Source organism: Thermobia domestica, chromosome 17, assembly GCF_964235325.1.
Source record: "Thermobia domestica chromosome 17, izTheDome1.hap1.1, whole genome shotgun sequence".
NCBI lineage: Eukaryota > Metazoa > Arthropoda > Insecta > Zygentoma > Lepismatidae > Thermobia > Thermobia domestica.
This window is the reverse complement of record NC_137470.1, coordinates 7,811,913-7,933,808: the sequence shown is the minus strand read 5'-3', so window position 1 is coordinate 7,933,808 and position 121,896 is coordinate 7,811,913. Positions and strand designations below refer to the sequence as shown.

At 37.0% G+C, this 121,896-nt stretch overlaps 1 protein-coding gene and 1 long non-coding RNA gene across 6 annotated transcripts; both read right to left on the bottom strand.

The window, feature by feature from the left end:
* Positions 1 to 7,219: 7,219 nt before the first annotated feature.
* LOC145674621 (uncharacterized) lies at positions 7,220 to 20,422 on the bottom strand. The gene is made up of 4 exons (XR_014128999.1): positions 20,405 to 20,422; positions 12,807 to 12,937; positions 11,022 to 11,122; positions 7,220 to 7,396 (listed from the first exon to the last, which is right to left on the bottom strand). It is a non-coding gene; the product is annotated as an uncharacterized LOC145674621 (long non-coding RNA).
* A 17-nt stretch (positions 20,423 to 20,439) lies between these two features.
* LOC145674620 (uncharacterized) lies at positions 20,440 to 90,401 on the bottom strand. Of its 5 annotated transcripts, XR_014128996.1 has the most exons (4): positions 90,256 to 90,395; positions 60,906 to 61,091; positions 60,649 to 60,800; positions 30,760 to 30,960 (listed from the first exon to the last, which is right to left on the bottom strand). XR_014128996.1 is itself a non-coding variant. In XM_081744838.1 (3 exons), the coding sequence occupies exon 3, from the start codon at positions 51,837 to 51,839 to the stop codon at positions 50,439 to 50,441; it is 1,401 nt and encodes a 466-aa protein (XP_081600964.1). In that variant the 5' UTR covers positions 51,840 to 55,391; positions 60,906 to 61,091; positions 90,256 to 90,401; the 3' UTR covers positions 50,044 to 50,438. The 5 variants fall into 5 exon arrangements, 1 of the variants encoding a protein (XP_081600964.1); XR_014128998.1 differs by lacking the exons at positions 30,760 to 30,960; positions 60,649 to 60,800 and adding an exon at positions 20,440 to 20,533; XR_014128997.1 differs by lacking the exon at positions 60,649 to 60,800.
* Between the last annotated feature and the right edge of the window lie 31,495 nt (positions 90,402 to 121,896).

The window sequence follows — 121,896 nt, the reverse complement described above, 5'->3', positions numbered from 1 at the left end:
AATAAAAATAAAATAAAATAAAATAAAATAAATACCGACCATGTCCCATATTCCCGTATACAAAAGGATATTTTGTAAAAAATTCCCTGAGACATCTCTAATTACCCTAGGATCATGGTTTGCACATCATTTTCTTCAGAATAGAACTGCCTTTCAGACGGTATGACTCACGTGTCTCCGTCATGTATCTGAGGCTGGAAAATCCCGAAGAAAGGGATTTTTTGGTAAATATATCCCTTTTTTCAACTTTTTCCCCTCTGGATCCCCCCTGTTTTAACGCAGAAATCTGAAAAAAATCTGGTAAATACTACTCCGTGGACTGCATGTTTGTGCAAAATTTCAATCTTCTACCTGCAAAAATACGCCCGCCAAAAAATAATGAACATAGGCTTAGTAAGAGAAAATATATATTTTAAAATTATGACGTCATCACCTCCTATGTCTCGACGCAAGGTGGTGTGAAACCATACGTAAAGTCTTCTACAATGCCTCTGGACTTGAAAAACAAACAAAAAAAAAAAAAAAAAACGGACGAAAAAGCAATGTACCATGAAACACCGTATGGTACAAATTGTACCGTCGGATCCCTGATACAGTAGCTGCTTGACAAAGTCTAAAAAATACCCCCAAAAACCCGGATCCCTTAATAATTACTAATAATCAAGTTCCCGAAACATTTATTAATAATTAGTTCTGGAGTTCTTCAATCAACATCTCTGAATTGGAGCAATTGTAGTTAGGTATTGTAGAAGTATGTACAAGACAGTTACATCACTGACGTTACATATACAACCCAATAGCACTAAGTCTCAATGCTGAGAGATACAGATAAACGACACGGTTTCGTTATCAATGTATATTTCAAGAATGTTGAGAGGTCTTCTCAAGCTCAACAGTTCTGATTTCAGCATAATAATACAGTCTCTTCACATCATATATTAAATACATTGGTTGCAAATGCCGAAAAAATGGGTGCGCACTATTTAAAAAGCCCCAGTATATCTAGGAACATTATTTACACTGGAAAACATCGTTGCAATGAGAAAAGCCAATGAGGATAGTCAGCAATGCTCTGCAAATTGCCATGCTTAATATCTTGGAATATCTTCCACAGGTGAAAGACGCATTCATGATTACACGATCCTATCCCTACAAAATCCAGGGCTGGGATGTAAGTACATGCTTTAACCGAAAATGGTGTAAACAGAGTCACATTCTGCCAAACATTACTACAAATGTTAGGAGAAACTGAGACCTCCGTTCGTAAGATATTAATGAGCGATGGGGCTCCGTTTCCACATATCAATATAAGCGAATAAGCAGAATATTCGGTACTGGCGCAAGGTTAACCCCCAAAAGTGCAATCAAGAATTCATATATAGTGAAAAAGGGTCCTACTTATTTCTTACTTCGAAACTACTCTGTGCATCTTTGAAGGTAACAATGAGAACTATGTGACAGTAGGTTCTGAGTAAGATGTGGCAAAGTTAAACACATTCTTGAAGCCACAGCAAGAAACTTTCAACGGAGAAACATGGTTTCAACAAAATGAGGTTGAATATTCAAGGTGGTTGTCAGGAGTATTTCCCAATCACGTCATCTCAAGATATGGAAACCTGCCTTGCCTGCGCGATTACTGGATATTTCCTTTAGATGTGTTTATAAAGTTAAGTGTTTAGCCCTCTAGATATTTCCTTTAGATGTGTTTATAAAGTTAAGTGTTTAGCCAAGGGATGTCCAACTACGGAAACAAACAACCATTGACACGGGAGGGTCCCACAAGTTGTCGCTAAAATCTGACTGCCACTTAGCACATCTGATAGAGCATCATGAGAAATGAAAATAAGCAAAATTTAAGGTGCTATCAACCAGAAGGATAGGAGTTACGGGGATTCAAAATTTGAATATCTAAAGAATTATATCATGGAATTATGTACGTTTAAAGTAAATATCTTGAAAATCGTTAAAGCAATCAAAACAAAAGTTGAACAATATAATGAGAACTAAATGCCCTATCGAAAACCATAAACAGTGTTGCCATAGGTGAAGCGGTGTTGCCAACTCAGCATAAAAATAGTTTGTTTCAAATAGCACCATATACAAGTGTGCAGAGATTTAAAATGCACTATTATCACTAAACTTAACAGTGAAGTGTAGTGGTACAGTGTTGCACACTATTAGAGCTACCTGTGCTGAAAATGTACAATGGAGATGTCTGATATGTAGCAACAGATGGTAATAAAGGACTCTGGGTCTCATACTATGAATTTAGTTCAAATGCATAACAGATAGTATAACACAGCAATATGTCAGCAGTGTCACAAAATATTGATGCATTTGGAAAAACAAAATTGAGTGATGCCATTTTTACGTCTTGTGTCAGCTCCGAAGCTATATAGGAGTGCAAAGTGGGATCCGAATCACTATGAAAGAGAAAGATAACAATGAAATGTAAGGTGAAAAGTATAATAAAAACATGTCCGAGGCGGGATTAGAACCCGCGATGCCTAATATGTTGGTTATCTAGCCTTCTTGACCACACCGCTATCCGGTTCGACTAAAAACGAAATGAGGTAGTAATAAAATAATTATATTTCCAGTGTGAATATGGTAATATTACAGTGTACAATCATATGGTATGTAGGAGAGGAAGTAAAAGAATATGTCACTTAACATGAAAGACACAAACCAAGAAAGTACTCTTCCAAATATTGATAACCTGGAGAACCAGTTTACAGAATTAGAAAACACGTGTTTCTTTTCTGGCGTGTATCATTTTGTTTTTACGAGTTGTCTGCTTATTCATCGGAGCTACAGAAGTATAATGCAAAATCCTCACTTTTTTTTCTAATGCATTCCTTTATTACCCTTTGTTTCCACATATCAGACATCTCCATTGTATATTTTCAGCACATATAGCTCCAACAGTGTGCAACACTGTACCATTACACTTCACTGTTACGTTTAGTGATAATAGTGCATTTTAAATCTGTGCACATTTGTATATAGTGCTATTTACAACAAAATATTTTTATGCTGAGTTGGCATCACTGCTTCACCTATGACAACACTGGTTTTCGATAGGGCATTTTGTTCTCATTATATTGTGCAACCTTTGTTTTGATTGCTTTAACGGTTTTCAAGATATTTACTTTAAACGTACATAATTCCATGATATAATTTTTTGGCTCTTCAAATTTTGAAGCCCCGTAGCTCTCATCCTTCTGGTCCATAGCACCTAAAATATTGCTCATGTTCATTTCTCATGATGCTCTATCAGATGTGCTAAGTGACAATCAGATTTTAGCGACAACTTGTGGGACCCTTCCGTGTGAGATATAACAAAGATTCCCTTGAAACGTTATGGACCGTAATGGATAATTTCCCATCGAGATTCTACACATGTGTAGAGATTGTTGTCACCTGAAACATCTTATATAAAAAAGAATTGTTAGGCACGATGTGTAACATGAATACTAATTAATATTCTTTCACTTTCTATAAGACAAAGTTCAAAAATAATTTAAATTTATGAAATATTACGTTTTAAAAACTGTCAATTCTTCTGGCAAACACTGTACACACCACTTGAATCACATTTTAAGATGTAGGTCTATAGTCTCCCAAAAGTACCTATCAAAAAAATTAAGGAATCTTGTAACTAGGGGAAATTTTGATCACTTAGAAAGTTTTCCTTTGTATTGAAATCAATAGAGACCGGATGTTTAGGCATTAAAAACCTGAAAAATAGGCAGGCAAACAGGCACTTAAAATTTAAGAAATACTCAGTGAAATAGGCACTAGAATGTAACTCGAAATAATGGAGATAAATACTCAATAGAATAAAAAAAAATAGTCTTAGATAATGTTGAAAAAATATAGAAACATCTTAATATCTTTTCTTATTATCTTTTATTATTTTATTTTTATTATCTGTTTGTTAATATCTTTTTTTATTGTATATATAAAAATGAAGTTTGACATGTATTCAATATATATTTGGTAAATACATTCTGGCATTTTGCCTAATATCCGGTCTCTAGAAATCACACACGCAGGCCTCCCAGCAGGACATTGAAAAAATATAGCACAGTTTGGTTAATAAAATAGGACAGTTTGGTTTATACAATAGAATATTATGCTCTGAAGCACAGTAAAATAATAATAATAATGATAATAATAATAAATGTATTGTAAGAAAAGGCCACTTTTCACTCCAATGGGCAACTATTTGTTATTGAAAATAGTAAAAACACTAAAAAATGCAGTTCCAATATTGTTAGAATTTAGAACGTATTCTCACTACTTCAGAAGACAAAGAAATAGTTAACAACTCTTATTTATAGGATTACCATGGCATTTAACACTTTTTACATGTCGTTATTCATACATAATTTTGTATATGTAAATTCAATTAATGTACACAAAAATATTAATTATTTCTCTACCTTCCTACTATCCTAGTTCTTTTATTTACAGTTCTGACATTATTTTTCATTATTTCGTATATTTCTAATGAAACAAGAAGATTGATAACTTATTTCTCTGTAATGAAATATTTGAATCTAAATATTCAGTGAATTATTTGATCAACGTATCTCCCAATAAAATAAGTAATGTAAGAGAATTTCATTCATCATAGCTCTGCAAATTATACATACACTTCTAACACTGTTGCACAACATATATTTCAGGACATTTCCAGTTCATACAAAATTTCCAGGATTTTCACAATTTTTATGCTTTTCATGACTTTTCCAGGACGCTTCCACGACACACTTATGTCCAGGTTTAAGGGCGCGTGGGAACCTTGCATATTATGTAGAGCAATATTGGAAGGTGTTGGGATATGTTGGTGAATACCAACATACCTCAATGTCTAGCCAATGTCTGCTGCACACACACTGCTGAAAGAAAATGCTAACACAGCTTGCGTTATAAGAAACTGGAGCATGGCAAGGTTCCTCAGTTAAGCTTCATTGGTGAAGAATAAGCACATAGGAAACAAAAAACAGAAAAAAGAGTGGACAAGGAAAGATAAGAAAAAGCAAATTAAAAAAATAATAGTGAGGATTACTGACTAGTCCCTCAGAAAAAATGCTAAGACACATATTTAGCACATTGCTAATACACAGTAATTCAAATAATCACTGAAACTGCCCTTAGCTTGTATTTTTAATAATTCAGCCACTGAAAAATATAGGAAATTAGGACAAGATTAAAATATAGAACAAATATACAAAAATTTCCAAAATATAGGAAAAAATAGGAAAATAGGACAGCTGGGAGCCCTGCACACGTGAACAACATATATTTTCTCTCTACAAAAATAGTCACTGGATACCAAATACCGCTCAGTAATTTCTAGCATCCCTTATCCAGTGGTGGCTCCAGAATTTTTACAAGAGGAAAATCACATCAGCAGTGGTGAAACTCTCTTCAGTAATGTCATCCTTAATGAATTGTAGCAGAAATGGAATATCTAAGCAAATCACCATTTGCTCATGTAACGTAAACGATATACCGCTCACTTAACATTAAAACGACAGGCTTCAAGTTTCTAACAACTACAAGGAAATGATCCAAACATGTTGCATATTTTGAAAATAATGAAAACTAGTTATAAATTAATGATTAAATGCTAAATATATAATTAAACTAACAAAAAATAAAAATCAGAGCTAGCGGTCTATCACACCGCTCTCGCCCAATATTAATAACTAGATACATTGGAAATATATAAAACATAACAATAGTAACGAAATAAACAAATAAACAAATGAATTTAGTTACACAATGTGAAACTTTGGTAGACTTCCAAGCTATGGGAATTCAATACTCAAACTTCAAGTAGTACGACTATATAACTACTAGTTCTAACAGCATCAAAGATAGAACCTGTTCCTTGGACGCTGAAGTCACATCAAAAAGCAATTACTCGCTATTCCTTACTGTTTTGTTCAATGGTAATAAACGTTGAAACAGGAAATGGTAAAATTGAAGCATTTCCGGTTAGAACAGTGTGTTAACGGAAAAGATGGAACCTATTCCTGGCAAGCTGAATCGATTGAAAACAAGAAAAACTCGATGTCTCTTGCCGTTTTTGCTCTATGGAAATCAGTTTTAAAACTGACGTAGTAGTAAATTTCAACATCTCCCGATTTTGGTAGTGTTGGGGGTTGTGATGATGCATTCTCTTGAGACCCTGAATCGATTGCAAAAATCTGTCGTACTTTTTTTTTCTGGCGATGTTCAATCTAAAATGGTTAACTTGGATCACTTGTGGATTGAATACAGGGTTAATAGAGGGGATGGAACGTATTCCTGAGAAACTGAATCGATTGTAGAAGCCGGTTTTTGACATATTCTATCGTTTTTCCTTTACGGAAATCAGTATTGATACCAGAAGTAATGGTAAAATTCAACCACTTCTGGTTTGGGTAGAGTGTTGTAAATAATCATGTTATATTGTCTAAAGACAATGAATCTATTTCAAAAAACCTTTTCTCGCAACCTTTTGCAGTTTTCGTTCTATGGCGATAAAAGCTGAAACCAGAAATGGCCGATTTGAACTATTTCCAGTTTGAACTGAGATTCAACGGACGAAATGGGACCTCTTCTTGGGACGCTGAATCGATTGCGGACAACCGCTTCTCGATGCCTGTTACCGTTTGTGTTGTGATACCTGTCGACAAACGGACAAACCTGTTCTATAAAACTTCCGACACTTATGCAGAGCATAGTTTGGAAGTCTAAGAATAAAGCAGCAAGTGTTATACAAATAAATAAAAACTTAACAGTAAGATATATCTTGAAAGTAAGTATATTACCGTTACGAATACTGTAGCAACAAATATAAATGGTCAATTAAATTTTTAAAAATGCCAAGTTGTGCATTTGTGCATGTCTTAGTACGAGCTCTGACCGCTCTACTATTAAGCAACAGTGCCCACATCAGCTAACAAAACAGTCTGTAATCTGTATATCAATATAGAATCCATAAAGTAGCATTCTGTAAACAAACTTTAACTGAAGTTTCGTAAAGCCTGCAATGACAAATAGACATCTCGCTTTCTCATTTTAAAAATTCTTGTCTCAACAGTGATGACAATAACAAAGCTCAGCAAAAAATCCTAGATGATGATACATGTTTTATTAATAGTATCATCAGAAAGGATTTCCAACTTACTTTGTTTCCTTCGAGAAGCAGTGGCGACAATCTATTCAATTTGTGCAAACCAGCAGTAATCCTAACATGCACAAAGGCCGGATCATCTCTGTTTTCCGTCATCGTAAGCTCCCAAGGAATTGCAGAAGGTTTTGGATAATGAGCGATTCAACATTCAATCGAACACGATGCCGAATCCGTATCCTTTAATTTCTAGCTGGATGTAGGCTGTTTTGAATGCCAAAAGTAGTTCTACATATTAGGTATGACAGCATTCTTTCTTTTACTAGATATTCATGTAACATTAATGAGCTGAATAAGTGCTCCCCTCTACACACACAACAGCTGTGATGCATTCCATGTGGTCATTTCAATGACTGAGCATCTACTTACAAATGAAATATACTTGACTGGCAAAAAAGTCAACTAGCAGTGTAGTAATTAACGCACCAAAACAGTACGCCAGAGACCAGAGTTTGATTCTCACTCCAGCCGTACATTTTACATTCTTTAAATTACAGTCGCATATACGTAATCTAATTAAATCACCACTTACTCATGTAACAAACGACAATAAATTTATGTAAATCTAAAACAAAAGTCCTTTAAGTTTCTACCACAAAAGTTCTACAGAATGATCTAGAAACGCTGTACATTTTTAAAATCAATGAATATTTATATATAAATGAGCAATGGTAACACAGTAGAACTTCGATTATCCAAATATCGATGAACTGAAACGCAAATTAACCGAAAGCATTCTACTAAAGTGCTTTTAAATTTATTCTAGTATTTTTTTTTCTTGTTATTAGAGCTTTAACAGCCTTATTCCAGTCGCCAAATTCACTGCCTTGCGACAACAATGAAGTGGTTAGAAACAACAACAATAATCTGATTCTGTCCAATTGCTGTCTTTAAAACGTGTGCGAGATTTAGAATAAATAAACGAGTCTCAGCTCTGAAGCAAAATAAAATTTTGGATTCCTTTTTGTTTAATGAACTACTTTATATCAGATACAAAATATATAAACAGTTTGTGTTTAAGAGCTTGACATACTAAAATTAATACAAAATTTACATTTTTCTTTTGCTTGTTTTTTATAAGTGAAAGGAGATAATGAAATACAACTTACCACAATCATACATAATGTTATTCTACAGCAGAAAATATGAGCCTGAAGAATTTTCAGTATTGTCACAAGTTAAATCAAATTAAACACGTTAACTCAAATTGAACAAATATACTCAGAAAATTATTTAAACCAGCGTTGGCAAATTTAACCCCCCTTCCTTCGGACCTTCACGTAGCAGATGCGAGCATAGTCTTTCTAGGGTTAATAATAAGAAACATATAAATTGGAATATATCAAACATAATAGTGACGAAATTAACACACGAATAATCCAGCAACAAATAGTTACATAACGAAAAATAAACACTAGAAGTAAAATACAGTTATACATACTGCAGCAACAAATATAAATAGACATAACTTTTCCAAGTTGCTGTACATTTATATGTTTTAATACCACATCTTAGCGCTCTACCACTGAGCTACAGTGCACAGCGGGGCAGAATTGAAAAATTCCAAAAATTGGAAATTCAAGGACACATGTATTTTCACTGTTACGTGAAACGTAAGTAGTCAGTGCATTATATACTGGAATAAATCGGCATTACAGAAAGTGCTACTATTTTTTTCATAGGTTTAAAGTTCGACCATTTTTAGAACCTATTTTACGTAATTTTGATCACAAACTTTTAATTTCAAATCGTCCAAAGTAATAGAATTGTGCAAAATAATTCCAGTCGGTAGAAAGTACCTCACAGTATGTAGTTTGCTACAACATACATTGTTTTCATCTTCGTGCATATTGCATGTGGAACTATGACCTCAAAGAAATAGCTAAATTTCCCTCAGTACAAATGACATTCGGAGGGTTATTAAAAAAGTACCACTTAATTCCACGACGGCAATTACTCTGAAAGACACAGCAGGGTGTGTTGGATATGGCAGATAAAGATAAAATGCCGATACACGACGGTTTGCAAGTTATGAGATAAAACGTCTTGAAAGTCGCTCAGTTTTGTGGCCGGTGACCACGCTGCGGGTCAGCACCTTTTTTTCATTTACATTGCAACAATTGACTTTCAAGCAATTATAATCGGAAACCACAAGCCTACAGAATGTATTTTTCCTCTTTGACGCTATCCGACAATAAGAAACATATATAAAGCGAAGGGGACAAAGTGTACGGAACCGCCTGATTATATGGCACTCAATATATTGTTTTAAAATTAGTAATGTTAAAGTACAGCACTCAAAGAGTCATCACATCATCAGGGTAAGAAGTACAAATAGCACTCAAATTAGTAATAACTGTTGGACGAGAAGATTTGTATCGCTGTGACAAAAACAACGTCCACTTTGAGGTGTTACGTGTGCTCCGCGACATCTAGTTCTCTTAACAATATTGACACTTGTCTGAAGAGGACTGTGGATAAGAAGACGTTTGAATTTGGACTACCTATTCTCCACGCACGCATCAGGTTTATGGACTTTATTTTAAACCTGCCCTACAAGCTGGAGGTGAAGAAGTGGAAAATCATGAAATCTGACTGGCCAAAATAAACAAAAGAAAACTGACAATTCAGAAGTTCTTCCGGGAAGAACTGGACTTGTGGGTGGACACACCAAAAGCAGGGGGCTCAAGAAATATGGATGATGGAAATACTGGACGTCGCTTTTTTACGGGATCCAGCAAGAACAGCGCGGATAACGGAAGTAGATGAGAGGCTCATCACACGGTTTGGGATTATTTTGCAAACTCTTTCTAGCGGGTATGAAATCGACCACAATTTGTTGCACGCTTACGCTGTCGAAACAGCTAAATTATATGTTTTTCTATATCCCTGGAATTACATGTCCATCACTGTACATAAAAGTCTGATCCACGACCCTTCTATCATATCAGCTGCTTTGCTCCCAATCGGCCAGCTATCTGAGGAGACTCAGGAGTCATGACAAAGATATCAAGTTGTTTCGTGAATATCACGCGCGAAAAGTATCTCGCTTCTCACATCAGATCCTACAATCTCATCCATGCGGAAACTGCCCAGGAGGAGCGACTCTAGTGTGATGTCACAGGAAGTGTTGGGACTGCTCACTGCGTTGGGCAGCTGAAGGCTCGCGCTGTCGACACCAGTAGTGACAGCGAGGTCGATGTGTGATGCACCACATGTACACTCTTCCACAAGTCAAGTGTTGCATGGTACGTAAATCCTTTGCTTTGAACAACACTCATCTCAATTAACAATGTTTTGTTGTACAGAAGACTTCGTTTGACGATTTCACGTATTTGGAAAAGTGAATTTTTTAATTCCTTACTATAATATCTTCATGTAACATACAATGAAGACCAACATATTGTAGAAATTGTATATATATTTGTATTTTCAAATATATACAAATTGAAAAATGTAATATTTCTTTTTCTTGTAAGGCACAATATTTATTGGGCAACAGTGTAACGCATGAATTAAATTTTTATCTTTGAAAATTGGGAGTCATGCCTTCTCACCCCCCCACCCCCGCCCCAGCTCGATACGCCAATGGTGTGTTTGTTTTATGCAAATTTTCTACAGAACTGTATTGCTATTCTTTTATGAGAGGAAAACAATTCTCTACAATACAACCAGTCTATTTGCATATTTTCCCATGTAAACGATTTTTGGCCAGGAATTTTCAATTCTGCCCCCACTGTGCAGTGGCCCGATCAGAATAAGAAAATAATCTCTAATCTATATACAAATATAGAATCAGCAAAGGAACATAATGGAAAATAAATCTCACCTTAAGTTCCGTAACGCTACAAGAGTTAATAAACATCTCTCTGTCATTTCAAAAATTTCTGCTTCTGACGACGATGAGAACACAAAATACAGCAGATAGTCCTAAAAGATGGTGGATTCTCTATTAACAGCAGCATCAAAAACATCACAATGTATTTCCAACTAGCTTTGTTGTCTAAGAAGCAGCGACAACAATCATTACAGAACTTATTCAAAAATCAAATACACACTTGGATCCTTATTGTTTTCTGTCACTATAAATCCCTTAATGAACTTGAAACACAAACAGGTTTCCCTCCTCAACCCTTTAAGTATTTATAGTAACTTTTGTTACCATGGAGTATGTTGTCTTTGACCGCTTATTTAGGTTCTATAACGGGTATTTAAGCCTTTTTTTTTTTTTTTTTGCTCAAGTCAAGCATGACCAAAGAACACCTCAGACGCATTTTGGAACTGGATGGTCAACTTGGCAGCGCCAAGTAGGGGCGAAGGGGCGTGATTTTTTCTTTTTTTCTTAAGGTAAATTTCAAAAATTTATAACACCCGTAGTTTTCAAGACATCAGATTGAAATTTTGCATACACATTGCGTACACCTTTGAGTATTTCTAAATTTTTTTTTAGATCCCTACGTAAACCCGAGCCGGGGCCTGTGGGGCGCAACTATTTCACGGGGGTGATTTTTTCAGAAGAATTTCTGTTTTTTGTTTTTTCGAATTTCCGGGTTCAGATGTATGATACGAACATATGAGTAGTACCGTTGGAAGGAGCTCGTTATACTGAAGAAAATTACGTTTGAACCATGACTATAGGCTAATAAATAGTAATGATGCAGTAAATGTTTAATATTACATACAAAAAATGGGTCATCTTTAGACTTCCAAAAATTTCTCCCGCCCTTAGTCTTGAAGATACAAGATTGAAATTTCGCACAATCATTGTTTACATAACTATGTTTTTTTTTTTTTCAATTTCAGATACCTACGTAAACCCAGGTATCCCATGGGCCCGGGCCAGAGGGGCGCAAAAATTTCTCCTGGTTTTTCCTGATTTTCCCGTTTCAGGTGTATAATACGCACAAGCAAGTGGTACCGTTGGAAAGTATGCTCTATACTGAAGAAAAAAAAAAAGTGGTATGAACCATCATCCTATGATAAATAGTAAAGAAGAAGTGGCTATTAGAGTGGAAGTCTAAAATTTACCTCAAAAAGTGGAAATCCTAAAAGGGTTAACAATGGTAATGATAAAAAATAACAATATTTGTTATTCACAACATTCATTACAGAACAATCAATAAAAGGTCAACAAAATAACTAGAAAAATACAAGAAATTTATTAATGAAAATAACATCAAATGTGAGCGAAAAGAAATTGAGATAATACACTGATCTATATCAAAATAATCCCCCATACTTCACAATATTTAATTCACAATGAAAGGAACATCGTTACGTTACAAACTGCAGCACATTTTGCATGCAGTGGTACAGCATTCCATTGAACAGGATCCAGGATGACAAATGACGTCACTCTCTTTGTTGGATGTTTACAAAACAAACACAAGTTCTCTATCTGTATATAAGGCTACGCACTCCGTGAAAAAAAAAAGAAAAAAAAAAGGATCCTAAAGGGTTTTGTACTGAATTGAATGCGTCAATTTATATAAATATCTGTGCAATTGAACTGAAATCAAATTTCTTATGAAACAAACCCTCAAAAACAAGATGTATATTGATATCTCAATTTTTCCTCAAGATGCTCTTGTAAACACTTACGTAATAAACTTACCTTCCTTGTCTCTTCCTCTTCCTCTCTCATCCCACGAGCGACGAGCATATTTATTTTTCAGCTTAATTTTATCGTTGGTATCCAACAATTCTTGAATGACTTTTATTAAAATCTGGGCCAATAACTGAACTCTGGAAGAAACATTTCTGAATGTTACTAGGAAAAAAACCGCATTCGCACCCAAGGAAAGTTTTCCGAATTGACTAATGTATTCTAACGTATGAAGTTAAGTTATAGTAATGACAGGATCAACTAAACAAAAAACAGGAAAAATAGGAAAGAGAAAGAAAATAGATCTCTACGTATATAATGGATTTCAAACTTCACCCATACAGAATGCCAGGCCTAGAAAAAGGGTTGATCTAGATCTAAAAAGTAAAGCTTAAAAATCTTGCCTCAAGTCTGCACTTCAAAGCTGCAGGCCGACATGAAGCCTATTTCAGACTTACTAGACAATACCCTCAAGACTTGAGACAATCCTAATACTTTAGGAAATCAATGCTAGTTTTAAACCTGAAGTCTCAGCCAAGGTTGAAAGGCTACATCTGTACTTCCCTTATGCTGCAGGTTGAAAATTCAAGTCTACACCAATTCAAATTCAAGGTTAGTTTCCAGTACAAGGCTGCAGTAGATTTATCCGAAAAGTTTGAGATTGTAGAGTTACATTATAAGCCTACTGTGTAAGGAAAATACAATACAAACCTGTAAACTTCAAGATAGTGCCAAGTCTGAAGTACCTGCATAGGCTGTTTTCTGGCTACCCAATAAACTGCATCAAAGTTTTGTTATAGTAAGTCTAGTACGTAATGGAAATGCAAAGTTAGCCTTACAATTTAAGGCTGTGTGAAGGCTGTAACAGATCCACCAGTATAGTAACCTTGAAATTCCATTACATTATAGTGTTACGTTAAGTCTAATGCGTAGGTCTTTTTCCGCCATTATTGGTTATTCGAATATGAATGCAGATAAACAGAAAGTAAATTTCTCAAGCCTGTGAGGAGAATGCCGTCAGCTTTGGGTTGCTAGAAAAGTTACTTTCCGTTTATCTGCATTCAATATTCAAATAACCAAGCATGGCGCGAAAAAGACCTACGCATTAGGATTAACGTAACACTATAATCCAAAACAATTTCAAGTAATGCTTACTAAAACGGCAAAAATTAAGTAGCGTGGATAAATATATTTCTACAAACATCCAAACACCTCTGAAATGGGCCAATTAAGGCATACAGTAAGAGAAAACTATACAGAATTCGCGAAGAAAAAAGTTTCAGTCACTCTTAAGCTAATTTCGTATTTATTCTGGAATTATAAGCACAAAGCAGAGGTTCCATTTATGTGGTACAACAAGCTGTTGTAGATCTCAAGTTATTCTTGCTTAATGTCATATGATATAGCTTACTCTACCACTGAATGTTTGAAAATTACTTGACAACACAATGAAAAAAAAAATCTCAAAGTAAGGGTAAGTTTCCATCAAACACATACAGATACGAATTAAAAACTGTAAAGAGTGTTTCGCAAAAACGACAGGGATAGTGAATAAACCACGATTCTATTCAATTAATATATTTCTGAATTCAAGATGACCCTTCATATTTTTAACAAAGGATTACAAAAACAACAACAAATACTGAGTATCAGGGTTGGCCAAAACCATGGTTTTTATTGAAAAAAAAAAAACGGTCGTTTTCGTTTAAACCTGACTTTTTTTTTTTTTTTTTGTTTAAACCAGGTTTTTTTCGTTTAAATAATTTGCTCCATGTATTTATATCACATATGGATAGAAATAAGTTTGTTTCACTTGGTGTTATTGTGCAACAACCGGGTCATGCTGGAAGGGGACTCGTAAGCTTAAAGCGGAATCCAAACTGTTGCTCGCCTTCCAAAAGAAATTATCCTCCATTTGAACTCGAAACCGGGATTAATTGGCCACAAATGCGATACATCTGCCAAGTCACTCACGAAGTACTCCTGATAAAAATACGTTGTACTAATCTTTACATACTTGTTAATATAATTGTCAAGAGTCATTTCAGAAGGACAAAAAGATAAACAGTTGCACAAGTGAAACCTTTATACAGAATTACATATGGACAATTTCAAAATACTGCAGAGTACAGAAGAACTAATTTAGTCCGAGTTACTTCACTACAACTTTCATTAGTATTCATTAGTCCAAATTAAAGAAATACAATGACTTAATTTGCATATCAGTAGAAAAGTGAATAAAGATACGAATTATTTGAGTCCACTTTGGTTCTGATCCATTTATACATAAATAGATACCAAAGATACTTCTGATTTCAGTAAATGCCTCTCGTGGGGTTTGTATGACCCCCTCCCCCAACAAAAGTACGGAATTTCGATGTATTTTATCAATAGTAAACATTATTAAAACGAAACAATATTCAGAATTTTTGTTTGATTGCAATTGCATAACAATAATAATAAACTGTAAAAACATCACAAAAGAATCATTCATAAACTTAAATAAAAAAAGTTGCTTTTGTAGTATAATCTCTTTGAGTAATGAATGGGGAATTTAGGTCTGAATATAATACGAATAATATACGGGAGTGAAACGTGATAACCCATAAATGTGTGTTCAAGATTTTACAAACACTTACACTTTTACGGACATGTTTCGTTTTTGGTTTAAAGTTTTTTCTTTTTTTTTTTTTTTAAGCAGCTGGTTTAAACCACCTTGGTTTAAACCAGCCAACCCTGCTGAGTATACTTTCAGAATTTAATTTAAAACTATACTAAAAATCAAATCAGACACAGGGCTCCCTTAGTCTTACTCAGGCCCGAAAACAGCCACAGATGTTTGGGGGGGGGGGGAGGAGCATGAAAATGATAGGGGGCGGAAAGTTATCAAAAATTCTCTCACTAATATCTAAATTGTGTTTTTTGTATTGAAGTCTGGAGGGGCCACGAAAAATTTAGGGAGGATCAGGCCCACCCTAGCCCCCTCTCTAGTTGCGGGCCTGGTCTTACTGGAAGGATGCACTAAATTTGCGAACGTTCAAGGCTAAAGTGGTAGGAGGAAGAGAGTAAAGTTAGATTTTAATGGAAGCTTGTGATTCTGTTCAGTAAAGAAAAACTCTGCGAAAGCAACACGACCCCATATTTTGAGGTGCGAACTTGCGGCAAAATAGCTAATCTTGGATTCAGAAATAAACTGCACATCTCTAACTTTAATTTATATATTTGAGCACATTTTCAATTGGCCTAAACCTTTCACGTCGTAAAGATGGCAGTCCTTGGAGATCACACACCCGGGGAAAGGAATAAGGATGGTAGCGGCCAGAATATTTTATTGAAGATATTATCTCAGTATTCGTCATATGGAACTGAGAATAATTCGTAAGTAGGGCCGAATTTGGGCTCAGACCCAGAACCTCCCAAATGTGGAGCTAACACTCTACCAACTGAGCTATGGACACTTGGTTTGGTTTGCCTTTAAATCCCACACCATTAGAGAAGCAAGTATACATTAAGAAAGTAAAAAAGGGAAGGAAGGAAAAGAATAAATATTAATAAACATTATACTCAACTATTGATTTCATATAGAATGTAGATCTAAGATAAAAACCAAGTTAAAGTAAAAACTGAGTGCCAGTCATATTGCAGCTTCCTGGCGCAACCGAATTTATGTGCTGTATCCTCCTCTAGTTTCTGAAAGGGAGAATTCCAGATTACCCAAACAACTACTAACACAAAATTTAACCGTAATGTACACTCATGTCCAAAATGATTGTCGCATATCTATAACTGTCTTCTTGTACGAACATAATTTGATAATGATTTTGCAGAGTACTTTTAATACTGATCCTATGTGTATAATCGGGAAATGTATAGTTGTGGTAAATTTTATAGAAGAAGAATTATAAATACGAAAATTAGAATGAGTAAAACAAAATGTTGCTAAATGAACAAGAAAGTTTTATTTTCGTTTTATTGTTCTTATTTACTGCTCTTTTGACATGAAATTTGCCACATACATGTCTTTGCCGATTATACACATACTAACATCATAAAAAATACCGGGCGAAATCGTTATCAAATTATACTCCTACAACAACATATTTATAGACATGCGGCAATAATTTTGGACATGAGTTTACATTACAAAAGTCATGTGAAGTGGATCAAGTGCAGTGTTCCACCACATTAAAATTTTCATAAAACGTTAAAAATTTAGAAACACTCTTCCTTTCTCCAGTAACTTTTATTTTAAACCAGAACAACATTTTTTTTTTTTTTTTAAATCCCTATGTTCTAGCAAGGGAATTAGGAATGTGCAATTTGCGTAGTTTTATTGTACCGTATAAATACAGTAAAACTGGATAGACAGACAGAGCGACGGATGAAGCCGTTCTATAAGACTTTCGCCATTTATGCATAGCACAGTTCGGTAGTCTAATAGAATACTAAATATAATTAACGGGAAGTATTGGTGCGATAGTTAACGCAAACGCCTCTGGTGCGAAGAATCCTCCTCGGTTCGATTCCCGTCCGAACCATGCGAGATTATTCACACTGCCGACGGCCATTACAAGCAAAGTAGCTCGATTAACACCTTATCATTAAAAAAAAAAAAAAAAAAAACTCACTGGAAAAGTATAATTGGCTGGTTCCAGTGAATAACGGGCCGTCGGCTTTTTATTTATTTACTTATTTTTTAATTGAGAGTTTGCAGATATAAGCCCCTTCTGGTGAGATTTACACTGTATAGAAACGGTTAAGTCAAATTCCTGAAATTGAGAAAGTAATAGCATGTTATAATCGGTTATGTCCCATTGCTCTCCTATTATTCTGTAAGCTTCAAACTGGTCTCTTGTAAAATTTATGTTTCCCGATTTAGCAACTTGTTCACTGGAACCAGGTAATTGTTTTCAAGCTAATCACGCAACCCTAAGAATTATATTTATATTTTGCAGTTTTATATGTATAGAGGTACACGAAATCCGAGCTGTAAGTAATGACTAGACAGAGAGTGCCGAGGGTAAAAACCAACGAAAGTCGTATGTTGCTGCGGCAATAAATCTTAAATTTCGTGCCAGTAAGTGCGCAAAACGTGTATGAAAAGAGGAAAGTCGTATATATACGATCACTAGGAAAGCAATCTCGCACCCGGAGTTGTGGCTGCTACTAAAGGGAAGTGGATATTTTGTGCCCATAGCGAGGAAAACAGACTATAACATAGAATATTTGAAATGCTTTTTATTAGTATATATTTCAGGAAAGGATAGGTAACAGTAACTAAAAGTTTGAGAGAGTTAATCGTGTTAACAGTGGAAAAGAAAGCAGAAGAAACTACGCATGGGAGCGCATAGCACCCCTTCATTTCGGTATTGCAAGGGCTAAGCGCAAAGCTATGAATATACAAATAAAACAAGCTTCGAAATGAACTGCGTATTATTTTTCAGTAATGGTTAACATCGAAATGCACACTGCCTTTCTTTTAAAATTATTTACTTATTCTTTTTACATTTCTGGCCAGACTGACAACTTGATCTAAGCCCGTCACGTCGTAGGGATGACGTCTCTCAGCGGACGCATAATCTGAGGAAAGGAGTGTGCAAGATAGCAGCCAGGGCCTTTAGGCTAAATACACTAGTGTCCAAAACTTAAGCATAATGCAAGAAGTTGCATGTAAAGTCCGGGAAGGGCATTGCGAGCACAGGAATTGTGGTGACTGACGTGTATTGCTTGTGAGGAGCATTGAACCGGCTATAACAAACGTCCTCCTAGCCCCGTATGGGAAGAAATCGAACGCTAGTGCTTGGGTTCGAAATAGGTGCATTCCATGTGTGCAGTGGGTGGATCGTTACAGTGAGCGGAGGCTACTGCTGAATTGAATGTGGCAATATATTAATGGAGTATGGCACAAAGACGTCATTTGGATGCGTTTACCAACGGCCGGATCATCAGACGCTTGGAAAAAGATGACACACAGACAGCAATTGCACGAGAAATCAATGTGCTACAAAGTGTCGTGTCTAAGTTGTGGAAACAGTTTATCGACACCGGAGACATTAGTTGTAGATCCGGTGGAGGACGTCACGAGTGACAACTCCACAACAGGACGGATACTTATCCATAACTGCGCGTCGGAACCGGCCCAAGCCTGCAAGACAACTGTCAGCGGAACTTGCAACAGCCTCAGGGGTGACAGTGTCACGCAAGACTATGTACCGGTGACTGAGAGCCAGTGGTCTGTATTCCTGACGATCAGCAACATGCGTTCCACTGCGCACACAAAAGGGCCCGTTTACAGTGATGTTAAGAACATCACCAGTGGACCCCCAACGAATGGGACTGCGTACTACTCGCGGACGAATCTCGATTTGGTTCCCATCGCATTCTGATCTGGCATGAACAGGGAACTCGCTTACATCCGAAGAACATTGTGGAAATGCAGCGGTATGGTGGTAGTGAGTGACGTACTGATTTGAGCAGGCATTATGATGAATGGTAGTAATGACCTGCATATCTTCGAAACTGGGTCCCTCAACGGCCAGAGGTACAGAAACGAGGTTCTGCATGCCCATGTGCGGCTTTTCAGGGGCTACGAGCAATTCTATCAGTGTCTTTTAATTCTTGCATCATTTGTAATTTGTATGGTTTGAGATGCAACCGTTTTCTCAGCACATGCCAAACTGTCATGTGTGGGACGTCTGGCTGTGGAGAAGCACGCCGGGTTGATTTTGTAGGACTGTTCACAAAGCTTTGTCTCACTTGCTCTACAACGTCTTCAGACTTACGGGGACGATCTGAAGATTTGTTGTGTGTTACCGAACATCCAGTTTTAATAAAATACTTATGTCACTCATAAATAGTAGGACTACTGGAAGGATCTTTACCATACTTTGTACGAAAATTACATTGCACAGTTGTCGCAGACGTGGATTCTTCAAACCAAAACACACAGCTAGCACACTCGGGACCAGTAAAGGCAGCCATCTTTGCTGCAACTGCCGCTAGCGCTTTCGGTGGCTTGTTTCTGAACTAGTGTACTACCTGAGTCAAAATTTGATGTACTTTGCTACAAAATGACATCAAAACCATGTCTATAAGATAAATGAATAAATCAATATGAGTTTTCTCAGTTGTACAGTTCTTTCTGATACACCCCGTATATCGCTTTTCTATGGTTGTTCATATGAACTTGTTTTTGCATGTTTTGGTGTGAGAAATCATATCCAGAAATTTGTCGCTTGTCTAACGAAACACTTTATATACACACATACACACACACACAAAAAGGGACAATAATTTTCCATTGTGAATTGAATGAACAGCTGTTTATGCTAAAACTGTACACATGAGATTATTATTATTATTTTTACATTGAGTGTTTCGCGTAAAGTTTTAAAATATTCCTGATTTTTCTGTTAAATTTAGCCGATTTTTCTGACAATGCAGATTTGGAAGTATTTCACTGGGTCATTTTAATTTAGCTATTTTCCAGTCAATGTAAGTCCTGGATAACCTCAGGACCACTACGGAAATACGATTCCCAGAAAAAAAAATGTCGAGTGTTAAGACTAGCTTTGAATAGTATATTATTATATTGACAGACGACTTACATTTCATTCTGCTGCACATCTCTGTCGTAGAAAACGGCTTCTTCAATTTATTGCCCTTTCCCGAGTTTCCCCTAGTATATTATTTGCAAGTCCATATGCGTCCTTTCCTCCAGAAAGAATGTGATTAACCTGGAAAGCAATGAGAAATATAATTCCTGTCTGTCCATATAAAGACATACGAAAACTACAACTATCAGAAAACCTGATGGCTCTTAATGTTCCTCTACACATGCAGCAATAAAATTATACACTGAATCAATAACAGGCAGCTACGAAAGGTAATCAGCATACTTCACATTTAGTAGACAAAACTTTTCGTTTTCATGATCACCAACACTTTTCATTAAGTTCCAAAAAGCTGCTTGCGTATCAAGTTAAACAATGCCTTAGCACTGACTTAAGACAATGAAACTTCACACTATTTCATAACTGGTGTGTGACCCCTTTCAACCTTCTTTATTCTAGTTATTTTTGATGACTATTTGCGACAGCGCTATTTCATGTACTGTCGTTTCGAACCCACAGCCGAGATGCCGCACTGAATAACACAATATGTTAATACACAGATTATAAACTGTTGTCTGATAATAAAGAACAGTGAGTATTTTCCATAGGAGCCACCAGGCACAATCAGTTCCGAAAGTTTTTAATACATTTCTTTTGTGAATAACTTTCAAATTGATCAATCGGTCGGTATGTGTATATTTTTTTGGAGACCAGCAGAAAATGGCGGTTTTTTCAAAAAATACAGAGAACTTTTCTCAAATCGACTGATTTATTTCAAAGTTATCTGCAAATGAATTGTATCAAACTTTCGGAACTGACTGTACACGTAAAATCATACTTTGTACTGAGTCACTGAGCAACACTATTGATTGAGGGCGAATGAGAGCCGTGGATAAATTGCTATGTGGTGAATTAATGTATGATAAAGGTGCAGCAGGCTGTGAGACTTTCTTTTTCTTTCTTCCAATGATTCAGCGTTCTATTTCGGGAACAGGGGCGTTCCGAAGGCTCATAAGTACTTTGCACTGAGTGCCTATTGGATAATTATGATGTGTCGAATGAAAATGGAATGAAATGAAGTCGGCTAGGCTAAAGGGGACGGTGATTATGTAAAATGTATGAAATAGTGGAATGAAGAAAGTGAGAGGGAACGGGAGAACTCCGACAAAACTCACGCACACAGTGTTTGTCCACCATAAAGTTCACTTGGCGAGAGCTAGGATCGAACCAGAGGCCCCATTTATGAGAGGTGAACGTTCTACCATTGAGCCACCGCGGCCCCGATGTGTCGTATGACATAATATACATAGTGTGTCTTATAATACAAATATATCGGGTAGCTCCAGAATTTCTGAAGTATTCTACATTGCCTATGGCTACATCAATAGTTTGGTATCTTATTCCTTCAATAACTAACAATTTTAGTGTGCATAATACGTTTTCAAGTTTTCGCCATACGCATTATTTATACATACATGCTACTAAGTTCTCGTAACACCAACTTGAATATTTCTGAATATAGCGTGAGAAATATACTGATGCAAAGAAAACATTGTAAGCACACTAATAAAGAGGCGCCTTACTTACAGAAATGTAATGTCTTTACATAATAAAATCCAAATTTGAAGGGCTTACTTATTAAAATAGCTTAGGAAAAGGTACAGCAAATTTGATGCAAAATGGAAGACAGATATTAAGTGCATATTGCGAAGATTATTTATATATAGAAATTCTGTGAAATACATCTAATAAGCATGCACTTACAGAAGTATGTATTTAAACAAGGAATAATTAAGAGATGTTGTTCTTTATATTTTTCAATGTAAACAGCATGTGGAAAACTATTATTTACACAAGTTTTATGCCTGTTTTACGTGTCGGAAAAAAAAACAATCAAAATATTGCTGGCCAAAAGTAAAGTTTCGCAATAGCTGTTTAATTTTAAATTGCAAATACTTATATACTTTGCACTAAGCTCAGTGTTGAAAGCAAGGGTTGTGTGTATCTGCTTGAAATCATTCTCATCTTTCAGCAGAAGCAGATCCAAGATTCGTGGAAAGGCGCATGATCAAATCTTCAGAAGACAAGTGTTGTAATATCTTCTCAATTCCCTCTTTCGTATCTACCATTTCGCCATGTCACTAGCGACAATTTAATTCCCAAAAGTCTCTGATAAGCAACAACGTTCGTTACATTACAAAATAATTCACAAAGTACAATAAGGAAAGAAGTGCATGCAAGGTATGAGATATGTAGAAAACAATATGGTAAATATACAACTGATTGAAAAAGAAACTTTTGCTGACGCTAAGTGTAGAGCTGATTTTAAAAAGCTGCTTCAACATGGTGAGACAACTAGTGAACTCTAGGAGCCACCTAACCAGGAAGGGACATGCATCCTTAGTGGATGAGTTCTGAAGATAATCAATGATATTTCCTCGTGGCTATATAGTTAGCGTACGGGCCATTGATGCGGGACACCCGGTTCGATTCCCGATGGAAGCGCGTGTGCTTGGGGGTCCACGTTTCATATAGCCTCACTGCTGAAAGGGACGCTAAACTCAAATCACACTAAGATTCATCTGAACCTATCCAATAAAGGATTTAAATACGTACTTAAGAATTGCATTTGCACTACTTTGTCGTCACGCAACAAGAAGAAAGTTGTACAAAAAATATAATTTCTGAATTAGAAATGAGAATCATAAAACACATAAAGTGAAAGACAATATTGAGGAACAACAGCATGCCTGAAAGAATCAGAAATAATAAAAGTAAAAACTCGTGAACTTGGGCAACCGTCTCTCTTTGATAAATAGCTTGTGAAAGAACCAAAACAATTGATAATATTTATGCCTTCTCCTATATATTGAGCACACTTTTAGGAAACGAAGGTGTTCAAGTTAGAGAGGCTTTATCACACGTACAACTAAAACTGTAATCCGTGTAATGAAAATATTAGAAGCATTTGGAGCCTGCAGTTTTTTAATTTTTTCCCCAGGTTCTTGATCATAAAATACGCAGTTATTATGAAGCAAAGCCCTATTTATCGAAAACGAAGTGTTTTTCGAACGATCCATGTTCACTATATCACTGTTTTCTCAGGTTGATGAGAGGGTTTTACTGTAAAATTTTCCTTACATTTTCCTCTTTTAAGCACCATGAAATGAACTGATTCAACGACTTCCGTATCGTTCTCTATAAACAGTATCTACTGTCATCAGAGACTGATGTGTCTTATGAATTGAGAAAGGAATTCAGGTTTATCTCAGGGAACATTAGACCTCTAACGAATGACTAAGGAAAGAATTAACGATCATGCCACTAGTAAAAAGTGTTCACGCTTGGACACATTTCTAATTGCATTTTTGGTACTAATTTCAGGATGCACAATCCAATGGAAGTATTTTCAAATATTTTCGTTTATCAGGTTACGAGAAAAATGGCCTTAAAGTTGAAGTGTATATATCCCACATTTAAGACCACTTTTCTAGGAACGCCATGGACGCGTACATTTAAAAATAGTTTCATTGCATTCATTGTCTTCAAAACAGTATAAAATGCACTATTTGAAATGTATACCTTTACATTTGTATAAGCAGTACGAAAATGAAATGAAATCTAAGTTTTACGTCCCACGTTTATGCTGGCCAGCCTAAAGGAGAATGTGATGATGAGAAATGAAAGAAATGGTGGAATGAAGAAAACGGGAGGAAAAGGGACCACCCCGAGAAAACCCATGCACACAGTGTCTACCACAAAGCTTACTTGGCGCGAGGTGGGATCGAACCGAGGACCCCATGCACCAGAGGTGAACGCTTTACCACTGAGCCACCACGCTCCCCCATACTTAAAATATTCCAACATTGAATATATATTCAAAACACACAAAATCTGATTTTTGTAATATTATTTCCGCTTCACATCACAGTTCCATACGTCGATTTTTTTCTTCACCAAGAACCATTATCTCAGTTTTTATAACATTGGCTTTTCATTTGAAAAATTCAGGGGTCGTTTTTGTTGTCAATCTTAACTGAGTTCCATTTTTTTTAAATCCAATTAGTCGAATGCAGACTCTTGCAGCTTACTTGTGTACGCCTTAGACTATAAATGCCAATTACATTTAAATTCAAATTCTCATTTTCGACTTTCTAAACCAGAAATTATCAGTACTGTATTAAGTAACCCTGATTTGAATTACCTGTTCAACTGGATGATGACCAGATTTTGCACTTAATTGTAATCTTGTATCATTTGTATTGAATTAAAGGGCTTTAGAAAACTATGGCTCCGACCAGGATAGGGGCGCATTTTCGCCGATACCGAGAGTTTCGTCCAATACATGGCTTAAGTAGAACTCTTATTGGCCAAACTCGTTGAAGTCACGAAGTTGTAAGTTCAGCTTGTTGGATTCCTTTCTTTTCTCTCTCTCTCTCTCTGTGTGTGTGTGTGTGTGTGTGTGTGTGTGTGAGAGAGAGAGAGAGAGAGAGAGAGAGAGAGAGAGAGAGAGAGAGAGAGAGAGAGAGAGAGAGAGAGAATGGAATTATAAATACCTTTAATTTTTTAAATGCGTTGCATTATAGTTATTCATTTACGTTCACTTTCTACGCGATACAAATATATTATACTCAAATAATATTTGAACAAGTAATAATTGTTAAATAAAAGTAGTCCACCTGAATTTTTTTACTATCAACAATTTTAACGTTTTTGTTGAATTATATGTTAACTGATGGTGCGCACATTTTAATACGCTATGATTTTACAAAGATCGTGTGCTTTGTTATGCAACACCTTGTTTTGTTTTTAAATTTCCATATTTGGGTTCCGATCATCTGACGGTGCTAATTGAGAAGTATTGGCCTTGCTGCATTTACCATAGGGGTATAAAATATGTCTTTCAAATGTTTTCCCGATGTCCCAGAATGTTCGAAATTGTTGTAGAATGTGCCAGCGCGTTATATTATTTTCCTATAGGTTCGAAAAGGTTCTAGAATGTGCACCACTAGGAAGGTACACATTAAGAATACAGTTTCATTTTCATTATTAAAGTTTATAGCTATCATTATCGTTATGCTCAGGTTCTTCTCAACCTTTTTAATATTTTGAAAGGGAAATGGGTTATGTCTAAAAAAAATGAAATGAAATTTTGAGTTTTACGTCCCACGGTTATGCCGGTTAGGCTAAAGGAGACGGTGATAATGAGTAATGAATGAAATGGTGGAATGAAGAAAGTGGGAGGAAACGGGAGAACCCCGAGAAAACCCACGCACACGGTGTTTGTCCACCACAAAGTTCACTTGGCGGGAGCAGGGTTTGAACCCGAGACCTCTAGCACCAGAGGTGAACGCCGGTGAAAAACCGAATCGTTTTTTTAAAAAACCGAAACCGATTTTTGTGCCCACTACTAATCTAAACACAGGACGAACTGCGCATTCAGCTTTGAAACTGCCATTAACTGTTACAGAACAAGAATTTAACATTTGTAATGTATCAAGAGTATCTGGACAAGGTGAACTTTTAAAACAGGCTAAAGTACTCATTTGGGATGAATGTACAATGGCACATAAAAATCATTCGAAGCATTACATAGAATACTACAAGATCTCCGAGGTAATTCAGAATTAATGGGAGGTGAATTAGTTATACTTTCTAGTGGTTTTCGGCAAACGCTTCCAGTGATTCCAAAATCAACTCAAACAGATGAAATAAATGCATGTTTGAAGCAATCATTTATCTGGCCTCGAGTCAAGAAAGTAGAATTAACAACAAATATACGAGTTCAACTTTCCAATAATGAAGAAACGAGATACTTTGCCGAAAAACTCTTATAAATTAGTGAAGGCAAGCATTCAATTGATTGTATAACTGGCCAAACTGAACTTACAAATGATTTATGTAATGCTGTCCACAGTCCAGATGAATTAACAGATAAAGTTTACCCTAACGTTGTTCAAAGTTACACAAATTCAAATTGGTTATTTGAAAGAGGCATTCTAGCAGTAAGAAATCTCGTCGACGATATTAATTTAAAAATTCAAAACAAGATTCCTGGCGAGAAACGAATATATAAATCAGTTGATTCTATGGTTGATGCAAATGAAAGTGTTAACTTTCCCACCGAATTTTTGAATTCAATGCAAGTGCCAGGAATGTCTTTACCTTGTTTAAGATTAAAAATTGAATCTCCAATAATTTTGTTGAGAAATTTGTATTCACCAGCATGGAACAAGAATGACCGTGCATTCGGTACAGATTATGTCCTGGTGTCAATAGTGGGAAATTTACAGAATAGATGTAGTAATTTAGATTTGATTAGAGTTTAGCCTCTCTTTTAGTAGTGCGGCTATATGAGACATGACATGGAATCCGGACCAAACAAGGCTCTGTCAGGAATCAAACCCATGTCCTCTCGCGCAAAATGCGCATAGGCTATCCATATAGCCACGAGGGATCTTTGTGCAGTAATTTAGAAATAAAGAGTATTTTTTAAGAACTGTATGTATACACTGAACATGTAAGTGAAATATTACTTTATAAACTATAAAAAGTTTGCCTCATTACCACGCAACTGTGTATGTAGGAGAAGCATGCAACAACGATGTGATAATGGTCGTGACACTAGTAACATGGAGCTCTCAATTATTACACTTTTACACTATCACTGTGTTTTTGCGTGGGAGACTCGAGTTCGATTCCTGGTGGGAGCCCATGTGGTTTGATCAAAAGTTTACTTGTAGATCCACGTCGCATATAGCATCTGTTATAAAAAGGATATTAAACTGAAATTGATTCTTCGAACACTAGTAACAGAAAGCGATAGTGTGAATAAAGTAGTTTGATTTTATGGAAAGGGTAAACATTGATCATAGAAAAGTACACAAATGAAGTGTGCATAAAGGAGAAATCGGAACATGCAGGAGCAGGGCAAATGTGTTCAGATTTCGGTATTACTTCCACGGCATGTTTGTACTAGCTGTATAGCGTATATTATTTTATCTGTACAATGTTAGCGAATAACGGTTGCCCCTGTGTGTTCGGCTCAGTTCACCTCAGTTTCTCTTCTGCCTCTGCTCACTCCGGCTTTTAATACTTTCCACTGGGCCAAAGAATAAATCTCCTTCTAAAAGTGAACAGAAAGAAATGGAATTACCACTTCTGTTTCAGTTATTTTCATTGCACTTTTGCATACACATTGTATATCTGTACGTACTTGGTGGGCTGGCGTCAATTAAATAAAACGTTCTAAGTGCATTTGCAGACTAAAAAGAAATGTGAACATTCAGTCTTTTAACCAAACGGCAGCCGAATTCTTAATTTCCTCATGGCAGAGACATACATTATGTGCCATTTTTAACTTACTACTACCTCTCCCCATGTGCTGCACACACAAATCACAGCTATTACTTAAATTTAATTTGGTTATCCCAGCTTTTAATATTCTTTGAAAATTACTACCGCTTTTAGTGATTTTCTTTAGCATGCCTAAGATTAATGAGTATTTAAACTAAAAAGTGTTATTCATATTCGCTAATACCAAAAGCTTAGTTCGATCATAAATTGAACAGAGTACGACGTTTGAAGATTAATGACGAAAAAAGAAACTTGAGCTGCTGTAACATCACTATTGAATCGTCCAATAGAGGACTCTCTCTGGATGAACCTCTTGGGATCGGCGAAAATGCGATAGGGGCGAAGATCAGATTTGGGAGTCAACCAGGACCTATTTTGAAGATACCACCCCCCATATCTACCTTACAGAAAACAATAAAACTGAAATACCCCATTGTCAAGTACACGGTAGAACTCCGAATGTGAAGCAACGCTATTCTGGAGGCTCTCGGATTCGGTGTTCTCCATCTGAGTTTTTGTATCGGATGTGGAAAGCGTGGTATTTACTTTATATGAATAGGTCAGATAATATTCAGTTGACCACGAACTGAAAACAAAATATTCATAGACTGGTTTCTAAACCTATAAGGGATTAAAGGTCGCGGTGGCTCAGTGGTACAGCGTTCACCTCTGGTGCATGGCGTCCTTTGTTCGATCCTGGCTAGCGCCAATTGAACTTTGTGCTGGACAAACACTGTTTGCATGGGTTTTCTCGGGGTTCTCCCGTTTCTTCCCACTTTCTTCATTTCACCGTTTCATTCATTTCGAATCATCCATCTCTTTTAGCCTAGCCGGCATAACCGATTAAAGATTTCATTTCATAAGGGATTAGTTCAGAACTTAGAAGCTACAGGGATTTAAGCAAACATTATGGTGAACGTTAGAATACTTACTATTCGCCTGTTATTCAATTTGGGAACTCCTCCATGGCTATGTGGATATCGCACCCGCCTTTCGCGTGGAAGGCCTGGGTTCAATTTCCGGCGGGAGCTCATGTGGTTCGGATCCCACATTAAGCTGTAGGTCTACAATTCATATAGCCTTGCTGCTGAACGAGACGCTAAACTTAAAAATCCAATGGAATTCTATTCCATTTGAGCCATGTACTAGCTTTTGATTAGGCATTAGATTTCTAGGCTTTCGACATCGATGGCCATGTTAACCCGTCCCACATATGAGGGATGACGCAGCTTTGCGATCACACTCCACGGGGAATTGGCGAGGAAGGATGCGGCCAGGGACCATTATACAAGGTACTACCCTGACATTTGCCTAGTATGAATGAGAAAAAAAAACAGGAAGAACCTGTCAGGATGGTTGGCCTGAAAAAGCTGTTACACCTTTTACGACCAGGTGTCCACACCGGGAATCGAACCATGGACCGCTCGCACAAGTGTACTAGTTTTCGAGGACGCGACATGATCTTAATTCATTCATACTGGGGATATAATGTTGAGGTTAAAATGGTGTAAAACTGGGTCCTCCTTTATAACAACTAATCTTAAAGTAAACATTAAAATGTCACCTCCAAGACGGAGTCGTCAGAATCAAAATAATTAGAGTACATTCAAGTATTTATGTCAACGATAAAGGAGCCGCCTTTACGATTAATTAATGAATGTAGGCCTAGTTTTCTCATATTTTAATATGCAACCTTACATTATAAAAATGATGACATTGGACCTTAAAAAGATAGCACGTGATTCAAAATTAAGTACAGGCAAATTGCATTTTCTCTGACATTCTCCTTGCTGTTTGTAATACTTGCCTCTAGGTGAACAGAGGTGTATAATAACGAACTAATTTAAAAACACAGCAAATCACTTAAACCTACAAGTGGAAATTTTTGAGGATACATTATCTTAACTTGGATGTTGTGGATTTCCTTAATAATTAATACCCACAACAATGCTAACAGTATATTTGCCAATGCAGATCGTTGTACGATATTGAGAAACATATACAGCATTAAAAATAATTTACATAATATGAAAACATGTGAAAACCTACAAACAAACAAAAAAAAGTAAAGAAAAATTATTTTCAAAACAGACTTCATCAGTGCATTCTGGCATAACAAAGATTGAAAATCTTTCCTCATTCCAAACGAAAAAAAAACAAGACTAGTAAACCACTACATTACAATACATTTGTTAAATTTGATCTAAAATCTAAAATCTTTCAGTTTAACGTCCCACGCTTATGCCTTTACGTTAAGGTATACGGATGATTAAGGCAAGCGAATGATGATAGAAGAATTGGTAGAATGATAATGTGGAAGGAAGCTAGTGTACCCGAGAAAACCCACGGAAACGATGTTGTCCACCACAAACTTACTTGGACGGAGATCGAACCAGGGACCTCACACACCAGAGGTGAGCGCTTTACCACTGAGCCACCATGCCCCCCTCAAATCTACTGAAGTACAAATTGCCAGCAGTGATAATAGTCTCAATAATGAGCAGAAGAAACAGAATAGCATATTTACTTACCTTATTATTTATAAAAATTCAGGAACGTTTTCAAGGATTAATAATTAAAAATTAATTGGCAAAGACAAGTGGAAAGGTCAAGAGACAAAAGGTAATTCGAAACAACTACAAAACTTCACGTTACTCACTCACTCACTCTCTCTCTCTCTCCCTCTCTCTCACACACACACACACACACACACACACACACACATATTTATACACTTAGTTGGTTTGGATTGGCTTATCCTTAACTTTTCCACATTTATTCACCGTTTAATTTTTAACATTATTCAGACTTATTGAAGCTGAAGACAAGGACCATGATAGTCGAGATGTTTCTGATCTTTTTAGTATAAATATGGTGAGTAATAAGCTTTTCTTCTTTTGTTTGGTATCGATACATTCAAATCCTCTGAGAAAAAAAAAAGAAAAAAACAGTCACCCAATTCTTACCATATTTCCTGAGAATAACGATTAGATACTTCATCCAACTGTGCTGGATACCTGCTTCCCTCTTCAGTAACCTCTCTCTCTTCAATCGTTCGATAAATTAAATAAAGAGAGTATGTATTGCATGGTGTTATCCATTTCGTGCAGACTGTCCCTCTGGCATCTTCCTCCTAAGGAAACTTGACGATTGCGAAATTCATTGCTGTTGCTGTACGCTTCCATCCCTTTGCACTGCAGTTAAACGAAAGTTTTTTTCTTTCTTTTTTTTTTTTAAAGTAATCCAATAGTTCACGTGTACTTACATTAAATGAATATAATGCATTAGAAAACATTTTGTTTGTTTGTTTGTTTGTGTGTGTGTGTGTGTGTGTGAGAGAGAGAGAGAGAGTGAGTGAGTGAGTGAGTGAGTGAGTGAGTGAGTGTCATGCAGTTAATGACATTATCATAGAAATTTGATAGGCAAAAATTAATTTAGCGCATGAAAAAATTGTATTTTATATTTTTTAGAAAGTGCAAAATCACGCCCAGGAATTCTATCATTCTACCTACAGATTTTTGCAATTCCTGAACTTCTGTAGTTCCAAGCTTTCGACTCTCTCTGGAGTCTTGGTCATGGAGGTTAAGAGTCAGTCTACCGGAGATAGTTTTTTTCAATTCTCCGATTTCTCCGTCAATAGATGGCTCTGAATGTCGACTTTTTCCACCCATATGTTTTTCAAGAAAAAGAAAAGACCCTTCCTTGTTATCCGTTCCTAACCTCTCCCCCTTCCTCACTTTACAACAGGGCATGTGTCTACAATAGGGGTGAGGCTATGGGTAAGGTTGTTCATAAACTTCTTCGATTCCTACATGTTCAACAAATTTATTTCTCCGTCACAGTATGGTCCTGAATTTTTACTTTTTTCTCAACGATCTTCTTTGCAAGAAAATAAAAACAAGAAAACCAGAACTACGTATTGCCATTCGTTCACACTCTCAGCAAGAGGGAGTGGAAACGGTGTGCGGTCATTTCTTCGATCTTCTTTTTACCAGTTTGGACATACGTTTACCAGAAAGAAAAGCAACCAGTGGAAAAGTGCTTCTTGGGTCATTCGTCTTTCATTTCTTTTCTATTTCTAATTTTATCTCTATCGCAACTCACAACCGGACAAAGAAAACTTTCAGCATTTTATTTTGTCCAATAAACAACATTAAAAAAAAAAAAAAAAAAAAACTGGCGTCGGTGCAGGTGCACAGGGTTGCACTTCCGTAAATTCAGTCCTAATGTACTGAAAGTAGTAAAATCTATTTGCAAAATCTAAATTGCGTGTGCTATCAATGAAGTTTCTTACAAAAAGAAATTTTAAAAAATTAAAATTGGAGAGAGTTTGGAAAAGGCTTCCATACAATTTTCCTCAGTAGAGTAGAAATGCTCAGTTGTAATTCTGTATATGTTTTAAATTAATGTACTAATCCATCAAAATATACTTTAAATTCAGAAAAACTATCTAGTTCTTTGGGGTAACTGTTGCTCAGCATTTTTACGGGCTTGTAACCGTCAGCATGAATATCCCGGCTGCTTTCCCAGGTACCCTTCAAAATGCAATAGACACATGCAACAAATAAATACAAAACTTCAATTAGTTCTACCTTACAAACTACTTGATCCCTAAAATGATGCATGCAAGACTACTTTACATAACATGCTTAATTTGCTTGAAATGTAATTTTTTATTCAATAGAACTGGTAAAATTATTGAGCACCTTATCCCCAGTTTAAAATGGAATGCATAAAACTACTTATTTATATTCATATCGGGACTCGAATATCGAAACTAAGTGTTAATTCCCTGTTCACCTGGTGGAAATGTAGCATGCTTTATGATGTATTACAGATATTAGTCGGCTATTTATTTAATGAGTTTACAGTTAGTAAAATCAATGTGGTTTCGTACCCTCCGCTCGAAACATTAGAATATTTTATCATGTAACCTAACATGCTTTGTAACTCATTATTTATTATCACGAGATTTACTTAAGTTTACTTAAATTCATTTGTTTGGGGATAACAAAATCGAAATTAATAATAATAATAATAATAATAATAATAATAAGAAGAAGAAGAAGAAGAAGAAGAAGCAAAATGAAAGAAAATATTCCATGCATTACAGACCAATAAATGAAATTTAAACGTAATTGTACAAGTTTCAAAGTACAAATGTTAATTTAAATATACAGTGTAACCTATTTGAATATATACAGTTAGTTGGGACATTTGAAGATGATAACTACAAAATAACATTATTAACAAAAAATAACTTTTCATGTGTTGGTCATCATCACAATTATGTTCAGAGTCTTGTTTCTGTTAATGGAGGTTATTACCGTAACAACACTTTGTTCCATATGGTAGTTTCACACAATCTATTCATTTCTTGGGACAGCTAAATTGCCACACTCCATTTACTTTCAGATCTTCTATGTGGTGAGTCACACATTCCATCCTCTTCATCATGACAGTCCCAACCTTCACCCTTGAAATTCTAATGAAACTTGTACTCTTTCTTGCAAGTCCTCAAATATCTGTGACGTATAATCTCCACTTAAGACCCTCTAAAAAAAAAAAAAGACGCGTTCTCCATAATTCTTCATGATTTGGAAAGGATTATGTATGAACTTAACCTAGGTGTAACAGGTGCCATGAAAATTCATTCAACTACATTTTCATTTGTCATGCGATTTCCTGTAGGTGTATGTTTTAGACGTAGTTTTTCTTGTGCTTCCAATATATATTTCGGGTCTCGAATAGGCATTGATCTTGAGTGTCGCGGGTCAATGAGTTCGCGTAAAAGACAGTTGAAATAGAATCTTTCTAATTTGGGAAACATTTCGTTTACCCAAAATTCATCGTCTTTTAAAAATTTTTCAAATGTGATTCCAAAAGGTGTCCATATGGCATATATACAGTAGGTCCTTCTCGTAATATGCAACTGCCCTTGCACCTGAAAATAATGAGGATGAGACTTCTTGACACCACCGATATTACCTTGCCTGTCAACTTTCCACATAGTGACTCTTTTCGATTTTATGGCTTCATCTGGTGTCATAGTAGATGCTGAATGAGGGCATTTAATTTCAACTAAGCCGTCTGGACTTGCTGCCAGGAATGACATCTGTTCGTCAATAAAAACCCAACAATCGTTAATATTTTTGCCAATGATCGTTTTTAATTCTCTTTTGGCCCTCCACTCATTTTCTCGACCGTATCTCAATGCCTTGTTATCAAACTTGGAATATAAAATGGACTTCACAGCTGATTGGCAGCTGGTTTGGAGTAACATTTTACAAATACGGCCGAAGTAAGAGGCTGTTAAACGTCTCTTCCTTTCCACAGACCACTCTACACTTTCGGATTGACCTACTGTTCTCTGTTCTAGTTCTCTCAGTTCCTCTGGAGACTTTATTAGCCTCTGCAGAAATCCTATCTTTTCCCTCTCGAATTCATTTTCTGAAAGGTCTGGTTTTTGGGCATTGGGTCCATAATCCTTGTCTCCATTAGTCCTTCTTTTAAACGGAATGGAACGTCGACATGTTAGTTTCGTAGATCGTCTATCCTTTGCACCTTGTATCTTTCGTTTCCTTTTTTGCTCCAGAGATTTTGTGTACTTGCCTGGACTTGATTTGTCCACGTGCTTGTGCAGTTTGTACACAGGTGCTCCAGTGTTAAAACGCACAACAGTTCCAGCACATCGTCCTGCATAGGATTTTCCAATCGCGAAATTAACACGTTTACCTCCAATGAATTTCGCCACAACGGAGTTATAATGTTCGACTAAATTACTACTAACGTCGTAAATTAAACTTCGCGAGTGCAAACTCAATCGTCTAAAAACGTGATTTATTTTGTCAAGAAGTCCAGAGCTTTCAAGATGTGGAATGAGATTTTCTTCTTTTCCACCATTGCTACAAAAATATTTTCCGCAGTTCGTATGGTAACCAAAAATATGAAATGTTGAATTCAAAATATCTTTTCTTAAAAGTTCTATTTTTTCTGTAAGTGGACGATCTTCATTTTTTCGAAATTCAACCGCTTTTACAACACCTCTTCTAAATCTAAGTACATTTGCTCCTATGCTTTTTCTCAAACGAATTGTATTCTTCCCATTACCTGTAGTTGCAATTTGTCTCAATTTATTACAGAAATTCCTTAAAAGGTGGTTTCTGCATTCAATCTTTTCTAGCGTTAAATTTTTGAAAGGTTTAGCATCCATTTTTTTTTATTTTTTTTATTTATTTATTTATTTTTATTTTTATTTATTTTTTTTTTGGGGGGGTACACACTACTATCTCCATCAGCTATGAGTTTGTTGAATCGCACACCATACATTTCTTCACTCTTACAGAAGCCGTCGACTATTATCGACGCTTCCATTCCTCATGAGCTTTGTTCAGCTGGCCAATTTCTTGAACATGCATGTTCTTTGCGTTGAACGTTATGTGATGTCACTCTTGCGCAAATGATGCAGTATTTATTTTTTATTCCTATGAATAAAATTTTCCCGGTATTGTATCCCACAATTGCAGCCTGTAAATTAAAAAAAAAAAAAAAAAAAAAAAAAAAAGTATCATAAGCTATTTTATTACGATTTTCTTTACAGTAAAGTTTAAATTAAATATTCTTGACACAAATGGCATACAGTAAAACATCGCTATATCGTACCTAAATACATCGCGATTTCCCATGTACAGTCATGTTCTAAGTTAGGTAAGTTATAAGTACACTGGTCACGCTAGAAGGAATTCCAGTCCGACTGTGAATAGGTCCATTTGCTGCATTCAACGCCAGTATGAAGTAAAGAAACACTCTCAGTAAGTTCGTGAAACAGTCATTACAGTAAAATGCTAATGTTAAGTATTGTAATGAAATGTATAAATATTTTCTAATAATGAAAGCATCAACTATTCTATAGTATTACAATACTTCATGGATATTCAGGAGATGTTTCAATATGTCGGAGTCAGATTAAAATGTGGATGTGCAGGAACAGAGTTTACATTCGCGTTGGAGCTAGGTTTTACTGTATGTGTAAACGTAATTTATTTTTTAATAATTTTAATAGATTTAAAATATCCAATTCAAAAAATGTGAGTTTATATTCTCTTGGATTTTAACTACTCACTAGGGTGGGCCGAAAACGGCCGAAAAATTTTTTTTTTAGAAAATTAAGATTGAGTACCGTGCAAAAGTTGTATAATGTTATATTATGTTTCCTCACCAAAACAGAGCCGGATTAAAAGATATTTAACCGGGCCCCGGGGGCTCCAAAGAACGTTTTTTTGAAAAAAAAAGTAGCCAGCAATGAAAACATTATTAAAATAAATTTTTTAGAAAGTTAAGCTTGAGTACCATGCAAAAGTTGTATAATATTATGTTATGTTTGTTCACCAAAATAGAGCCGGATAAAAAGATATTTAACCGGGCCCCGGGGGCCCGAAAAAACGCTAATTTTGAAAAAAAAAAAAAGTAGCCAGCAATGAAAATATTATTAAAATATATTTTTAGAAAGTTAAGTTTCAGTACCGTGCAAAAGTTGTATAATGTTATATTATGTTTCCTCACCAAAACAGAGCCGGATTAAAAGATATTTAACCGGGCCCCGGGGGCCCCAAAGAACGTTAATTTTGAAAAAAAAAAAGTAGCCAGCAATGAAATCATTATTAAAATATATTTTTTAGAAAGTTAAGTTTGAGTACCATGCAAAAGTTGTATAATATTATGTTTCTTCACTTAAATAGAGCCGAATAAAAAGATATTTAACCGGGCCCCGGGGGCCCCAAAGAACGGTAATTTTGAAGAAAAAAAAGTAGCCAGCAATGAAAATATTATTAAAATATTTTATATTTTTAGAAAGTTAAGTTTCAGTACCGTGCAAAAGTTGTATAATGTTATATTATGTTTCCACACCAAAACAGCCGGATTAAAAGATATTTAACCGGGCCCCGGGGGCCCCAAAGAACGTTTATGCTGAAAAAATATGGTTGTGAGTGAAAATATTATTGAAATATTTGTTTTCAGAAAATTAAGTTTGAGTACCGTGCAAAAGTTGTATAATGCTATGTTTCTTCCCCAAAACAGAGGCAGATAAAAATATTTCACCAGGCCCTGCGGGTCCGAAAAGTGTTATTTTCTTTAAAAAATATATATACCATTATTTTAAGTATGTATAGAAAATTGGTTAAGATTCCTAATACTTTAGCTTGACCCCAGGATTTTAAATGTTCTGATCTGATGTGCAGCTCTTCGCCTGATTGGTGTTTAGTAGATATAATAGTACGGACACAAATACAAAAGATAAGGCTGAAAAATTGACCAACAAACACCAAACCAGCGCAGAACTCACCACGTGGAGACGGCTACACAGCGAGTTCCTCCCACCCACCCTCCTCTTACTTAAAGCTCCTTAACGGAATCTTGGAACAAAATATTGAGATTTATGTCCGAAGTTTGGTAGATACTTTCGTGCTTCCAGTTTTGCGCGAATATAACCGTCTCGTGCAACACTACCACATGCTTCTGAAGAAGATTCTGTTACTACCTTTAGACACTTCTCCAAAGCCTGCATGTGGAAGGGGAACGTGACAAACTGAAACCTCCTCTTTTCCACAATCATTTCGGTTGGTTCTTCTATTGATACGTTAGCCGAAATTGGAGGTTTCGTTACGATTACTTCTGACCAATCGGTCAAATCGATATAATCCGCATATTCTTCAGTGCTTTGCCTATTGCAATTGTCAATTAGAACTATAGTTTGGTATTTTCGGCCATCAAAATAGAGACCCTTAAAATTAGTAGCTTTACACTGTAGACGGTTTCTTTTTTCTTTTTCTTTTTTGCTAGTTTCGTACTGATTTTGTTTTTATCTACTACCTTGTCTTGGTTAGTTTTGTTCAGTAAATTCATATCTTCTAAAACAGCGGATACAATTTTAGCAGCCGACCTATTCGATATACCTGTTAAATCTTTTGCGGTACTCATTTGTTTAGGGCTCACGTTTGTTTATTTAGGTTTACTTTAGATTTTATTCTCTAAACGATAGCTCCATGCAAACTCTTCATCGTCTGAATTCGGGGTGGAAGCGCTTAATGTATGTTCCAAGTACGGGATTGAGGCTAACGATTGTAACCCTCTCGTAATTGGTACCGCAGCATCATAATCGATCTGTGTGCCATGCTTTCTTTTGAGCCTATGGGTTTCTGCTTCATCTACATTACAACTTGTCATTTGTCTCTGATTTCTCTGATCTAATATGAGCTCCTACTCCAAAAGCGGTATATAATTTGATTTACCACACTTACAGATTAATCTATTGCAGCATTTGCAAGAGAAAATATCACATAACTTCTGAGCACCGTTCTTAAATTTCTTTAATTTGGCTCTTAATGGGGTATATCTCATTTCTTAATGGGGTTAATGATCGTTTTGCATTTTGAGTTGTAATTCAAAATCATATGCTTAATTCGAAGTCAAGACAATACAGGAAGAGAGGCACGCAGCCATATTGTTTCTAGTTTATTTGAATTCAGCAATGTAAGCGACGCCTTCGGAAAGCCAGTGTTGTGCATTTTGCATCCAGATGCGAAAAAGTGATATTCTCTTAAAGTTTGAGAGTTCTGAGGTGGGCTCAACACAAAGGTTTTTCGTGTGTTAATATGGTAATTATGAAAGTTAGTTAAGCTCTTAATAGTTATTTGCGTATATTGAAACCATGTATTTCATGTTTTATGTATTAATAGTATTGTCTGGTAAAACGATATTATTACCTAAAACCATTTTATTTGAACAAAAAATTGGGAACTTTAGGACCACGGGGGCCCGGTTAAATATTGTTTTAAAATCAACATATTTGACATGGCTTCATTTCGTACCAATGCACAACTTTTGATAACTACTCAATCCTGAATATCTGAAAAAAAAAATTTTCGGCCCACCCTACTACTCACTCTATAGTTTTACTTTCAAGGATGAGAAATGTAGCTTTTGCACCGATTTTTCCTATATTTATGGGAATAGTTGTGTTCATATCGAATAAAACAAAATTATTTCTGACCAAACAAAACCCAATTTGCTGCTGAAAGATATTAATAATTCTCTAACTAATAAACTTCTCTCAAACGATAATTGATTATAAAACTGTAATTAATGATGATTGGGAGGGCCTGGCCCATTGAGCCCTTTATGCTGCTGATTATTTCATTCCTTTCGAATACCTATGAAACTTTGCTTCCTTAGTCTTATTTATGAGAAAGTATTCCCTTTTATTCTTAATTGTTACCGTGAAAATGGCAGGATTAGGACTACACGCGAAATTTCAACTCAAAATGTATTTCAAACACAACATACATACATTATTTTCTTAGTATGTAGCAAGAGTATTTAAAACATGGCTCAATAATTTTAGCAAAGATTGTAGTTGACCGTAAAATACGAATTTTTAATATAACGTGTAAATATCGCCAGTAATTATAAATAAACTTTCATTCCGAACTGCTCAATAACTTACAAATACTAGACTATGGTATAAGTGAAATATTGGTTATTAATTATGCTAATTTCAGATTTTTAAAATTGTAAATACTGTATTTCTTCCTATTTTGCCTCTTACCTGTGAATCTTGCCAGTTTGTTTATGCAGTGAATTTTAATCTTCGCTAGTATTTAAAATTTTATTTCAGAAACCACTATTGCATGCACATGCGTCATAATAATTTGTACCAATAACTACTAGTATTTCTTATATAAACAATTTTTGGAAATTCCTGAAGTTCCCATGGGTCAAGTTACTCCATGTATATATGACATCAAATTAAGATCATATTCGCACATTCTTGCTGCTTAGAAGGGTAATTGGACTGATCAATGCATATTATAACTAGACAGGTATAACAAGTAGACAAATATGACATTTATTTTAAAATGAAAGCATAATATTTAAAGAAACACAAGATAACATATGTTAATACTTACCACCCCTGATATTGCATCACACTTTGTGCGATAAGATGTTTTACACCAACTGCCATCAGCCACAACTGTAATAAGAGGTACGCCATCAACATCTACTTCTTCTCTTTCTATTGCAATAGCTGCTTCTTCTTCAGCCGCTTTCTTCATTTCTTCCTCCGCTACAGCTTTCCATCCTGTGCAAACTCGGTCGTGATTGCTCTTATATGCCTTTGAAGACATAGCTGAGATATTGATTGCAAATAACAACTCCTCCAATTGTGTGAAGCCAATACCTACTACCATTGATCCAACTATAGCAGCCATATTTACATCCATAGTTGTGGTACTTTGTTTCTCACTCAAGACGGCTTTTTCTATATTACACATTTTACATTTGAAAATAACACTCAGTATCAACCCTTGGCGCCCTTCCTTAGTAATCACCATGTCTTTCAATCCACAATCAAAAGGTTTATGCTCATCGATTTCCTGTAGTTGTTTAATAAAATGAAAAATATTAATTATTCTTCTTCCTTCAATTTCAGTGTCATCAGCGTCCCTTGCGTTAGAGGAATCATCAATAACAAGTTCGTCTAAGTCAAGTTCCTCTGACGAAGTGTGTAGGTCTTGCATGGAGTTCAATGTTCTTAAGGAATTGGTTCCTTTTTGTACTTCAGATTCACTCTCCAACACATCGATTTGGAAAGAACCAGTCGTCTTCTGTGGAAGCTCAATAGCAGAACAGCTATCTTCACTCGTAATCACTGTTCCTGCTAAAGTAATTTGCTCTTCATCTTCCTTTGATATTTGACTCATCACATGAGCTTCAGAAAGTGAACATGTAGCTCTGGAAATGAAATGGAAAAGTACAATTTTCACCAAAATTAGAAGCATAATAAGAAACACCCAAAAAACAACTAGCGCCACAGTCTCTTGGAATCTGGGTCTACTAGCGCGAGCTCACGTTCAAATAGGGGGTTACGTGGTCAACGCAAACACCCAAAGCCCTTAATGCCGGCTTTCTAGACCGGAGTCCGCTACCTCTTTATACAGGTAGGTCCCCAATGGTCCTCACGATGCTGGGTCAAGACAAATTCTTGAGTGCCCCCATCGGGAATCAAATTATCGTGAAACATATTTTCATTTTAATTTAGGAGTTTAACTTTATATTTTTTACAGACTTTAATTCCAAGTAGTGGGATGATTGGTAAGCGTCAAAGAAAATACGCGCCATAGTGCATCAGAACCGAATCCTTTATCATTTGTCATGATTAGAAGAATTTGGCAAAAGTTGTCGCCGCAGAAATTTTTTATCATATAATTTAAATGAGGAAGCTTCGAAATTTGTAGGGAGATTACCCACTTTTATCCACTTGTATTCACCATGGCCGATTTTAGCCACAACAGATGGGAATTATATTGACACCCTAAAATACTGAGGCCTATATACAATGTTTTATCAAAATCTAATATTTTTAAATATTTTATACTGGAAATTGATTTTATATGTGTGCAACCTTGCAACATGGTGTGAATTTGACCTTTAAAAAAAAAAAAAAAAATCTTATTACTGGGGAATATAAGGCCAAAAACGGGTTATTAGGGAAGGTTGGAGGAAGATACAAAATTTCACTACAATTGGATAAAGTTTACGGGGTTCAGTGGACACACACAAACGTTGATTGAGTAGAAAGATAAAAGTTTCAGAAGTTTAATAAAAAATAACGCAACAATATTTTTTAGGTCAAAATAAAGCAAAAATGCTATGTGGTAATATACCCTCCGGAATATTACCATATATATTCTACTCGTGCGGAACATACCAGATGCGGGATACATTCCCATCCTCTTTGTCAAAATCTCAGAACAACATACGAAAAAACGAAACGAAATATTTGAGTTTAACGTTCCGCGATTACACCCGTTAGGCTACGGGAGACGATGATTAAAGCAAGTGAATGATGGAAGAATTGGTGGAATGAAAAGTGGGAGGAAACTGGAGTGACCCGAGAAAACCCACGGACACGATGTTGTCCACCACAAAATTTACTTGGCCGGGGATCAAACTAAGAACTCCATCCACCAGAGGTAAACGCTCTGCCACTGAGCCACCATGCCCCTCGAAATGACATACGAAAATTATAAGGTACTAAGAAACATTTTAAGAAGCAATACCTTTCAAAGGTAAAGTCACTGATCGGATGATCATCTTTTAATATATATTGTCATTCTGTGAAGAATACTTAATATTGGGGCGTAAATTGAGAATCGAACCCTTGACTATAGGCTCTCCGTCTATCTAAATCTTAAGTTAATTTCTTACAGAATATTGCGAGAGATAGAGACAAAAAATGATTAAAGAGAATAGGAAACTGATAATTGAGTGATAAAAAGAGGTTTTAATTTCATTAATTGCTCTTATAATGAGTATAAAGGCTGTGCTTGAGATACGAAGCAAGGAATCTGAAATTATCAGATTAGGTAATATGAAAAGGCACTTACATTATGAGCCTTGAGGTAGTTGTAGGAAACCTCGAAGACTCCGCCTCCTCTGCGGCTTATGTAACTCCTAAGGCGAATGGCAAGTCTAGAACTAAGTATAGACTTGAAGTGATGTCAAGTGAACGTTGGTAGCCTTTTTATATAAAAGTGCGGAATGCAATCCGCATGCCTTTCATATTTCCTTGTCTGGGAGTTCTACGTGTATGTCTGATAGAATAAAAGAAGTTTTGGGTTTATTTCAATAAAGAGGACTAGATCCTGGAAACAATCCTGACTTAATTCATTCAATTCAAACAGTTAATATTTTGTACTCATACCAGCTTTGAATTATTTACATCGATTTTTACGAAAGTTTAAATATTTACAATGATTTGGGTTTTTTTTTAAATTTGGTATATTACAATATAACTCTATGAGCAGAATAGACTGATATGTCTCTTTCCTATACAGGGTTGGCTGGTTTAAACCAAGGTTGTTCGTAAAATCTTGATGAACACACATTTGTGGGTTATCACGTTTCACTCTCGTATATTATTCGTATTATATTCAAACTAAATTTACCATTCATTACTCAAAGATTATAATACAAAAGTATTATATATAATTTTATGAATGTTTATTTTGTGATTTTTTATAGTTTGTTATTTTCGTTATGCAATTGCAATCAAAGGAAAATTCTAAATATTGTTTCGTTTTAATAATGTTTACTACTGATAAAATACATCGAAATGCCGTACTTTTTTGGGTGAGTCATACAAACCCCACGAGAGTCATTTAGTGAAATCAGAAGTATTTTTGGTATCTATTTATGTATAAATGGGTCAGAGCCAAAGTGGACTCAAATAATTCGTATCTTTATTCACTTTTCTTAGTGATATGCAAATTAGCTTGTTGTATTTCTTTAATTTGGACTAATAAAAGTCGTAGTGAACTGACTTGGACTAAATTAGTTCTTCTGTACTCTACAGTACTTTGAAATTGCCCATATGTATATACGGTACTTGAATTATTTTTCTTTTTCATACTACCTCTTGTTATTTCTTGCAATTAATTTTTCTTCTTGTGATGTTTCTTACAGACATAAAATTTTACTAAGACTGAAGCCCCCCAAGAGTCAAAATGCTCTGATACCAAGTAGCTCCGCTTTTGGGGCTACTTGAAAACTATGTCTTTTCATAGTAGTAAGAGCTGTGTTAAAAATGGGGCTATTTGGAAAGAAGCAGTTGCAAGATCACACTTTCCCGAGAAGATTGATATGCAACATGCCTATGTTTCTTTCATAGTAGTGTGTTCGTAGGCTAGAAACTTTTTTTTTTTTTTTTTTTTTTGCACAACCTTTTAGTTAAATACAAATAAGATACAGTACTTATGACCATCCAGGGTGCGAATTGGCGGGGGGATGCCAGGGATTTCCCCCCCCTGACAAAAACTTTCCCACCCTGGAGAAGAAAAATTTTATCCCTGGCAGGGATAACTTTCTCCCCCTCTGGAGTATTTTTAAATGGACATAAAGATAAGATAGAAAAAGAGAACAATTCTTACTTTGCGTAGCTAACCTAAATATTACTTGAGTGAAAATTTATGAAAGATCTCACATCTCAACTGTTTTGTACTTGTTAGCATATATATATATATATATATATATATATATATATATATATATATATATATATATATATGTGTGTGTGTGTGTGTGTGTGTGTGTGTGTGTGTGTGTGTGTGTGTGAGGACTGGGTGCGCATATGGGTGAAATTCATCCCCCCCTGGGAAAATTTTTCAATTCGCACACTGTGACCATCCATATTGTTCCTTTTATGTGCCTACTTTTCATTAGAAGAAAACGGCGTATCTGTCATAGTTCTTTCATTATTATACCATATAACACAAAAAATGCCAGTTTTCCAGGTAACCCCAGATTTTCCAAGTAGCCCCAGTTTACGGTAATATTGTTCAATGCTTCAGAAAGTACATTACTCCCGTTTATGAAGTGGTTAGCGTGCGTTTCTACGTAACGTTTGCATGGTCCCGGATTCGATTCTAACAAGAATACTTAAAAATTTCAGTGTTGACCCAAATATCGAGAACAATTAGAAAGCTATGTGAAATAAGACGAAGTGGAATCAGGTCTAGAAACCCGGCATTAAGGCTGTATTAAAGCCATTATAAGGTGTAGAGCAAAATCGGTTGCCTTACTCTCTCCCACATAAATGAATGAAAATAATTGATATTTTGACACACTGAATGTTACCGCTATAACATATCGATGGGTATTTGGACAAAGGTGATATGTCCGTGCTTTAATTTTTGCAGGACACAAAATTCAAGGCATCTCATAAATCAGAGGTTCATGCAAAACTTTGTTTTTGTTAATGGAATATTTGTTGGAGGTTCTTTTGTTTTTATGTAATGTGTACAAATGCAAAAACACTTCGGACATTATCCATATGTCAAAACCTGATTTTCGAAGAAAAATGGACATATCACCTTTGTCCAGATACCCATCGATATACTAATTACTTTCCTATTACAAAGGAAATTTGTAAAAAAAAAAAAAAAAAAAAAAAAAAAAAAAAGTGAATGCTTAGTTTTATCAAATATGACATTCCTTACGGATGATTGTAATATGCTTTGCCTTTTACATATGGAATAAAAAAAAAAGTAAAGCCCTATCTCTTGCCTCATAAGCGTCTGGCCAGACGCTTTGTCTCCAGTGCAAACTAGTATATATTTCAGAATTTTGTATGCTTCCGAAAACGAGGCTAGAATTTCTTCCCTCATACATTACTTGTCATTTTTCTTTCAACAGAAGTCCCCACCCACCTTTCCTCAACCCCAGCTACAATAGCGGACCTCTTGTTTGTTTCCCTTTGCCGAAAAAAAGGGGAGGAAGGAAAATCCATATGGTGCCATCCCATCAGTTACGGCGAACACTACGTCCACTTAAAAAGAAAAGAAAAAACATTGAAATATCGAATTTAATCAATGCATAATAGTTCCTAAATGATGCTTTTTTACGTTTAATATATTTATTACGATACGTTTGAAACAACTACTAAATAAAAAAGATAGTAATTTAGGGAGATATGCCGTTAAAATTTCAAATATCGTGTTTTTTAAACTTATTCATTCACTAAGTTACCGTAACTTTAATCACATGTGTAATAAAAATATATTACGTTTTTGAGACAGGGACCCACAAGCTACATAGTACCATCCTATGTCTATAACATATCGAAAGATTATGACAATCTTCCACTTTGTTAATTAACATGAAGGAATGAGAGCATGCATGTTTCTGCGAACAGATATTTTGTGGGTAGGAAGACTCTTAAAACAGAATAAATCTGAAACAGACACAAAAATTCAGGAATTACAGAAATCTGTAAGTAGAATTATATTTTTTAGTTTACAGTTCCAGGATATTGCACCGAGGGTAAAGGAGGCTATGATGAAATTATTTGATCTAGCGCTCCACAATTATGCCCCTTAGGCTAAAGAAGACAGATGATTAACGAAAGCCAATGATAATGAAATTAGCTTTCTTGTGCTCTCCCATCGGCAGTTGAACCGGGATCAACGTAGATCAACTGTAACATGCTTAATACCCAATAAATAGACTTCTGCATCGTCACTGGGAAAGAAACAACAAACTCCCTTCATACTGTAATGAATGCAGGTTTTATAGGCTGTAAGAACACTGATAAATATACTCGGAACAGAATCGAACCCAGGACTTTCACTATACGAGCATGGAAGCGGACCGAAATTCCCAGAGAAATATATGGTCTCAATAAACGATACATGATAAAGTTTATATTATTGGAATTAAATAATTTACAGTGGCTCAAAAAAAGTATTGGTCGGAAAAGAGGTATAAGACAAAAGTAGGAATGGTAGTACAACCATGTTATATGTGATCGTAAAACTTCTGAAGGACGCTCATGTACATGTGTATGTGACGTACGCACCCAGGCAACTGGAATATGCCCCATTGTTTTTCAACAGAACAGCAAAATTGGAGGTCGGGCGACATTCCACGCCAAGTAAGTATAGAGCGAGCCAATATCTTGGTTATAAACACATGCTCTCCGAGGTGGTTTCACCCTCGAAGACTTGTGTATCTTTGTAGGAAAGTGGACAGCAGTAACGTCGTGCCTTTCGTGAAGCAGCAATGGCGAGAAAAGCGAAGGAAACAACGGAGGAAGAAAGGAAAATTGTACTGGAGCTGTTTCGGAACGGAAAATCTGTGGACATCAGCAAATCTATTCGAAGACCAAGAACAATGGTTCAAAACATTGTTTACCGGTATAAGAAAACAGAAAGAGCAGATAATGCACTGAGAAGCGGCTGCCCGTCAAAGCTTTCAGTGACAGCAAAACGAAACATTGTGCGTCAAGTTGCCAAAAATCAGAGACTAAGTGCGCCAAAGTTAGCAGCTGAAGTGGAATGTGATGTGGGAGTGAGTGTGTGCTGAAACCATGCAAATATGCTTCGTGATATGGGAATATAGCGGGAGAACAGCCCCCCCCCCCCGAAAGCCCTACATAAGCAAGGCGAACAAGAAAAAGAGATTGACGTACGTAAAAGAGCACAAAAATGACAGTTGAGTTCTGGAAAACAGTCATTTTTACCTATGAGAGTAAATTTAATATCTTTAAGTCAGACGGACGTGTGATAGTATGGAGGAAGAAGAATCTAGAACTAGATGATAAAAATCTGACAGCCACTATGAAACATGGATGGGGTTCTGTTATGGTATGGGGTTGCATGAGCACAAATGATGTTCATGGCTTATGCATTATTGAAGAAACAACGCACCACAAGGCTTACATCAACATTCTGAAGACACATCTTCCTCCAAATGTGGAAAAAACGGGTCTCCCTCCTCAATGTGTCTTCACAGAAGATATTGACCCCAAGCATACAACCCTAAATACCCGGCTCTAGTTATTATATAACAAACCTCGTTGGATGGAAACACCACCACAATCACTAGATATCAACCCAATCGAGAATTTATGGCACTGCTTGGAACAAAAATTCGCAAACAGCATCTCTAACAAAAAGGACACGAAAAGTGCAGTACTAGCAGAATGGGGTAAACATTTCTCGTGAGACAACAGACAGCTTGATACGTTCAACGCCAAAGAAGTTGTGTGCAATCATCAAAAGTAACGGAGGATCTACCAAGTACTAAGAATGGTAACAACGTTAAAAAAAACGCAATCATTCTTGACTCCCCAGTAATTTTTGGTGCCAATTGTGGTAAGTTTATTTTATTTTATTTTATTTTAGCTTTGTTCTCTTGACACGGTTACTGTTTTGTTTCTCCCATCTTACATGTTACATGGGATGATACATAAGCTGGGAGTACAGTGAATGTTCGTTTATTATTGCATTTTGCTTCCATTTCACATTTATAAGAACGGTAACTTGTTACAAATGCTTTAACCAATACATCAGCATGGAGGGCTGGGAAACAGTGATAATGAGATGGGTGATAATGTTGGAATGACAAAACGAAATCACCCCAAGAAAACACAAGCACACGGTGTTTATCCAACGTGGCGGGAGCTGGCTTAGAACTAGGGACCACATGCGCGTGAAGTGACCGCACTGCTACCGAGGCCCTAGTACTCAATCTTGCACATCTACGCTCCGTGACGCTTGATGCCCCTGACATGTTTTCATTGCCCTGATATTCCAGAATATGAGGACCTTAGTAAAGTACGTAAGAAACATTAATAATATGTTGGTCTGTACTAAGAAGTCAGAAAATATGAATATGAGCGGGGTTTGGTATAAAAAGTGTCTTTTCAATGATATGGGTTGGCAGGTCGTGAGTACTCCGGGTCATCAAGCTTGCTTGCTTTCTGTTTTTATTATTATTATTATTATTTATCCGGACAGCCTTTCTGTCATATCAGAACGGATAATCAAGAGTCTACTGTGCATCAAAAATAACAGAAACGGGAAAGTAAATTTTAAAAAAATGTCCGAAAGACTCATTTTAAATCAGACTGCGTCTTATTGAGTTACAGAAATGGAAAATTGGCCGTAGAGGCTCAGCAGTAGAGCACTCAGCTCTGCCGTGTAAGATCCTGGTTCGATCCCAACTCCCGCATCCTCGGTGCGAAATCGTGGGACGTTGAATTAAAAAAGAAAATATTGTGCTTTGCACAATTTCCCATGAGGTGTTGTATATGATAGGATATTTTTTCTTAAATGCAAGAAGTGTTAAAATTGAAATTCTCGAAATACAAATCAAAAAAGAAACAAGAACTTTAGAAATTATCCAAAACTGAATCAAAAGATTGCGAAATTTTGCAATAATTAGTGTTTGAGTCAGGGGCCACAAAATTTTTGAACGGCCCCTAAATCAAGTTTTCATATTTTCTACGGAACTGAGTTAACTAATAGTTTAGGATTGGCTACACTACACTATATGTAGTTCTCTAGATAATAAGGCCTACAAGAAAATTTTTGATTGAAATATATTGGATCTTTTAAACCAAAAATATGGTAAGTCACAATATTGTCGTCTTAACGACGAAATAAGTCACAAAATAGGTCCTTTGTAATAAAGGGTACTAAAAGCACAATTTTAAGTCTTGGAAACACTGCAAGAAATAAAAGAAAAAATGTTTCATGCTTAATATAAGATTAATACTAAGGATGACCAATTGGTTCGGGTCCGCCAAGATGACATTTTTCGGAACCGAATCTGTTAACTCCAATTAATATCAGTGTCTCGTAAATCCAACAGAGGTCATGAAAGTAAGTTTTGAATATATCTCACCAGCAGTTTTTGCAACAGAGCACTTCCAAACCGCATTCTTTTCTGCACTGAGTTTGGACGAGGGCTACTAGCTGAGAGTATTACTGCGGGGAAAGAGTTTGCTATACTTAGGGCTGAGAAACGACGTAAAACCCTAACATTCATGACAAGTTAGTAAAATTTACGGAGAAATTTATACGAAGTAACAATGCGAAGTCAGTTATAAAAAACATACATTTTTGGTAGAAAACCATAGTACATTGTTAGTACATTTGGTAGATGTATATGTATTTGGTACAAAACCATATACAAATAGCAGAATGAAGAAAGGGAGAGGAAACGACAGAACTACTAAAACGAAATATATTATAAAAACACTTCGCTTTAGCCTTGATTCGTTTATGTACCTTTAAATCACTACGTTATTATAATAAATATATCAACTACTAATTACTAACCATAAACATGAATTGTGTCCAGATATCGACGATTTATTCTTCTGTTTTATACGTACATGAAATATCAACAGCAACCATAGCTTTTGTACATATCTTCCAATTTCGTGTGTATAACTTAGTAATGATCTTTCCCATAACAACTAATAATCTTGTCAATAACAAACTGATAGTTTTTGTCATAGTCTTTTCCATGACAACATGTCCTGTCAATAACAGCGTTCTTTCTTTTAATTACATCTAAGCTATATGCTTAATTATTGCGCCTCTGATCAGTGTTGGTAAAATGGGTACAGATTAATTATAATAGGAATGTATCGCTGTATGAATGTCGCCCAGAACGGGAATTCCGTAACAGTATTATAGTGAAGGAAAGAACCCTGTATATTTTCAAAACATTCACCTTTTGAATAGCCCTCGTACTAATTATTACTAAATCAACTCTCCTATTAATTATTATTATTACATCAATATAAGTAGTTTTCTCTTCCCTTCTTTCTCCATATATATATCAATTCATTTATAACAACATTTTTCTTTTATTACTAATTACGTATCATAAAACGTCGATTCATTACAAATATCATTTATGGGTCTATTCAAAATTATAACTAATTGATGACTTAGGCAAAGTTACTAGTTAGTTGTTCCTCTTTTATATTGAACGATAACATCCATATACAAACAACATTATTTATAATTAAGATCGTCATCTTATCAAAACAACAACAAGATCAGAAGGCAATAATTACATTTAAAGGCTTCAATTTAAAATCAATGTCATGGATTTCAAGTTAACATAATCAAATCTCTTTTGAACATGTAAAGTAAAATAAAGGTAAACATAACACTCAAAGTTAATACAAAGATAAAATAAATTAATCACATCATAACATGTTGCTCAAATATAAAGTCCAAATGAAGTATTCATAACACAACTCATAACATCTGAGAGAATAAATTAGGAATTGTTATCCATCCGTAACTCAAATCTAAGTTACATGGCCAAAAGGTTCAATCAAGCTAAACGATAAGTCACAAACGGGAATACAGCCATCTTCAACTACATCTATGCTAAGAATTTGAGCACAACTCTTAGCAAAAATAAATCCAATTCCTCCAATGGCACAACACACATCTACCAAGGAAGTTTCTTCGTCAACTTCAACCATTTCTGTGATGGAAGTATACAGCATCAAAGTATTCACTTGAAAATAATAATCTGGAGATACTCGAAAATTCATGTCACATATAGTTTCTTTCACATATTCTTTCTTGAACAACAGCTGTAGTGGTGGAGGTTTCTCACCTTCTTCCTTTTCATTGAAGATCTGGAAATAGAGCGATGTTACGTTCAAGCAGTTTCTTTCTCTGTTTTGGACATAATCTTTCAAATCATCCGTAATCTTCTCTATAGACGAATGCTTCAGAAAGTCAGCAAGTCCTTCATTCTTCTCTTTTCTTTCTTCTGCCCAATTTGTTAAATCTAAATTCCTTCTCGGCAACAAATCCATTAGTCGCGTGAGTGAAGATTTTATTTCTTCAGTATTCTTCTTCAACTGTTCTCTATAATTAACATCCCACAAAGGTATTGTAGCCTGTTTTATTCTGTCTTCTACGGATAACTGAACTTTCGCCTTTTTATAATCCTTATCAACAGAGTTTTCCAATTTTCGCTTACGTTGATCAGCTTCGACAACTTCGGCTGAAAGAACTCGCTTCTTCCAACTGTATCCATTCAAAATCTTTACTGCCATCTGTTGGTCTTCTTCAGTTTTGAAGATCAAATAAATCCAAGAACTCGCTCTTTTCGGCGACTTAATAGTATGGCTTCCCAACTTCAAATTATCAGTCAACAATTTCTTCAATTTCCCTAACCGGTATAATCTCGGCAGACCTTTCACTTCAATTTTGAATACGCCTGTAGTAGTAGTGGAGGTTTTCTTGACCGGAGATGACGGTTCTTCTTCAATTGTAGCATCTTCCGTATCATCATTCGTCACAGGTTCTATGGTTTCATTACCATCTTGTTCTTCACTATTTTCGTTTCGTCCATCTTCATCTAGCTTTTCATCTAGCTTTTCATCGTACAATTTTTGTTGTCGATCAAATTTCTGTTTTAGCTTTTCATTGTGTTGTTCGAATTTAGCATCTAGTATCTGTTCTAGCTTTTTATCTAGCTTTTCTTCGTACAATTTTTGTTGTTGATCAAATTTAGCATCTAGTAATTGACTAATCGTATCAACAAGATTAGAATAGAAATGTTCAGACACAGTTACGGCATTTCCAGATATGGTTTCATTTGAAATACTGGGTACTTCTTCAATCTCGGAATCCTGCATATTGCTAATTCTTTGGATTCTCTTCCCACTTCTTAAAGTAGTGAAACTCATAAAATACGTATACACATAAACTCAGTTCTTACTATTCTTCGGAACTAAATAGTATAGTATAGTCCCGTGTCTTCGGCACCAGATAAAACGAAATATATTATAAAAACACTTCGCTTTAGCCTTGATTCGTTTATGTACCTTTAAATCACTACGTTATTATAATAAATATATCAACTACTAATTACTAACCATAAACATGAATTGTGTCCAGATATCGACGATTTATTCTTCTGTTTTATACGTACATGAAATATCAACAGCAACCATAGCTTTTGTACATATCTTCCAATTTCGTGTGTATAACTTAGTAATGATCTTTCCCATAACAACTAATAATCTTGTCAATAACAAACTGATAGTTTTTGTCATAGTCTTTTCCATGACAACATGTCCTGTCAATAACAGCGTTCTTTCTTTTAATTACATCTAAGCTATATGCTTAATTATTGCGCCTCTGATCAGTGTTGGTAAAATGGGTACAGATTAATTATAATAGGAATGTATCGCTGTACTACGAGGAAAGGTACTCAGATTATGTTTGTCCACCACAAAGTCCACTTGGTTGGAGCTGGGATTGAACAACGGACCCCACATACCTCATGTGAACGCTCTACTACCGAGCCACCCAAGACGAAGTAAAGCTGGTGGAAAAAGGTACAGATTAATTGGTGGACGTGCATAAAATCTTTCCTTATATTCCGCGTCACCTTAATGCGCAGTACTAGCGAGCAACCGACAGCCAGTTAGTATCTCTCTTTCAGTTCTCCTATTGTACTCACAAGCGCACAAAAATTGATACGAACAAAACACTCACGTTCCCTTTGTCACATTACTTCCTTGACCAAACTCAACTTCTGCTAATGTCTTGTCTTTCACTATACGTTTATCGTGTGGAAAATAGTACTAGACTACTAATCGACTTAGCCTTATAGATTCTGTCTGTGTATGGCTTTGCTAGATGTAAATTTTAAGTCATGCCTCGAGTTCAGACAGTCTTGACGTATAAACCTGTATCAGCTTAGATTAGGGTGACCAGACGTACTGATTTTCGCAGTACAGTACTGTTTTTTGAACAGCTGTCCTGCGTGTTGCGAAGACGCCTAAAAAATCGTGAAATGTCCTTCTTTTTAAAAATGTCCTGCGAAATGTCCTGAGTTACAATAACTTATTTGCAATTTATTTTAGTCTTTCATTCTTTATTCACAAAATTTTGAATCACATGTACTGTTTTTCTGAATGATGAACCGCTGTGTTTTGTAACACTCCTCAAGAGATTCGGAAAGGATAACAATCAACAAACCATTGTTTTTCAATGCATTGTTTTGACTGGGTAGGGCTTGTTGAGATATTGTAAGATAGGAAAGACTTCTACTTCAAGTTACGACAGTGAAACTAACCAAGTTACGTAGGTTCCCTCGTGCCGGCCTAAATTTACCCTCACCCCTTAAAATAATCCCACGCTCCGAAAATCGATTTAAAAAATCTTTAGCCCAATACGAAGTTTCACTGTACGTTCATAAAAATTAACCACTTTGTCATTCATCCAAGAATTTGGAGTTGTGGTTAATTCCGTCAATACTTTTGTTCAATGCTTTTCTTTTTATCAAAAATGAACAATTAACTTAAGGTTACAGTTAAATGAAATAAGGACATGCGTATTGCCGACGCAGTAAACTACCATATACTATTGTATTTGTGTCCTACTTGTAGCTTGCTAGAATCTGGTCACCCTAGCTTAGATCAAATGAAGAATGAAGGCTCCGCATAGACGTGTGCTCGCTAAATTTAGTTAGCTTTAGAAATTATACCTGTATATGGATTTACGGGTTTAAATTTTAAGTAATGCTTGACAAGTACGGCAATTTAAAGGAATTTCAAGGCTAGCTTTAAATTACATATTAATGTCAAGTTTGACCTAACGTTACAATGGAGAAACTAACAAGTTTGCTATATCTTTGGCAAGGTATACAGCCAGGTAAATAAAAGTCTCGAATCTAGCCTTAAAAACTTGTATTAAAAGTCAAGAATGTTATTAGAATTATCCTTTCACTAGCCTATTTTTTCATAACAAAAGTACTTATTTCTTCACTCTAAACACATTCTTACTATTCGTTTCTACGTATAATTTATATGTTCTCCGATTCGCACTTTGAACTGAACCCACCTAGTTTAACTTGGGTTCGAACCTTTGTTCCCCACCGAGAATCGTACCCGAGATTCATTCATTAGAAGGCAATAAGCTTATTCACCCACTGGTGTATTTACTTATAACAGTTATTACCTACACACAATCGTTTTACCCCTTGTTCACATTACAAGAAGCGTTTAGGCATTAATATGTATCAGTTCCATTTCGCATTTTACTAAACTTATGTTTGGGTTTTAGTGATAGCCTGGGTACGTGTTGACAGCACGAATTTAAAACTTGCTACATGCTTGCATCAAGCTTGCCGCTGCAAGTCAATGAACTTGCAAAGAATTCTAAAACCGTATTACCAAGAAAGTTTTATTAACCCTTTATTGCACGAATTGAAATTATTTTTCTTCTTTCTTTCTTTATGTATCACGTAGATAAATGTAAATAATATCCCATATGTTTTTTTAATGTTTTTACTTCTGGGGTATCAAGTGACAGGATAGTTGTATTACACTAGTGAAAACAAGAGTTTAGCGTCAATATCAGCAGAAACCATGTGGTATAAAAGACTGTAAAACAATTATTTTTTTATTTAATTTATTTATTTAATTTATTTATTTATTTGTAATGTTAAGAGAACAAAAAACGTTTTGTGAAAAAATTCACAAGTAACAGGTAATGTGCACGTTTTGTGCTTTCTATATGCTTTTCGACGCTTTCTGACACTCTCTGTCCGACCTATGCCACTAGACGAAATCTGTCTGGTAAAGCTTAACTCCATTGGTGCCACATGGCATCGACATGCGCTATTCGCTAATATACACATTTTAAGAATATCATTATTATTGTTGTTGATTCACTATGATGTCAATTGGCATCAAAATGCATTTTAGGGTTAAGAAATGATCAGTTATTATATGAGAGAATAATTGGTGCCTAAAAGTTGTGGAAAAATACACGAACTGTCCTACGAGTTCTATGTCGCAAATATTAGATTTTATTCCAAGCTTTACCGTTATTAGTCCTTACATTGTACCAATGAATGTAGTTTTATTATTTTCTTTTCTTTTTTTTTTAATTTTAACTTTCTAATGCAAACGATTGCAATATGGACCTATACTTGAACGCCGAATCAAATTAACTGTGTTCATTATGACTCGGAAACTTATTACATAAATAACTTATACTTTCTGACCAGACTTAATACACCTATTTATTAAACCTAAAGTAAAGCGTTACAGTTTCGACAACGTTGCCTCCATCAGACAATCTTGTCAGAAAGTGTTATTTATTTACAAAATAACCATAATTTCATTGGCAAATAAACACCTACATCCTCCTACATTGAAGTCGGGGATGAACCGTTTACCCAGGAGATTGCTATACCGTAAGAATGAGAATAATCATTCCGCGAACTAGAAGAAAGAAAGAAAAAAAAGTCAAATTCATAAGCAATACTTCAATATTTAAAGCACTTTTCAACTTTACTACTGCGCTGACTAGAAAATAAATCGTTTACGTCAACAATTCTACAATTTAACATTCAAAGAAAGTAGAAACCACTGATCTTTTAGAATCAAAATTTGTATTAACAGCCCACCTTAATTTCGGATTATTGTATAAAACAAATAGCAAAACTTATAATTTAAATTTACTGTGACAGAATTCTTACCTTGACGCACCCTATACAGTGAATGTTCTACCAGAGACCCTTCAGTGCTTGACTAGCACTATCATCAGTGGTAATGCAACATTCTGAAGTTTAACGAACTGAAATATTCAATTCTTATATCGAAAAATTGAATGTTGATTGCAGAACTAAACTCTCTTCTATTTCTATAGTGCACTAATTAACACACTGTAGGCTTTCTTCTTTATTTAGAGTTTTTTTTTTTTTAATTATTATTATCAAGGTAGTCAATATATCTTGAGTCAACTATTCCGACATTATTTTATCACTTATTGTAAACCGAACCGTTTTTCAACATTTAAATGTCATCGGAATAGTTGACTCAAGGTAGATCAGCCGCGCTGATACAAGAAAAAGACTCTCTAAATGAAACTCATAACTTATAGTAAGTGAATTAGTGCCAAAAGAGGATCTAATTCTTCAAACTACTTTCACCTTTGTCATAAAATTATTGAAAGTTCCGGTTCGTCAAATTTCAAAATAATGTCACGGACTACGTTAAACTCATTTATTAAACTTTTGTCCGTGACTCTACTTTTAGTTCATTACTCTTCAAAATGACTTGCAAAGAATGGTGAAAACAAGTTTTGGATATTTCAAAACTCATTTATGATTAACTTAAGAATTCGTTATCTCCAATATCTGCTTTGCAATTCTGTCTTTCAATTTGTTTCCATGTACCGAAGTCAACCACTTTACACAACTTCATCGTGTAAGTTCATGCATTGACAAACATGATAAAAGAAGTATATTCTTATAGGGACACGTACTTACTATTTTCACCACGAGTACGGTAAGCAATGTTGCCAGTTTCGTAACTGCGATTTTCCCGTCCGAAGCATTGAAATTTCCCGATTAGAAGCAAAATTTCCCACCAACTAAAATAGATAAAATTTAATAATTTTGAAAAATACTCACCGTTTTAGAGGGTCTATAACGTACAGTTGAATTCATTCTAATAGTATAAAAGTCACTGTTTACAGTTATGCATGGTAAGTTCACAAAGACAGACACAAAATTAAAAATAATAATAATAATAATAATAATAATAATAATAATAATAATAATAATACATTATGTACAGTTTGTTTTAAAACAAGCACTATGTTCATTCGGAAGATGAGTCTGTTGTGAGTTTCGTGGCTGTTTCTGCAAAAAGAACGGCAGTTGAATGGTGAGAGAGGTGATCAGGAGTAGCTCGAAATTTTGTGCACTCTAATCCCTTTGCCTGAAAACTAGAGCGAACAACAGTAATGGCGTTAAGAGTCTGATCCAATGCGTTTTTTTTTTTTTTTTTTTTTTTTTTTTTTTTTTTTTTTTTTTTTTTTGCTTTAACATCAGACACTATCTAAAATATTCTCTCTGCTTCTTCCTTAGAATGTGGCAGGAACAAAACTATTTTCGCAAGAGTTGAAATGTTTCGAAAAGGCCTAGCATCTTCAAAATTTTTAATTTCGCCAATAGAATGCCACATTTTGTCAATATCTAGTGCTGTTAAAGATTCGTTTTTCTCTTTGTCAAGTGCCAAAGGTAAGTTTCTCCATTCACAAACTGGGGCTTCAGAATCTAGGTAACTCGAAAATTTACACGGCAGATAAGAAATTTCAGGCAGATTTTTTTCTTTTAACCCTTAGTGCTACTGCAGTATCAAAGAAGCTCATTTCTTTAAAAACTGGGTCTTGAAGAGGGAATCTTGTTTAAATTTGAGTTGCACCACACACATAAAAGTCAAGACATTCAACTCTAAAAGCGCTAATATCTTTTGCTAGTAAGTTCATTTTTTCCAAATATTTCGTACAGTCCAGCCCCAAAGATATTTCTTCCAACGGCAAAAAATTAGACGGATCGGTTACATTTATATTTTCACTTTCCAAAAGATGAGGCTTGATGAAGTTCTGGCAAAATTGTCTGAATAATTTATCACACTCAGACCACAAAATATGAATGAGAACTTTTCTAGCTTGGAAAAAGGCATTAAACGAATTAAAATATCTTAGAACATATTTTAGGAACAGAAGGTACGCCTTAGTATATGGATTATTTAAATCCTTAATAATATTTTCTGTGCTTCGAAGGTTGTCTTTCAAAGCCGCTAACTGGAAAAAGGCTTTTTGTGCATCCCAATTTACAAGCATACGCTCGACCCACGAGTGCATCGAAAGCCACCTGGTCGTACATTGCTTTAAAATTTTCTTTCGTTCTTCTAAAAAGAATTCCTGAATCTCTACAAATTGAGCAGATCGCCTAGCACTAGCTGTCATGTATGACGAAATCGTACGTTAAAGTTCTTCCGGTCCCCGTGGCAGTTTTTCGCAAGCTTTACTAGCTACAAGATATACTGAGTGACAAATACACCTCAACACAGCAGTCTACATCTTGAAGCTTTGTCATGAATGAATTATTTTTTCCTAGCATCACTGATGCACCATCACTTGCCATCCCAACAATATTTTTAACTGGAATGTTGTGTTTACTCAGGCACTGCATAAATGCATCAAAAAGAGATTGAGAAGAACAGTGTTTTGCATCCAACTTTATTAGTTCCAAAAGCTGAGTTCTGACGCGACCCGTTATAGGAGAAACTTATCTCACTACACAACAAAGATGTTTGTCGTTAGATATATCTGTACTTTCGTCAATTAAGATTGAAAAGAAAGATTGTCTAAGATGGTCTATCGTTGCGTCTGTCTCCACCTTACACAAAATATTTTTTTATTACACTAGCACATTTACTTCTCTTTAATTTTATGTCTTGAGCTATTCTCGAATCAGGAAAAACTTTTTTTTAGCACTGGTGTTAGATGATCTATTGTCTGGATGGAGATGTTATGTTCGGCGGAAAAAGAAAGCACTTAATTCAATTTCACTAGCTTTAACGCGATTCTTATGTTGCTCCACATCACTTGTTCCTTGCCGCAAGAAAACTGTAGCAATAGACGGCGTATTTTGCAATTGTTTTATATTAGCTTGATGCTTCAAGCCTTTCGCGTGTTTTTGAAGCTCACTTTTACCGCCAAGGAGCTCAATGTTACAGGCCTTACATCTAGCTTTGGTGTCAATTCCCGGAACGGGCTGTAACCACTCTTTAAACTGTTGATCCGAAAGCCACTCCCTGTTAAATCTTTTAGTTTTATCTCGCTTCTTCCCTTCGCTCATCTCGGAAATAATAAATTCACGAACTTTACCGCGAAGAAAATGCTGCACTTCTCTCTTTCGTTCTACGATGAAACAAACTAAAATAAACTGTGACACGGAGGGGCTATTTTGAAAAAGATCAAAATAGGTGTAATTCTGTGGAAGACAACTTCATAGAAATGTACCAAATGATACGAGTGTCAGTATTATTCCTTTCTTGTCCATTGATATCGGTTGGTGATTTTAATGGGTTAACCCATTAGCCTCGGAAGAAATGAGAATTCCAGACATATGTTCCACTTATACTCGTAAGAAATACAGAATTACAGAAAAAGTTAAAAGGACAGATGGAATAGGTTAAAGCGCCTCTACGTGACATTATCAAAAGATTTATTCTCCACGCTGGTGCCACGTGGAAAACTGTCTACTGCAACCTTTGTCTCCCTCTGTTTGCTATTTCCCATCATATGTATCGGGTCTCGGGTGGGTTTGATATTGCTTCTTCTGACCATAGAAACACAGAAATAATGCCTATATGTGCGTAACAAAACGCAGAAACGCCGGAAAACTATATATCCAGTTGTTTCAGAAACAACAAACCCATCTCGCGTGTGAGAAGAAAAAGAGGTAGTAGAGCGAAAAGCTATTCTGTTTACCCACGGTCACTTCGCAGCAGGAGTCCAAAGTACCAATCCCTTTCTGTTTCCTATTATCTTCGCAGACTTTTATCTATTCGCTTTGGTTGATGGCTATGCCTGGTTAGATGCATGCGAAGTCCGTCAACCTTGAGATGAAAAGAGTAGTGCGCGTAGAGGGAGTGAATGAAAGACGAAAAAATTAATAAATGAAAAATATACCACAGAAGTTGCGGATGTCAAAATTTCCAGTTTTCAGCCTATTTTAAAGAAAAATTCCCGCATTCCCGCCGGTATCCAGAATTTCCCGTTTTACGGGAAATTTCCCGCCAATTGGCATCACTGATAGTAAGTGCATGATATCAGCGTTGGTTGAAGAGCGAAACGACTTGAATTCTCTAAGTCGTGGCATTGCGGCGTTAGACTATAGTAAGAGGATGATTTTGTATGTAACCTTAGATCCGACCCGAACATTATAGTTACGAGAACTGAACTGTATCATCTACATCAGCCATGTACAACAGCCGGTCCCTGGGCCAATTCTGGCCCATTGAACCCTTTCATTTGGCCCGCCTGACCCGTTAATGAAAATGTATTTCTCACGTAATCTCTTAAACTGAACTGATTTTTTTCCCCTGTATAACTGATACCCACCTTGAAAATATTCTCCGTGTTGGGATATCCGGTGTACAACCAAACATTGAGAGACTAGTCCAGAACATAAAGGTTCAAGTTTCCCATTAAAATGGTAAATAAGTTTATTTGTATGCTTTTCTTTAGTAAATAAATACATTAGCTACTGTTATATCAGTTTTTGTGTCCCTGTAATGTTCGTGTATGATGAACGAGTTTCTCCATTGAATACGTACGGCCCTCGATGTCAGCAATGTGTTGATCCTCTGTGATTGGCCCACCCCCTGTTTCAGCTTGCACACGCATGATCTACATGACTTGTATTATACGATCATCAATAAGTCTACAATATAAAAACAAGGTATGTACGGAATTTATATTTGTCAATGCCTGGTCATGATACGGTACTTGGAACATTTCTACAGACACAAATAAACAAAACTTACACGCATTAAAATCATTCTCAGAAATTCGATTCTTTTCACTTCAATATAAACAGAATGTTCATGAATATTGGAGTAGGAATTATCGATGCCCAGATTTCTAAGAGAAAGTTAGTTATTACTATGAGTACGATACCTCTCACATACGTCCCTAGATGATGTAAATGATAGACCACGTAGTTGAGCAAAAGCACATGCACTTGCCACTAGACCAGCGAGGAGGTTCGTTGAACTTCAGAATGTTGCACTAGCTATTAGGGTAGTGCAAGTCAGGCGCCGAAATGTCTACTGTAAAGAAAAAAGAATCCCTATGTAGGATGCATCAAGAGAAGAATTCTATTATTATTATAAGTAATTGTGCATTTCGTATTTTTTTAATTAATGTATACTTACTAATTTATACTGAAGTGACCTAGTCTCCAATCAATTTTCAAATGCTGGAACATCTTATCCTCTTCTTCATCAAAGTACAGTTGGCACCATTTTTCTGATGCTCTTCCTATCACATTCTTTACTTCATCTTCCACTGCAATTAATTTTTCATACATTTCTGTTACTGCAGAATGCATCTATCCGAATCTAAAATGAAGAACACCACCAAATTAGACTTTGGTTGCTCAGTTAGAATATAATTAATAAATCTGAATTCGGCAAGTGGGCAACCACAAAAACAACTAATATGAAAATTATACCCCATACTTCTGAACACAAAAAATGAAATGTTTGAGTTCTACGTACCACGATTATGTTGGGTAGGCTAAAGGAGACGGTAATGATGAGAAATGAAGGAAATCATGGAATGAAGAAAGTGGGAGAACCCCGAGGAAACCCACACACATGGTATTTGTCTTCCACAAAGTTCACTTCGCGCGAGCTGGGATCGAACCTGGGACCCCATACACCAGAGGTGAATGTTTTACCAGTGAGCCACCGCAGTCTTTCTTAACACGTAGCTCTTTCAAGTTCAATCTCACAATGTGGCGAAATTATGTCCTATTAGGTTACTTAACAATGCAAAGTACCTATTCAAATATTCCGAACGATTTCGAATTGCTGGGTCGCGGTGACTCAGGTGCTAGAGCGCTCATATCGATTCCTGGGTCGATCCCAGTTCCTACCAAGTGGGCTTTGTAATGCACAAACACCCTGTGCGTTAGTTTTCTCTGGGTTCTTCTGTTTCCTTCCATTTCCGTCATTCCACAATTATCATCCATCTCATCATCGCTGCCTCCCTTAGCCTGGGTGCAAAATTGAACATTAAAAAAAATCCGAATTGAAGAAAGAATTGAATTTTTCCTGGGGACGTGACTTTAGTAACTCTTCTCGGGTTATCATCCAAGTGAAAGTATTGATATCTGACGTTTCGAATGCAGATATTACATTCATCTTCAGGCGTTGTAAATGAAGAGACCGGAGATGTGAGCGTGTATATATGGTAACTACTTAGGGGCAGAGCTATGAATGGAGCTTGTGACTGGCTGAGGGAAATGGCTCCTGATTGGCCTGCTGGCAGTCGGCCAACGAGTGAAGACGTGTAGTGAGCAGTGACATTGCATCAAATTTTCCCAAAAACTTGGTGATACCCAAGCGAAAACCATTCAATTTTGAATGAGAATTTGGGCATGAGGAGAGTGCTTGCGAAATTTGACTCAGGTTTTTATAGCCAAAGACAATATTCCTGTGTGTCGTCAGGCTTCTTACTCACCCGACATGGCTCCGTGTGACTTTTGGTTATTTCCCAAGCTGAAAATGTCACTAATAGGAACCCGGCTTGAGTCAAAAGAAGACATCATGCGGAATGGGACGACACGGTTGCTCAACATTCCAAAAACTGCGTTCCAGAAGTGTTTCCAACAATGGAGAGTGCGCTGGGAAAAGTGTCCCATTACCAAGGAGACCACTTTGAAGGGAGTTAGTGTTTCGGATTTCCAAATCAATAAATATCTTTTCCCACCCACAGGTTCGATATTATTTTTAACACATTTCGTATGTACTAATTTGTAAAGGTATACAAACTTTAAGGTGAAAATCTAGGCAAAAGCGTTTCAGGTATTATGTTTTTCGTTTATCAGTGATTGAAATATCACTGTAATTTCTTAAGAGGGAGAAGGAGTGCGCTACAGCGGCCGGAATATTGGTGTTCAATTTAACATGGGATCTCAACCATTTTTTAGGCAAATCACGGTTTCATTTCGTTCTTTCGCAAACATGTCTCAGTAGCGCACTAAATATGATGCATCTCATTTTAAAGGTGCAATTTGAACGCTGTGCGTGATATTTTCTTCTTATAAATACAGATAATTATAATCCAAATTCCCATAAGAAAATGATCAAAATCAGACGGAAAAGTCTTCTGTTTTTTTACAGTAAGGAAAAGAGCTAAAAACTCCGGACTTTTTTGAGAATGGAGTACAATCTTTGTATTTGTGCGCTACTGTACTATTTTTTCGCTGTTTCCAAAGACATCCATTTCACAATCGATGAGAAATTATATCCTTCATAATTGAATCTACAGAAATCAGAATTTTTCGTGTTCACGTACTTGGCCGTATAACTGCTAGATGGCACTATAGTCATTCCTCATCCCCCTTTCCTTCTCAGCGGGAGCCAGTCCTTTTGAAAATCTACTTTGAACTTCTTAACAGGGGCGGGAGGAAGGAAATCATTGTGAAGAACGGGAACTTCAAACACGAGGAATGGCAAAATTTATGACCTCTTTGGTTGATGGTTTCTGTTTCAGCAGTACAGTGTGTTTGTAGATGGTTTCTGTGAGAAGAAGTAATTTGTGTTTGTAGCGATAAAGTCAACCTTTCGACAAAAATTTGTGAAGGAGAAGCCGAACCAAAGTCTTCGTTTATCTATTCCAAGAAAGAAATGAAAACTTCCTGCAGGCTAAGAATATACATGCAAGAGAAAAAATAAGATACATTATTATAATCTTTAGGATAGATTAATTCCCGAAATATTCTTTGTTTACCTGTCAAAAATCAAGAATAATATGGTATAAAGCTCTTTCATCAGCTTCCATCGTACAACATACTAGACACACACATTTATATAAATACATATATATATATATATATATATATATATATATATATATATATATATATATATATATATGTACATTATATATATAGTGGCGGATCCAGGATATGATCAAGGGAGGAGGTAAACCATAGTTTGCCTCTTTATCCAGAGTAAACAGGATTGAAGCCCATTTTATCCAGTGTATACCTGAGCGTCAAGGGGGGGGGGGGGCTATAGCCTCTATAGCCACCCTTGGATCCGCGCCTGTAATACAGGCCCTGTATATGTATACTATTTACAGTGCCGGAGTTACGTGTAAGCGAAACAAGCTATAGCTTAGGGCCCCGCTCTCTTGGGGGCCCCAAAATCTAAAGAAAAATTGGATTTCTAAAATATAAGAAAATTTAAAAAAAAATAAAGTAAAATTTATATATACGTAGCAACAGTGCTTCCTGCTGTGTAGCCTACGTTCGTGTAATTAATAGGGCTCCTTCTACCAGTCTGCTTCCTAAATTATCTCTAGTTTCTTCATTGCTGTATGTAGGGTGCGTATGTTCATCTGGACACATAAAGGACCCCATTACCTTCAACAGCTTGGGGCCCCACTAAACCTCTGACTATTTATGCATGTTTGCTCCCTCTTTTTTCGAAGCAGTGCTTCTTTGATATTGCTTCCAATTTCGGCAGGTTTTACCAAGGGGGGAAGAGTCCTTACTCATTCCAGGCATTCAAACTAGGGACTGGACTACTTGCTTCCAACATTCTGTCCCCCATGTTTCCCGGTCTGAATCAATTGTCTAAAGCCCATAAAACACTCAAATTCATATGTAGATGTTGCTCATCAGTGTCGACACCTAAATATTTCTCAATCAACGGTAGGGGTGTTTGGTATCCTCAATCTGTCTCCCTCTTATTAGCGGAGCGGTAGTAATATTCGGTAGTAATTCTTTAAAAAAAAAATGTTTTTTAATGTATGTAGTAACGCATAGGAAACTAAATTTTAATATACCCTAGTAGTATAGAAACGTACCATACGGTACCTTACCAAAATAAACACCCTATGCCAAGGACGCAAACATTAACAATAATAAAAAAAGATAATAATAAACATTTTAAAGATATTCTTTCATTAATCAAGTCGCACTTAAAAGTTTTAAAAAAAATGTTTATGCGTGACTAAAAAAAAGGGATGCGCTCTCAAATAGGCTTACAGTTACTTTATAAATTCTTAAAATGACGCACTCCATTCTTTTTATTTAGTCTTGCATAAACAAAATTATTTTTAACTTTTTAGTGGGAATTTATTAACAAAAGAATGTCTTTAAAAGGTGTCTTATCATTTTTTTTAATTCGTTGGACACCTTTTCCAAATCCTAAAGTGATATGCAACCAGGGATACCAGGGCTGGTTAAAGGCTAGTATTTATTTTAGGATAAGGAAGTTGAAAATAAAAACATATTAAAATTTGCTTTTAAAATAAATAGATATATTGCAAAGTATGAAAGTAAGAATCCTCGGATCAGATGAAATTATTGGAGATTATCAGTGCGGATTTAGACGAAATCGATCAACTATCGACCAAATATTTACCATTCGCCAAATACTCGAAAAGAAGTGGGAATACAATACCCCGGTACATCAACTATTTATTGATTTTAGAAAGGCTTACGACTCGGTTAGGAGAGAAACATTATACAACGTTCTTACAGAACTTGGAATACCGAGAAAGCTAATTAGATTAATTAAGATATGTTTAAGTGAATCCCAAAGTAAAGTCCGGGTAGGAAAATTTTTGTCCACGAGCTTCCACGTCGAAAATGGCCTGAAACAAGGAGATGCGTTGTCGCCATTATTATTTAACTTTGTGCTGGAATACGCCATAAGGAAAATCAAAGATAGCAACCAGGGCCTAGAGTTGAACGGCATTCACCAGGTTATGGCATATGCTGATGATGTATATTTAATAGGGGATGATAGGAGAACAGTAGAAATGCATGCAGAGATCTTATTAAACGCTTGCAGGGACATGGGTTTAGAAGTAAATGCAGATAAAACTAAATACATGGAAGTGCGTCGGGACCGTAATACGGCAAATTGTGGAGGCGTTAAAATATTAAATAATGCTTTTGATAAAGTGGATACTTTCAAATATTTAGGATCAATATTAACAGACGAAAATCATATTCACGAAGAAATTAAATGTCGACTAAAAGCAGGGAATTCGTGTTACTATTCGGTTCAAAATCTCTTGTCGTCGCGAATTCTGTCCAGGAATTTGAAGCTTAAAATATATAAAACGATAATCATGCCTGTTGTTCTGTATGGTTGTGAAACATGGTCGCTTACTCTGAGAGAAGAACATAGACTGAAAGTATTTGAGAACAGGATCCTGAGAAGAATATTCGGACCCAAGAGGAACGAGAATGGGGAATGGTGGAAGCTTCATAACGAGGAACTACATAGTTTATACGGTTTACCCAACATTGTTAGGGTCGTCAAGTCTAGGAGGCTTAGGTGGGCAGGTCATGTAGCTAGAATGGAAGAAAGTAGAAACGCTTTCAAAGTCTTGACTGGTAGACCCATAGAAAAACGACCATTAGGAAGACCAAGGCGCAGATGGAGGACAATATTAAGATGGATCTCGCAGAGATAGGAATACAAAGTAGAAACTGGATGCAATTAGCTAAGGATAGAAGTCAGTGGAGAGCTTTTGTGAACGCGGCACTGAACCTCCGGGTTCCATAGGCCATAGAGTTAGTTAGTTAGTTAGTTATGAAAGTAAGAATGGAATATTGTATTGTCACCGGACTTACATCGCTCTGCAACAGTTCTTAGTTCTATGACGTCAGGAAATAAGTTCAATTTATACGAACACTTATTTAATGTTTGAAACAAACACCTGTTACATCCTTGTACACTCATGTCCAAAATGATTGTCGCATTTCTATAACTGTCTTCTTGTAAAAATATCATGTAATAATGATTTTGCAGGAGACTTTTAATACTGATACTATGTGTACAATCGGGAAATATATGTGGTAAATTTCATAGGAAAATACAGTAATTATAAATACGAAGATTAGAATGAGTAAAATAAAATGTTGCTAAATGGACACGAAAGTTTTGTTTTCGTTTTATTGTTCTTATTTACTGCTCTTTTGACATGAAATTTGCCACATACATGTCTTTGCCGATTGTACGCATAACAACATTATAAGAAATACCGGGTGAATTCGTTATCAAATTATATTCCTACAATAACATATTTATAGACATGCGACAATAATTTTGGACATGAGTGACACATCTTTTAATTCTATTGTTAATGAAGTGGTCTATTTCCCCCAATAAAAACCAACATCAAGCAGGGCATGTGCTCCCTCCTGTCCTTCTAAGCCGGCCCCCAAGGCTGAATGTAACATTGCGGCTTTTTCCTGTTATAATAGGAAAAACTCAAGATGGTCAGCAACTGGTATCGAACCCAGGACCATTCGAATGTGAAGGCGAGAGAGAGGGTAAATCTGGTGGTCATATTTTGAAAAGAAAATAAGGAAATGGATTCCACTAAAAAAATGATTCACATTGTCAATACATTTCAAATCTTTGTCTGGGTTTTCTGCCTTTCAATTCCAAGTTGTTTTTTTTTAAACCACGAAGGCCCTAAATAAATTAGAATATCGACTCTCCCGTGTGTGTGTGTGTGTGTGTGTGTGTGTTTAATATTGGCATGGTTCTTCATTTTATATCAGATTCTTCCCGCACTATTCTGTTATTTACCATAGGTAGAATCCTTTGAGAAAAAGACATGCGACAAGTTCTTTAGTTCTCTATGGTATGTTTGTGACCGTTGTAGATATTTGAGTGGCTCTCTGACAGGGAGCTGACGGCTGATATCATGTTGGTCCCTCTTATTTATTTGTTTCTTCAGTTCTGTTTCTCTTTTAGCCAAAAGAAAAGAATTTCACTCTTCTGTCCCATTTACAGCCGTAACCATCCCCCTCCTACGCTGTCCAACTTTGACCACATGCAGGGGAAAACGAAGGAAAAGGACGGGTGCATTTGCTTTGACGGCATTTCAGCGACAACCCCATCTGTTGCCAAAATAAGGAAACACTTTGAACTGCAAGGAGAAACTCTATCCTCGATTTGTCAAGGTCACTTGACTCCCGCCGGCTCTTAAGTAATATTCTCCCGTAGTATAGGATTGAATGGCGAAAATCTAAACTTAAGAATATATTGCTGAACAATATGCAATATATGACATTCATTAGATTATGAAGTTATTAGCTATTAAAAAAATGTAATAATTTATGCTAATAGAAAGTTTTACATATGTGCTTATACTTTTGCATATTAAATAAAGAAATAATTGTCTACTGATACAATTTATGAATATTACTGATATGATCACTTAGGAATTTAAAATATTATAAATAACTTGAAATATAGAAACGGAAAATGAACGAACTGAAAAAGATAACATTCTATTTTGAATCTGTAATATAATGACAAAGAAATATAACGACGAATGACATAGTACTCTAATTCACAAACCTTGAAATAATGTTACTAACTAACCAATATATACCAGTACGATGTATTTTAGTGAAAATATCTATTTTCTCTTATATGGGGTGTTCTAAAAATGGTGCCCACGGACAACAGAATGCTATTCTTCATGTCAAAATAAAGCAAAAATACTATATAATAGCATACCCTCCAGGGCCTCCTTCAGCCGCTATACGGAATCAAAATTTCAATAGAGAAATAGGGGCAGAAATTAAATCTATTGGTACTCTGAATTTATATATATATATATTTCTAAAAATGGCGCCCACGGACAACAGAGTGTCATTCTTCAGGTCAAAATGCTATGTAATGGTATACCTTCCGGAGCCTCCTTCATCCGCTATGGGAAATCAAGTTTCACTATGTGGCAACGTCGCAGATTAACTTGTAACCATTAGTATTGCTCTGCGAATCCATCAAATAATTAAATCTATTGTTACACTAATAGGTGGTGCTAGTGCCAACGTATATCGACTTTGATTCCCATCTGGAAAGAATCGATGTACACTCATGTCCAAAATTATTGTCGCATATCTATAACTGTCTTCTTGTACGAATATAATTTGATAATAATTTTGCAGGGTACTTTTAGTACTGATACTATGTGTATAGTCGGGAAATGTATATTTGTGGTAAATTTCATAGGAAAAGAATTATAAATACGGAAATTAGAATGAATAAAACAAAATGTTGCGTAATGGACAAGAACGTTTTATTTTCGTTTTACTGTTCTTTTGGCATGAAATTTGCCACATACATGTCTGCCGATTATACAGATACTAACATTATAAGAAATATCCGGTGAATTCGTTATCAAATTATATTCCTACAACAACATATTTATAGACATGCGACAATAATTTTGGACATGAGTGTACCTATTTGATAGATTCGTAGATCTTTTCTGCGGTTCTTTGTCTGCAACGTTGTCACATAGTGCAATTCGCATCTCCAGATGAGGGACCAAAAGGTATACAATTATATATGATTTCCCTTTATTTTGTCTTGAAAAGTGCTCAGTGGGTGCCATTTTTAGAACACCCGATACATCAAAGTGTAAATGTTACAACTTACTGAAGAAACACGAAAATTACTGTCAAAAATGTATGAATACAACATGACATGGGAAGCTAATGTTGCACAACTGAATTAATGTATAGATATATATGTGTGAAAAAAAAATTCGGAATATTTACAAAAAAAAAAAAACTTTGTTAAACATTTTGCTCACAAACTAAACATTAAAAAATACAATTATTACCAACGGTAGCAATTTACTAATATATTGCTATTTGTAGGAGTTTCCCTTTTTAATATTATATATATATATATATATATATATATATATATATATATATATATATATATATATATATATATATATATATATATATATTAGTGCTGTCGAAATCGGTTTTTGAAAAAACCGAAAACCGGTTTTTGAAAAAAGTGAAATTTCATAAAACCGAAATGTCGGTTTTGAAAACCGATTTTGCGGTTTCGGTTTTGAAAACCGCATTTGCGGTTTCGGTTTTGAAAACCGCATTTGCGGTTTCGGTTTCGAAAACCGCATTTGCGGGTTCGGTTTTGAAAACCGCATTTGCGGTTTCGGTTTTGAAAACCGCATTTGCGGTTTCGGTTTTGAAAACCGCATTTGCGGTTTCGGTTTTGAAAACCGCTTTTGCGGTTTCGGTTTTGAAAACCGCAAATGTCACAAAAATTCTACAGCACTAATATCAAGTAACGACGAGAAAACAGTAAAGAATCTTTCCCCACACCGGCTCTCAGTTGCCAGATGGAGGGAAATTTCCCTCGGCGGCTTAGGGGAAAATGATCAAAATTTGCAGAAGGAAAAGAAGGTATTTTTTCTTAAAATGTCCTAAAGTGTAGGGAAATTCTATACTTTTACAATTGGCAGAATAAAAAAAAAAAATAAGCTGCAATTTCTCAAAGAGGCATGGCTATCGTTATTGGGAAGTAAAAAGATACAGAATAAAATATGATCGGTGTTTCCGTCTAGTATAAACTATTGCAGGTGTCTGGGACTTGCGATAAGAAGCCAGTCGACACATGCAAAACCACAACATTCACATTTATCGGAGTGGCAACAAATCAAAAATAAAATTGTGTATTGCGATAGAGATTTTCTTTCTTTCTTTTCTCTTTCTTTATATTAAAGGGAGGTGGTGCCTTTTTGTTAACAAAAGAAAGAGTGGCAGTACTATTTTTAAAAATATGGGGAGAGAGTAATAATAATATAAAAGATGTCAGTCTAAGTGGATGATATTTCAAATTGAATTTCATGAGTTGCATGTGTAGTGATCTTAAATAGGGATATACCTTATTATATCTCTGAGTGTTGAGTGTTGGCTTATTACCCTATTTTAGCGGGTACCACCCGATTTTCAGGTTATATATTCGTCCCCCGCTTAAACATATCTTAATCACGAAAAACCACCCGCTTTTTGGGATTGGAGAAAAATCTAAGAAAACTTAGTTGATAAAGTGTTGGTATGATATATTCCCCGTAAACCGCTACACCTTTGACAATCTCAATCGCGATTGAGTTAAATTTGGACTCGCGCTCAGGCTCAAGCTCTGGGCTATCTGAGCAGTGCGCGTGTGCAGAATAATTTGCTAATAAGAGATCTGCTCTAATGCACAATGGTTTTCTTTGTATATTTCATGTGTTTTCTATGTAATGTATTGGAGGTTCTATACGAATGAATATTAGTTTGTAGATGTTGTAACAAACATACTTGAATTATTCATACCTTCACAAGCTACAAGAATGCCGAACGACAATTTCAAGTGTAACTTTAAAGACTCTTATAGAAGCGAATTTACGTTTCTTAGCCAGGGCAGAACTCAGTTTGAAGCAAAATGTACAATCTGGAAAACTGTTTCGTTTGAAAAGTAGGATGCAGGGAAGCAAATTGGACCTCCCCTGATTTTTATATATTTTGTAAACTAGATCACGAGGAACACGAATCTGAAGGCGTTTTGACATTCCGACCTCCGGAACTCGAGATATTAAAACTTAAAGTTTAATATAGACGCTATATGAAAAAAACACAATATTCTCTATACGAAACATATTATGTCCTGAGAGATATATAAAGGTAACCAAGAAAGTTCTGTCGCTTTTTGTGGAATTCTGTGTAAAATTGACCCTCATACCGTGAGTTTAATGCGAATGGAGATAAGGCGAAGATCAGTTGTTGGTGTGGGTATATCCGACATTCTACCTGGTTGTGGAAGTTCAGTTACAACGTAAACGTATGTAAGGACGGAGTGAATATGGAACCTCCACAGAGCGTCATAGGGGCGTGTATGCTGTACGAGTTCCAACTTGGATCAAACGCCACTGTAGCGGGGCAGAAGATACCTCAGGCCTTTGGTGAGGGTGTCGTGATTACGCAGACAGTGCAAGAGTGGTTTAGCAAGTTTAAGAACGGTGACGAAACACTCACGAAAGACGCACCACACGTGCCGGAAGACCAACACATGTACAAAATGAGGATCTTCAGGTAGCAATTGAGCCGAACAGGCATGTGAGGAACTGGTGCTAACATTCAATGTTAGTCGAGAAACCATTCGCCAGCAGCTCCATCAATTTGGGAAGCACTACAAGTTGGGTCTATGTGTCCCAGATGATTTGTTTCCGGGCCAGAAAGTCCTCCTGTGTGTTTGGTGGACTGCTCACGACATCGTGCATCGGGAACTGCTACCGGGCGGTCAGAGAAGAACATCAATGCAACTGTCTACTGTCAGCAGTTGAGCCGTGTTCAAGAAAAACTCAATACCCTGGAGCCAACACTTCTCAATCGCTAAGGGGTTCCCCCATTACGGGACAACGCTATGCCCCACATAGCTAGAATGAGCCGGAACACCATCCTACACCTTGAATGGGAAACACTATTGCATCCGCCATACTGTCCGGACATTATACCGTCCGGTTATCACCTGTTCCTTTCCTTGGACACTCACTTTAGAGGACTCCAGTTCAACTCCGTAGTAGAGGTGCTAAATGCACTTGATACCTTCTTCGCTTCACGGCAAACCAAGTTCTACCGCGAAGGAATCCATGCCCATCCCGAACGTTGGCAGAAGGTCATTGATACTGATGGGTACTATTTTTGATCTTCCAGGTGCGTCTTTGGTGACATATCTATGCTCTAAGTGATAGGTCAAAAAGTGACAGAACTTTCTTCGTTACTTTTATACATATTACATAAAACTACTGTGTAAGTTCTAGTATCTCGAGATCGGGAAATCGGAATGTCAAAATTCGTTCAGATAATTGCTAATTTTGGTCCAGTTTACAAAATATATAAAAATCAAATAGTGTCCTTTTTGCTTCCTGGTTACTTTATGTTCGAATATCTCGAGTTCCGAAATTCGGAATGTCAAAATTCCTTCAGATTCGTGTTTCTCGTGGTTTAGTTTACAAAATATATAAAAATCAGTTGGGGTCTAGTTTGCTTCCGTTTTCACTGATGTTCGAATATCTCGAGTTCCGAAATTCGGAATGTCAAAATTCCTTCAGATACGTGTTCCTTGTGGTCTACTTTACAAAATATATAAAAATCAGGTGGGGTCCAGTTTGCTTCCATGGTCAATTTATGTTCGAATATCTCGAGTTCCGACATTCGAAATGTCAAAATTCCTTCACATCCGTGTTCCTGGTGGTCTAATTTACAACATATATGAAAATCAGATGGGATCCAGTTTGCTTCCCTGCAGCCGAAAAGTACATTGAATAGTCGTCAAAGAAATAACTAAAAAAAAAAAAAAAAAAAAAAAAAAGCTAAGGATCGAACGTCAGTATTTGTCACCCTAATTTAGCTGTGACTTGTACAGCCATCGAATTATCCCTTTCGCACTGTGCTGCACATATTACCATAATAGTCTTGGAGCAAATAAAAAAAGTTAAAACACACATATAAATCAATACATTTGTCTCGATCGATAGATGCTTTCACAATTGTTAAAAGGTGTAATTAAAAACAGCAAACATTGTTTCTACTTTGAAAAGGACAATCCCTTATAAAACCACAAACACGGTTTCGGGCGGCTTTTGCTTTCGAAAAGAGCTTTTTCGGTTTCAGTTTGGAAAACCGCATTTGCGGTTTCGGTTTTGAAAACCGCATTTGCGGTTTCGGTTTTGAAAACCGCATCTGCGGTTTCGGTTTTGAAAACCGCATTTGCGGTTTCGGTTTTGAAAACCGCATTTGCGGTTTCGGTTTTGAAAACCGCTTTTGCGGTTTCGGTTTTGAAAACCGCATTTGCGGTTTTCGGTTTTCAGAAAATCGGTTTTCTCAAAAACCGCAAATGTCACAAAAATTCAACAGCACTAATATATGTATAACATTATTTTTGAAGTTGCATCTTTATAGGTTAAACGAAATTTTACACTTGAAACGTGCTGCTTTGTACTATAAGTTTGAAGTTTGTCCTTCAATCTCAAGGCACAAAGTATAGAGTCTAGTAAAAATGAAAGTATACTAGGTTAATGAGTTGACCCCTAGATCCTTAGATGAGCAAAACTGTCTCTAAACATTCCCATAGCTGAAGCTTTGAAGTAAACGTTGATCCTTACTAACACACTAAGATTTGAGTGGCGCCTACAATAAATCCTAATCCCTCTTCCTAATAGTCACAAATCGGTACCTCCCATTTGAAACTGATACCAACATCGTGAAGCGATGATATTAGAGGAAAACCAGTTGAGAATGCTCCAAGAGCATTGCCAAAACGAACTTAAAAAAGAATGGAGAGAGGAAGTAGGAAGGATAACTGTGATTTGTCCTACATGTAAATCATTTTGTCCTCACCTTGTTCTCTTTCTCGCTAAAAATCATCTATTACTTACGGCAGGGGCGGATTCAGGACCGACTTCTGGGGGAGCAGTGGGTTGTCATAATGCTACTTTTAAGAGCTTCAAACTCTGGGTGGGTTTTATTTATATATATAAAATAAAGTTTCCTCTTCTGGGGGAGGGGTGATCGCCCCGTTCGCCGCCCTCCCCCTGGATCCGCCGCTGACTTACGGTTCCCGAGATATGGTTTCTTAAATCTTCCGAAGTTCGAATTTTCTTGGTCAATATCTGGGGAACTGTGGCCAGTTGGCCAGTGGCCATCGGTTACTATTTGGTACCAAAATGTGCATCAGCCTCTTAAGTATTGATCAACACCAATATGATTTCTCCATGACTTACGGTTCCCGAGATATGGCTCGTTAAATCTCCCGCAGTCGGAATTAATTTTTAGCCAATATCTCCGGAACGCTAAGTCATAGAAAGATGATATTGGTGTTGACCAATATGTTAGAGGATGGTACCAATTTTAACTGGTGACCACTGGGCAACTGACCATTAGCCAAACCAGTGGGAACTGGGCACTGGCGGATCCACGTGGGGGGCGGAGGGGGCGACCGCCCCCCAAAGTTTTTTTTTTTTTTAACTTTCAGCATTTACTGTTGAGAACTACAAATATGGACTTTTCCCGATCCAATCTGTGTGACAAGCCTAGCAGAGTCTAATCAAAATGTGTGGTACTTAATAGTACTTAATATAGACATATTTGAATAGTGAATACTTCTGTCCCTAGTTCCTTGAAGCGGTCACCATTAACCCCAAAGTAGCGAGAATATAATTAATTCGACGGAAGAACAGCTGTAGGAAGGAGAGTAAGACGGCTAACTCTTTGAACTAAAAATGTATATTTTAAAATTGTGTTTTAGAAAAAGATATGGAAATGGAATTCTGATTCCGAAACTTCAATTACCTTTACCTTGAATAAACAGAATCAGAGTCTTCAGCGTTCCTTACCGAAAAGTTCTTGAATCTGAAACTTTTTAGTTGGTTGATTGATTGATATGTATTTATGTCGTCAAAAGCGATGCTTCAGAGAACGAAAACTAGAGTTTAAGTTGAATCTGAACCATTGTAGTGCGTTTGATGCATACTCACCGGGAATCAAACCACAGAACCTCATGTATCAAAGATCAAAGGTAGCTTTGCTAGCTACTAGATCAACAAAGAGTCTCTTGGGGTTCAACACGGAAACTTTAGGAAGGCATCAGGCATTCATTGTGACTTTTAATGGCATTTCACCTTTTCTTGGGAAATAACACAAGCTGTTATTGTAATTCATATATAAAAGACGAAGTCCTGAATGAATAACTAATCTTCGCACAGGCCAAACCGCTTGAGCTAGAAACTTGAAATTCGGACAGTAGAAAAGATTTGTGACGTAGGGTATCACTAAGAAAGGATTTTTTGGAAATTCGAAGAAAGGAAGGGGCGATGGGTGGAAATTATTTTAATAAGGTGGGCGTCTCTCCGAATCCCTTAAGGTTAAAGACTTGAAATTTGATATTTGGATTTCTCATTTAAAATTATGTGACACGCGTTTCAACGTTTTTTGATAATTTATTAAAATGAGGGAAAAAGAAGTGGAAAGAAAAGAGACGGGAATTACAATTATTATAATATGATATCAATATCTAAGAATCTTTGAAGGTTAGAAACATGGAATTTGCCAGGAACAAGAAATGACGTAGGTTCGATTTTGTGCTGTATTTTTTACAGAGATGGACTGCAAGGTGACTAAGGCCGTTCTGTGGGTTTCCGCTCGTCATGGTTTTTGGCCATATCATTTTCAACTCGTGGGTACTCCCCGAAAGTCATGAGTCTGAGTCTAGAGTTGAACTCCTTGGATGTATCTGAATCGCAAACAAAATCAAGAAAGATGAACGAACTCAAAAAAAGGTTTTGAATTTGCTTTTCTAAATTTTTAAATGAAACGAAAGGGTACAACTACAATCGTAAACAAATGTGTATATATAGTATATTTTAATAAACAACGTCCCACCGTTGTGCCAAGACAGGTAAAGGAGACGTGGACTTACTGATTATAATGGAATCCGAACCACATTTTTTCGTTTAACTGTAGACTAATCCCACCGAGAATCGAACCCAGGACCACGCGCACCAAAGGTAAGCGTGTTAGCCATTAGACCAAAAGGGGTTCATATTATATCTGAGATGAAAGAAAACCAAGTTATACGTACTTTATTCTCCACTGTAATTTCGTTTAACAGTGAATTTTTTCAATATTAAATTTTAATTTGCATTTTTGAAATATCTGATATTGTCAAATAATATCACCAGTCGGTATGTAAAAGAAACATGGTTTGTGCGCAGTAATGAACGGAAATATAATTTTGGTTTTACATTTCTGATCTTTCGTTCATTTTATTGTAGGCTTTGCAATCTTCCAGAGGATTTCATTTTTATTTTATTTTTTTTTCTTTACTATTTATGCATTATAATGGCTTATATTGTGATTCATATAATTTTAATTCATGTAAAATGTATACACATTTCGTACTAGATTGACAAAATTTCTGTAGAGTTTTTATTAGAGAACACTTAGTATTGATATTTGTGTTATTACATTATTTGGAGTATTTTATTGAATAAATTATGCACTTTCCTTCGTAGTAACTAGTAATTTATATGGTTAAGGAATACTGCAATATATTTACATAGGATTTGTATTCACAATTTATTTCTTTATGTTCCTGCTGTAGTTTGACTTCAAACCGTTGCTCTGGGTTCCTGCTAGTAGTTCAATAGTGTTTAAATGCAGTGATGATTGGTATTAAGCATTAGAAAGTGTATCCATTTCATTTTCCTGTACTTGATCTGTGCTCTTGAGTTTGCAGGCTTTTTTTCTTTTTCTTTTTCTTTTTTTTTAAGAAGAAATCATAACATTTTTATTTCGGAAAAAAAACACGAAAATCATGTTCGGGCAATCGCCAAGGGGAATATTCACGGTCCCACTAATACATCCTTGAAGTTCAGTTTGAATATTATATTTTTTCTTTTAAATTTTCAATCTGCTGAATTATATCCTAATATAAATAGAAATGAATACAATATGTAAAGATTGCTTTCCTATGTTTTGGCCCACTTGGAACACTGTGTACTATATACTACTGAACATCACTTTATAATTAATTATTGTATTATTTTTAAGCTACCAAGAAATGCATAGAAATATCATGTCTTTTGTAATTTGTTAACATTTTGTATTATTCTTTATGCATGTATACCGTTATCTATTTTGCGTAGACCGGTCCTTTTTTTTCAACTGTTGTTCCGCAATTGTTATTCAAAATATAAATTATTAGAGCAAATTGTACACTCTTTCGTTAAAATGAATGCCATCGTCAATATAGTATTTTGTTTTGTACAAGTACTTTGCAAGGCAACGCATCTGATATATGGCGGAGACTATCTGTGAAGTGAATCATGACGCCTCCAAAACGGAAGTGCATATTTAATTTAAATCTACGGAAAGAATACACTTTCATTTTTAAAAAATTGCAAATTCGGATCCCAAATGAAATCTGGGAATCAGGTTTACTCCCCTCCCTTCAACCCGGATTCATTAGCGTCCCATTCTTGCAAACTAAAATTATGGTCACCTTGATTCTACACTCATCTTCCAGGAAGCGAACCGCCCCCTCCAAACGATCCTTCTGGATCCGCTAGTGGAACTGGGTACTATTTGGTGCCGAACTGTTCATTATCTTGTCAGGTATTGATCAATGCCAATATGATCTCTCTATAACTTATGGTTCCCTAGATATGGCTCCTTAAATCTCTCGAAATTGGATATTCTTTTGGCCAATATCTCGGGAACAGTAAGAGTGACGCGAAAAATTCCATCACTTTTTCAGATAGTTTTTGATGCTCTATCAAATGGAGAACTCAAAACTGAAAAAAATCGCAAATAACAGACAGACATAGAGAATTCAGTAACGAACTTTGTAAATTTGTTGAAAATAGAGTCGATGACGTTAGAAGAGAATGGCATTGTAAAAACAAATAAAAAGTGTGTACGATACAGTTTTATATTGGAGAAATAGGTGCTAACAGTTCAAAACTTAGCAATTGTTTTCTCCTTAAATAGCGATAAACTTATAAAAACATCTACTTGTTCACACGTGCAAACCCAATTAATCTTCGCACGTTTGTACTATAACAGCAACTCTTGAAGTCGAAGACTAGCGTATAAATATGCAAATATCTTCATGAAAAATCTAATCTACATCACAAATTACTGAAGTCTCATCCGGTAGGTTTGTCTTATTCTGGTGCTTTTATATAATTACGCTTGTTCCTTAATTCATAATCATGCTTAGTTCGCGTGTTGATTTTATTTTTACTGTTACCATTAATTTATTCAACATAACATTGCCCAATTTACTTCCGCCAAATTAAAAAAAAAAAAATACAAATTTCCAAATTTAAGCTGACAATTCAGTGGCGGAATGTTACTGTGAGCACAGGTTCTGACTAGAGACTCATTATTTCTAGTTCATTCTTTTCTTTAATGGATGCCTGTGAAGGTTTAACTTACCTTAGATGTAAATAGTACGTCTAGTCTTCCTTTTTTTTTTCATCTAACTGGCGTGTTAGTTACTTTTTATCTAACTGATTGCCTTTGTTACACCCTTTTTACAGAAAACTAAAAATATACACGATATGCTCTTGCACTGGAAGAGTGCATGAATACATACTGTATGCAGTTTTTAATATAATAATTTAGCATATCGTGTATAACGACAATAACAATTATGACTAGAAAAATGAAAAAGAAATCTTTGAGTTTTACGTCCCACGGTTATGCCGGTTAGGCTAAAGGAGACGGTGATGATGAGAGATGAATGAAGTGGTGGAATGAAGAAAGTGGGAGGAAACGGAGGAAACGGGAGAATCCCGAGGAAACCCACGAGCACGGTGTTTATCCATCACAAAGTTCACACGGCGAGAGCTGGGATCGAACCAGGGACCCCAAACACCGCAGATGAACGCTCTTCCACTGAGCCACCGTGCCCCCCAATTATGACTAGAATGCCACAAAACATAAAAAATACAAAAATATACGAGGGGCAGTCAAGACGTTCCAGGAATTCTGTAGCTCTTTATTACCACAATATAAGTACACATTTTACTTAATCGCTTTCAAAGTTGACACTTTCGGAACACACACAAATACTTGTTCTACCGTTCCTACGATTGGTGGAAACACTGACGAAAAGCCTGTTCTGGTGTCTTCCGAAGTTCAGTCGTCGCGTTACTTTTGGTCTCTTCTACGTTGCCGAAACGGAAAAGGCCCAGTTTTAGCTTTGGAAAGAGTCAAACATCCGATGCTGCTAAACTGTTTTTAAGGCTATCAAACTCTCGGAATCAGATTTTTCCAAATTTGCACATGTACAGAGTTGAGATAGTGTCTGATGAAGATAACGTTAAGATGTCGAAACCGTTAAACTGTATTTCACTTTCAATAAATAAATGTATATACTCTGGTCAGAAGCGTTAATTATTCCTTTAGTGGGTTACAGAGTCGTGATGGATAGAGTTAAAAATGTGAATAAGTCCACATACAAAAATATTGTTCTTATATCCAAAAACGCGATAAAGTATAAATTTCAAATTTTCTGAAGTTTCACGGTCTAATTTAACTATTTTTACTTTTAATTTACTTTTGCTTACCTCTGTTTATCCAAGCATTCTGGACTTTTTGGTAATCTTGAAATAAAATGTTTAATTAAACACATTTATTAATTTACGTACCTATTGACTTGCTTGGAACTCTGATTATTGGGCTGCCTTCTAGGGTATAGTGTAATAGAAATCCCTAACAAAACTAATTGTCGAAAGGGTTTAACATCGCTTTTTTTCTCTCAATGAAGTAATTCGAGTCCACTAGGAAAACGTATTTTAAAAAAAATTTTTTTCATTCCTTATTAACCTTTCACTAACGCAAACTAAGGTTCGATTCCTGAATGGCGATAAAATGGTTTTCCCCTCAGGAGTGAATGTAAATAAAATTCATGTATTTAACTTACTATTATTAAGTATTCTGCCTTTTGACAAGTCCTGGGACTAATGAGGGTTTTTTTTTTTTTCTTTTTCTTCCTAATTTTCAGTTTGGGCCTAATGTTTCTTCCATGTTTCTCGATCTTCAGCTTCCTCTTTCAATTCCCAATATTTTTTTTCTATTTTTCAAATCATCGATCACTTGTGTTCTTCTTCCTATTTCTCGCTTTCCTTCCATCTTACCTTCTAAGGCGGTATGAAGAAGACAATTTCTTCGAAATATGTCTCCAATCTAATTGGCCTTTCTACGAAGGATGGTGGCTAGAAGCGTAATCTTCTCTCCTATCCACTTTAAAACATTTTCGTTTGTTACTCTTCCAGTCCATTTTATCTTCTCCATCTTCTTCCAACACCACATTTCGAAGCTCTCTAAATATTTCTTCTCTAATTTCCGTAACATCTAAGTCTCTGAACATAAAGTCCAATATTCCATATATAGTACTTGACTAATTTGACCAATTTCTTCCTTAGTCCAATATTAAGGCTAGAGTGACGTTTCTTGTTGAATGCTTCTTTGGTTATGGGAATTCTCGACCTGATCTCTTTGGTACAGTACGCGTCTTTCGTCAAAATACTTCCCGGATATTCAAATGATCGATCTCTTCAAGTTTTCTTTGTTCTACTCTGACCGGTAAGGACGCATTTCCACGGGATTTCTCATGACTTTCGATTTTTTGATGTCGATTTCCATTCCACAGCCTCCCAGTGTCAACTATTTTGTCAATAATTATCTCCTGTAGTCTTTCTTCGGAGGAGGTATTTAATGTACACTTACTTTGTTCTTTGGTAATGCTGTTAGCAAGTATTTTCGAAATTCAAGTTTTTCTAGAGTTTTCCTCACTATACTTGCTACATTCCTTATCATTACAACCAATGCTGTTATCTGTATTAAATGCTGAACGCTTATTTTCGACTTACATTCCCAGCAAAAATATTCTTGAGTTTGAATTCGGTAACTTATTTTCTTCCGACGATGATAGAAAACGTTTGGGTTTATTTCTGTGTTTCGAGTTTCTACTGATGTTTCCCTGACTTTCATGGCAGATGTTGGATGACGTTGACATATAAATAAGGGATAAATAAAGAATTTATATATGAGAACATTTATTCTATAGAGTCAAATAGTAATCAATTGCTCATACTTACATTTCACTTACCTTAAATAAAAATAGGTATTATAGTGGTTGGCTAACCGAAATTGGTTTACAATTAATGCTAGGAAAAATATATTTTATAAAATTTCCCTAACTTCCCCTGACTTCCAGTCCTATTCCATGAGATTCCCCATTTTCTTTGACTTCCCTGACCAGTAAGAACCCTGGCGTAACGTTCGGGTGGTTTACTACTTGAACGAAATTGTTCGATTTATTTTTTCAGGTTTAATCTCATATTCTACTCTATTCTGCGATGTATATATAGTACTGTAGTGTACACTACACTAAAGTACTATAGGCCGGTCTACCCTATCCTATGCTCTACTACTAGCTTACAATATTCTACGCTGTTATCTATATATATAAAATTGAAAATCACTATGTTTGTGACTCTAAATCTCCAGAACCGCTCGACCGATCTCGATCAAATTTGTAACATGGATGAAGTTCAAGGCTGGGCTGGTTTTAGGATATTCAATTTGATGGTAGAACTGAGGGGGGAGTATAAAAAATAAATAAAACTTAGTAACTCCTGAACCACTCGACTGATCTTGATTAAATTTTCAACATAGATCAGGACTGGGACTGGTTTTATGATTTAAATTTGACGGAGAAATGTAGGGGTGGAGAAGGAGGGGGAGATATATAAAAATTAATTTATATAAGACTCAAAGCGGATATTTTTGTAACTTAATAACTCTTGAACTATCCGACCGATCTTAATCAAATTTTCAAGATACATGAGGTTCGGACCTGGAAACATTTTTGTGATTTCACTTAAACTGTAGATCTTAGGGAGTGGAGAGGGGGACGCATAAATAAAAACTAATAAAACCTAATAACTTTTGAACCACCAAATCAATCTCGATCAAATTTTCAACATATATAAGGGTCGGGCCTTGGGTGTTTTTTATCGTTTCACTTTGACGCGACAACGTAAGGGAAGGGAAGATATATGTATAAAAAAAAAAAAAAAAAAAAAAAAAAAAAAGACAGCTTTTGTGACTTAATCAATCTTGAACACCTGACCGATCTCAATTAAATTTTCAACATACATGAGTTTAGAGGCATGGATTACTTTAGGCTATTCACTTTGACTATGCGATGTAGGGGAGGGGGAGAGAAATTTTAAAATCATAAAAAATGACCAATATTTGTGTTGAATCAATAGTTTTCGGGGTCGATGAGAAAAACAGTGACACTTCTTATACTGTTTCAATCCAAGTTCAGCCGTGATAGTTGGGCAGGGGAAGGGTACAACGTAGCGGACGGGTATAAACATTTAAAAATGATCGAAGATGAATAATATTAGTGTCGAATCCATAGTTTTAGGAGTAGCTGAGATTAACAGTGACAATCCTGATGCCGTGTGTCGCGGCACGGAGGAGGGGGAGCTCAATATATAATAATAATCGAAAATGATCAATATTAGGGTCTAATCCATGGTTTTCGGGATCATTCGGATGAACAGTGACATTTTCGATCCGGTTTAAATCCAAAGTCAGCCTCGGAACTTGGGGGAGGGGAGAAAGAAATATATAAAATGATCACAAATGGCCACTATCAGTGTCGAATTTGTAGTTTTCTGGGTCGCTTAGATGAACAGTGATACTTTCGATCAGGTTTAATTCAAATTCAACCCCGCAACTTGGGGGAGGAGGAGGAAGAGATATTTAAAAATGATCGAAAATGACCGATATTAGTGCTGAATCCACATTTTTCGGGGTTGATGAGATGAACTCCCGATGCCATTTCCCGCAACATAGGGGAGGAGGAAATATATATATATATATATATATATATAAGCTTAAACTATCTCTCCGACTATGATCACAAAAATTCTTATAAACAACTCTACCTCTCAACAAAAATACTCCTTCGCGGGTGCTGTCATTAACTGACTTCTTATTAGTGCTAAGGAATTGGTGAAATTACAAATTAAACGTAACGAAATTACTTTATCAGGTGCCATGACATGTATCACCATTTAACATTTTTAATTTCTGCAAAAAGTAAGATATTTCATTCCCTCAAATTAAATAACAACAACAACAATAGACCTAATAAAAGAATACTTCACTTTTGCTTTAGATGATTCCGTATGACATTCTGCATTTTGCTCAAAATCATTGCTTAAAAATTTGATTATATTCATGTAAACAGAGGTGTCATAAAAATGATCATTCATGTAAAAGCCAACCATCAACCTGTGTTCGGTAGGCACAATAAGTAAGAAACATCTATTCCGCGTCGGGGCAGGGCGACGCAGTAAGACACGCGTAAGATACGTCTGTATGGAGCACCTTTAATCGTTCCGAAATAATTATTCATACGAAAATCACGCACCAACTTGTGTTAGCTGAACCACTAAAAGCAATTGTTCCATCGTGCTTGCACGTTGTGTTTAAAGTATTTTGATGTGGCCTGCGAGGAGCTTCAACGCGCGTGACATATAGAAAATAACGGCAAGGTTCTAGAACACATGTCCTCCTTCCTATTTAGTTGTAATAATGACCGAAAACAACGTGCCCTGCGGGGCTCTAACATATTGGTCACTTCGCATGCATAAAAACGCGTATAGCATAAAACACGAACCAACTCGTCCAAAGTGGCCACTAAAAAGCACGAATGCTATCTAAAAGAGTCAGAGCAGGAGCGCAGCAAGGAGATCCGAGCCCTAGCGACGGGGTTCGCCCGTAGGGAGCAGGTGCGTCAGCAACGAGGGTATACGCATACACGAGGATAATGGAAGAGCACACTTACACACACAACAGTTTCACTATCACTAAAAATTCATTTCAATATGCTATGCACTGACAGTAATTAATATATTCACACTTCATTCCTTCACAAAAAATGTTTCACATCGTATTACACCTATAAATTTTCTATTTGGTAGAACTGTCTGCTCGATTGAACCAATAAAATCATACTTGTAAACATAATATATAGGTTGGTGCTAGTTTCCTTTTGGCGGAACACATTTTGGAAGATTTACAGGTGAATTCAGTACTTTGCATGAAAAGATATATTTATAAAGAACAAATTTCTGCAAGCGACAGAATTAAATACAAAGTAATACACCTTTGATTTATAAGTGTAGGGTTACAAGTGTAAAATCCTTACAAATGTTTTACCACGGATAAAATAAGTGAGTGCATATGAAAGTAGACTGCATTATAAACTATTTTCCACCGGCCCGCGGCGGCATATTTCTCCTAGAGATGCAAGGGCTCGAAAAAAAACTGTTTTTTTGGAAAAAAACTCGTTTTTTTTCTGCTTCGCTTCTCTACAGCACAAGAACTCATTTGATTAGTGGTTGATGTAGATAATAATATAGAACCTCTAAAATAAACCATGAATTTCGAAAGATTTTTTAAAAATTTTTAACATATTTACATTATGAATTCCAAAGGATTAACAAATATATATAATAATGTTTTAACGTATTATACACAAAATAAGTACTTTAAAAAAAAAAAAAAGACACAAATAACTAGCAAAATTGTATGTAGTATTTTTACTTCAAAATATCACACACCCTCTTTTTGAAACAAAAAATAAAGCATGAGAGAAATACATTTATACGATAATCTTAAAAGCTGCACATCAAGAGCTTGGTTTCGGGTGGTTCTGTACATTCTTGAATTTTTTATGCTTTAACTTTCATATATATAGTATGAATATTTCGAACAAATTTTTCATTCACTGATCACATACGTAATAATGTTACCACCTATCAGGTGCTTGGAATATGCAAAATCGGTAAAATTCCGAATTCTATAATGCACTGACTGTTCATTAAGCTTGTTCAGAATCGGAAAAATACCAAATTTTTTGTTAATGAATCATACGCGTAATAGACTGTTCATCTGATCACGCGGTTTCCTAGACTTATAACGACCATCACTGTTTACCCAGTGCTGAAAGTTTCTGAATTTTTAAAGACAAGAATTCAACATATCATTACGATTTTTTTTAAGAAAAACTATGGAATACATTTAAGAAGAGTGGAAAGAATCAATCATTGTTCCAAATCACAAGAAAGGCGACAAAACTGAATGTAATAATTATCGAGGCATTTCTCTTTACATTCTATTAAGATTGATTCCATACGCAGATGAAATTATTGGAGATTATCAGTGTGGATTTAGGGAAATCGATCAACTATCGACCAGATATTTACTATTCGATAAATACTCGAAAAGAAATGGGCATATATTACCCAACTGATTATTGGTTTCAAAAAGGCTTACGACTCGAATAGGAAGGAAACATTGTACAACATTCTTACAGAATTCGGAATACCGAAAAAGCTAGTTAGATTAATCAAAATGTGTTTAAATGAATCCCAAAGTCAAGTCCGAGCAGAAAAATTCTTGTCCGTCGGGAATGGCCTGAAACAAGGAGATGCGTTATCGCCATTATTGTTCAGCTTTGTTCCGGAGTATGCTATAAGGAAAATTAAAGATAGAACCAGGCTCTAGAGCTGAATTGTATTCAGCAGGTTACGACGTATGCTGATTATTTAAATTTAATAGGGGAGTGATTCCATTTCAAATCGTTCAGGGTGGTCCACACGATTGTCTCAGATTTAGTTTATTTTTTTGAAATAAGAAACTACATACAAAATTATTAGACTCATATTTTTTCTTTTTGCTGAAAAAAAAATTCTTCGATATACAGCCTTCCAAAATGGCTGCCCTCCTCTCAGATTGTTCTAAAAACTGAAAAACATGTCAAATTGAAAGTTTTGTTGTAGAGAAACGAGTGTACTTAGTAACATAATCGTAATATCAGGAAGAGTACAAAGTTGTATGTTTCAGTGGAGGGCTAAAATTCGTCTATTGGTCCAATAGGAATCGCGTAATTCACTTGCAATGTTGCCAGCTTCGGTGAATTTTTTGCTAACTTCAAACATTTTTATTTCTGTCCTCACGAGCAATATCAACCATCTGCTTCTAGCATCGAAATCTACTCCATAAGATCTCTTGAAAATGTAAAGGACTTACGTGTCTGATTAATACATCCCACGTTATAGCATGATGAAAAGCTTAAAATGTCATTAAGACGCCATGTTTGGACGCCATTTTCTCAAAAAACCCACCTTTTAAAAATCTGAATTTTTTACATGTATTGGAGAAGTACCTAAGTATTTCATATCCGTTATGCGGCTGCAGCCTCTAACCTTCGCAATTAATTATTGAAATTTCGATTTTTGTACTTGAAATGTAAATATTTCCTATGGGCATTAGGTCCTATACACAAAGCGAATTGAAAGGGAATATGAAAATTTTGAGAGATAAATCCTGACAACAAATCCAGTTGAAAAGTTCCTATAAGCATGAGTCGAATTCCGCCTCGTTTTCGAGTCATAGGGTTTCCAACTCGGAATCCAAAATCGGCTCGCGACAATGGAAAATGAAATATAAATTTCTCGTTAAATCAGAACTGGACGTGGTTTGCCTGGACGATTTGAAATGGAATTGGTCAGGGGATGATAGAAGAACAATTCGTATAGCAGAATAGATCGATAGAAGAACAATCGTATTACTAATTATACAATCTACTTCCATCATGTATAAAAAATCAGGTCTCTGTCAATAGCTTTAGATCCAAACTTAAAAGGTACTTGATAGAACATTGCATTTACTCGGTTGAAGAATATGTAGAAAATAATTCGTATACGTAAAATTAAATGTATAGTAAGTAAATTAGTGAAACCATAAGAATCTATATTAATAATAGTATATATGTTTATGTATACTGGTATATACATATAAATGACATGTCCAATTTCGTTGTATGACGATGAACGGATGCAATAAATTATGATTATGACTACAATAGAAAGAAATGCAGAGGTCTTATTAAATACTCGCAGGGACATAGGTTTAGAAGTAAATGCAGAGAAAACTTAATACATGGAAGTTCACCGCGATCGTAATATGGCAAATTATGGATGCGTTAAAATATCAAATAATACTTTCAAATATCTGAGATCAATACCACCAGATCAAAATCATATCTACAAATGAAATTAAATGTCGACTGAAATCAGGAAATTCGTGTTATTATTCAGCTCAAAATATTTCGTCGTCGCGAATTCTGTCGAGGAATTTAAAGCTTAAAATATATAATCATGCCTACTGTTCTGTATGGCTGTGAAACATGGTCACTTGCGATGAGGGAAGAACGCAGACTGAAAGTATTTGAATATAAAATCCTGAGACGAATATTCGGACCCAAGAGGAACGGGAATGAGGGAAACTTCATAATGAAGAACTGCATAATTTATACGATTTATCAAACATCGTTACTGTCATAAAATGTAGGAAGCTCAGGTGGGCAGGTCATGCAGCCAGAATGGAAGAAGGTAAGAACGCTTTCAAAGTTTTAACTGGAAATACAATCAGAAAACGTCCATTAGGAAGACTTAGGCGCAGATGGGAGGACAATATTAAAATGGATGTTGCAGAAATAGGAATACAAACTAAAAACTGGATCCAGTTTGCTAAGGATTGAAGTCAGTGGAGAGCTTTTGTGAACGCGGCATTGAACCTTCGGATTCCATAAGAGAGAGAGAGAGAGAGAGAGAGAGAGAAAATATATTTAAGTTAAGCACAACTGCTCACCAACCATGAGCGAGTGGTTAGCTTTTGCGCTTCTATGGGGAAGTCCGGGATTCAACCCCGCATTCGACTATTTTGACAAAAGTTTTTCTTAATCGTATCTGCGAATGTAGAGATAATGCGTGTACTGTGAGTTCTGGCCGACTTGCTTTCTTATCGTTTTTAAATCGTTGTTGTTACTAATTACCAGCAGTGACGGATTTGCGAAGGGGTTTAGGGTGGGGATGCTTTACGGGTGAAGCTCGCACCCCGAAATTACAGAATTTCTAAAACAAACTAAATATTTGTTATGCCTTTACTCATAACTTCAAGGTCTTCTCAAATAAAAATTAGGTATTTTTAGAAAAACAAAACAGTAAGTAAAACCCCTCCCAAAATACTTTTCTAAATCCGCCACTGATTATCAGAATAAAATGGTCTTCAAGGTTGTATCCGGAAGGTTATTGCTGAATATACAAACGAAACATTAGTTATGCTTGTACTCATAAACTCCCAAATAAAAATTAGGAAATTTTAGAAAAAAACAAACAATAAGCAGAGAAACACCTCCCAAAACACTTTTCTGAATCCGCTACTGATTATTTGTATAAAATGGTATTCAAGTTTGTATCCGGAAGATTATTGCTAAATCATTGCACAGCTACAGTATAACAAGAATATGGAAGTACGCTTTGACAGATATACTGACAAACGTACGCTCTGACGGATATATTGAAAAACAAAAGTTTAGCTTATGTGCTAGAAGCTAGAGTAGGCCTACTAATCCCTAGGAAATGAAACACGGATAACTAAGAAAAAATGATGTAGAAAAGAAAAAGTGTCGATAACTCAGAAGTAAAATATCTTCTACAGTTGCCCTCAAGTACTACGTACTTGATGTTTACTTTAATTCATAGAACATGTGTTTCATCCATTATGATGGTGAATTCCAGAGCGAAATATAGCATTTAGGTCATGAAATCTTATTTAACTTTAGTGTATACTATAAGAAAGCTATTTAAATAGAAAAATCATGAAAATGAAAAAAGCCAAAATTTCCCCAAAAAACCGGCTTTTTATGTGCAAAAAAACATCGATTCAAAAAAGCCGGCTTTTTTGCATCTCTAATTTCTCCACAGTGTAAAGAAGTTGTATTTTACGTTTACAAGTGGAACACTAATAGTATGAAACCATGACAAGTGCTATTGAAACTCGTAACGTTGCCAAAAGTCGCTTGCTTTCACTACCTGACTTATGCGTATACCCATATTCGCTTACGAAAGCTACTTCCTTCGAACGCACCCCCTCGCTAACACACAGGCCCTCCGACTTCGCCCTATCCTGGCTCGGTTGGATAGCATTCGTGCTTTTAGTGCCCACTTAGCACAGGTTGTTTTGCGTTTTCTGCACACATCCGGACGCCGTACTTCTACCCCAGTCGTAAAAGAATTGTAACTTTTCAACGATTCCTTATGTTGGCCCCCTTGAGTTTTAGCTATGCCATGTGAGATATTTAGGAAATAATAAGAAGGGCACAATTATTTCGAGTGGTGTGCCAAAAGTAAACCTGAACGTACTCATTTATTTTTATTATATAGTAACCCTTGTAATGGTTTCATACTAGTAAACATTAAATTTTGGCTTTTTACATTATGAAAAATTCTCCGACATCGAAATTTAACATCCTACACAATTCTCTTTCACATATACTCACTCGTTTTAAGAATAAAACTAACTAGATAATTTTGGAACTGAAGGCCAAAATCAGGTAAAATCACCATGTAAAAATTATTGCGGATATTTTATGTATTTTTCCACTAGCCTCGTCTATGCGTATGCCCCCATCGCTGACGCGATGCTCCATACGGACGCTCAGTTTCTGCAGAGACTCGGTTAGACAGCCGCTCCGCTACTGCCCGGACTTGGTTAGATAGCATTCGTGCTTTTTAGTGGCCACCTAGCACAAGCTGGTTCGTGGTTTATGCAGTAGCTCCTCAATTAGTGCATGTTCTGCAAAAATAAACCCGAAAATGCAATAAATGTGTGAAAATTTGGTAGAACCGTCTGGTCGAGTAATGCCCCGAATATCCTAACCTAACCTGACCTGACCTAAACCATTAAAAAAAATACAGAAATTATAGCAAGAAAGCACAAAATTTAAGCAAATATTCTGGCCCCCCAGTTCGAAAAAATATGCCAAATTAACATTTGTATGACGAACTATTCTTAACTGATACCAGTTAATTACTGACAGTGAATCTTCAATTAACTCATTCACCGTGTGCACTCTGGTTTCTTTTCCTTTTTTTTTTAAAGTTCTTCCCGTTTCATTTCTATTGTAACCATTGCTCCGTGTTTAGTGAACATATAATTCACCTTACAGTTTATGTCATTGTAGAGCTGGAGAAAAATTACCTTACCTTGTACTTTCACTGTCAAAGACCGTACATTCACTTAACCCGCCATGTCTTGTCTTGTCCAGTGTTGCCAGATATGAAGATTAAAAAGTAGCGTAGCTCACAGTCTGTGGCGTAGCTGTGCTTCAAAAGTAGCGGATTTGAATACTTGTAGCCCAATCTGGCAACAGTGGTCGTCTATGTCTTGTCGTAGACCATTACCGGTCAAATAGGTAGGTGTACCAGCTTGCTAGTCATGTGTGCTATGAATGCAAAATTGTCAAATCTTTACCTCACACGGAGAATTTATGATTCAGAAACAAAATTGAATAAAATACAGGAGACAATTGGGAAGAAAGGACATGATCGGGAAAAACGTCAAAGTCAGGAAAAGGTCAAAATCGGGAAGGAAGTTCAGACAGTGAAAGAGGGCTGAAAGTCAAGTTGAACAGGGCAAAAAGTTAGAGGAAAGTGGGAAGTGTAAAATGAAAAAAAGAACAATACTGAGGTGGCATCAACAAGGGAGAAAGATCAAATTGGGTTGGAGAGTGAATTCCGAGAAAGTTAAGAGCAAAGCATCATACAAATTAGAGAACTCAGCCATTCCATTTGTAACGGAGTTTACACTTTTACTAGTGCAAAGTCATATGTTATGCAAATGAAACTTGTGTAGTCTGTGTTGTTATAGACCAAACAATACATACCCATGCCACCATTTATACTATAAAAATACATGTGAAAATATCGCACCGTTGCGGGAAAAAACGTCATTTGTTGCGTAACGGAGGTTACATTTTTTGGGAACAGGGATTTTTTGGGGTCTTCGTATTTTTCCATTCAGAACTCTGGCTCCTTGTAGCACTGCAATTATCGCTGTTCGGTTTTTTTGTTCATTAAAAGACAAACTATGAACTGAAAGGACAGTTGTGAAGAGAATCAGTAACATTTGATTTATTTCTGATATGATTGTTGTGTAACGGAGGTTACAAGTAATTTCATACCAGTGACAGAACTACTCCTGAGCTACTGCATTGTAATATAACTCGGTTTGTGATATTACAACAGTGTTCGATATGTAGGGGGATGCCTGGGATTTTCCCCCTCTGGAAAAATTATCCCGGCTTCTGGTTTAGCTAATGTCGTCCCAATCACGGATAGAGACTGTTGATCCCCCGAGGTCAAGAAATGCTCTTAATGAATTAGAGCAAAGAAATACATTCAAAGGAGTGTCCATCACTAAGCCTACTGCTAGTGATAAAATAAAATTTGACACTTTCCGATTGGAATTTCTTCAATCCCTTTTAGATAACATAAACTCCCGTTTTCCAAATAAAGATTTTTTCGTTGATGCTTCAGTGTTAAACCCTGCTTCTTGGCCTGTTGATCAAAATGAACTAGTATCCTTCGGGGACGATTCCATCCCTCGATTATCCAAATTGTTGAAACAGTCAATGAATGGTGTTTCCTTCGTAGCCAAAGAATTTCGTTTGTGCAAGAACAATCCTTCTTATACGAATCCAGCTGTTCAGGGTCTTAAGAAAGCTGTGGAAGTAATACCGATATCAACTGCAGAATGTGAACGGGGCTTTAGTGCTATGAATCAAACATTGAATGATCTGAGGAATCGTATGCAGATTGTAACACTTAGCAAGCTCTTTTTTGTATATGTAAATGGTCCACCTTTGCCGAAAAATGTGCAACAATGTGGATAAAATTGAAGCGTCACAGTGCTACAGACAATCCTACCGGGAAAGCAAGAGATGTCGAGGAATATTCTCATGCACCTCGCCTTTCAACTAAAACGTAAGCAATGTTTTTCTTAAAAAAAAGACAACTTTAGTTTGTTGTATGTATGGACTTTTTGTACTACTCTGTCTTTACTACATTTTCTGTTATTGTTTTGTTACTTTTGATAATTGAATGTTTTGTTTAGCTAGATTTTGAATTTGAACATAAAATATTGCTCAGATTAGAGGAGGCTCCAGGAGATATTTTTGGCCATTTCACAACTTTGAAGTCCCACTGCTCCTAATGTATATGCAAATCCACTTCACATTGCGATCCACCTACCCCCACTGGTAAATTAACAAATCCAACCTTGTATTACAATAATTATTTACATGATACATACAACTGTAGGCAATCTATAAACATATATGTAGAATGTTCTTAATGAATGTTCATCTTATACTAGTAACAAACAAGACAAAGACTTCCAAAACGAGATATAATATCTGTGTAATATCAAATCATGGGTGTAAAGAAAAGAGTGCTTTACATAGCACAAATAAGACAGTAGTCTATTAATAACTGACACCAAGCTCAGGATTTCCAGTTAAGAGCAATACAAAATATTGTGAGTGCAGTTGGAAAGTACTAACAACTTAGGAACATAAGATTCAAAATAACTTCACGTTACGGAAAAAGACAAATGAAACTATTAATTGCGTAAAATAATTGACAGAAATAAATATACTCCATCATGTTTCTTGAAGATCGGGTACTTTGTTGATTTTAATCAAATTTTCACTCTTTATATGTACTTCAACTGGATGTGAAAATTTGTAAAGCATCCCGTTGTGCATTATTTTCAGACTAGCAGAATATATCCATTCTTCGCATGGGAGCTGTATTTGGAAGTCAACGCCTGTGGGAGTATCACAATTCATTTCATCGACCGCAAAAACTATGGATTTGACGCTAATATCGGTCATTTTTAGCGATTTTTACATGTCTCAGTATCGCCCAATCGCTGTTCCCCGGCCCACATTCAATGGTAGCTGAATTTTAAAGTCATCGCTAATGGAAGTTTTTTTTTCATTCGCTCAGCCGCGTTACTGTCAGCCGGTGCCTTGAGCTAATGGAAGTGTCACCATTGATCTCAGCGACCGCGAAAATTATGGATTCGACACTAATATCGGTCATTTTGGATTATTTTTACGTCTCGGTATCCCCCCGGTGACCCACAGCCGAATGAGGTGAATGAGATCGGAGTTTCACCATTAATCTCAGCGACTACGAAAACTATGAATTCGACACTAATATTGCTCATTTTCTACTACTTTTACATGTATCGGTAAACACCACCCTGGTTTGAATTTTGACAAAAACGCTTCGCCTTGGTCTGGGGCTTGGACCAAGATATCCGCGACTAAAATTTGGTAACTCTCGGTCAAATTATCTGGTCTCCAGGCCGGTTCCGGTAAACGCCCCTCCTGAGACGGCCCCTGGTTCGAAATTTAAAAAAAAACGCTTCGTCTTGATCTGGGGCCTGGACCAACGTACCCGTGACCAAATGTTGGTAACTCTCGGTTCACTCGTCTGGTCCCCAGGTCACACAGAGACAGACAGACAGAAAGACAAACATACAAATAAACTCTTTATTTTATTTATATTAGATTAGATTTTAAGGTAAATTTTGTCTATTTGCTCGTAGCTAACACACTTTCCATTACGTTAATCAAAATGGGGCGCGGTGGCTCAGTGGTAGAGCGTTCACCTCCAGTGCTTGGGGTCCCTGGTTCGATCCAAACTCGCGCAGTGTGGACTTTGTGCTGGACAAACACCATGCTCGTGGGTTTTCTCGGCGTTCTTCCGTTTCCTCCCATTTTCTTCATTCCACCATTCCATTCATTTCTCATCTTCACCGTCTCCCTTAGCCTAACCGGCATATTCGTGGGACGTAAAACTAAAAAATTTCATTTCAAATTAAGTTCGTCAAGCCGAAACAACGTACTGTCACTTCCACATAATTTTAGAAGTGCCACCCGAACTTTATCTCCAGTCTGACAGATGCCTGCATACTTATAGGCAACTTTACTTGTAGCGCCACATTAGAAACTAACCATAACGTAAGTTCCTGGTTTAATATTATGTGCTGAGATTTCGAATTCCTATACAGGTTTTTCAATTGATGGCCCAGGAACATCAGAGTAGCTTGTTTGTGTGCTAGACAATGTGCCACTATCATCACCACCATTATCATGATCGAAATCAGTATAAACATCACTATACTTTACACGGCCTTGAGATAATGTTTGTATCACTGATTGCTGAGCGACCTCCAAGAAATATGTATTTTGATTAAGTTGGACGTTGCGGTAAGACCAACTAAAATATTATTTTCATCCATTTTCTGAAAGTGGTGGAAGTTCCGTATTCTAATTATATCAGTAGTTAACATCCAACATTTGTTCAGGAGGAGGCGAGCCTTTCTTCAACATCAGCTTGAGACACAAAAAGAACATTAACAGTTTTAGGAAATTGACAATATGCTCATAGAAGTCTTGTGCAGATTTAATTTGTGTGGCTCTGGCCTTGACCGACATCCAAACAGTCCTTTTAAATTGACCACCTATGGCGTTTACCGGTCCGTCTCCATGTCCTGGTGCAAAGGTGTTCAATTCCGCTGTTGTGACAGACAAGTCTTCTGTAAGACAGATTCCAGGACTTGTGTTGCACCATTCAAAGTCGAAGTTCAGTACATCTCGTTTGAGTAAACTTCGGTCAATTTGTAAAATCAACTGTGATTGGTTGTCGTCTTTTGCCTCTAATCTTCGTTTTACAAAGTAACAAATGAAAAAGGCATACCGCGCACCAATCTTTTCGACTTTCGAGATTGTGTGCATAGGGTTGTGAGTAGTCTAATTTCAGTGATCGTAATTGTGGTGGAAAAAATAATGAAATACGAGAAATATATTGTAATTTCATTAGTGGGAAAATACAAATATATTATTGAATGTAAACGAACAGACTTGGATCAACGAAGTTTAAACAAACCAAATTCGTCCTTTCATGCTAAAACCAAGTTTATCCACCATTTGACCGAGACTTAATCTTGAACGTTGTTGGTACAACAGTCATTTTCACCGAGCTTGGTTATGACCCTCGTTCAACTGTTGAACTTCGTTGGTGCACACGGCCATGATAGTTATCATGTTCCCAACGCTGTAAATCACGGGAGAGGGAATGAGGGTGGTAAGCAGAAAGAGAAAGTTTGAGAGAAAACGGCTGCCCAAACAAACTACCGAAACGTGCAGCTCGGTCAGCTGGCACATTGCCAACGACACCCACGTGACACTTCCCTAATAAAAAGAAAGTAGAAAAGCCATGAGAAGTACCAATGATTTAAACTCTAAAATATTGCGATCAGTTTTAGAAGTCCAAGGGTAGGATTGTAATGCGGAAAGGAGGGATTTGGAATCTGTAACAAGACAAACTGTAACATACGAATGTTGAAGAGAGTAACAGAGGGCAGCAGCTACAGAGTAAGCTTCTGCTTGAAAGATCGTAGAAGTGGAAGGCAAGTTGTAACTAAAATGTTGATTGAAAAAGGAATCATAGAAACCAGAGACGACACAATCACGGGACTGACAACTATTGGTATATAAATGATGGGTGGTAGAGGGGAAGTGAGGAAGCCAGGAGTAGAAAAGAGGAACAGAAATGCTGGGATGATGAAGACCGATCGAAGAGGGAGGGTAAGGGGAGAGTTCGACATTGAGATCTAAGGTCGAAAATATAATCATGCAAATAAGACAAGGGAGTCCGAGTACGAGAAAGGAGAAGAAGTAGAGGGAGAGGAAGGTGTAACTATACTAGAGAAAGGGAAGGGAGGAAGTATAGGGACGATGACGGGATGAATTATGTAGGTAAGACAACAATTGAAGTTTGGGTAGGAAAACTGTGACGGTACTTGTGAAGCGTAAAAGATAAAAGGTATCACTGAGGAATAGAATATAAATTTGAAGGGGAGGAACTCGCGCTTTCGCAAAGAGTGCAGTGGCGGCGTTAGTGGGAGGAAGTAAGAGTGTACGACAAAGGGTGCGGTATTGAAGAGATTGAATTGTAGTAATACGTTTTATGATTTTCGGGAAAAGCAGGAAAAGGCCATAAGTAATCATTGGAAGGTAAACTGGACGGAATAAGGTAAGAAGATGACGAATGTCAACACTCTAACGGGTGCTACTGATTGTAGGGAGAAGATGGAGATAGCGGCCAATTTTAGTTTGAAGAAATCGAGAATGAGACGTCCAACGTAAACAGAAATCCAAGTACATGCCTACGTATTTAACAGAAAAGACTTGAGGTATGGAGACACCACGGATGACCAAACGGAAAGGGGAGGAAGAACGTTCCCGTGTAAATTCCACAAGATGGGTTTTGGTCCAGTTAACGGAAAAATTATATTTATCACACGAAAGTGCAAAGGATGCGAGAGCAGTAGTAAGAAGATTTGAGGCTAGGGTATACACAACAATATTGTCAGCAAAGTATAAAGCACGAAACATGGTAACAAGATAAGGGACTTGGCGAGCGAGACATATATTAAATAAAAGTGGGGCTAAAACGGAACCTTGGGGAACGCCTTGGGAAGTGAGTCTGGGAGAAGTATACTGGTGACCAATGTGAATATAGACGACACGATTAATGAGTAAATTATGGATGACACCTAGAAATTTGGGAGGTAGACCAAGTTGCCAGAGTTCGTCTAAAATGTAATAGAAAGAAACAGTGTTATAGGCTCGTTCGAGATCCAAAAACACTGCGTATAGAGATTTACGTTGGGTGAAGGCCAACCAAATATCACAAACCAAAATACTAAGACAATCATAAGTGCATCGCCCCACACGAAAACCAAATTGATGTTGAGATAGAAGATTATGATGTTCCACAAACCATTGTATACGATGTGTGAGAAGATGCTCAAAGATTTTTGAAGAACATGAGAGGGAAATAGGGAAGTAGTGATTTGCTACCCCGGGGGGTTTTATTAGGTTTCAAGATAGATAGAACAGCATATTATTTCCAAAGGGAAGGAGTATGTTCAGTGGTCCAGACGGTGTTATCCGATATATGGGAAGGAGGCAAGTGTTGAAGGTAACTAAACGAGACGCCGTCTTTACCGGGAGATGTAGATTTGGGTTTAGAGAGTGCTATGGTTAATTTACGGAGAGAAAATGGGGAGTCCAGTTTAATGAGAGTAGGATCTTGAAAGAAAAGGGAAAACCAAATGGGAGGTAACATAGTCGTAGACGGGGCTAATTGGGCATGAAATAGGAAAACCCATGAAGAAGAAATATGTTTCCCAGAAGTAAGAGAACGAAGCAGATAGTTAAGGGAGCGGTAAAAGGACCAAAGTTTGGAAGGTTTAGTACCGGAAGAGAAAGTATCACAGAAAAGTCCCCAGGCTAAACGACGAGAGAGAGGGATATGGCGTTTGGCTAGAGCCTGTGTATGTTGGTAAAGAAGGAAATTAGCTGTAGAGCGGACACGGAGATAGGTATACTGGGCTTGGAAGCGTAGATTTATCCATTTTTGACACTTATAGATCCACCACTGGAGAACAGGGCGGAAAGGATGGGAAGCAGAAACAGAAGTTTTATGCGTGAGTGACGGGTGCTGAGTACAATTTTATGACGAAAACGAATCGCGTGGTCGTGGGAAGAGTGGGAAAGCGATGGAGAGGGTAAGTGTTCGTGTATAGAGTTATAGTGATCCCAGTCTAAGGAGGTAGAAGGGCGAGAAAAGGAGGGAATAGAGTGAGGGAAGGAAACCAGGGACAAGGACGAAAAGAGAGGGTAGGGGAGGAAGCGTGGATAAGAAGGGGGAACTGATCTCTGCCGAAAGCGTCAGTAAGCACTTCCCAGCAGAGGAGTCGACTGAGAAAAGGAGAGCAGAAAGAGATATACGGAGCAGAGGAGATTCTGAAGGACGGGGAATACGAGTGGGGGTGCCATATTTAAGAATATAAAAAGAGGAATGAAAATAAGCTGATCGACACCAAGAAACAACGGGGAAGGTAGAGTTTGAAAAAGAGTGATCCAGTCAGAGGCAAGCAGATGGAGATAAGGAGGTACACTCATGTCCAAAGTGACTGTCGCATATCTATAATTATCTTCTTGTGAGAATATAATTTGATAATATTTTGCAGGTAAATTTCATAGGAAAAGAATTATAAATACGAAAATTAGAATGAGTAAAACAAAATGTTGCTAAATGGACAAGGAAGTTTTATTTTCATTTTATTGTTCTTGTTTGCTGCTTTATTGACATGAAATTTGCCACATACGTCTTTGTCGATTATACACATACTAACATTATAAGAAACACCGGGCGAATTCGTTATCAAATTATATTCCTACAACAACATACTTTATAGACATGCGACAATAATTTTGGACATGAGTGTACATACATATTAATGAAGGTAGCAGATCCAATGCGAATGGACTCACAATATATCTCGGAGTGGAGAAAGGGGAAGGGTAGGAGAATATACGTAAGACTTTTACGGATTCCAATGGAACTACCACCGTAGCGATCAGCACGAAGTTCGTGAATCCAATTATATGTAGAAAGGAGACGGGGTGATGGAGTTTTCAGCCAAGTTTCCTGTAAGAACTTGGTATTCAGTTCTTGCGAAGTAAACTGTATCGGACGTGTTTCCAGAACTTGAAGGATTGTCTTAAGGGCACTGGAGAAATGGGATTGAATTCCAGGCGTGGTAGAAGTGGAAGAAGAGAATGAAGATAGGCGAAAAGGTGAATGTATAGAAAAACCTTATTTAAGAGAAGTGTGCGTGCGCGACGAAGGCCGTGAAATAGATTGAACCTAATCCTTAGAAGGATGAGTAGGGACGTGAGAAAAAGGTTGTTTTTTACGGGGTTTGTCAGCAGAAGTAGAGCCGATTGTAAAACTAGAGGAGGAAGTTTAGCAGTGTCCGCAAAGGACAACGAGCGGTGGGGTGGAGTAGAAGAGGAGTAATGCGAAGGTAACTAAGGCAAAGGAAGAGTGTAGTTGTATCCACACAGCGTTTGGCTTGTTGAAAGGATAGGTTTTCGAGAGCCATGAGCTGATTAATTTATGTTTGAAAGGTCCGTTCAGGACAGTACGGAACGTGGCAACGTGATCACTGGAAAAGTGAAGACAATGCGGTTTAGCGGTACAAGAAGAGGAAGTATGCCTTTCTAAGCCGCACGTGGCACAATGTGGGCACCCTTTTACAATTTTGGGAATAAAGGCCATAGTAGAAACATGTATAACATTGTTTTAGTTGAGGTATATAGATGCCCACTGGAAGGCGCATAAAAAAGGTACAATATTCCGGCAGAATGTTGGTATTGAATGTTAGAACAACAGTGCCAGTAGGTGTTCTTTGGTGGGAAGAAGAGGATATAAACGGAGGTCGGGTAGGAAGTGCGGAAGATGGAGCCCCCTCACCCACTGCGGAAGGAAGTTGAGAGCTCGTTAGAGGTAAAGAAATGCTGCGGAAGATACTCTAACATAAGTTATATTAGCTGAGCTCTGTATATGCGACAAAAGGTCTTTGTCACTGAGAGACGGATCCATATTGCGAATGACACCTTTGCGAGAAACTTGATAATTGGGTGCATATGCTTTCCAGTGATTTTCCTGTAATAAGGGATGAGTGAGGCATTGGTTCGCAGCAGAACCGATACGAAAATAAACTTTGTGTAAACCTCGACGAACTTGTTTTAAATCCATATCGGCAACACCATGCGTATGAAGTAATCGACCCAATTTCATGGGATGTTGACGACTGATACTACCTGAATCAGTGACGTGAACAATATAAGGTCCTAAATGATGGGTGGCATAAACATTTGCAGGAACAGTAGGTGCAGGAGCTGAAGTTGTAGCAGCAGAATCAATTACCATAGCTGTAGAACAATTGGTCATAGTCGTTGTCGAAGTGGCCTGGATAAGCGCAGTGCCATCAGAAGTGGGCGCCATGAAGGCAAAAAACAAAAGCAGGAAGGAAAAATAGAAGCACTACACAAAAGCCAATTGATAAGCACAAATCACAAGTACAAAGCACACCAAAAATATTGAACACAGTCAAAATTTCAACACGCAGTAGCACTGACTATTGTGAGGTATGATGTGAACACGAACATTGTCAAACCGAAACACCAACTCGTCATAAATAACAAGCTTCTGATTTCTTTTTTGCTAGATTTATGGGATAATATCAACTAGAGACACAGATTTTGAGCTAAATCATTGAAATTATTTAATGTAGTAATTGAACAGTTATGAAAACAGTTAAAATGTACAGTATAACTACACAAGTAAGAAAAATGGACAGCACGGACGCACTGATTAAATTGGAGATTGATTAAAAACGGAGATGAAGTGGTGCAAACATAAATTGTTATAAAAAACATACAAAAAGGAAATCGCTAGTGAAACAAATGTCAAAATATAGATGATGATTGCATGTAAAAATGTGGATGTAAAAAAATGATACTAAGTAGAATATCTTCATACCAGCAGGGCAGAGCATTTCTGGTCGGGTTTTTTATTGAAGGAAGTATTGGGCACTTGATGTACCGTTGGCTTCTGTGTTGTGCCTTGACTTGGGATTGCAGCGTATGTTGTGGTGAGGAGTAGCTACTGTCACCTACCCCATTCATGTTGTCCTGTCAGCACTGAGATCTATTGTTACGGTCCTGTCATGCGATAAATCCGTCGTCTTGGTTCTCGGGAACAAATCGACGAGATGAGATGATTTCCTGAGTTCTGAATTGTATTCCACACCCTGGCAGTCGGCATTTGTCTTAATTCCTGAAGAAGGGACTTCAAGTTTTCTTGGATTTCTGTATTTGGATGTCAGTGGAGTGTCCGGTGATGGCGTAGGCTGTTCTAAACCACCTGGAGGTGTCTTAGGTAGAATTTGTAACTATGCTGGCAGGCTGGATGAGCATTCATTAAGATTGAACGGATATACATCTGGCAGATGTGTCTGCGTGTTTCATGGGTAAATTGTGGGGTTATAGAACTGGTAGAAGGGCTCTGAAGCGGGCCAGTGCCTTTTTGGCTGTTGCTGTTAGGTGTTTTTCGAAGGTAAGGCGGTGGTCCAGAATGACTCCCAGATATTTGGCTTGCTCTTGTGGTCTGAGCTGGACACATTGAAGTCCATGGTCTCTTGGTGTAATGTTTTTGGTGACGTCCACCACTACAGTCTTTTCTTCACTGAGCTGGATCTTCCATGTTCTTGTCCAGTCTTCTAGGAGCGCTAGATGATGACGGAGATGGAAAGCGGCATATTTATGGCTCGTATGGCTGGCGAGAATTGCAGTAGTGTCTGCGTATGTTGCAGTGACGGTATTGTTTGTGATTGGTAAATCTGCCTTATAGATGTTAAATAAAAGCTGAGAGATGAAGGAGCCATGTGGAACTCCGGCCGGTATGTTCCTTGCATCCGTCAGATGGTTAGCATGGTTGACCCGGAAGGTTCGGTTCCATAGATAGCTTTGGATCGTTCTGATCTGGTAGCTTGGGAAGTTGTTCTGGTGTAATTTGTGTACAAGGCCTGAGTGCCATACTCTGTCAAACGCCTTTCCCACATCAAGGAAAACTCCAAGAATATGACCACCTTCACTAAATTATGTTGTCAGTGACGTGGACAAGTTGTAACGTGGTGCTATGTCCGCCCAGAATCCAAACTGATGGTCCGTAAGGATGACATTTTCTTCGATGTGTTTCAGGAGTCTGCAGTGAAGGAAAGGTCACGTGGAATTTTGTCCGGACCTGCGGCTCATCGTGGCTCAAGTCTCCTGATGATGCGTTGAATTTCCTTGGGAGATGTCAGGTCTTTTGCCGGGATGCTGTTGCATCTGCTGGATGATCTGGAGGCTGTGGTCCGCTGCTGCTTGAGTGTTTGGGTCTGCTGGCGTTTTGTTTTCCGTAAAAGTGTCCTGGAGATAGTCTGCAAAGAAGTTGGACTGATCTTCGGGAGAGTAGACTAGTCCTTAAGGCCTCGAATCCGCCATGCATGTGGGGTTATTTCTGTGAGTGTCAAATCCCAAAGTAGGAGCCAGAAGTCCCTTGACGGAGTAACCATGGCCTGGAGCCGTTCGTTCCATTTCCGCAACTGGATACTGTGTAGACGTTTCTTGACCCTCTTGGTCAAGGCATTCCAGAGGGACTTGTATCTAGGGTGACGGGTGATCTACCATCTTCGTCTTACCCAGCATTTCAAGTGGATCAGCGCGGGAGTTCGGGCGTCTTCCGGAGTTTGCTGTTGATGTTGTCTTCTCTGGACGGTGGTGGATAGTCACACGATGGACTGCATGGGTGCGGTAAGGGATTGTACTGCTGCTTCTATCTCAGCGGGGCTGTTGAGAAGGATTTCTAGGTCGACCATTTCTGCAAGGGTTGGAGTGTACATATCCCAGTTTGTTTCCTCGACATTCAGTAGTTGCGTCGTTGGCGCGTGGGTGCGTACAGCAACTGTGAACGTCATCAGAATGTGGTCCGAGTTAAGGGCTGTCACTGCATGTAGCCCAAAAAGTATGGTTACGTTGACAGTTAATGCCATGTCTAGTACATCCGGGAGTCCTCCATTTGTGGGAAAATGGTTTGGATTCGGCGGTGCGCTGGCTAGGAAGTCGAGCCGACGGAGGTGTTGTTGCAGCTGTCTGCCATTTCGGTTGGAGATTCTAGGGTTCCAAACAGGATGCTTGCAGTTGAGGTCCCCGCCCAGGGTGACGCGATATCCTAATCCCCGTAGCAGTTGTAAATTTTGTAGCAGCAGTGGGATGTGTGGTTTCTTGTATACTGGTGCTACATGTAGCGGACCATCCGGTGAGTGAGTCGTGATCCCTATGCCCTCCATAGAGTGATGGTAGTGTCAGGCCGTCATATGCTATGTCTCGTTTGATAAGTACCGCCGTGCCACCCTTGCGGCCTTGGCAATCCGTTTTGTACACTGTGTAGTTGCGTACTCTCAAAGAGTTTATCGGTTTCAGGTTAGTTTCATTCAGCAAGGCCACGTCGATATTTTCTCTGGTTAAGAAATCAGTTAGCTCTGTTTTTTGTTTCTACGTTGAACTGCTTTATACTAGCTAAACCATCATTAAATTAGCATACAGGCTAATCTTAATACATAACTACCTTACACAGCTAGTATGAGATAAAAGTGACTCTGAATAAGTTTTTGATAACCATACGTTAGTAAACTCTTAATATGACAACAATTGCACCTCAAATCGACTATCAAAACCGCCCTGTTTTACCCGTGATATTTTTTTTCATTAAACGTTCTAGCCCACACAAAGCTCCAACATCCATGATGGTTACGCCCTCCTAAAGTTAACTTGCACGAAGAAATGCAGCGTCATATATAAATTGCATGTGTTGAATGTAACTATTTTATTTAAAAATGCAGGGTATAATTAATGACGCCTATTTGGGCCTATATTCATAATCTGCGTCTTCTTTTAAAATGTATGTTTCCTTCTAAAAAGGGATTTTTTCCTGGTGTCACATGAAATGTGGAACGAGACTATGTTCAATCGATTTGTATTAGTGAACAAGAAAATCCATAGGCGAGAAAAACCCTCGATCGCAACCGTTCCGCACTTATGGTGGGGAGTAGGAGCACTGCCAACACAAAATGTTGTGGATAATAAGACGAAATATGAAGCAAGTTTGATGAAAATATGCGAAGAAGCACATCATATAGTAGAGTGTGACATAATATTCGACAATACTCTGACAAGTGAGGGCAGAGGCGAGTAGCACATAACGACAGAGGAGGGCGGATAAGCGCAAGTAAAAATGATCATATAATGAGGAAATCGGAGAAGCAAGACGTCAGGGGAATGGTACAGTAATAATACATGGTCAAGTAAGACGATATCTCCGGTTTACTATACAAAATAAATTCACATAAAACCACCTAACTTGCATCATAAATTAACATGTAGATCAGAAATTCACCGTTACAATACCCGTGTAAGTAATAAACTGAATATGCCCCGGCATTCTTTAAAAATAACAGAGAAGACATTTTCAATTTCGGCAGTAAGAATCTGGAACTCCCTACCAAAGTCAATCACTGACAAACCGTACAATTTATTTAAATCATCACTCCAAACATTATTTTTTAGAGATCAGAGACAAGGCATTGGCACACATGAAAGGTTTCCTCAGTATGAAATTGGACTGAAATTGGTATGAAATTGGACTAGCAGTATGAGTATAGTTCTTTCTTTTCTTTTCTTTTCTTTTCTTTTTTTTACATTTACATTTACTGAATGTTTTGTTTATCCTTAGTATTATTGAATGTATCATGTCATGTTGTTATTTGTATCTTGTATCTTTGTTTTTTTCTTTCTTTTCTTTGTAATTATGACAAGGGTTAGTTGGCAGAGCAGCCTCGGGCTGAACCTCGCCCGCTGAAATAAAGAGAAATTCAATTCAATTGAAGTAATCAATCCAAACTATAGACAGCCTGTAGACGACATTATGAAGCATAAATGGAAGAAAGAGAGCTATGGAGGGGATTGTCCTTAGAGTCCGGACCCCCTCCCCTCGTAACGTCCTATGTGAATAGACTGTTGTATACATGTAGGCATCATTCTCATATGTTTATGATGATGATGATGATGATGATGATGATGATGACATAAGCATAAGACAACAATATACGTCCTTCTGTGAATGCACTGCAAAGTCCAATACACTACTATACATTGAAAGATCAGTTCAGGAAGGTGGGAGCCGTTGCCCCATTGCCTTTCTACTCTGAAACTATGTACTTGATCATGTCCATGATATATTACCATGCTATTCCCTTCAAGTCTGGCTTGTATGTGTTCATACCTTCTATGGAACTTTTCCCCTACGCTATATTCCACGCTACCCGCCCACCTCCTCTGTTGTTACGTGCTATGCCTCTGCCCTCAGTTGCCAGAATATTGTGGAATGTAATGTCACATTGTAGTGTATGTTAAACTGCGCTTCTATGCATATTTTCATAGAACTCGCGCCATATTTAATCTCATTATCCACAACGTGTTGTGTTGGCAGTGCCCCTACTCTTTTCCCCATAAATATGGAACGGTTGCGATCGAGTTTTCCCGCCTATGGTTTTTCGTGTTCAGTTACACAAATCGATTAACCATAGTCTCGTTCCACATTTCTGAGACACCAGAAAAAGTTTCCTGTAATAAAGTAAAAAATCCGTTTTCAACAAAATTGTCTTAAGATTATATTAAATTACAATTAATATTCGTCATGTAACTTAAACGTGGGTGCAGATTATGAATAGTCCGTCAAATTAAAAAAAAAAACATTTTCTTTCATTTTATTGCTTTAAATGATTCTCTAAGGCGTTTAGGAATGTTATTAAATCTTACATACCCAAATAATTGCGTGCAGATCGATCATGTGCGTGCAAACTGATATCCCCTGAAATGACTACGTGCTATGCTAGTACCTAGTATCTCACTATATGCAGTTATTCCATCACGAAATTAATTCGCAGTGTCCTAGGAGATTTCTTAAGGTGGAAGTTCCATTCATGGATGCAGATTCGTTTTACAAAGACTTCCTTTTATGGTTATAAATATGCGTTCTAATGTATGTCATAAAGAAAAGCTCTGTGCAAGAAAAGAAAGATGTGATAGGTGACCAGTAAGCGTGAGAATAGTATCTAACCAAATCAGGGCAGAGACACAGCAGAGAGCTCGCGTGTGGGTGCGTCCGCAGGGAGCAGGCGCGTCAGTGACAAGAGTATGCGCAAAAACGAGAATAAAGCCAAATATACTTGATATCGAAAAAAAATCACATAGATTAGAGCACTTGTAATGATTTCACACTTGTAACTCTATACTTGTACACACAAAATATACTTTTGCTACATTGTGCAAAAATACTCTGTCAGTGGATATTAGTATATTATACAGTCTCTTTTCATACGCATTCATTTATTTTAACCCTAATATAGCCGATTATAGTGTTGTCAGCTCCGAAGATCAAAAAGTAGCGGATTTGAACTATTTGTAGCCCAAATATATAGAAATGAATTATTTGGCAACTAACGACTGGTACCAATAAAATAATTTTTTTACATGGGCTTGAAAACGTGCTGGACATATTGCAAGGAGATATTATAGTCGATGGACGAAAACAATTCTAGACTGGATACCACGAGACCAAAAAAGCCTAGGAAACGTCCACATACAAGAAGGTGTGACGAAATCAAGAACCACTGGAGAAAAAACTTGGAAAATAATTGCCCAAGATAAGTAGTTGTGGAGAAGAATTGGAAAGACCTTCATCCACCAGTGGATTGATAATGGTTGATTATGATGATGGTGATGATTTTATTATATGTAGACCTCAGAGGTACACTAAACCAAGTCATAATTTCGTAATTGTACAGGAGAAGCGAAAAACCGGTTCCTTAACTAAGACCTATAATAATCTTTTTCAAATTATACTAAGTAGTTACAAAGTAATAGGATGCTTTTAGACTTACTTTATTACATCACCATAAAGAACATAGTCTGTTAAAAAAGTATTTTTAATTCAATTTCGACGAAAAAGTGACTTAGTACAGTCTACCTCTAAACTTCATATTGCAGCAAAACTACGAAAATTAATACAAAAGAAAACTAGAAAGTTAAGATTTCCATATCGCTTGTTTTGGCGAGAGAGAGAAAATAGATACAGATAGCTCGAATTACCTATATACTTATATAATATGTACATGTATGTCCATGTTTCGCAAGTAATTTTCAATCAATATAATAAAGCCTCGATTAGTTTTCTCAAATCAAGATCACATTCACCGGTGAGAGCTCAGGAATAAGCTTAATCTATGTTACGGCACTGGATATCTGCTTATGTAATACATTATGATCTTGTAAACTTGTATAAGAAACAGAATATATATAAAGTGAGACGCTTACTATGCGAAATATCACACTTTGAATCTAACTTGTTTGGTGATCCAACCCGAGACCACACATAGCAAAGATGAGTGCCGTAGCTCCCACCACAGGATTCATGAAGTTCGTGTCATAAAGTGTCAATTAAACACGGAGATGAGAAACGGTAATAAACCATTTGATCAATTTGAAACATAATATATTGTAGTAATAATTTATCATATTTGTTAGGATAATAAACGTTATATTCTGCTTTTAAAATGACAGTCACAGCAGAACGTATTTTACATAATAAATGAAAAATTGTAAAATTTCAATTTCGGTACGATTAAATACATTCGTGCTACTAGTATTGAATTATCCGTTAGGAAGTATTGAACAATTCTTATTAAAAGGAAGGAAATAAACTATTGTATAATACTAGAGTTATTTTAAGAGTGTTTAATTGTATAGGCTATATGAGACAAAATCTACTGCTGAAAGTGAAATATGTGTTACTATTAGGATTTTATCCCAGGTATGATATACCCACTGATGATTGAACCTCGGACACACGCACGGGAAGCATTAGCGCTAGCAAATTAGCTATGTAGAGGTACACCATACCATAATTCTATACCATAAGTGTACACCATACCATAAGTCAAGAATAAAGGCAAAAAATAAGAAGTGGAAACGACAGACTGTACGATAACAATACTTTCACAATTTTAATTTCACACTATTTATTTCGAGATTTTCAAGACGAGATCGACACTTGGCCCTCTATACCGAGACCGAGATCGAGACAAGCATCTGTTGACCGAGACGAGACCGAAAAGATTTTTGACTCGATACGAGACTTCTATTTATCAACCGAGACGAGAGCGACACCATACAAAGTCTCGTCTCGATACCATCTTTATATGTCCACCACAAACTTATTTTCCCTGGATCGAACGAGGGACCCCACGCATCAAAAGTAAGCACTCTACCACTGAGTCACCATGCCCCCACTAAGCAGTTAGCGTACGCGCCTTTAGCGTGAGAGAGCCAGGTTCGATTCCTGGCGGGAGCTCATTTGGTTCGGATGCTACTTTAAGCTGTCTACATCTTATATAGCATAGCTGCTGAAAGAGTCACTAAACTGAAATCAAATCAAAAAACCTTGAGGAAAGTCGGACCGGTAAAACTGAATGTTTCCCTAAAAGTTGGGGAAGAAAGCTGCATACAACTTCAGAATGTTACGCACAATGCAGTAGGAAAGGTTTCCTGCTTAAGCTTATTGCAATAAAATTAAATATTTACCGACACGGCTTTTCCGAAGAGCCGGGTCAGTGATTAAAACGAATATGTCTCTACATATTATTTCATATTGTAACGTCCATACCTTCTTAACAGGGGTGACCATGTTCCTCAAATGTTTGGCGGTAAGCCCCCTAATGTACAATTCTCCTCTTTCGCCCCAAAAGTTGAGAGACTGGAAACGGTTGTGACAAAACAATTTTCTTTACGCAAGGTAGAATCAGAAACTAAGGTTACAAGACCAATAGTTCTGAAGTTTAATCTGTTATAGAAGAATGAGGAGTGTGAGGTAATTATAAGATGTTGAGTTGGGAACTCAGCAGAGTTTCAGACACCCGCAACCTACGGCGCTTGTTATATATCAATACAAACGGCGACTCATTTGGAAAAATGGTCTCACGAAGAAGTCCGGTCGTTTATTCGATTTCTGTTGGCGAAACATGTTACCGCCTGATATAGACCAATACTGTGAAACCTTAACACGATTGCAACGAAGCATTCAGGTGGAAATGGGCAGGACTTCTCACTGAGTGCGTCATCTTCCTTCACGATAACGCCCGCCCACATACAGCCCGAAAGACCACCAGTCTGCTGAAGGAGCTTCGCTGAGACATCATCGACCACCCTCCCTACAACCAGGACCTCGCTCCAAGCTACTTTATTCTGTTTCCGCACTTGAAGGAACACCTAGGAGGATGTCTCTTTGCTTCAGACAACGAGGTGAAACACTTAGTGACAACGTGAATGAACACGCAAAAATAGGATTTTTACCAGGAAAGAATCTTCAAACTCATCTCTCGATGCGACAAGTGCCTCAGCCAATGTGAAGACTATATCGAAAAATAACCTAATGTACGTACTATCTGTATGATGTTCAAAAAGTATCAAATCTTTAGTTGACAAAAACACATTTATTTAGAAATACGAGACATTATTCTCCTTCAAAGCAATCTCCTTGATAACGCATACACTTTTGCCAGTGCTCCCGCCATTGTTAGAAACACTTCTGGAACGCACTTTTAGGAATGATGAGCAACGGTGCTATCGTATTCCGTATGATGTCTTCTCTTGACTCAAATTGGGTCCGAGCTCCTCCGTGGCTAAGCGGTTAGCGTACGCGCCTTTGGCGTGGGAGACCCGGGTTCGATTCCCGGCGGGAGCTCATGTGGTTCAGATTCCACGTTAATCAGTAGGTCCACGTCTCATATAGCCTCGCTGCTGAACGGGACGTAAAACTCAAAATCAATCAATCAATCAAATTGGGTCCCTTCCACCGCCTGCTGGGTCCATTCTAGTGGCATTTTCAGCTTGGGGAATAACCAAAAGTCACAGGGAGCCATGTCAGGTGAGTAGGGAGCCTGACGGCACACAGGAATGTTGAGTTTGGCGATGAATGCCTGAATTAAATTTCGCGGACACTCTCGTCATGCCCAAATTCTCGCTCAAAGTGATTGTACTGATCCAATGTAATGATTTCCGCTTGGATATTGCCAAGCTTTTGGCTAAATTTGATGCAGTATTTCTGCTCAACTTTTTCTGTCATTTTTTTTTAACCAAAAAAAGCCTGAAATCCTACGACGGCTCACTACACATCTTCATTCGTTGGCCGACTGCCAGCGACTGACGCGAGCGGGAAAAAAATTCACAACTGCGCATGAGTGTCCTCTCTACATCTACACTGAAGAAAATCTCCCCCGGTTCACTGGTTTACACTGGAAAAAATCAGGTTCGACACTTCTTGAACACACCTCGTATATACACGTTTCACTGTAGGCTGTAAGCTTACTTTCTGATCACTCATCATAGATTACATTTTATTCAATTTCGGAATATTTTGCCGTTTTCACAAGAGTCATTATTGTAAAGTTGAAATTCAATTTTGACATCTTCAACGGAAATAGTGTTGGTACTTGTGCGAGACTCTTGCGCAAGAGTCTTGGTCTTGGTATTGGTCTTGCAGGTATGGTCTTGGTCTTGGTCTTGGTCTTGCATCGGGATTCCTGGTCTTGGTCTTGCTCTTGCATGCAAGACTCTTGCAAAAACTGCAAGACCAAGACTCTTGCGCTCATCACTAAATGGAAAATTCTCTCTCCTCACCCAAAAAATTTCATGGGGCAAACTATGCCGTAAAACCCTCTCGTGAGCACTCCTGTTTTCTAACAAGAGCACGATGAAAGGCTATGAAATCACAACAATCGAAGTAGGGCGAGACAGGAAGGAGACAGAAGTATAAGAAAAGCCACTGGCGTCTCTGGCACGTAAAATTTGGAGGGGGGGGACATCAAACAGAGTGACTTAAATGGTACTACCTAACCCAACCTGTTTATTATCTTCGATTCCGTTTGTTACCTTTCTGCTTATCTCCACGAACCCCCTGAGAACTCTGAACTCTGTTATAATCGTTTCACAGCCTGAATATTATATTCCAAATAAGTACAATTATTATCATTGATATGTTAATCTCTCATTAGTAAATAAATTAAGTTAGAATAAAATATTAAATATTTTATACTCCAAAAGATTAGGGGGACGCGTCCCCCTCGTCCCCCCCGGCAGAGACGCCCATGAGAAAAGCTCTTCTCACTGGAATGTTTACAGATCCATAACTATGTAAGAATTAGGGTAGTGCTTTTTACACGAACTGGCCACCTGGAATCTCTAACCAGGTAAAAAAATAGGGTATCCGTAGCTGGCGGAGAAAAATAAGCAAGTCACTAGTATTTCCATCCCCTAGGTTAAATCGCGAACTTCTAAATACGGTTGGATTACTTGCCTCCTTGAGGTTCGAGGAAACAACCGTCGAGTTGATTTTAAGCCTCCACGGAGGCTAACACACCTAACTGGTCTTACCTGTTGACGACTTTGCTATTCCTCTTGGTTTTACGGTTTATTTGGCATCATCTCATAGTCGGGCTTAGCCCATAAGACGGTTTTCACTATGGCGGACAATGGCATCGATCAAGGCAAACGCACAATGAGCAAACACACTTTACCAAGTATTATCCCTGGTCCTCCTGGTTGCTCCACTAAGGTGGAAAAACGCAAGGTGCAATCTCAAACCCCTTCTGGTCGTACCAGAAGCTCATCTCAAAGCTCTGTTACGTCTGTGGCTTCCCGCTCTTCAATCAAGCAAAGTTATTCTAACCGCTTGCAATTTTCACCACCTGCAAAGAAAGCACACACTGCACCAGATCGAATGGAGAACACTACGGACATGGAAACAGATTCTACTGCGGCTCCAGCTTTACCTCGCTCTTCATCACCATCAATTTACTCGTTTCTGTTGACCAGTTTCGATTCACGCTTCTCGACTGAGAAACAAGTTGCTCTACAACTGCGCAAGTACCTTCCTCGTGCTTCACTCAAAGAAATAGTCAAGACTAGGAACGGCTTCATTTTCAAAACAGAAGATGAAAACTTGCTTAGCACTATAAAGAACAAAGTACCTATAGATACCTTCGGCAAAGATGCTAAACTTACTAACCTTAATGCATCTCAACGCAAGCAAATACCACCACCTCGCCGTCTTCCCCTCCTTTCCGTGGTGATTCGCGGTGTTGATCCTTCTTATAGCGATGACGAGATTCAGGAGGAACTTGCCTACGAAGGACACACACTCCAGAAGGTTATGCGCATTAGAAACGCTGCAGGCCCCACGTACATGGTTCGAGTACTAACTCCTTCTCAAACCACCATTGATTCTCTTCTGACTAATGGGGCATACATTTATAACAGAAGACACAGAGTTGAACCTTCACGGTCACCAGCACCACTACCACTTCGATGCGAGAAATGTCAGACATATAATCAACATTCTACTGCAGCATGCCCAAATACTACTGTTTGCGGCTACTGTTCTGGTGAACACTCCACTCGTACATGCCCAAATCTACAACAACCACCGAATTGCCACACTTGCCACGAACAACATCCGACATATAGTTACAAGTGCAAGGGTAAACCTGCCCCTACCGAGGCTCACCCTGAGTACGTGGCCCCATTACGTACATATAACTATTCTGCAGACGTTCCACAATCACTGGACTCTTCTATAACAGTGCGCAATATGCTTGCTTTTCTAACGCTCACTCTTCAAAATATCCAGCCATTTCATCGTTCGCATGTCTTAAAACAAATCACCCACGCAGCCAGAGAAATATTCCATGTTACATTTCATGCTACTTATTCTGGTCAAAATGTCTATTTTCATACAGCACCTTTGGAAACTACTGTCTAACCTACTCATCATGGATATAGTCTTTTTATTTATCAATATTAGATCCATTTGGCAGAATAAATCTTTATTCGAAGCGCTGTTACTGGAGGAAAGAGCTGCAGTGTTTATCCTTAACGAAACCTTTCTCACTCCCTCTATGACTTGTCACTTTTCTGGATATACACTAATTCGACAAGATAACACTTTTCCTAGGAGGCGTGCAAATGGAGGAACAGCCGTGGGATTTTCTCCACGTATCCCATCACGACGACACTTTTGTAGGGTGCCAGATCTGCCTGAATATCTTATAATTACTTTATACTTCCGTAATATAGCCATAACTGTTGCTACTGTTTATATCAGACCTGGAAAGCCGCTACCTACTGCATTCGTGCAACACATTTCCGATAATTATAAGAGATTCATAATTATGGCCGATTTTAACATGCACAGCAGATCACAAAGAGACAGATCTACCTTTCAAAACTTTGTCACAACTCACACGACTGGTATCATTCATGATCTTCCAAAACCCACTAGGCCGGAATCACAAAGCACACCAGATATTGTCATTACTTCTGCTAATCTCGTTTCGCAAATCCATATTGATGTTCTCGATCCATTAGGAAGTGACCATGTACCGATCAAACTGCTCCTCCGTACTCATCCTACCACTCCCTCTCCAGAATTTCAGAGAACTAACGTCCGTTTTGACAAAGCCAACTGGGAACAATACCGAACATATCTATCGGCAGCAATAGAGCCATTAAAACCTCCTACATCAGAAGTCGAACTGTATCATGACATTCATACCATCACAACTTCAATCCAAGAAGCAAGTTCACTTTACATACCAGTAACTACATCAACGCCTTATCGACCAACATTGCCACCAGAATATCTCACATTTGTCACTCGCTCTCGACAGTTTTATCGTGACTATCAACGTACAAAAAATCCAGAATCACTCCGTCATCACCGGCAACTTCAGAGGATGGTCAAGAATTACATATGTGCTTACAAGCTAAGGTGTTGGGTTAAAACCTGTAATTCACTCTCTGACGTCACTCATTCTAGCAAGTACTGGAAACGTTTTAATGCTCTTTGCGGAAAACATGCTAAAACACCATATCCATTATTAAATGGTGACTTACCTATACTAACAGATTCCGCCAAAGCTGACGCTTTTGCTGATTTCCTCCAAGACATCTTCACACCACTCAGTTCCACATATTCATATAGACATCCAGCTGATACAGTCAATCCATCTTCTCCTTCATTACAACCTCATGCCCTTCATACTCTTCCGCAAAATGAACCTCTCACAGAACCAATCACAGTTCAAGATATCAGTACAGTTGTACGCAACAAAAGGAATACTGCACCTGGCTTCGACACAATAACCTATCGCCATATAAAAGAAAGCCCGCTTACATTGCTTACTCTGTTAGCCACGATTTTTACTTTCATTCTGCGAACTGGCTATTTTCCTGTCACCTGGAAAACTTCTAAGACGTTAATGTTTCCAAAACCAAAGAAACCCCCTGCCAACTTATCATCCTACCGCCCAATTCAATTAACGTCTACTTTTAGTAAAATCCTAGAACGTATTCTAGTAAGACGTCTGCATGCATACATAGAAAGACGCCAGTTACTTCCCATACACCAAGCAGGATTTCGCCCAGGTTATTCGATCAACGATCAACTACTTCGTTTAACCACCATGGTTACACAACACTATAACTCGGTCAAACCATCATGTCTTGTATTATTTGACCTCGAGAAAGCATTTGACAGGGTATGGCACATCGCACTTATATACAAATTAACTCATCTTCGATTTCCTGTCCCTTATATCAGACTGATATACAACTTTTTAATCGGCCGTCTGTCATATGTTTCAATAAATAACTGCCTCTCACATCCTTTTTTCCTTCACTGTGGAGTACCTCAAGGATCGGCTCTGTCACCACTTCTCTATCTTCTCTATGTTGCCGATATGCCTCCACTTCCTGATAAAATTCACCTATTTCAATATGCCGACGACACTGCCTTTCTTGCCCTAGGATCTACTATCCAATCCATCAACACTGCTCTACAGTTAGCAATTAACAATTTTCTTCGCTGGTGCGATAAATGGCAGCTAACGATCAACGCCACAAAAACGCAGGCCATTGTCTTCATTCCTCCGAAACGAACATCAAGAGTCAGAAGAAATCCTAACTGCCTTTCACTACAAGTAGACCAAACTCCCATCCAGGCACGACCAACTGTAACTTACTTGGGGCTCACATTCGATAAACATCTCACTTGGAAACAACATCTTCAAACAGTCACAACTAAAGCATACAATAGACTTAACTTATTAAAAAGGCTCACCGGAACGTCCTGGGGACTAAAAGCGAACACAATTCTGAACACATACAAGGCCTTTTTACGGCCTGTGCTGACTTACGGAAACGTTGCATGGATTGCGGCCACCCGCAAAATTTATGAAAAGTTATTAGTGTTAGAACGACATGCTTTCCGCATTGCATATCGAGTCAAACTGCCTAGTCCCACAGCAGACTTGTACGACCGAATTCAGTTTCCTACACTTCAGTTTCATCTTGAAACTTTACGTCTCACTTACATACGCTCTCGTTATAACACCCAACACCCTTTACTTCTGAATACTATGCACCACTTAGCTCTCCATCCTTCTCCATCTCGATATTGCCCTACACCGCTATCGTTACTCTATACTCTCTACTGCTACACTCTACCTCCTGACGCCTTAGACCAGGAGCTCCTCACAGACTATCAAGTTCATGACCATCTTCCACTCATATTTCCATCATTTTCACGCTGAATACATCTGCTCCTAACAGGACTCCCATAGTCTACTTTGAAGCCTAGAGCAGCCCCTAGGCGAGAATATGACTTCATCTGTCGGACTAACACTTTTAATGTAGTGATGTGATAGCACGCCTCGCCTCATCCTTCATGCTCATCATTCACAATCTATCTATGTATGATATTCCTTCTCACTAGGTACCCATTATTACATTCATATATCTATATATATCTGCTTTTTACATACCAATTACTCTAATTAATTGGTAAATCTCTGAGAACAGTGTCATTTTGTTCATCCCCGGTAAGTTATTACTGGGGAAAATTTTATTTCAAAAAATATTTAAGTGGGGGAATTCTTCCCATCCCCCCCCCCCCAAGAACTCGCAGCGTGACGTTACGTACTTGGCGCGCTCATGTGTATGACGCTTGTACTGGTCGGCCGTTGAGCCACTAGCAACGGAGATTGTAACGTACGTGACACATCAAGTCCTGGTAAGTCCGTTCAATATCTTTGTTCTCTACAAACTATTAACAATTAAGCTCATGTTTGTTCTTACCATGCGGTAAAGTAGGAATATTTTCTACTTATTCTTTTGTATTACTGTTTTGTTTTGTGGATTCCTCTGACAAGAATGTTGATAGTATACGGCTAACATAGATGCTTTGACAGGACTGAAAAATAATGAAATTTTTACGAATTATCTCTACATATATGTTAATAAATATCATGTCATACAATTTTAGAATGGGAAGTGAAATTAAAGTTTCATTTTGGAGGGGAGAGAAAAAAACAAGACATGTGTTTATACGATAATGCCGTTACAGGAAATTCAGACGACGCCATGTTGAATTCTTGGTGTGCAAAATACACGTTGCGCAACTAGTAGAAAAAATATTTGTTGTATTTGTGTAAGAGTTCTTTTGCTAAAAACAACAAAATTGCATTTTTTTAAATCTGTATTTTGTTGCAAACGAAATGTTTCACGCAGGAATTTGTCAAAATACAATTACACATGCTCGCAATGTGTTATACATATGGGTAAATAAGAGGAATTCTCGGGTACATGTTGCCGAGACTAGTCCCGTTCTCTTGGAGTAGAGTTGCCAGCTTTTGTAAACAAAAAACCGAGACACCAATCTCAGACTATAGGCTATACACCTACTCATTTGATCAAAGTCAATGAATTACTTGTCTTTTCCCGGTTAAATTTTCCAGTTCATTCTATACATAGTTAACACAAATGAAGCCCAACAAGGGGTATATAAAAATGTGAAAAGATGTAAGAAGAGCTGACTGCCGTTTTTTTTATTCCGAATTCCGATTTGTTCTGTTTAACAGGTCTTAAATAATTATTGCGTCAATTACCACACATTTATGATTGAAGAGAGATTTTTTCTTGGTTCTGTCATCACCTGGACAAAACACCGTGCTCGTGGGATTTCTAGGGGTTCCCCCGTTTCCTCTCACTTTCTTCATTCCACCATTTCATACATTTCTCATTTTCACCGTCTCCTTTAGCCTCGCCGGCATAACCGTAGGACGTAAAACTCCAAGATTTCATTTCATTTCTGTCATCATCTGAGTGAGAAACACTACCCTAAAAGAAATACAAATTTACCGTCTAGCAGAAAAAATACATTTACTCTAAATTCAGAACGATAAACAAAAACAAAATCTAGTAGTTAAAGCCCGTCAGAGGGAAAAATATGTTCTTTTCTATTGAAAGTGATATTTAAAAAAATATTTACATAACATATGCCCCCTCTTAAACATTTTATTTTTCTTTTCACTAAACAACCTATACGACGAAAGAGTGGATGTGATCTCAAATTCCATGTTGTTTGTTTATTAAATTTAGTTGGCTACAAAAATCTTCTGTAAACCTTCCGTTTCTGGGTGAGATATACTAGTACTTGCAGGTTGATTTTTTTTTCAATCTGCAGAAGGAATACTGGGGCAAACACATCCTGAAAAACTTTTTCCGGACAGGTAATTATTTCATTGGAAACCGTGATTGTCAAGGAAAACCAGGACGCGTCGCAACCCTATGTTGGCGGCAAAGTAGTGCGGTCGTAAACGACCTGTATTCTGAGAGCTGGTCTTACATAACGGTAGCGTAACCGCCAACTGGAAGCTTTCTTCCAGAATTTTTTTTTTCTGGGGTGCAAAATATGTCTGCATTTATACTTATAGAGAGACATATATACTTTCGGACATACTTAGAGAGCTTTTTTTTTTTTTTTTTTTTTTTTAGGAATTCTGAAAACCCTGTTCTCCCCTCTAAACCTTCCCCTACTGGTCTTCGGGGCTGTGGTAGAGATATATGATCGCTTCTGGCTGAAAACCAATGTTGCCTCAATTCGTTTTCTTCTTTCTTTTTTCCTAATTCAAATCATCTTTATTTTTGTTGTTGTTGTTGACTGAAAATAGGAAGGAAAGTTTTTTTTTCTTATTTCAGCCGGACTTTAAGAGGACTTATCATTGAGAAATTAAAATACCGCTAATTTTACAGTAATTATCTGATATCTTCAAATAGATAAAAGATAATCGAAATGTGGAACAAGAGCGCCCTAGACAATATTATTTTGCATAAGGTATCGTTATAACGGGGTGCACCTCGTTTGCGCACAGTTTTCTCCCAAAGATCTACGATAATCTGTAGTTGATTGACAGCTAATCGAAAAGTATAAAATCGTGGTTTTGCGCACAGTTTTTAAATGCGACGTTGCCAAATCTCAATATAATCATGCTTAAGCAAATCATACAGTTGCGCACAGTTTCAATACTTTAGAGAAATGTCCCGTCAGCAAACAATTCCATGTCCTGGAAATAACACCAGAACCTGAATTGAAAAAAGAATAAAGGAATAATAATACCGAATAAGAATAAAGAACACATAGAAGCGAAACATTTTCTTCACTAGGCCTATATAGAAACAACTGTATAAAAACAACATCAAAATCATCAAACAACAACATCAAAATCAACAACAACTAAAAAGGAACACATACCTGATGTTTTCATTGCATGTAAGAAGGACTATTTGCGCTGCTTCATTGACGTACAGAAACCTTTCTCCAGCCATAGTTATATCGTTCGTTCTTTCTTTCAATTGTTGAATAGCTTCGGTGATATCTTTTGGTTTACTAGGAATTTTTTTCCTCCGAGATCGATACATTGCTTCTCTGCATGTTTTCATAACCTTTTGATCAAGCTTGTCATTTTTGAAATCTCCTTTCTTATGACTTTATTTGGCCGTTCTTCAAGGCATTCTGCAGCACGACGTTTACAGTTTTCCCTCAACAAATGCCTGTTAACATTTTCAATACCCCCTTGATTATTATGGTCCACTCCCTTCTGTAATACCCTGCTTTCAGTACCATCAACTTCAATTGTAGCCGAGCATGTTTTCAAGGTACACCTGCAAAATTAATGGTTTGGTGTAAGTAATCAATCATTAGTAGATGGAGCAATAGTGAGCAGGTGCCTCACCAAAATGTCTATAGATTAACTCTGCTACTTTTGTATGAAAATGTATTCAAAACCGAAAATGTTCGAAATCTTAGAGTATTAAGTTAGTTTACATCCACTGCTTCATTACCTTATTTTAGCCAGTGGAGAGACACAGTAAGCTACGTTTAAACTCAAGGATTATAAACGTCAACATAGTCTGTAGAAATTAAAATTGTTCACAAAGCAATCTGAGAAGAACAAAAGTTTCTGCTCTCACCACTTTAGTAAGTCTATTTTAACTTAACTCCATATTGATCCTTCTCTTCCTTCATGGAAACGACGATATTTATAACCTCCCATTATTATGCATGGTGCGCCTTTCTTCGTAGTTGATATCTCGAAGTCCATACTGTCGTCTCCGTTTCAACAGATTACAATTATTCTCAGTATCCTCCAGTATATATATTCATATCTGGTAGTTAACAAGTTCCAGAGACACAGCAAGTGGTTCCTGATTGGTTACGGCCAGCCAATCCCGTGACAGCTACCCAAAGAGAACTACAAAAACGAACTTTTAATTAACGAGCTACTGCCAAGTGAAAGTCGTTAATTAAAAGTTCATTTTTGTAGTTCTTTTTAGGAAGCTGTCACGGGATTGGCTGCCGCCAGCTGGCGGTAACCAATCAGGAACCACTTGCTGTCTCGCTATGTATTCTGTTAGATAAGTGAGTTAGTGTGTTTGAAGAAGCCAAGAAAGTAAGGTAGTTGGAGTTACTTAGGTAATTTAATAAATTAGTTTATTTTATTTGATCAAATGAGTCCTGTCTTGTTTTGCAAAAAAAAAAAAAAAAAAAAAACTACAAAATATATTGTATATTAAGATCAAAGAATGAATTGGCAACGTTGCATACCATTTTGTGCGCAAAAGCATTAAAATGATTATTTGTTTTGCTTCTTATCTGCATGGAATGATAAGCTGGAAGAAAGTGTGCGCAAAAGCATTGCACCCGTTATAACGAGTCACCTGGTAGCTTTTCGTTTGCAGCCATTTAGAAACGCGAAAATAAATGTTGATTTTCTAAATGGCTGGAAATCAAAAGCACTTAAGTGAGTCGTGATAACAGTATCTCATGTAAAATAATATTGTCTAGGGCGATCTTGTTCCAGTTTTCGATTATGCTTTATCTATTTGAAATTACTGTAAAATTAGCGGTATTTTAATTTCGCCATGATGGGGCCTCTTAACTATACGAGTAGAACAGAGGTACGGCAACACTCAGAGCAATGACAGCGTACATGCTTGCGAGGACTAACCGAGGGTTGGGGGCGTGAAAAGGAAGAGTGGTTGGGGAAAAATTACTTTAAGCCTGTCCCGATCTATAATTGCATTTTAATTTATTTCAGCTGTGGTAGAGGGGGTCTCGGTAGTTCAGTGATAGAGCACTTACTTTTCGTGTATAGGGTCTCTTATTCGATCCCCGATCCAGTAAGCTTGTGGTAGACAATATCGTGGCCATGGATTTTCTCGGGGCACTCTCGTTTCCTTCCACTTTCTCATTTCACCAATTCTTCCATCATCATTCACTCGCCATAATCATTCGTCTCCCTTAAATTAAAGGGCATAATCGTGAGACGTTCAACAGATGTCTAAAAGAAACACTGGCCAACTGCAAATGATTCAGTCGTGCTTCGGTACCTATCTCCTTGATGACCTCGGTGTTGCACAAGAGTGCAAAAACGCAATCTTTGTTAGCAGCAATTCTGTACAAGTGTTATATAAACCACTGTAAATCATCCAATGCTCTCCATCTAGAAATCGAACCCGGAATCAAGTAGAAAATACACCAAAAGCGTAATTGCTATCCACCATAGTCAGCAAGGAGGGCTGTTAATGTCTTGAATTTCCATCAGGGGCATACTCAAGAGGGTATTAACCGGGTCTTCCGTCCTCCTCCCAAATTTCGTCACTCAACATACATTTAAACATTCTTTTAATAAAACTACAAAAAAAAAAGCAAAGAAATGATTAATACAGCTTAAAGAATCCATTTTTCACTTCATCTGTACTCTTTCTTTCCTCAAGAAAACAATCTTTATCTATATTTTTTTCTGAGAATATAACTGTTACAGTAATACTTAACAATTACCTACCTTCTCTTCAGTGTAGAATAATACCGGTAATATTGTAGAATGGACTCCCAAACTTTGAACCCCGACGTCAGTGGCGTAGCCAACCGTAGTTTACGGGCTAAAGCCCCTTTCATTGGTGCAGTGATATTCAAAATGGATTCTGCTTATATGCAGCACTTCCCTGCATGCTTACATGCAGTAGACGATGGGGTACTTGCCTGCTAAACTTCGTATTAGGCCAGTAGTTACCGAGAGATATAAAGTACTTTACACACACCAAGTTGAGCCTGTCCCTGGCTGAGTCTGGCCACCAAATATAGTGATCTTTATTCTTAGGCAATGGGTTACTTGACCATTAAATTTGGTTTAGGTTCAGACAGTTTTTACAGAGAAATAAAGTAACACACGCCAACCAAGCCGAGCCTGTTTCTGGACAAGCATGATCAACAAATATATGGACTTTTATTCCCCAGACGATGGTTACTTCCATACTAAATTTCGTTCAGATCTGGCCAGTACTTACCGAGAAATAAAGCACCACACCACACCTGGAGTTAAATTATAAGCTCGTGCATGTTTACGCCGAGACGTAAAAGGAAAATAGATGTTGCAAGTTTTTAAAGATAGCTTCTGCTGCTTAGTTTACATATAGAAAGGGTACTAGGAAAGTTTTACAATACGACGCAACCATGTGTCGTAGGAGTCTTCTTGATGCTTGCACAGTAACCGCTGCGCCAAGTCGATGGGCTGATTTATTCATTAGCAGTGATAGTCTAAAGTGCTTGCTATGGCATCTTGGTCATGAAATGATATACGAGTAGTTTTGTGCTGTAACTTCACGTGTAGTTTAAACGTAGACCAGTGCTTAGAAGAAATGATTCTTGCACTGGGCGATGTTCGTCCAGATAGAACGACTATATTCAAGCGGTACAGAGAATTCCAAAGGGGAAATACCAGTTTGGAGGACGCTGAGAGGGCGGGAAGGCCACAAATGTCAGTTACGGAAGAAAACATTACTGCTGTTAGAAAGATGTTTG

Excerpts from the sequence above, each read along its gene's own strand:
- LOC145674620 (XM_081744838.1), bottom strand. The coding sequence starts at position 51,839 with ATGAGTTTCACTACTTTAAGAAGTGGGAAGAGAATCCAAAGAATTAGC.